This window comes from Brassica napus, chromosome A2 (assembly GCF_020379485.1).
Source record: "Brassica napus cultivar Da-Ae chromosome A2, Da-Ae, whole genome shotgun sequence".
NCBI lineage: Eukaryota > Viridiplantae > Streptophyta > Magnoliopsida > Brassicales > Brassicaceae > Brassica > Brassica napus.
In genome coordinates, this window is record NC_063435.1 from 2,540,785 (window position 1) to 2,643,216 (window position 102,432).

The 102,432-nt window shown below is 36.0% G+C and overlaps 28 protein-coding genes, 3 non-coding genes and 3 pseudogenes across 33 annotated transcripts; 12 read left to right on the forward strand and 22 right to left on the reverse strand.

Annotated features, from left to right (window-relative positions):
* The first annotated feature begins 5,825 nt into the window (after positions 1-5,825).
* Positions 5,826-8,119, forward strand: LOC125582735 (cation/calcium exchanger 2-like). The gene is made up of 2 exons (XM_048749297.1): positions 5,826-6,167; positions 6,394-8,119. Exon 2 carries the CDS (start codon positions 6,408-6,410, stop codon positions 8,061-8,063), a length of 1,656 nt encoding a protein of 551 aa, XP_048605254.1. The 5' UTR covers positions 5,826-6,167; positions 6,394-6,407; the 3' UTR covers positions 8,064-8,119.
* A 569-nt stretch (positions 8,120-8,688) lies between these two features.
* LOC106432514 (probable F-box protein At4g22165) lies at positions 8,689-10,474 on the forward strand. Its single transcript, XM_013873355.3, has one exon. It carries the CDS (start codon positions 9,145-9,147, stop codon positions 10,324-10,326), a length of 1,182 nt encoding a protein of 393 aa, XP_013728809.2. The 5' UTR covers positions 8,689-9,144; the 3' UTR covers positions 10,327-10,474.
* A 1,517-nt stretch (positions 10,475-11,991) lies between these two features.
* LOC106379216 (cation/calcium exchanger 1) lies at positions 11,992-14,065 on the reverse strand. The gene has a single exon (XM_013819221.3). The coding sequence runs from the start codon at positions 13,956-13,958 to the stop codon at positions 12,222-12,224; it is 1,737 nt and encodes a 578-aa protein (XP_013674675.2). The 5' UTR covers positions 13,959-14,065; the 3' UTR covers positions 11,992-12,221.
* A 4,018-nt stretch (positions 14,066-18,083) lies between these two features.
* Positions 18,084-18,883, forward strand: LOC106432485 (50S ribosomal protein 6, chloroplastic). Its single transcript, XM_013873324.3, has one exon. The coding sequence runs from the start codon at positions 18,426-18,428 to the stop codon at positions 18,744-18,746; it is 321 nt and encodes a 106-aa protein (XP_013728778.2). The 5' UTR covers positions 18,084-18,425; the 3' UTR covers positions 18,747-18,883.
* Positions 18,884-21,838: 2,955 nt separating this feature from the next.
* On the forward strand, positions 21,839-26,219 carry LOC106432502 (5-methyltetrahydropteroyltriglutamate--homocysteine methyltransferase 1). 2 transcript variants are annotated; one of them, XM_013873343.3, is made up of 11 exons: positions 21,839-21,999; positions 22,553-22,919; positions 22,999-23,086; positions 23,343-23,470; positions 23,598-23,989; positions 24,106-24,269; positions 24,380-24,460; positions 24,554-24,720; positions 24,792-24,897; positions 25,027-25,277; positions 25,370-26,219. In XM_013873343.3, the coding sequence occupies exons 2-11, from the start codon at positions 22,570-22,572 to the stop codon at positions 25,938-25,940; spliced, it is 2,298 nt and encodes a 765-aa protein (XP_013728797.1). In that variant the 5' UTR covers positions 21,839-21,999; positions 22,553-22,569; the 3' UTR covers positions 25,941-26,219. The 2 variants fall into 2 exon arrangements, with proteins under 2 accessions (XP_013728797.1, XP_013728798.1); XM_013873344.3 differs by having other exon boundaries at positions 21,936-22,129.
* On the reverse strand, positions 25,986-30,518 carry LOC106432500 (nucleolar MIF4G domain-containing protein 1). Of its 2 annotated transcripts, none has more exons than XM_048749305.1 (13): positions 30,380-30,518; positions 30,105-30,131; positions 29,920-30,002; positions 29,058-29,844; positions 28,907-28,974; positions 28,746-28,819; positions 28,569-28,665; positions 28,390-28,475; positions 28,217-28,299; positions 28,003-28,127; positions 27,816-27,917; positions 27,322-27,738; positions 25,986-27,047 (listed from the first exon to the last, which is right to left on the reverse strand). In XM_048749305.1, the coding sequence occupies exons 2-13, from the start codon at positions 30,124-30,126 to the stop codon at positions 26,661-26,663; spliced, it is 2,331 nt and encodes a 776-aa protein (XP_048605262.1). In that variant the 5' UTR covers positions 30,127-30,131; positions 30,380-30,518; the 3' UTR covers positions 25,986-26,660. The 2 variants fall into 2 exon arrangements, with proteins under 2 accessions (XP_048605262.1, XP_048605263.1); XM_048749306.1 differs by having other exon boundaries at positions 29,920-29,999; positions 30,380-30,509.
* A 997-nt stretch (positions 30,519-31,515) lies between these two features.
* Positions 31,516-33,480, reverse strand: LOC106377794 (probable disease resistance protein RPP1). Its single transcript, XM_048761168.1, has 2 exons — positions 32,921-33,480; positions 31,516-32,542 (listed from the first exon to the last, which is right to left on the reverse strand). The coding sequence occupies exons 1-2, from the start codon at positions 33,478-33,480 to the stop codon at positions 31,516-31,518; spliced, it is 1,587 nt and encodes a 528-aa protein (XP_048617125.1).
* A 479-nt stretch (positions 33,481-33,959) lies between these two features.
* Positions 33,960-37,208, reverse strand: LOC106380773 (annotated as a pseudogene).
* Positions 37,209-38,485: 1,277 nt separating this feature from the next.
* On the reverse strand, positions 38,486-41,313 carry LOC125582889. The gene has a single exon (XM_048749308.1). It carries the CDS (start codon positions 40,689-40,691, stop codon positions 38,862-38,864), a length of 1,830 nt encoding a protein of 609 aa, XP_048605265.1. The 5' UTR covers positions 40,692-41,313; the 3' UTR covers positions 38,486-38,861.
* Positions 41,314-41,757: 444 nt separating this feature from the next.
* Positions 41,758-45,187, reverse strand: LOC106377796 (annotated as a pseudogene).
* A 178-nt stretch (positions 45,188-45,365) lies between these two features.
* Positions 45,366-48,565, reverse strand: LOC106432509 (probable disease resistance protein RPP1). The gene is made up of 2 exons (XM_048749312.1): positions 47,927-48,565; positions 45,366-47,141 (listed from the first exon to the last, which is right to left on the reverse strand). Exons 1-2 carry the CDS (start codon positions 48,403-48,405, stop codon positions 46,133-46,135), a joined length of 1,488 nt encoding a protein of 495 aa, XP_048605269.1. The 5' UTR covers positions 48,406-48,565; the 3' UTR covers positions 45,366-46,132.
* Positions 48,566-51,175: 2,610 nt separating this feature from the next.
* On the forward strand, positions 51,176-53,854 carry LOC106432520 (anthranilate phosphoribosyltransferase, chloroplastic). Its single transcript, XM_013873365.3, has 9 exons — positions 51,176-51,513; positions 51,593-51,704; positions 52,209-52,352; positions 52,441-52,602; positions 52,684-52,956; positions 53,047-53,137; positions 53,208-53,267; positions 53,384-53,502; positions 53,589-53,854. The coding sequence occupies exons 1-9, from the start codon at positions 51,320-51,322 to the stop codon at positions 53,742-53,744; spliced, it is 1,311 nt and encodes a 436-aa protein (XP_013728819.1). The 5' UTR covers positions 51,176-51,319; the 3' UTR covers positions 53,745-53,854.
* On the reverse strand, positions 53,845-55,655 carry LOC106432521 (B3 domain-containing protein At5g18000-like). Its single transcript, XM_013873366.3, has 4 exons — positions 55,366-55,655; positions 54,800-55,094; positions 54,439-54,707; positions 53,845-54,359 (listed from the first exon to the last, which is right to left on the reverse strand). Exons 1-4 carry the CDS (start codon positions 55,462-55,464, stop codon positions 54,000-54,002), a joined length of 1,023 nt encoding a protein of 340 aa, XP_013728820.2. The 5' UTR covers positions 55,465-55,655; the 3' UTR covers positions 53,845-53,999.
* A 4,986-nt stretch (positions 55,656-60,641) lies between these two features.
* On the reverse strand, positions 60,642-60,713 carry TRNAW-CCA. Its single transcript has one exon. It is a non-coding gene; the product is annotated as a tRNA-Trp (tRNA).
* A 124-nt stretch (positions 60,714-60,837) lies between these two features.
* On the reverse strand, positions 60,838-61,264 carry LOC125582892 (auxin-responsive protein SAUR23-like). The gene has a single exon (XM_048749335.1). It carries the CDS (start codon positions 61,262-61,264, stop codon positions 60,965-60,967), a length of 300 nt encoding a protein of 99 aa, XP_048605292.1. The 3' UTR covers positions 60,838-60,964.
* On the reverse strand, positions 60,838-62,873 carry LOC106432506 (auxin-responsive protein SAUR21). The gene has a single exon (XM_048749369.1). It carries the CDS (start codon positions 62,758-62,760, stop codon positions 62,482-62,484), a length of 279 nt encoding a protein of 92 aa, XP_048605326.1. The 5' UTR covers positions 62,761-62,873; the 3' UTR covers positions 60,838-62,481.
* Positions 62,874-65,692: 2,819 nt separating this feature from the next.
* LOC106432504 (auxin-responsive protein SAUR21-like) lies at positions 65,693-66,311 on the forward strand. The gene has a single exon (XM_013873347.3). The coding sequence runs from the start codon at positions 65,831-65,833 to the stop codon at positions 66,119-66,121; it is 291 nt and encodes a 96-aa protein (XP_013728801.1). The 5' UTR covers positions 65,693-65,830; the 3' UTR covers positions 66,122-66,311.
* A 361-nt stretch (positions 66,312-66,672) lies between these two features.
* TRNAW-CCA lies at positions 66,673-66,744 on the reverse strand. Its single transcript has one exon. It is a non-coding gene; the product is annotated as a tRNA-Trp (tRNA).
* Positions 66,745-66,855: 111 nt separating this feature from the next.
* LOC106432498 (auxin-responsive protein SAUR21-like) lies at positions 66,856-67,409 on the reverse strand. The gene has a single exon (XM_013873336.3). The coding sequence runs from the start codon at positions 67,289-67,291 to the stop codon at positions 66,995-66,997; it is 297 nt and encodes a 98-aa protein (XP_013728790.2). The 5' UTR covers positions 67,292-67,409; the 3' UTR covers positions 66,856-66,994.
* A 598-nt stretch (positions 67,410-68,007) lies between these two features.
* On the forward strand, positions 68,008-70,894 carry LOC111204526 (auxin-responsive protein SAUR21-like). Its single transcript, XM_048749363.1, has one exon. It carries the CDS (start codon positions 68,149-68,151, stop codon positions 68,425-68,427), a length of 279 nt encoding a protein of 92 aa, XP_048605320.1. The 5' UTR covers positions 68,008-68,148; the 3' UTR covers positions 68,428-70,894.
* On the reverse strand, positions 69,108-69,607 carry LOC111204525 (auxin-responsive protein SAUR20-like). Its single transcript, XM_022699519.2, has one exon. It carries the CDS (start codon positions 69,605-69,607, stop codon positions 69,317-69,319), a length of 291 nt encoding a protein of 96 aa, XP_022555240.1. The 3' UTR covers positions 69,108-69,316.
* On the forward strand, positions 70,358-70,894 carry LOC111204530 (auxin-responsive protein SAUR21-like). The gene has a single exon (XM_022699533.2). It carries the CDS (start codon positions 70,458-70,460, stop codon positions 70,755-70,757), a length of 300 nt encoding a protein of 99 aa, XP_022555254.1. The 5' UTR covers positions 70,358-70,457; the 3' UTR covers positions 70,758-70,894.
* A 671-nt stretch (positions 70,895-71,565) lies between these two features.
* LOC111211758 (auxin-responsive protein SAUR21-like) lies at positions 71,566-72,078 on the reverse strand. The gene has a single exon (XM_022713028.2). It carries the CDS (start codon positions 71,960-71,962, stop codon positions 71,672-71,674), a length of 291 nt encoding a protein of 96 aa, XP_022568749.1. The 5' UTR covers positions 71,963-72,078; the 3' UTR covers positions 71,566-71,671.
* A 550-nt stretch (positions 72,079-72,628) lies between these two features.
* LOC111204531 (auxin-responsive protein SAUR21-like) lies at positions 72,629-73,198 on the forward strand. The gene has a single exon (XM_022699535.2). It carries the CDS (start codon positions 72,797-72,799, stop codon positions 73,091-73,093), a length of 297 nt encoding a protein of 98 aa, XP_022555256.1. The 5' UTR covers positions 72,629-72,796; the 3' UTR covers positions 73,094-73,198.
* A 698-nt stretch (positions 73,199-73,896) lies between these two features.
* LOC111211762 (auxin-responsive protein SAUR21-like) lies at positions 73,897-74,635 on the reverse strand. Its single transcript, XM_022713032.2, has one exon. The coding sequence runs from the start codon at positions 74,581-74,583 to the stop codon at positions 74,068-74,070; it is 516 nt and encodes a 171-aa protein (XP_022568753.2). The 5' UTR covers positions 74,584-74,635; the 3' UTR covers positions 73,897-74,067.
* Positions 74,636-75,118: 483 nt separating this feature from the next.
* On the forward strand, positions 75,119-75,716 carry LOC106432493 (auxin-responsive protein SAUR21-like). Its single transcript, XM_013873331.3, has one exon. The coding sequence runs from the start codon at positions 75,290-75,292 to the stop codon at positions 75,578-75,580; it is 291 nt and encodes a 96-aa protein (XP_013728785.2). The 5' UTR covers positions 75,119-75,289; the 3' UTR covers positions 75,581-75,716.
* A 115-nt stretch (positions 75,717-75,831) lies between these two features.
* TRNAW-CCA lies at positions 75,832-75,903 on the forward strand. Its single transcript has one exon. It is a non-coding gene; the product is annotated as a tRNA-Trp (tRNA).
* A 300-nt stretch (positions 75,904-76,203) lies between these two features.
* LOC111204528 (eukaryotic translation initiation factor NCBP-like) lies at positions 76,204-78,042 on the reverse strand. The gene is made up of 6 exons (XM_022699528.2): positions 77,793-78,042; positions 77,229-77,324; positions 77,043-77,147; positions 76,892-76,969; positions 76,669-76,788; positions 76,204-76,589 (listed from the first exon to the last, which is right to left on the reverse strand). Exons 1-6 carry the CDS (start codon positions 77,937-77,939, stop codon positions 76,461-76,463), a joined length of 675 nt encoding a protein of 224 aa, XP_022555249.1. The 5' UTR covers positions 77,940-78,042; the 3' UTR covers positions 76,204-76,460.
* Positions 78,043-79,873: 1,831 nt separating this feature from the next.
* LOC106432461 lies at positions 79,874-81,663 on the forward strand. Its single transcript, XM_013873301.3, has 2 exons — positions 79,874-80,736; positions 81,375-81,663. Exons 1-2 carry the CDS (start codon positions 80,032-80,034, stop codon positions 81,489-81,491), a joined length of 822 nt encoding a protein of 273 aa, XP_013728755.1. The 5' UTR covers positions 79,874-80,031; the 3' UTR covers positions 81,492-81,663.
* Positions 81,664-81,699: 36 nt separating this feature from the next.
* On the reverse strand, positions 81,700-82,551 carry LOC106432462. Its single transcript, XM_013873302.3, has 2 exons — positions 82,064-82,551; positions 81,700-81,974 (listed from the first exon to the last, which is right to left on the reverse strand). The coding sequence occupies exons 1-2, from the start codon at positions 82,208-82,210 to the stop codon at positions 81,882-81,884; spliced, it is 240 nt and encodes a 79-aa protein (XP_013728756.1). The 5' UTR covers positions 82,211-82,551; the 3' UTR covers positions 81,700-81,881.
* Positions 82,552-82,783: 232 nt separating this feature from the next.
* On the reverse strand, positions 82,784-83,992 carry LOC106379219 (putative H/ACA ribonucleoprotein complex subunit 1-like protein 1). The gene is made up of 4 exons (XM_013819225.3): positions 83,753-83,992; positions 83,415-83,563; positions 83,204-83,319; positions 82,784-83,109 (listed from the first exon to the last, which is right to left on the reverse strand). The coding sequence occupies exons 1-4, from the start codon at positions 83,892-83,894 to the stop codon at positions 82,944-82,946; spliced, it is 573 nt and encodes a 190-aa protein (XP_013674679.2). The 5' UTR covers positions 83,895-83,992; the 3' UTR covers positions 82,784-82,943.
* Positions 83,993-85,132: 1,140 nt separating this feature from the next.
* On the reverse strand, positions 85,133-89,332 carry LOC106432518 (casein kinase 1-like protein HD16). The gene is made up of 15 exons (XM_013873361.3): positions 89,059-89,332; positions 88,197-88,596; positions 87,904-88,103; positions 87,749-87,818; positions 87,613-87,668; positions 87,457-87,528; positions 87,271-87,365; positions 87,102-87,168; positions 86,889-87,018; positions 86,594-86,812; positions 86,383-86,513; positions 86,137-86,311; positions 85,814-86,062; positions 85,548-85,736; positions 85,133-85,440 (listed from the first exon to the last, which is right to left on the reverse strand). The coding sequence occupies exons 2-15, from the start codon at positions 88,536-88,538 to the stop codon at positions 85,381-85,383; spliced, it is 2,055 nt and encodes a 684-aa protein (XP_013728815.1). The 5' UTR covers positions 88,539-88,596; positions 89,059-89,332; the 3' UTR covers positions 85,133-85,380.
* A 1,528-nt stretch (positions 89,333-90,860) lies between these two features.
* On the reverse strand, positions 90,861-95,306 carry LOC111202250 (annotated as a pseudogene).
* Positions 95,307-98,190: 2,884 nt separating this feature from the next.
* Positions 98,191-99,951, reverse strand: LOC106431437 (NAC domain-containing protein 87). Its single transcript, XM_013872240.3, has 3 exons — positions 99,510-99,951; positions 98,989-99,269; positions 98,191-98,848 (listed from the first exon to the last, which is right to left on the reverse strand). Exons 1-3 carry the CDS (start codon positions 99,709-99,711, stop codon positions 98,321-98,323), a joined length of 1,011 nt encoding a protein of 336 aa, XP_013727694.2. The 5' UTR covers positions 99,712-99,951; the 3' UTR covers positions 98,191-98,320.
* Positions 99,952-102,432: the final 2,481 nt, after the last annotated feature.

Consider the following 102,432-nt stretch of genomic DNA (forward strand, 5'->3'; position numbering starts at 1 on the left):
GAAGGTGGCAGTATCATCGTAATATATATCACTTTCAGTTTTTCTTTGCCGGTTTCGATTTTTTTTTTAAGTGTTTAGGTTGATAAAATTAAAAAGAGTTATTTAATTAAATCATATGAAAGTACCTTAAACAGGGTTTTCTTTAAAACAACTTGGCTCTAACATATATATTTCAATATTATATACATTAATAAGACTTTTATATGATTGAGAAAATTGACCCAAAAAATATGATTGAGAATAATACGATTTAATTTTTAGACATTAACTTTAATTCTATCGGTTTCATTTAATTTTAGTCAATTGCACATGTACAACAACCGAATATAATTGCACCACAACAACTTACGTATAGAGACAATATTTAAATTTTTAAAACTCTTCTTAATGGATTTTGCTTTATTAAATAGACGATTAACCGAATAATACATCAAAGCATATATACCACACAACAAGTGTTCCATGTCATGTACCCACAGGTTGGGTAATTAATTTGTTTAGTCGTCAAATTATATTACCATTAGTCGTTAGAATTGAAAGGATCAACTTGTTGTTAAACCGTATACGTCATGCCTAAAGAAGATAGACTAATTTTAGTTTCGATTTATTGATAAATTTTAAAGTGTCCGTAAATATTGTGTGTATTGAAATTTTCAAAAAAAAAAAATATTTATGATCATAATTTTTAATTAATATCAGTTCATGGATTTAGTTGTAATCCAGCGTTAAAATAAAGCGAGAAAATATGACTCATTATATCTTGTAAATTAATTTCCAACAAATCGAAAAATAAGCATGCATGGACTTTAAAGTGCAGTTCTTTTACAAATATAAACCCTTTTGAAATTTACAAATGAAAACTTGGAAATTTATATACACTTAAATATACGTAACCCCAAAATCCGGTACATGATGAGGAAAAGAAGGGAAATGGTATACTTGATCAAAGCGACAATGATGTTGGGAAATAGTATCATTGATGCTTACATTATATGGTTTATAAAATTAATTCAAAGCCGGTTTCGTGGCGAGTTGTGCGAAGAAGCTGTCACGGGCGACACTGATGATATGCTTGCAATAATGTGCATACCATATGTCTATATGACTCGTTTCCTTCTTCAAAATTTAAAAGAAAATTCTTTGTGAAGATAGCTGTGAGTAGTGATAATTAAGTTGTAAGGGCGTTTGGGGCACGGGCGTAATTGATATGTCATGGATTTGATTTATGTTGAGAACAAAATTGATGTTATTTTTGTTAGTTTACATTTGAGAATTGGTCCACATAGATTTTGGTCGAATGCATTTGGCTACTCTTATCATTAGTCAGAAGATATTTTAAATTTAGGTCAAGCAATGTGGTCTCAATGCATTTTGTATTTTTCGGGGCCAGCTAAATCAGATGATGGAATCTATATAAGTAGTAGTGTCTTTTGTTTATATTTTTCAAGATGGCCAAAATAATTTACAATAATAAGAATAATGTGATGTTAAGAATTTACATCGGAAAATAAGATCTTAAATAAAAAAAAACAAGTTCACTAACAAACTAGTTTGAAGTTTGAACTGGAAGCACATAAAATCTTCTGAAGGAACTTGTTTCAAACTTAAAAACTATATCAAAGTTTATGGATCAAAGAGAAGAAAGACTGGTTACAGTGTTGTTATTGGGTTCAAATGCCCAAAAAGTGTAGTTTATTATCTCTTTTGGACCGGAACTGATGTTGGGCTTTTGTTGTTATTAAAGATTTCTGGAATAACTTCTTTCCGTAAAATGTAAAATTTTCGGTCATTCTTCTATTAATCCATCAAAAAGTTCCATCAATTTAAGTAAAAAAAGTTCCTTTTACTTCCTTGCACTGAAAAAGAATGACATCCATCTAAAGTCACTAAAGAATTTCGGTTTAGTGACTTAAGTCACAGCCATTTACGAAACCATTACAAGAGAAGATGAAGCTAGTCAGTCTGTTACAAGGTTGTGCATTTCTGTGGCTCGAGATTACATCAGTACAGGGACACAAATCTATATGTGGAAACTAAAAACATAGGACTCTGCAATAAGATCAGAGATATATTGATGACAAAAGCTATGATATGATTGAGAACATAGTTTAACCTCAGAGTCATCATCAGTGTCCTAAGTGACCACGCCCGCCACAAATTTTACACATAATGTTACCACTTCCACCACAACCTATAGCAGAATCAGCAAAAGTGGTTCAGATACATATTAAAAAGAAAGAAAATTGCATAGACCAATGATTATACATATTAACTTGGCTCTCAGAACATTGATGACTCAAGACTGCTTCTTTGTCTGTGCGCGTCTCTTTTTAAACATGACTCTGCCTACGTAATCAAACAAACATCTCCTCAGTTTCAACGTGGAACCAACATGTCCGAACAAGTACTTTGGTACGATTGAAATTTTCTGGGGAAAAGAGATGTTAACCTTGAGGGATGAAGAAGAATAAGGAGGAAGAAGAGAGCAGACTCTTAAGCGGGAACAGAGTAATCCAGGAGAAGGAGTCACGCGTCGGATTCCGCCGACAAAAGTTGGATTCGCCGCCGGAAAAGCAAAATGTAAAGCGGAGTTCATTGCTGAGAAGGCGGGGATGAGACGAAATCGAATTCGGAAGATCGAAGTTTTTGATTTTTTGAATAGAGAGATGCATAAGGAAGGTTGGTGATGATTACTTTGGAGGGATTGCTGTTGATAGGTATTATTGGTTTTGTGATAACCGGGCAATCAAGATATATAACCGACCGGTATGATATCCGGTTATCGATATATGGGCCATCTTAAACATCACAACTAGTAAATTTTATATATGGGCCATCTTTATTTATTTAACACGACTAAGTTACTAACATTTATTTCAGTTTTTTTTTTTCTTCTCATTTTCCTAACTAGAACTAGTATTTTTTTAATTTATAAACCAGGAAGTGTATGACTCTTCCTAGGACCAGGTCCAGCACCAGCCGGTACTAATACCGATAATATAGCGTAAGACATTCCTCCCAAGTGAATCGAACTAGGAGTGCAATTGAACATACTCCGAGCACTAAACCACTAAACCAACGCACTATTCGTTAGAACTGGTATTTTAACAAGCACTAACGTAATCTTAAGAGATAAAACCATTTTCCGTTACTCATAGTGTGTAAATTGATTTATCCAAGGAATACAAAAACAAAACTGTTCTCAATGCTCTACTTCAGATTAGGTCAGTTAAGTGTGACAATGTGTGTACAATTGTGTAAGTTCAAAAAAGCAGTTAAGTGTGACAATGTGTTCTAAGACTCGTGTTTATACAATTGATCTTCTCTACATGAGTAGTAATTAACTAAAGATTATCTGCGTCGAAGGGGACGTACGTGTTGATTCTTCCGTGTTAAAGGGAACACTTTTACTCACTTAGCTCTCAAGTAATGAACTAAATCACAAAATTAAAGAAGAAACAATGTAAAAAGAGTGATGCAAAAGAGAAACGCGTTTGATGACCGCGTTGCTTTCAAGACTTGGTACTTTTAGTGTTCACGGTTCACACTGCTTAAGGACACTTTATATATTTATCTTCGATTTTGAATGAAGATAAACAATTTCCCAAATTTTTAAAGAAAACAAAATTAATTCTAAATCCTATTCTCTCGAGCGACTCTCTCGTTTCACTTCGTAAAAGTCCACTTCATTAAACAATTATCTTTAACAGAGTGAGTAATACAACTACAAATTCCTTTGTTTCCTTTATCTTTATAATAATCTTGAGTGTAAAACCCATTTTTTACTTTTATATTTCTGTCCTTTTCTGGTAGTTTTGTTTAATGATTCTTGTTGCTGTACTTGTATTAGCAATTTGCAAATTGAATGTCAAAATATATAAATCATTTCAATTTGAATGACCCATTTTACCTTTCTAATAGCAGGCCACTAGACTATTAATTATTGTTAATACAATTCCAAGTTATCCTATCTTTTATGACTGGAAGTAAGAAGATATTATCTTTAACTCTATTACTAAACTCCACCAAACAGGCAATAAGATTTTTTAAATGAATAGAGTTTCTCATAACAAAAAGAACTTAAAAACTAAAATACATTCTTGTAATCTATACTATTAAAGCATAATTCTGCTTTTGATTTTCCATGCTATTTACGTTCTAGTGCCATTCATATTTGTATGCATAACAACATTTATTATTTTCAACTAAATTAATCTAAATTCGTTAAGCTTTCATTATTTATTTTCATTTATGATTTTCCAAATTAATTCTAGCATTTATAACTTTCTTCACAAGTTCAAAATCTTAATAGAGATGATGTATTTAATAATTGTAAACATTAAATTATACATGAACTCTACCAAAGATTTATTCCAAATAATGCTCAAGTAAATTATTGGCCAAATAATACATAGGTTTATTCCAAAAAAATGCTCAGCATAAATAAGATAAAATAAAATAAATTTAGACTAATAACAAAAATGTAAAAATAAATTTATATTATACTTTTAAAACTTTATAATATAAGTAAAATAAATACGAGGCAGGTTATTTAAATGAATTATCTTATATTCATAAAATGATATTTATATAAATTTTAATTTAATTATACATACTTTAAAACAAAAAAAATTATAAACCATGTGTATAAATTTCCATCTTTCACTAAATAATTTTTCGAAAAAATTAATCCTGCGCTGTAAAAATCTAGTTAGTTTCTTATAGTACTAAACACCAAGCTTTAGAAAGCGGGAAGAATAGCATCGTGTTAGTTATATAAGTTGGTCCAGTTCGGTGTTGAAACAAACAAAATTGGCCGGGTTTACTTCAAAGTTTAAACAAACCACTCCGTTAGACCCGGTTTTCATCATGCATTTTTATAATTGACTATCCGGTTCGATTTTGATTGGTTATTCACTACAAAACCGGAATGTTTATTGTTTCCATAGTTAGTGCGTAGAGGAATCAGCACAAAATGGTCGGCTCCTTAAAATATTACTTTAATTGTGGAAACTGGAAAAGCTAATTTGCTGTTGAGTCGCTAAGAGCAACATTATAGGTGGTCCTTGATTTTGGGCCCTTAGGAGTTAAGGACAAAAATAAGGGATTTTTCTTAAAAATTAGATTAATGGTGGGACTCTAAAAAGTCCCTTAGTCTCACTTTAATTTATTTTATATATCTATACCAAACCACCAGTGAATCTACACAGTCCTACACAGTCCTACTCGGTTTATATATAATCTATACGATTTTTCAAATCAACCAGTGAATCTACACGTTTTTTTACCAGTGAACTATAGAATCATATAATCTATGCGTTTTTTCAAATCAACCAGTGAATCAACCAGTGAACCATAGAATCATATAATCTACACGTTTTTTAACCAGTGAACCATAGAATCATATAATCTATACGTTTACACAGTCCTACTCGGTTTTAAAGACATACCGTATTGGGTCGCTTCTGCAAGGATGTCGAAACGACTGAAGTCGCCAATGAATCTCTCACGTCGGAAGCGAACCGAGGCAGGTGGAGTTAGCCAACGGTATTGATGTGAGCGATTCTCGGTTTGATTTTAATTCGCGTTCCGAGATCGCGGTGTCGCCATCGGAGATTGAAGAAGAAGACTGATTTGCGAGAAGAAAGAAGAAAGAACTCGACTAGGGCTTCCTTCAATCTCGAATACATCCCCCACTCCTACGCTGCCACGTAGCTCACGGGACGCGTCCAAAAATCCCTTAGCTTAGGGCCGAACCCATCGAAATCATTTTTTTTTTATTTATTTTTCAGCCCAAATTCGGTAAGGGACGGGCTTAGGGCCGCCCGATAATGTTGCTCTAAAGCCTCGTCTTTCTTTCCTTTCCCTTTCCACGAAAACGTAATGGAATAGGAAAATGACGCACGTAAGATCTCGAAGCCGACACAATGCCATGTCTGAAAACACCGAAGCCCAAAACGGTAATGACAAAGTGACAAACTTTTCGTATTCTTTAGATATAAAAATAAAAATAAAATTCGATTCCTCTGTTTTTGTGACGTTTGTCTTTGGCAGGTAAGTCCCTCGTTCAAGTGTACGTGTGTGTGTATTCTTCGCTTCTCTCGCCTCTCTTCCTCATACTGGTGGTGGATTCGTTACCTTTTTGCTTTATCTAGATATTAATAAAGGTTCTTCCTTTATCTCTCTCTCTCTCCGCGTCGAGTTCGTGTTTTATCTATCTGTTTCTCTCTCACGTTTCATGATCTGTTAATCAAAACCCATTAATAGATTCTCCACGCTTAACAAACCCAATCTCTTAAAAAATTGATAAAACCCACCTGATCGTTTTACTCTGTTTTTGATCCAGTTCCTCTGTTTTGATCCGGTTCCTCTGTTTTTTTCTCTGAGTTCCAGGTTTCACCTGATTGATGGGATTCTCCTTCTCCTCAATCCGTTATGGCTACTTGAGAATCACATTCCTCCTCCTCCTCTCTTATATCCTCTTCAGCGTCATCGCAACCCCTGTTGATTCCAGCGTCTTGAAACCCAAAACAGAGCATGATGGCTGCAGTGCTCTGAAGCACTTTCACGACTACCAATCAAAGTGCGCGTACCTGAAAACTATCGACCCTTGCGCGAGCCAAGGCTTCGTCGATTACCTCTCCTTACTCTATTGCAACTTCGAAAAGTTTCCACTTTTGGGCCAATCCCTCCTCTTCCTCTGGCTCCTCGCTCTGTTCTACGTCTTGGGCCACACTGCCTCCGAGTATTTCTGCTCATCTCTTGAGTCTCTCTCGAAGCTTCTCAACCTATCCCCAACCGTCGCCGGCGTGACGCTTCTCTCGCTCGGCAACGGGGCTCCTGATCTGTTCGCGAGTTTGGTCTCTTTCATGGGGGAAGACTCGAAGGGCACTTACGACGTTGGTCTCAACACTGTTGTTGGAGGCTCTTCTTTCGTCACGTGCGTTGTGGTTGGGATTATAAGCATCTCGTTGCGTAGTAGAGGGGTTAGAATCGAGAGGTCTGCCTTTATTAGAGACGTTTGCTTCTTCTGTGCGGCGATTGGCTCCTTGGGTTTGATTTTGGTTTATGGGAAAATCAACTTCTGGGGCGCTCTTGGGTTCTGTTCGTTGTACGCTGTTTATGTCGCGTTTGTGTATCTTTCTTGGAGGTTTGGTGGTGAAGGTGGTGAATTTGATCTTGAGTCGGTTCATAAGCGTGTGAGTCTTAGTGAACCAATCTTGCAAAGAGAGGATGTTGATGAAGAGCATCGTAGTAATGTCGCTGATGATGATCATCAGCGACATTACTACTGGAAGTTGGTGGTTTGGGTTATGACTTTACCTATCTACCTACCAAGGAGATTGACTATTCCTGTTGTTAGTGAAGCCAAATGGTCTAAACCATTAGCTGTTACCTCGGTCACACTTGCTCCGGTTCTGTTATCGTTTCTCTGGAACTGGAAGTGTAGTCCGACCAGTTTTGAGGCGGTTATTGTTTACCTAACCGGGTGTTTAGTCGGTATAGTTCTCGGTCTCACTGCATTAGCCACGACGAAGATGTCAAACCCGCCAAAGAAATGGTTATTACCTTGGTTAGCAGGAGGATTTGTTATGAGCATGACATGGAGTTACATCTCAGCGCAAGAGCTAGTCGCGCTTCTAACTTCACTAGGTTATATTTTCGGGGTAAGCCCGTCGATCTTAGGCCTCACGGTCCTCGCGTGGGGGAACTCTATAGGAGATCTTATAACAAACGTGACGATGGCGCTGCACGATGGTGACGAAGGAGCTCAAGTGGCTGTATCGGGTTGTTACGCGGGCCCAATCTTTAATACGTTGTTTGCTCTTGGGATATCGCTTGTGGGATGCGCGTGGGAGGTTTATCCGTTGAGTATTGTGATAAAGACGGATCCTCGTTTGCTGGAGAGTCTTGGGTTTCTGGTGGTAGGACTGGTTTGGTCGTTCTTGGTTCTGTTTAGTAACCGGATGAGGCTTGGTGGTGTGATGGGGGTAGGGCTTTTGGTTATCTACTTGGCTTCATTGTCTATAAGGATTGTACAAACAGTTGGAGATTCTTACTAACATTTGATTTTCAACTCACAGTTTCATACGTATAATATAACCATGGATTTGTACAATGCAGTATGGATAGCTTATTATGTATACCTCGGGTATGGGATATACATTGTATGTATATAAATAGAGTTATGGAATTCAAATTGAGTAGCTAGAATTTTAATGCAAATTGACTGAAAGAGACAAGTGTTGTTGTCGATTCCACTTAACTCCTTTTTTTTTTGTTCACACCACTAGCTCCTTCAATACTGGGATTTAAATGGACTACAGTGATTCTTCCCTTCATGAAAAAATATATACATTATGTGTGGGCATGTATTAACTTCATCCTCATGCATGAGTAGAGATTTTTGAGTATCTGACACGAATTAAAATTGAGTTAATTATTAGAGCATCTCAAAAAAGAAATTCTATTTTGAAGTTTCCAAAACATTATATTTAAAGTTTAAAGGTGTTATTTTCAAAAAAAAAACTTCAAACTCAACTTCAAAACTATTTGTATTTTGTAATATGGTTTTTATATTTGTCATAACAAATTTGAATTCATAAAACTTTTATAAATAACTAGCACATATATAAACATATCACAACAATAGTAATTAATGAAATATTCTACTAAAATATAAAATAAATAAATAAAAATAACTTAATTAATATTAAACTTGAAGCAAAATACCATATTATTCCATAAATGTGGATTATAGGGACTAAAATGCAAATAAAAATATGAAACTTCAAACTTAAAGTTTTGAGTAGTAAAACTTCAATTATAGAGTTTCACTCATCAAAATTTCAAATTTGAAGTTTTGAAGTTTCTTTTTGGAGAGCAAAAAAACTTCATATTTGCGTGTTTTATCCAGTGTCGTAATGTTTCTTTTAATATACGGGAGATATGCAAAATCATAACCGAATACACTGTCTGACTGGGCCTATAAAGCCCATATACACAAGACGCGACATTACCAACTCACTCCCTAGTTTAGGTTCAAGTGAGACGGTCTTGTTGTTGTGTAATAAATACGGAACTTCTGAGGGTAAGTAAGAATAGTAAACAATTCGATTTTATTATAAAAATCTCTCTCTGAAGATGGAGGAGAGTCATAACCCTAATTCCCATGAGCGTCTCAAATCCTGGTCGGAGCTCCCTTCAGATCTCTTGTACTCGCTGCTTGAACGCCTGAGCTTTACCGACTTCCGACGAGCTAAATCCGTGTGTAGGTCCTGGTACTCCGCTTCGAGACAATGCGTGCCCAAAAACAATCACATCCCTTGGCTGCTCCTTTTCCCCGAAGATAACAACAGTTGCTGCACCTTGTTTAATCCCGCGGAGAAAGACAAACTCTACAGGACGCATGATCTGGATTTGGTGCTCCCGAGGATATTTTGTTTAAAGACGTGTGGAAGCTGGCTCTTGATGCGAAACCGTTCGAGTAATCTCTACCTTGTGAATCTCTTCACCAAGGAGAGGATCAATCTACCTCCTGTGGAGTCACAGGTCGGAACGACAAAGTTGGAGCGGACGGTAGTTGGGTTTCGCATTACATGTCCCGACGGAAGCAAGCCGGGTAAACCAATGCACATAAGATCCCCTGTGTTTTGGATCGACGAGAGAACCAAAGAGTATCTAGTTTCGTGGGGACTTGGAACCTGTTGTGTGGTCTATTCCAAGAAAGGAGATAACTCGTGGACTCAAGTCCCGGAAGCTTTAGATTGTTGTGACATGGTTTACAAGGATCACAAGCTTTACTTCTTTAGTTATTCCCGTGATCTGAGGATCTATGATTTTTCGGGAGAGGCTCCGCGAGAAATCTTTTGGTGTAGATGTGTTTATGTCGAAAGATTTGCCTACGATGGTGGTGGTCCCAGACGTCCTCATGTAACTAACAGAAAGAGACTTGTAGTCACAAAACTTGTAGTCACGGTGACTGGAGATGTCCTCAAGGTTGAAACATACTTAAGACCTAAGTCTAGAATCTGGTCATTCCGTCTCTTCAAAGTTTGTTCATCAGGTGACTTTAAACGAGTTCATTCCTTGGGGGACGAGTCAATGCTTCTGGCTCTTGGCATCACTGTGCTCGCCAACAACTATGAGGGCATCCGTAGAAACTCCATCTATTTCAATGCTAGTCATAATATCACAAGTGATATCTTTCTCTTCAATCTCGAGACGCGGAAGATGGAGCAACTACACAAATTTGATTGCTCCTCTGATCAACTCTCTGGAAATCGATGGTTCTTACCAAGTTTCACACAGGCAGTTGTGGCATGATTGACCTAAACTATGTTTCCCTCTTCAATATATTTTTACTCAAATCAATGATGACTACATCCTAGTTAGGCATGGGCATTCACTTGTTGCTCGGGTAATACTTGCTATTTGACTCGGCTTCTAAGTAATAAATCCGCAAATCTTAATAGTTGCAAATATAAATCAAATATCAAGTACCACAATTTCTTTTTAATATTTGACTCATTACTTAATTTATTACTTTTGGTTTAAAATATGTATTACCCATTAAAAATATTTATTTTACTGCTGATATTGTAATAAAAATCAAAAATAATATTAGTTTTTAAGTATTTGATGTAATATGTAACTATTTCAAGTGAGTCATATATATGTACTAAATCAAATTACTTGAACGAACTAAACAAAATTATAAGTATATGAAAATAAAAAAAAGTTTATTTTATGTTTAATTGTACTTATAAGGTTTGGTACATTTAATTTAAAAGTTATAAACATAAATAAACAAGTATCAAATATTACCAAGTAACTTGAAAGTATTTAAAATATAGGCAAGTACTTGACTAACTAAGTACTTGATCGAATCAAGTACAAGTACAAGCAAAAAATTCTAATACTTTCACTAGGTAAATCAATTAGCGGGTAAAGCGAATTAGGTATAGTATTGCTGTTTTTATGCAAAAGTAGATAAATTAAATTAAAATCAGTAATTTATTAATAGATGTACAAAACCTTTAAACATCAATTAGGTCTTGACCCACAAATTATTGTTCACATATATACAAATATTAATGTTTATACTCCAAATTTTTTGATTAAATTGTAAAGAATTGTGTTATTCTCTAATTCTATAATAGATATTATTTCACGTCATTTAACAAAAAAAATCTAAATCATTAAATATTAGGATAAATATGTTGAGAGGTGTATGTGTGAGAATATGGTATTTCGTAGCTTTAGTTGAAGCCTTGGAGGTGTGTGTATATACTATATAGTTTCACTTTAGATTTTAGGAATATATAGTACTATCTAGATAAATTTTAATCTATTATATTTTCTTTAATGATTTCAGTTAATATGATAAAGATTTTTGTGAGATATGCTTAGAATATCTAGATATCAAACAATTTGTTAGAGATTAAACTGACCGGTTATAAATATTTTCCTTGAAAACTGTAAAAACGATTTGATATTAGTATTCCAAAACAGCCAAACACACATATGTACAATATAAAAATCTAGTTTAGCTAAAAAGTGTTAAATAGTTAATAAGAAGATCATATAATTAAAGGAGAAATTTTCTAGGATATCATTTTTAAAGTTTTTGTCACTAAAATAGTTTTTTATAAATATTTTATTAATGAATATTTTTATCTTATAATTAACTAATTTAGAATTAGGGTTTTGAATTAAGAGAGAGTTTGAGGATAGGGATTCAAATTAAAAAAAAACAAAAAATAAATACTAAAAATTTTAAAATAAAAAAGAGATATTTTAGTCATTTCTTTTTTGATGGCTATTTTTGCGATAAAAACTTAAAAATTACTTTGCTCGACCTCCATAGTTTTAATAGTCTTGGTAAATAAAAATCATAAATGCTGTAAAAGTTGATAAGTTTTGACTGGCGGTAGAAATGAAATACGAATGACGTATACTATACTATATATACTTACAATCCATGAACAATGAACCTAGAAGAGCATGCCAATACTCTTTCATAATCCTTGTAAGTGAGTTTGACAGAAACTGAATGTTCAGCAACAAAGAAATATAACCATCACTCTCAATATTCACAAGACTTAAAACTTTAAGTAATTATATACGACTATCATCTATTTGCAAATTTCTTCTTTAACAATAACTATATATTGCAAAAAAAAAAAAAAAAACTTAAAAACATTCACAATACTTAAAATTCACCGGTCGATATTAAGGACTCCGAAGACCCTAGCCATTCTCAAGAACAAGAAGCACAAGTAAATAGCAAGTAAGCCGCCACCGACAAGCCTATCAAGCCTCATCTTCTTCTTTGGCATTATCACAAGTGCCCAAAGCAAGCCTACCATTAAGAAACCAAGTGTCTCAAGCAACATACTGTCACTTGGAATGATGTAAACCCCAGGATATTCAGCCAAAGATGAGATAACAAGTGGCACGCCTAGTCCAATCACCGTGTTAAATAACGGACCGGCGTAACACCCTGAAAGTGCTATTTGCGCACCGTCGTTACCTCCGTGAACTGCCACGGTCACATTAGCGATTAAATCGCCTAGAGAATTGCCCCATGCTAAGACCGTTAGTCCCAGCACAGAAGGACTAATACCAAAGATGTTCCCTAATGATATTAACAACGAGACTAGCTCTTGTGCTATGATGTATGTCCATGTCACACTCATTGTGAAGCCGCCTAGAAGCCAAACCAGTGAGAATTTCGTTGGTGGGCGAGAACTTTCCGTTGTCAAGAACGCTACGATACCAAAGAATAACCCGATAAGTCCAGATATTATGTACATGATTAGGTTTCTTTTGGACCCGTTGTAATGAGAACAATAAAGTTCGGTAAGTAGAACAGGTGCGATGGCTGTGGAAACAACCGCGCAAGGCCTTGACCACTTCTCTTCGCAGACGACGGGGATTGTGAGCCTCCGGGGGAGATATAGAGGTAGTCCTACGATGCTCACTAGCACCGAGAAGCAAGACCGTTGTTTCTTTGGCGAATCAAGAACCAAAATGTCATATTCTTGTTCTTGAGTTCTTGATTCTTGAGTAACTCTTTGCGGCGGAATCGGCTTCTCCTCACCGATATAGCTGAGCAATGGGACGCCCATCTCGGCTAAGTCCTCCCTAGTACGAAGAACCTGATCGGATATAGGTTTCTTGCGGTCCAAGAAATGAGAAACTGATAAAAACCCTACATAGATGATATAAATAGAAAGGTAACAAAGTGCAACCCATATGGTTATTCTTCCGATAAAGACGATCAAACCGAGACAACAAAGAGCAACCAGAAGAAAAGCCACATCGCGTATAAAGCTGTACTTGTCGATAGAGACATCTCGAGAGCCAACCAACAAACAAATCGTCCCGACAACGAAGCTAGACACGAAGAACACACCACCTAGAACAGAGTTGAGCCCAAAATCTCCATTATTCGACTTAGTGAAAGAGACAACGCTTGAGAACAAATCTGGCGCACCGTTTCCTAAAGAGAGAAGCGTAACACCAGCCATCGTAGGAGAGAGCTTCAAGACCTTAGACAACTTGTCTAAAGAAGGACAGAAGTAACTCGAGGCCGTGTCTCCGAGCAAGTAGAACAGAACAAATAGCCAGAGGGATAAAAGTAGATGGCCTAACACAGGGGACTGTCCGAAGATGCAGAAGAAAATCTTGAGATAGTCTATGTAACCTTGTGGGGTACATTTTGATTGAGATATAACGTAAGTACACTTGGAACGGTGGTCGTCTAGGGCTGCGAGTCCTTCGCTGCAGCTGTCACTGCCACCGCCGGCAAGAGAATCTAAAGATTTGATTGATCCTGAGTGAGGAGGAGGATTTGGTGAAGCGAAATGGAGATAGATGAGGAAGATGAAGAAGAGGTTGATTAGAAGAGAGAGAGAACGTGAGCTGAGAGGTGAGGAGAAGAGACTTGCCATTCAAGGAAGCAAATTGATTTGAAGTGGGAGCAATAATGAGGGATGTTTAAGTTTTTGATAATATAATGAAAATTTCATATCTTTTTTATTTATTTATAACTATTGATGTGACATTTTATGGATGGTTAATATTTTAAAAGATACAAGTTTCCTTTTCATGCGGATGTGAGTAGGTGGGCTATTGTTTTTTATGAGAAAAAATTGAGTGGGGGAGGCTAAATTCAATTATTCATACAAGGAAGAAAAATCGAAGTTGATAAAGTGTTTTTTTTGTTTGTAAAATGAAATCTGATCCATTATTGATTTTTACGAGATAGTCTCGTAATGAAATAATTTAATTTTGTATATGGTCCAACTTGGAGTCCAATTTTCTAGCGTAATAGTCACCGAGTCATGTAAACCACACGTGTTGGGATATTTGTGCCAATACTGACATACTGTAAATTAAGGAGGATGAACGAGCTAGAAAATGTTTTCTTTTTGGTATGAAGGTAGAAAATGTAGCACTTATCTATTAATCAACTTTAATATTCGAAGAATAGTAGCAATATTCATAAAAACATACCATCTTAGGTCATACTTGGTTTCTACAAAAAATAAAATAAAAATGAAAATATCAAACTCTGGATTTTTGGCATATTTTTTTGTATTTTTACAGCCATCAAAATCTGTACATTGCCTAACGTTATCCGCCTAAATATTTAGTATTAAACTTAAACTAAATAGTATATTATATATGGCTATATATCCCTGATAAAATACACATGTGATTGTTGATCTATAGTTAATAAAACTAGAATTTGAAAGAAATAATAAAAGTGGAGAAAACTCCAAAGTCCAAACCTAAAGGTCGATCGTTATGATAAATCTTGGCCAAGTATAGAGGGAGACATCTTTGCGACGTAATCCTAACCGATCACGGCTTTCAAACGTAATCATATCCATGTTCTTTTTTTTCTTTTTTTTTTGAAACACAATCATATCCATGTTCTTATGATTTGATTTTCTTGTATAAAGATAATACACGTCTAATTAAAGCGTAAATATACGTAAAATTTGTAGATGATGCAAACAAAAAGAAGATCATAGGGATAAACTTCGGACCGCCGGCGTCTTTTATTTTTTGTCGGAAACCGACGGCTTTTTGTATAATTTTATCCATGATTTGAGAGGATTGAAAATGAGTTATTAGCCTATTTTCATATTCATACCTCTTTCATCTTTAGCAGTTATGTTATTTCGCATATTTATTCTATATTGATATTAGTAGAATGTATATTTGTAGTCATAGCTGATATTTTTCCGTCTATTATAATATCCTACTCTCAAGAGAATATTCATATTAGATGAATAATGGTTTATTAAATATACAAAGACGAAATTCCAATCTACAATACATTTATATATTCGAACCTAGTAATATTTTGAATAAAACATGTCAATATTTTGAATCGGTAATAACTTGATTAATCCAATCAATCCTCAAAAAAAAACTACGAACTTATTTGTGATGCCATAATTTGGTACGATGTATATTAATAAAACACTAAATTTTGGTTCGCACTTAGAAAGCGCGAATTTATTTTTAAAATTAAATAAATTCCTTTTATATAATTTCTATATAAAATAATGTATAGGTTTAGGTATATTTATCTGAGTACACTGAATCGTACCAACTTGAAAAAAAAAATTAAATTAAACAAAATTTCATAAATAATCGAGTATGTCCTACATCTTTAGAACCGGAAAATAAAAACCGAACTAAAGACCAAATGAGTAGTTAAATTTTTAAAATACAAATTATATACTTATTAAACATAATTAAGCTACTAAAAATTTATACTATTAATGGAATTATACGTGGTAATAATTATGTGTAAACATGTTTGAATAATCAGTTAAATATTCATGGAGATTTATTGTTAGAGTAATTATATAACTGATTATGTGACAACAATAAATAAGTTCATTTAAATTATGTAAAATATTTATATAGTTAGAGAAATATAAGATAATATCAAATAAATAGTTAAGTCTAATGAAATGATTTAATAATCTTGTTTAAATAAATTTTTAGAATTCTTTTTTTAATAATATATATGTCAGTTTTGTTTTGCGCTATCTTTTCTGGAGATATTATCATTTTTTGTCTATTTTTATAATTTATATGTTTTATTACGAATAATTTAATAAAATTTTGAGTTAAGAAAAATCTATAGCACATGGCACGTGGATCATATCATCATAACAACCGGCTAACATTTTTAAAAAAATAACATGCACGTACAATCTTGTAAAAAGTCACACATCTCATGATACTTGTGATATTCTATTCCAACAAGGATCGGTGCTCTTTTATTTAGGTGGGAAGCTAAAATATCAAGAATTAGAAAAGAACCTCTAGAAGGAAGAAAAAGAATTTTAGAGATTTTATGGCTATGTGGTTTCGATAAGTCCTTAGTCTTTAGATTAAAATGTTGAACCATCTTTTTTTCACTTTTTTGACAAAATGCTTCAAAACTAAGATAATACTTTTGTAGAATAAATTCGATAAGTCCTTAGTCTCTAGATTAAAATGTTGAACCATCTTTTTTTTACTTTTTTGACAAGATGGTTCAAAACTAAGATAATACTTTTGTAGAATCTCTTTTTATTTATGATATTTACAGTTTAGCAAAAAAAAAAATTAGAAAATAATCCAAAGATTCATGGTATATTCATCTAGCTGGCATCGCAGTGTAGTACAAAATAAAACTCTTTTTTTCTGTCAAACAAATAAAAACTCTTATTATATATTCAAATATAGTTTATAAAAAAAACGCAATAATGCTAAGAACACGATTACACGAGAGCAGTCGATTCATATGGTTCTCTTCCCGATGTACCAAATGTCCCCAAAAATCAACCACATGGCTGAAATTTGCTCAAATTAGGCCTTCACCTTTACCTGTAAAACATACAACTATATCCATATTACAAATGACATATATTCATATTTTATTGAGGAATATTCATTTTAACCACCGTTTTTACTTTTAGATATACAGTATATCTAGGTCAATCTGATATTTAGGGAGCAATAAACATTTTTACGTTAATTTTACTAAAAATAAATTAAAAATTTTGGAACCCTAACAGTTCTTTAATATTTGGAAGCCAAAACAAATATTTCATCCAGCTATACTCAATATCCCATGCATAATTAATAACAATAAGTTAATACAATTTTTGAATTGATGTAGTACAATTGATAAAGTGGTTATAAGAAAAACAAAAGTTTAGGTTAATATCAGTATATTATCATTTCAACGATATTAAAGATAAGGATAAGGTTTGCAAAACATATACTATATACTAACGCAATGGCCAATGGGTATCATAGGTTTGTGATGCGCTAATTTGCTCTAACCGACAGAATCTCCTCGTACAATAAATTATATGGCTGAGCTGTTGATGATGTGTAGATGTGTAGTAATAAGTGTATATAAAGAAACCAATATAGTTATTTGTAGACAGACAAAAACAAGAGGTGATAATCGGATGCACATGGAAATGAATGAGAGTAAGTGATGAAGAGATAAGAATTGGAAATGAAAGAAGGAAAGTGAGAGTGGAGAACTCAAATGTAATTATGTTGGTGATAGACAGTAGTTAGTTTAAAGCCTAATTTAGGCGTGTTACTTAACTACGATTAGAAATGGTTTGGACAAGATATATTTATTGATCGCTTTGGCAGGATTGGCAAAGCTTAATAGCCAACAAAACATAAATGAATGTACTAGAATGTCAATGCATCCTGTGTAATGTTTATTTTTGTACGCTTTGCCAAACGATCACGATATATAATCTCTAACCCGACTTCAGTATAACGAATACTATTAACCGGTTTAACGATTAGTATATGATACTTTTCATTTGCGAAAAACTGACAAACTAACAACACCAACACAGAAAAAATACAAAACAAAGAAAAAAAAATCTTAAATTGCTACAAAACAAATTTGTTAGAAAAACTTCAGTAAACTGTAAACGAACAACCTTAATTAAAAAATCCGAAAACTCGAACTAATTAGTAAGTACTAGAAAAAATTAGGACACTAAAACTGAAAATATACCTAAGAAATCTGTAAATATCGTGTATAATAAATGTATAATAATACAGTTTTAGTTTAGGATGGTTCGGATTAGGGTCTCGTAGTATATTCGTCGTAGGGTTAACAGTTACAATCCCTTATATATTTTGCAACTCTACACATTTTTAATGTACTTGGAAGATACAATACATTAGGCTTGAAGAAGAGCAAATTAGATATGGGCCGTTGTAACTATGGGCTATACATTATTGGAACGGCCCATCTAGAAACTTTAAAAGGCCAGCAATAAAAGAAGATATGGTGTCTCTCTACTCTGAAGCTAGAGGCTCTCATACTCACTTCCACTACAGCAGATAGATAAGACGAAACACTAATGTCTGTGTCCGCGATCTTTGGCACCGGACTCGTCACCGTCGCTGCTTCTCCGGCTCTCCGCCAATTCCAAACTCCTAAACTGGGAAACGGAGGAGGATTAGGAATGGTGATAGAGTGTTCGTCGAGGCCGCAGAAGAAATCGACGGCACATCACAGGAAGACGAGGCCGAAGAAGACGCAGCCTTGGGACATTAAGAGAAAGCCTACCGTTTATGCCCCTCTCCCTCCTCTCCCTCCGGATTGGTCTCCTCTCGCTCTTTCATCCGACGGTAGTAGTGCCACCTCCGCCGGAGATTTGGTTTCGGACGCCGTCGCGTAGTTACGAGTTATCTATCTGCTGGTCTGGTTGTAATCTTGTCTGAAAGCTTTTGTTATTTGTCTGTTTTCTGTTGATTCAGTTTTCTTCTGATGTGCGATGTATTGAATGGAACAAACTGCAGTTTTTTTTTTCCCAAAGCTTTCCTCTGTTTTTGGTTTTAAATGTCGGAGCTCTATGCTCATCAACATGGACTGATAAAAACACCAAACGAAAAGATAGCACTTGGAGAAAATAAGTCGAATCAAAACTGAAAAAGGGCAGTAATAGTAGTATAAAGTTTCGATATATGAGAATGTAGTTCTTTTCATTGTCATCTATGCTGCTATTCTCTATATTTGGGAGACATAAACCGCATCAAGATCTGATCGAGTTCAAGTCAAAACTGAAACAAAGAGGTTTTATCTAGTATTAATGTTTGTTTCCGGTTTAATCGAGTTTCGTGTTAACTCAATTCAACTCTAGCTGTGTAAGCATGTGATTTTTTGAATGGACTCTATCTAACAAATGTTTAGTTTTCGTTTTCATTACATGCTCTCACTTGTTTATATGAAGCCTTGCGATTGAGATTTATGTTAAATCATTTTTGAATCTTTATACTTTATAAATTGTTTAAATGATTAAGTTTCAACTTTCAAGTGAAATCATAATGTATATGTATGTTTGGCTTTTATAAACTCACATGGCTAAAAGCTAGTCTTTATCATAGTTTAATTACAAAGTTTTATTAGCCAGCAATAAGGATGTTTTTGGATCTTGTGATTCGTTGTTTATTATACGATTTACCAAACTCAAAATGGCAAAAAAATGTGAGATATACAACTTATAATATGGTCGTATTAACTTTTTACAATACGCATACGAATTAGCTTAATCATTTTATCAAATACTGAAATACATTCTACAACCCCCTTTTTTTTTGCGTTTGAGCTGTTTAGACTTTAGAGTACGTTAATGTTCAAAATAATGAAATGAAAATAAATTGTCTTTCTTCATTAAATGCTCGTGTGAACTCTTCGAGATCTAAATCCACCGACAAACCAAATTTAAGGATGCATATGCAATTTGCTTGCTACTTAAAGTCAGTATGTGACTGTTGCTCAATTTATTTGCTGTGAATCTTGTGATCGACAATTTGTCGTAATAAACTAGCACATAATACAAATGATTTAAATATTTAGTTAACCTATGGTTTTCATCTATATTGTAATCAAATTACTACCTCTCAATAAGGCATTTTGTTGACGTTGATAAGGAAAAAAGCAGCACATTGTTGACTGTTTTCTCTGTTTGCAACAGCACCATCTTCTTCGTTTATTATTTTAAAACTCATAATACACATACACAATTTCCAGTACCACAATGTCCAAACTGGTTATTGAACTTGTAATATTTTCACAAGTCCCGCAAAATAGCTTATAATAATCAAGTAGTGTATGTGCGCTATGGTTAGACTGATAAACTTTTGAGTGAAATAATAAGACCGAGGATTAATGATTGGTGACATACTGATCCCACTATGCATATGTATTATATTCATAGACTAATAGTATGTATTATGTAACATGGACTTTCAGTCTTATGAATGGTTTTGAACTTTAACGCAGGATTAAGAACACTGAGGGTTAAAAAATAGCTTACAGAAATCTATTATTGTACCCGTCAAATTCTGGTGTATCATCACTAGTATGCAAAATTTAATGTTATGAAATGAACATAAAGAAATTTCAAAAATTAGATCAGGAAAAATTAACAATCAAAGGAAGCGATGAAGTTTATAAAAGTTAAGAAATAATGTTTGGTGGCCAAACAACAAGATTAAGACCACTCACCAGTTTGTTTATGAATCTTAACATTAACATTTATATATTATGGTCCATAACCATATCTAACCGCTACCTACTACTATACTCACTGAACAGTGACACCTTCATAAATATCATATGATACTGTACAGGGTATAGCTCACTTGATTATTAAAATATTTTGGTAGAGGTTTGTGTCTTTTTTCTCGTTCGAAATTTTCTAAGTAGAGAAAAACTTACAACTTAACATGCACTGTTACAAGCTTGTTCCAAATCAAGGTAAATTTAGATCGTGATCTATAACAAAAAAAAATTGTGTTAATTATAATCACGTATGTAAATATGTATAATTAATATGATGGATGATTGATAAGTACAACAACAAAAGTTAAATCCTTGACTCTAACCAGTTTAACTCAACTACCGAAACTTTGACGGATGAGTTGGTGACTAAGAGCATCTCCAATGTATTACTCCATTTTTTACTCCAAAATGGTGCAACACCAAAATGGAGTAAAATTTTACTCCAATGTATTACTCCATTTTCTACTCCAAAAATAATATTTCTTAAAGATTTCATTTTTATTTTATTCCAAAAATAATATTTCTTAAGTTTAAAGAGGAAAATAAGACATCATTGGTAGGAAAAAAAATTAATGTGCAGTAGTCCAAAAGTATTATTATTATTTTTTTGAAACTAGTCCAAAAGTAATATTGTTATGACTAAGATGTGTATATGTATTTTAATAAAATTTTGAATATTGATAAAAATAGTAGAAACTGAAAATTTTTACTAGTTAAATAAGTTAAATTTTATGAATTTCATCAAAAAAAAAACTCAGGTTCAGTCACAGTCTCCGACCTGGTTTCCAAAAACGCTGTGGAACAGGCCTCGATGTCGCTACTCTTCGCGGTCACACTAAAAACGCCGTCGTATATACTGTGGAAATGTGAATCTCCACCAACCTCCGTGGGTCCCACGCCACCACCCACTCCTACTAAGAAGCCCTCCCACGTACACCAACTCCCCTTCACGTTTTAATTCCCTTTATTTACTTTTTATAAATACGTTTAATAAAATGATTGGACTTCACTTTACTGCTGTCTTAAACTTTTTTTTTTGAGTGAACTTAACAAATAAAAATATCGACATAACCAACTGTACAAGAAATTTGTAATCAAAATATTGACATGTATCGCATAATCGTATTTTCTAGCTGCAGTTGATTTATTTGACTTAAAATTGGTATATTCCAGGGGAATAAATACAGCCGTAAAAAAAAAGTTTAAATAAAGAAAATGAATATTGCCGAAAATATCCAGCACCACCAGATCTCTCTCAATAGTAGTTTCCGCTATAAATAAAGTCACAGAGGCCACTCTTCTTCCTCGTCCTCTCCCTCTCTTCTCCTCGTAGCCAACCCTTTCTTCTCCGATTCTCCCTCCGCGAGGTACGTCTCCGTGACTCTCTCGCTTCCCCACGTCTCCCTTATTTAGGCTCCCCTCCCCTTCTCATTTCATTTCGTTGATTTGAATTTGATTTCTCCTCGATCGGTTAGTTTCATCACTTAGATCTAAACGGTGAGAGAGTTCGTCGATTACAGATCTGAGCTTTGATTAGTGTCGGTCGATTTGTAGATCTTGTGGATCCGGATCAGTAGATCAGATCCGCTTAAAAATATCTCGTAGTGACAAACGTTTGATTTCTACTTAGGAGTAGACTCATCTCACTTATCATCTCAATTCAATTCATATAATACGACAAAAAAGCTACCTACCTACTTTTCGATTTTTATTTTTTTTAACACGTGAATATTTAAATCTGCCACTTTGGAGTTTGAAACTTTGGCTCCTAATGTTTCCATATACCATATATCTATATATTTTTATAACTGTTAAAATCGCACCATAGTTATACCGCTCAATCTGCTGTTACCCTTCAGAACCTTTGTTTTATTATTTTTTTTATATTGATCTTGAATTGTTTTTTACTGTTTGATGCAGTAAAAGTAAAAATCGAAATGGCGTCTCACATTGTTGGATACCCTCGCATGGGCCCCAAGAGAGAGCTCAAGTTCGCGTTGGAGTCCTTCTGGGATGGCAAGAGCACTGCCGAGGATCTCCAGAAGGTGTCTGCTGATCTCAGGTCTGCCATCTGGAAACAGATGTCTGAGGCTGGGACTAAGTACATCCCCAGCAACACCTTTGCTCACTACGACCAGGTTCTCGACACCACCGCTATGCTCGGTGCTGTTCCACCTAGGTACGGGTACACTGGTGGTGAGATTGGGCTTGATGTTTACTTCTCCATGGCTAGAGGAAACGCCTCTGTTCCCGCTATGGAGATGACCAAGTGGTTTGACACCAACTAGTGAGTCTCCAACTCTCTATTGCAGTTAGGCTCTTTTTGAGTTTGGACTAATATTAATGATGTTTTTTTTTTGATGCAGCCATTACATCGTCCCTGAGTTGGGCCCTGAGGTTAACTTTTCTTACGCGTCTCACAAGGCTGTGAATGAGTACAAGGAGGCCAAGGCTGTACGTTATCACTCACTCTTCACTGTTTTCCATTTTTTAGGAAATTAATAATTATTGGAGATCATAGGCTTTGGTTCGAAGATTAGTGTTTTAGCTTAGATTCATTGAATGGTGTTTCACATTGGATGCTGATAAGCTAAAAATATATATTCACAAACTTCAGTTGGTTGATTGAATAGATGTCAGAAATTAATTTGACTCTAGTTGTATTTTGTACACCTAGAATAGGTTCTGATTTGGTTTGTTGTTTATGCAGCTTGGAGTTGAGACCGTTCCTGTACTTGTTGGCCCAGTCTCCTACTTGTTGCTTTCTAAGGCTGCCAAGGGTGTTGAGAAGTCATTTGATCTTCTTTCTCTTCTCCCCAAAGTCCTCGCTGTCTACAAGTAAAAAATTACTTCGTTTTTTTCTTTATTTTGCCGTCGATGTCTTTGATGCTATGAGTCGATGTCTTTGATGCTATGACTGATACTGTAACACGCCACTGACATGATGACTTTGATATGTCTACAGGGAAGTTATTACCGAGCTTAAGGCAGCTGGTGCCACCTGGATTCAGCTTGACGAGCCTGTCCTTGTTATGGATCTTGAGGGCCACAAACTCGAGGCATTTACCGCAGCTTATGCTGAACTTGAATCAACTCTTTCTGGTTTGAACGTTCTCGTGGAGACCTACTTCGCTGATATCCCTGCTGAAGCATACAAGACCTTAACTTCGTTGAAGGGTGTGACCGCCTATGGATTTGATTTGGTTCGTGGCACCAAGACCCTTGATTTGGTCAAGTCAAGTTTCCCCGCCGGAAAGTACCTTTTCGCTGGTGTTGTTGACGGAAGGAACATCTGGGCCAATGACTTTGCTGCGTCTCTCAGCACCTTGCAGGAACTTGAGGGTGTTGTTGGAAAAGGTATTATGTCCTTCTAGATTCATCTGTCTTTTACCCGAGTCCCCTGACAGGATTACGGTAGTACTCAAAAACAAATGCTCTAAATGTTGATCTGTTATCTTTCTGCTTTGATACAGACAAGCTTGTTGTCTCAACCTCCTGCTCTCTTCTCCACACCGCCGTCGATCTTGTGAACGAGACCAAGCTTGACGACGAAATCAAGTCGTGGTTGGCGTTTGCTGCCCAGAAGGTCGTTGAAGTGAACGCATTGGCCAAGGCTTTGGCTGGTCACAAGGATGAGGTATTCTTCACAGAAATGTTATCCACCCGCGTCTTTACTGTATTCTTGAATAATCTGCAATGTAAATGATTTGGTAAGCAGTAGAATTCTAATATTGTTTTCTCTTGCAGGCCCTTTTCTCTGCCAACGCTGCTGCTTTGGCTTCAAGGAGATCTTCCCCAAGAGTCACCAACGAGAGTGTTCAGAAGGCTGTAAGTTTGAGGCCAAACTGAAGCCATGTTCACGTTCAAGGATTTATGTTGTTTATATTTTATTGATCGGATGTTTTCTGATTCTTATCTCAGGCTGCCGCTTTGAAGGGCTCAGACCACCGTCGTGCAACTAATGTCAGCGCTAGGCTCGATGCTCAGCAGAAGAAGCTCAACCTCCCAATCTTGCCAACCACCACCATTGGATCCTTCCCACAGACCGTAGAGCTCAGGAGAGTTCGCAGAGAGTACAAGGCGAAGAAGTTAGTCTCCTGTCCTAAATTTAATCCCTGCTATCTCCTTAAACGGTATGATACTAACTGTTCTTTAATAGGGTTTCTGAGGAGGACTATGTCAAGGCCATGAAGGAAGAGATCAAGAAAGTTGTTGACCTCCAAGAGGAACTTGACATTGATGTTCTCGTCCACGGAGAGCCAGAGGTGAGCTTTTTCCTTCTAATTTTATATCTTAATCTCCTTAACTCTCGAAGTAGAGTGATGTCAATTCTAAGTTGTCACTGTTAGTCCTTGTTACTGTTTCTGACGAGACATGTTTCAACGTTTTTGTAGAGAAACGACATGGTTGAGTACTTTGGGGAGCAGTTGTCTGGTTTTGCCTTCACCGCAAACGGATGGGTTCAATCTTACGGATCTCGCTGTGTGAAACCACCAGTCATCTACGGTGATGTGAGCCGTCCCAAGGCAATGACCGTCTTCTGGTCCGCAATGGCTCAGAGCATGACCTCTCGCCCAATGAAGGGTATGCTTACCGGCCCTGTCACCATTCTTAACTGGTCCTTCGTCAGAAACGACCAGCCCAGGTACATACATAACAAACCTTAGTCTGAAACATACTCAGCTAACAATAGAAAGAACAAAATCATTAAACTATATATTTTGTAAAACTTTGTAGGCACGAAACCTGTTACCAGATTGCTTTGGCCATCAAGGACGAAGTCGAGGATCTTGAGAAAGGTGGAATCGGTGTCATTCAGATTGATGAGGCTGCCCTCAGAGAAGGATTACCACTCAGGAAGTCCGAGCACGCTTTCTACTTGGACTGGGCTGTTCACTCCTTCAGAATCACCAACTGTGGCGTCCAAGACAGCACCCAGATCCACACCCACATGTGCTACTCCCACTTCAATGACATCATACACTCCATCATCGACATGGATGCTGATGTCATCACCATCGAGAACTCCCGATCTGATGAGAAGCTTCTCTCTGTGTTCCGTGAGGGAGTGAAGTACGGTGCTGGAATTGGTCCAGGTGTCTACGACATCCACTCTCCAAGAATACCATCAACTGAGGAAATCGCAGAGAGGGTGAACAAGATGCTTGCTGTTCTTGAGCAGAACATCCTTTGGGTTAACCCTGACTGTGGTCTCAAGACCCGTAAGTACACCGAAGTTAAGCCTGCCCTGAAGAACATGGTTGATGCGGCCAAGCTCATCCGCTCCCAGCTCGCCAGTGCCAAGTGAAGGAAAGCTTGAAAAGAGATGAATGATTTGAGGAAGGATACTGAGTTCTTTTTCTCTATGATGGATTGTGTTTTGTTTGGTTTAAATTACCTTTTTAAAAAATATTTAGTCGAAGTTAGGTTTTGATGCATATGGTTTCACCTCTTGCTGAGAGAGTTGAGAATATGCATCTTTTGGATTTGTTTTGTGTTTCTCGTTTTGTATCCTTCATTTCTCTGATGAAACATATCTTTTTTTCTAAGGGGTATTGAAAGGAAATAAAGATTGGTTCTTCTCCAAGTATGGAAACTGTTTCGAATAGATATTCCAGGGCATCTAGAGATTGATCTTTGCCTTGTGTTTTCGGAGTTGTCTCTTGCTGTTTTTGTAGGTTGGTTAGTTTGCACTTGTAGCTTTGTCGGAACTCTATTCATTTTAGGACAGAAGTTAAACAAGAGAATCATCTTTGCCAGGGTTATGATTTATGAGTTGGAGCTTTTGATTTACCCTTACTTCAAGTTGACAAAAAAAAAAAAAACAAATATAAACTTTGATCCGTTTCTACAAGTTTTTATTGAAGCTGATAAAACTTGGGATCCTTAAACTTGGAAACATTAAATAAAAGCTAGACAAAACTAGTCTCAGTCAAACAAAAATGTGTACAACGTAAGAGACAATGACATAATCAAAGTAAAACTCATAAGAGCGCAAAACTGATGTCCCAAGGCATGGCAAACAAAATCACATGAGCAGCGATCCATCTGAATTGTTAAGAGCTTCTTTGGCTTTCCTGAATTTCCCATAGATCGTCTTATTAGCTTTCACAACATATTCCTTCATGAAAAACTTGATGCCATCCCTTAGAGCTTCATAGTCCGGATTCACAGCTATACGAGTAAACAAGTTCCACACTAGTTTCTCAGTGTGCTCAAAGATGGCCTCGAACAGCATTCGAAAGTGCATGATTCTCTTCGGAGTCAACTGCACTGGATTTGCCAAGTCTACACATTTGAGAACCGCTAGAGAAAGATTGAATGAAACAATCATCTCCGCCACAAATTTCGCCAGATGCATTGATCTCTGAAGTGACATTGTCTCTAGTTCTTTGAAATGGTCCCAGATGCAGTACTGCATAAAACCAACAAAGAATGATAAGAGAAAAGAATCATTACATAATCGAACTTTCCACAAAGACTAAGAAAACACATTTAATCATTATACTAAATATATTGTTGTGTAATTATCAGTTTTCGATAAGTTTTAACCAATAGTAATTAAAAAACAATTTTTTTGAAGTTTTACAACTTTTTCATAAAAACACATAAAAATCTTATCTTTCCGAAACAATTTCTTTTTAAAAACCTTTATCTTAATGGAACGGAGGGAGTAGTAGACAAAGTACCTGTAATGTGAACTTATGATTCTTGTCGTGCTCACACAGCTTTAAAGCGAGAACAGTGTAGTACTTGTTAAACACTTTCTCCTGTAAACAGCATTCAACTAGAACCCTCATGATCTCTCTGTCCTGCTTTCCTGGAAGATCCAGTCTAAGAAGTTTCTCAAATGCATCAATGTAGTCTTCACTACTCATGATCACGCAAAAAATTGCTTTTCTTGAATCTGTGTTCATCCTCTGTGCATCAGCTAGCTTTAACATTTTCTGGGCCTCAACAACCTCAGCGTCCATTGTTTGCGCTACGTCTTCTGCGTGGTTTGTTTTAACCACCAAGTCGCCAGATAACCACCATTGGCCCTTCTTCTCGGTGTCAAGCAGCTTGCTCCATGTGAGCCCTCTTAATAGCACTTCTTCCACTCTCAACTGTGCAAATAGCAAGGAAAAAGGGAATCAATATTATTAATTTAGAAGCAGAAGCTGAGGTCCATGGATCACATTACCTTTTGAAGCCACTTCTTTACCCTTGTGTTCTGGACAGAATCCTCTTTGGCTCTCAACTTGTTGTTCTTGATTGCAGCAATGGTTTCAAGCATTTTTTCCATCTGAAGAATCCAAAGTAAGAAAAGACTTTAACTATCATAACAAAGACATTTTCTTTGAGAAGAGAATCTTTGGAAGATCGCTTACCGTGAACTTATTTATATCAGTCTTGCAATCAGGGGAGGTTTTAATTTCATTCGTCTTGTTCTGGATGCTTACGATGAAGGTTTTCATAGCCACAGGATCATCACTTCTTATCTTCATTCCACAGCCTATTCAACACATAAACAAGAACTTAGTAATGTGACATAAGAAGTTAAAACAACTACGATGACTAAGCAAGGATAGTAATAAAACTTACTATCTAAAACAATTAGAATAGTGCAGGCATCAACTTCAGTCAGCCGGTTCGCCAATGTCATTAAGAAATCATAAATAAGATCACTGCAAAACAAATATACAACTTCACATTCAGTCCCACAAAAAAATCATAAATAAAGTAAACAGCATATATGTAGCTGCAGAAAACTTTACCTGGAGCAGACTCCCAATAAGCAGAGATAAGAAAGTAAAAGAGTGATTCCATTCAAAGAGAGACTATCTTCCTTTTGGTATTCATCCTGAAAACAGATAAGATGATACGTAACTACTGCAGTATTTCAAACAAGATGGTGAGGAGGAAACATACTATGCAGAGAGACTTAGGGACATACCTCGAAAGATTTAGCAAGTGAAGCAATAAGCTGAGCACTGAAATCCATTCCAACTTGACAAGCCATGCCAGCTATAAAAGCAGCAAATACACCGTACCTTCAACAAGGAAGACGAATTATTCAGCCATCAATCGTTTTATTAATCATTAAACTATAGAGAGGTGTAGAGATATTAACTGTTCATTGCCTCTAGCATAAGTTGCCAAAACCTCTTCACAGAAAATCTGAGAGGACACACTTCTCGCAACACTCTGCATTAGCAAATATTTACCATGTAAGAACAGTAACAGAATAGAAACTGAAGCAATTTTGAACTGTGTAACGGTATTTAAGCTTACGCGATAGAGTGTGGAAAGTTCTGCGGTTATTGACTCCACATTGGATTCAGCCATCTTATTTAAAAGACCTGTAACACATACCAAGCATGTCAAACTAAGGTTACAGAACTATAAACACCACAAGGTTAAACAGCCTTTTTGCTAGCCATACCTTTCACTCGTGTACGTAATTTAGCTTGTTCTTCAGATTCGCTTCTGGCCTGAGATCTCAAATGAGGAGCAACATACTTGACGCTGCTCTCAGGATTAGGTTTCTGCAGAGGAGATTCTACTTTCTCGTCGTACTCAACAGTCTCTGACTCACCATCATCTGTGATCTCCATCGGATGAGTTTCTACCTCTTCATCCAAAGACTTCTTCTTCTTACGGTGTTTACGGTCTCTTTTTCTTTTAGGCTCTTCATCACTATCCTCATCAGAAAAATCAGATTCTCCAAGCTCAAAATCTTCCTCATAGTCCTGTTTCTCCTCGGATCTCTTTCTCTTACCCTTCTTCTTACGAGAATCACCAAGCTCAGATTCCATAGAATCCAATACAGATGGAAGCCCTTCGAACAAATCATTCATACCATCATCCACGCCTCTTAGTTTCCCGTTCTTTACCTTGAGCTTCTTTGCTAGCTTCCTCTCTAGCTCAGCATCTTGCTCACGAGATAGTGAAGCGCTTTGTGTCTCCATCTCAAGATACTCCTCGAACTTCGTCTTCTTCCTTGGTTTGTTTAGATCTTTCGTTTTGTGTCCTCTTTGCATCTTCTTCTCCTTTGGTTTGACTCTATGCTCGCTTTTCTTTTGTGTAAAAGACTTTTTATCAACCTTGTTTCCACCAGGACTAACTGATTTCACATGTTGAGCTTCTTTATAAGTTTCAGACTTGATCACGTCATCAGTCTTTGTCTGAACTGATGATGATGCTGATACTCGCTTCTCCTTTTGCAACTTCTGAAAACCAGAAAAATCAACAAATCATGAATTGGTAACTAAACTGTAGATAGCAAAACAAAGATTCACACATACCTGACGCTGAAGCCAAGATTCATGCTTCTTCTGGTTCTTCTGCAAGCGAGCTTCTTTACGCTTTTCATGACGTGAGCTCCCTGCTGATCATCAAAAAAAAAAACAAGCACACGAGATTCTTTAAAAACATAGCTCGAGCAGAAAAAAATACTAAGATCATTACTAAAGAGAATATATCAGCTTACCCGTTGTATCTGTTCCAGCCATAGATTCTACAAACAACAACAGAAGAAAAATTAGAACTTTCGCTTTCTGAATACGAACACGACAGAAGCACAGAAGTAACAGAACACGACATTACTGAATAAGCTTCAAGCATCTATAACAATGAAGATTCTAGCAAGACCCTAGTTTTACTAAGCCCTTTGGAACCTTAAAGACTCGCGATTCCGACAGAAGGATCAAACTACGTCTAAGACATTAAAAGCAGAACGTATGATTGCACAAGATGGATCATTACTTGAGCAGTGTAAGGTGGACTCTCAAATTCAATCTTCTCCGCACTCGCTTGCTCTAACAAAATTAAAAACTTGAAGGATCGATTTTTTTCCGACCCAGTCGATGAACGCAGGAATTGAAAATTGTATAGATTAGGGTTTTTGTCGAATTTTTAAAATCTTAACGAAACAAAGCCTGCGAAGTTGTTGGGCCTAAAATCCTCTGATTAGGCCTGGGCAAGGGCACAAGGCACGTAACAAAATAAATATTGGCTTACAATTGTACTTGTTTGGCAAGTAATTGGTTAACCAAGCACTTGCCTAGAATTTAAAGACTTGTAAAGCTGGACTCAAAATAAATAGAGATTAGCGAAGGTGAAGAAGGAGAGTGAATATCAACTTGACTGTTTATGATTAAACAAAACACAGAGTTTTACGGCTCCATTAATATAAACATCAAATTTTCACTGAACTAAATTTAAGAGTGTTAGTTCACACCCTGGTCAGATAGAGATATTGGACTGGTCTGGTGTTGTAGTTAGACAGATTCTTATAAAGCAGATAGTATTATCAGTTGTCCAATTGTGTATGTAATATTTAACTGTAGTTTCTTAATAAATTAGCGTTAAAAATTAATTAGTATTGGCCTAATAGTTCAGTTTTGTTGAAATTAAAATACACAATTCTTTGAGTTTTGATGGAAATGCAATTCATCAAATTTTAACTTGCTAATTAATGTAATAGATACCAAGTAACATAGTCAGTAGTTGAAAGATAAAATTATCTAAATACTTGTATTTGTGAGTAATAAAAGCCGATTACTTGTTACTCGACTTAGTCGATCATAGCAAATACTTGCTTCGAATCCGAGGTAAATAGCAAGTACAAGCCGGATGATAAGTATAGTGTCCATGCCTACCTCTGATAGCTTCAGCAAGTTGTGATGAATCTTTTATATTAAAATCCATTTAACGCATTCTCATCCATAAAAAAGTGTTTGGTCATTCTTGGGATGCGAAGTGAATCATACATTAACATTAAGAAGATAAACATAATGTAAGAAGGAAAACACTTGACACAGTGCATAGACTTTCATTTCTGTAATGTGTTCAGATACTGTTTTGATAGAATCTTAAGTATAACCTTTAATTTTTTCTAACTACAAACTTAACTTGATAGACATTAAGCGTACCAAATAGTGCATCAGAATTCTTCCTTCTCCGGATATAGAGATGAAAGCTATATCAGCTAGAGTTTGAATCCCTTTCTCAGCATCCCAATCACTCTGTGAAAGTGAGAATATGGCATTGTTCACGTTCTCACCCGAACTTATTGAATCTGTCAATAGATAAAGTAGAGTTTTTTGTTTATCAGATAACCCTTCATAGGCAAATCTAATGGCTGTTTCTACATCCTTGTCCCCATGACAAGTTTTGAGCTTAGCCAGTGCAGTTATCCACTCATCTTTGCTTTTTCCGCGCAAAGAAGAACCAATGACTCTGAGACCAAGTGGAAATGGAGAGACAAGCTTAGCTACTTCATCTGCATGCTCCAGATAACTTCTTGGTGGAAAGCGTTGTCCAAATGCAGAGTATGAAATTATCTGAAGAGCCTCTTCGCTTGATGGAAAAGCAACTCTGTATGTCTGGTTCTGGTGGATCCCACATTCTCTTAACGTATCTATATCTTCACTGGTCACAATAACCTTACTTCCATACCTAAGACCGTGGATTACATCTCTCAAACCCTTTAGATCATGAAGAAAGACATCATCAAGAATGAGTAGGACTCTCTGATGCTTTAACCTCTCTTCTGCCTCACCTAGGTCAGGTATATTCATGTCCCTATGATCTAAAATTCCAGATAGTAACTCTTTCTTCAAACGATTTTGCAAATCATATCTTTCGAGGTTGTGCACCTCATACTTTCCCTTAAAGATCTCCTTATAAAACTTGAGTTGGAAGTTACTGGAAACTTGGTTGTATAAGGCTTTAGCTATTGTGGTTTTGCCAATACCTGCAGGGCCCCAAATGCCCGCCATCTTCACCTCGTCGGAATCTAAGCGTATCATCGATTTCAGCTTTGCTACATGAGCTTCCACTCCAACCAACCGATCAAAATCGGTTGATGGCAACTCGTTAGAAACATCTTTGACGATTTTTGAGATCATCTGCGCTTCACTAGCCCTAAGAAAAGATACACAAAAAGTTAGAACACTATTGATTTGACATGAAAACAAGGACAATAGTGGGTTACGTAACCATGCATAAATACAATATCATGACGAGGTGATGGCGAGATGGTTTGCTTCAAGCTGATAGAGGATTTATAAGTTTGTAGTACCTTCAAAATACATTTAGATACAAGATGCATTATTTGTAAAAAAGTTTTTTATGGGTTGAATAAATTTAACATTCATTCAAAATAAATACCCCAATATTGCAGGTATGGTGGGTATGAGATTTATAAGGGTTAAAACATTACTAAATGATCAATACATGTATTATTCTTCCTAACAAGGACTACATAGTGAATTTGTACTTTATGAAAGTTTAGAACAGTACCATGAAGTTACATGTTCCCCAGCGATAAGGGCAACTTGAGTCAACGCTTGTCTCCATGTCTTCTTCTCTTCCTCTGTACTGCCATTACAAGTTTCCTCAAAGGCCTTTCCGAAATCTCCGGTCTGTTTTCTCACATCAGATGGTTCCACGTCGTAGAATATTGTCATCACAGTTTGTCCTAAAGAAGCCCTACAATCCATGATCAGCTGCAACTCATGTAGGCACCAACTCGAGGAGGCATAGTTCTTCGAGAGGATCACCACGGCGATCCTTGATTCTCTGATAGCTCTCACGAGCTCGGAGTTTATTGATCCGCTCATCATGATCCCGTCGTCTACGAACGTGTTTACTCCATTGGTTTTCAACCCTTCAAGAAAGTGGCTGAGAAAGCTTCTCCGGACATCTTGTCCACAGAAACTTGGGAAGACGTCGTAGCTGTATTGACGTGTTGATGATGATGATGATGAAGAGGAAGGAGAAGAAGCAGCGATGAGAGGGTGAAGAGAGTTGCAATCTGTTCTTGATTCTCCCAAGACAGACTTGAAAATTCCTCTCAACATCTTTTTTTTGGTAATTTTGACTATTGAGAACACAATAATATCGTTAAAGAAGACTTTTGCCCTTGGGTCCTGCCTATGCAAATGGCCTCTACATAACAATATAAGAGCGCGTAAAATTAGTTGATAATCATCGTGTTTACACGTTCACAAACTTAAGCTTATGTTTACTCAATAAAATATGACATTGCACGTTCAGAAACTTTCAAGAAAAGAGAGAGTTTGTGTTTATTTATTCCCTTATTTTTCTGTTTGGCCAAAGTGTTACATCATAAAGAATGATTCGCTTGTATATATATATATATATATAACAAAGAAAAACATTCCAAAGGACTTAGTCAACTTTAGTTGTGTACATTGTTTGTTACCATGAATCACTTACTTATCCATGAATGTTTTTAATGTAAGGAAAATGGAACCTATGGTTTATGGGACTATCTCATTCCTTTAGCTCATTCTAAAGTTTAGCAACTACTTAAAACTAGGTCAAGAAGGTCAGTGATAAATTCATCATCCAATCTGTCTTCCATATATCAACACGCCTCAGAGGAACATGGAACACTGAGTAAGCTGAGAAAGAATCTGAAGTATGAAAGCATACAAGATAGTCCAACTCAAAGTAGGACTTCTAACAACGATCTCCAAATAAACAAATAAAAGGCATATGCATATGATCAACATATATGAACTCAACTCTTGTCTTGGACAAGTCCAAGATCTCTATACTTGCAGGGACAGGAGGTAATGTTTTCAGGTTCTTACATCCCGCCATTTCCAATGAAACTAGACGAGAACATAACCTGATTAATGAAGGCACTTTCTCTATCGCAGTTTCCCCAAGAGACATGAACTGAACCTGCGTTGAAATACACGGAAACCTCTTCAACTTCGAGCATCCCCTCAGGTTAAGGATACTGAGGGATTCCAAGTTGATATTGGTCGGAAGAGCCTTCAGTTTTGTGCAACAAGACATGTCCAAGACTTTTAGCTTATTAAGGTTTTGTAGAGAAGAAGAAGAAACTGTGACCAAATTTTCGCAGAACCTGAGATACAGTTTCTCCATATTCATTGCTCCTGAGAGATTCGGAATGTCTTTGATGTTTTTGGATGCGCTCAAATCCATATACGTGAGACTTGTCAGTGGCTGAAAACATGCACATACACAATGATATAACTATATTGAAAATTTTAAAGTAACACAGGATTTTTGAATGACACTTTGATATAAGAAGCATACCTGAACACCTTCCCAAAGCTTTACAAGCTTGCTATCTCGCAGAGTAAGTTCAACAAGAAACTCAGGACGAAACTTAGAGGGCATACATTTTATCGGATATGAATCCCAATGTAGTAACCTTAGTTTACGTGGTAGATAATCCAAGCCGTGAGGTAACTGCAACTTGACTGCTTCATCTGGAAAATGATTGTATAGCCTCAAGAATTGGAGATTAGTCATTTTCTTGAAGGCTTTTACACTTATATACACTTCATCATCGAGTTCGGACATATCTAAGGATATGCCTAAAACATTTTTTGTACCCTGCAAATGTACCAAAAGAAAAAATATAGCTAATTAATATGTTAATGAATAAATGAAGTACTGCACCCGTATCTGAAGAAATAATTAACACGAGTTTAACATAATATTTGAACTAAAGTTGATTTTGTGATCAGTAGGGAATGTATGGATGTGTCAACACTTACAGTTTGTCAGTTTCATCTACAAGTACATCCGAGATCTCCTGAGCATCGACTAGGAACTGACGTCTTCCAGGATCGTTGATACATTGTCCTCGAATGATTTCTTTACCCATTTGTTGTAGCAAAAAATGCATCACTATATATCCATCAGCATATATATGTATAAGAGATCTGTCCACAAGGACTTTAAGTCCAAAGTCTGCATCCAATGCACTCTTAGCAAGCAACTGCTTCACACGATCCACCTTCTCGCCATTGAACAAGCACGCGACATGAAGAAATAGAGTCTTATCTTTCTCATCTAGCCCATCATAGCATACTCCTAACAGTTTCTCTATTTTCCCATTTAGACTAGTTCTAAGTCGTGGTATCGCGTTTATCCACTCCTCTTTGCTCAACCCTCGCAAAGATGCACCTAGAACGCTGAGACCTAAAGGTAGATCACCAGCAAGTTTGGTAACTTCAGTAGCTAGATCATAAAACCCTTTTGGTGCCGAGTTATCTCCAAAAGCATATCTACACAAGATCTTGAAGGCTTCACCTTGAGATGGATAACCAACTTCATAGACTTGGTTAATCCCATGAGCCTTCAAAAGCTGTCTATCTTCTGTAGTGACAATGATCCTGGTTCCATAACCAAACCATTCAGTTGTATCTATTAATGCATTTAGCTGCTCTAATCCATCAACATCGTCAAGAACAACCAAAGCTTTCTGATTTTTTAGCCTTTCTTGTGCAACACCTAAATGGCTTATCTTAGTTCTTTGGTTGAAAATTTCAGAGAGAAACCTTTCTTGTAAATGCAACTTCAAACTATAACCATGGAGTTCTTTTCTCATTTGAACCCCCTTAACATTCTCCATGAAAAGATTCAACTGAAATTCATCACCACTAGAAGAAAGTTGATTGTATAAAGCTCTCGCAATGGTGGTCTTACCGATTCCAGCAGGACCCCAAATACCTATTATCTTCACTTCATTAGTGTCCAGGCATAACATTGAGTTCAAGTTTGAGACATGAGCTTCCAATCCAACTAGATCTTTGAAATCCTTTGAGGGTGTACACCAATTCAGCTCTTGCAAAACATTGGTGACAATCCTTTCAATCATCACCGCATCATTGTCCCTGAAACAAATGAAAAAAAAAACACATCTCTTTAGTATAGACTATTCTTTAGGCTTAGGCATTCGAGTATTCAGATTGGGTTCTGGTAGAAACCGAACCGATACCCACGGGAATTAGATATGGGAAAAAGACCATAATAAAAACTGATCTCAACCCGTCTATTTCGGATCGGTTCGGATGCCCAGGGGTACTTTTCATAATAAGTTTGCAATTCTTGAAATATTGATGAAACGAACCATTTTGAAGAACAGTCGCCGGCGATACTAGCAACACTGGTTAAAGCTTGCTTCCATCTCTGCCTCTCTTCCTCTGTTCTCACATGACAAATCGTGTCAAAAGACTTTCCGAAATCTCCAGACTGTTTTCTTACATCAGTTGGATCCACACCATAGAAAATCGGCATCACTGTTTGTCCAGAAACTTCCTTGCACTCCATGATCTCTACCAACTCGTCCAAGCACCAGCTCGAACCACCGTAGTTCTTGGAGAGAACAACAATGGAAACTCTTGATTCCCATATAGCTTGTTTAAGCTCAGGCCATATGGACCGACTTCTCTTGATTCCACCATCTTTAAATGCATCTATTCCGTTGAGTTGCAGCTCCTTGTGAAAGTGACTTAGAAAGTTCCTACGTACATCTTCCCCGCAGAAGCTAGGGAACACATGGTATCTCCTAGGATGAGAAGAAGAAGAAGCCATAAAAGAGTTATCCTTTAAATTTGTCTCTCAACCACTAACTTATGTAATAAGGAAATGTGTTAATTCAATTGACGACAAAATATGAAGCCATTTTACGATGTTTTTCTAGAAATATTTTTGAGAAACAAGTTCGGCGTCTACAAAGCTTATTTGATTCATACTAAAAAAAAAAGAACATACAAATTAAAAAGGCTACTTGCTAGATACATTGAACTAAAACTTCATCGATTGCATGTATATAGAAAACAAAGTCTTGTATGACATTTTCAACACACATTCACAGTTGATATTTTCAACACGTTCACAGTTGGCATTTTCAACGAATTCACAACTGACGTTTTTAACAGACAATTACCGCTAAGAATTTCACTGGTTTCATAAAAAGTAAATTCCATACTCTTTACTTAATGGTATTTAAAATCCATATTTTTACTTAATAATAGTATAAATTATTCACAACAGTTTAAGACAATTTATATTCTTTCTGTTTCACGAAAATATAAATCTTGAAATTTCTATTCGCAGGTTTTGTATTTTCAATGTAAATTTTGAATTTGTTTATCATTTCTATCCAATATTAATTGAAACAGTTACTATTGAATTAAATTGAATTCTTCTGAAGTTATAATACTAGAACATGACTATTTTAGTAGTGTAAATTTATTTTTATATGTAAAACTTCTATATTCATAAAACAGATGGAGTATTTTTGGGTGCAACCGGCAAAAATGAAAAAGATCTGATCGGTTCACCATCTCTACTAAAGTCCGATATCTTCTTGGTGGGTAATGGGTATTTTTTGTGGCGCAGATTGTATATATGTTTTCGGTCGTTTACGCTTTTTTTTTGGTCAACGTTTTCATTTATTGATCAAGATAACCATTTTACAATATAGTTTTGCATTGTACTTCTAACATTCCTAGCTAATACATCAACTTCATTGGTATATGATCTAGAAACATAAGAAAAGGAAAAACCATTTGTGCTTTTAAGATCTATGATGTCATGTACCATAGAGGTGATCTCTGTGTTACGGACTGTCTTGATGGTTGTTGCAGTTTTCCACTGACTCAACTCATCTACCCATTGGCTTGCAATCACTGAGAAAAGTAACTTGTTTGTATCCAATCTCTAAAGGCACTTTAAGATACGGTTCTAAAATTCATTTGACAAATGGACATATGTAAGTGGTTTAAATTTTTTAAAAGCATTAAATTTTAATTGTACAATTTTAGTTAATTAGAGTATTATTATTTATTTTTTAGGTTAGATATTTATTTGTAGACACCAACCAATAAGTGTGCTCTTATATCATCAACAATGGTAAGAAATTTTTCTAAATCTCTTAAAACATATTTTTATGCTTAAATAACATTTTACACTATAAAAATGAAAACTGTATTTGATTCTTTTATATGAAAAAAAACTCTAGTCTCTCAGGGAATAGACTATTCTTCTCTTTTTTTTTTTTCTTTAATTTACTCCGGATACGAATGCATGATGTTCTATCATTTTATTTTGTATACAAATATATGATGTTTTGAGATATAATTAATACATTTATTTTTAAAATTTAGATATAAATTAAAAAGTAAAATTATGAGTGATAAAACTTTATTGATATAACCAAAAGGTAATAATTAAAATAGTATATTTATTGTTTTTTAATATGTGTGTAAAACCTTTAACATCATACATTTAAATCCAAATGGAGTATTTTTTTAATTATTTTATTCTTCTTGGTCGCAAGAAGAATAGGAGAACCGTCCTAAACAGTGTCCATACCGGACTATGAGATGATACAAAACAGAGGAAATTAGAAAAACGAAAGAAAACACAATCATGTTTGCCGGTCCCTTTATCTTTTAGGGGGTGCAAAAACACACCAAGAACAAAGAGTCTTCAAGTCGACTTTGAAGTAAGTGAAACCACGACAACGTTCCTCACACCGACTGCAAATAGGTCGAGTACTAATACTATTGCCAAGAACTTCCACCGTGGTAGCACGATTATATTTTAATGTGTGACCAGGCTTCAGATAAACGTAGAATCCGAATAGGCAAGTCCTATGGATAGTGATGCAACATTTGTTGCACGTGTAGAACCATTCCGACGGATTCACTTGCTTCTCACATTCTTCGCACCAATACTTTCCATCCGTGTCTTCTCCATAGCAAAGAGTGAGAGGATGTTCATCGTGTTTATAGTGCAACTCTTCGGGGATCGTAGCGCATTCATAGCAAATAGAAAATTCGCAGAGAGTACACTGTAGACGAGTCTTCGTAAGACGTCTCTTACAACCATTGCAAGGATATATTTCGTGGTCGTAATTGTATGGGGCGATGAATATGGGATCTTCATGGAATTTTTGGGTGCTGTACTCAGGAACTAGACAGCAGGTCACATCTATCTTAAACCAATGAATCTTGCAATCCTTTTCGTAGCACTTGTACTTGAAACCACTGGATGTCCGAGAACAAGCTGAACATTGTAGGTGGTTAAAGTCACTATCGTTGGGTGGAGGAAACGGGTCGAGGAAAATAGAATGATTATGCAATGCATGATCCAGTTTCCTTGGTAGACCAGCACACACTATGTGGAGAAAATAATCACACTGTATACAATTGTAGAAATCATGCAAGACAATAGGAAGGACGCACGCTTGACATTGCTTCTTTGCATCTCGTATACTATCATACTTCTCGAGCTTTAAATGATGTTCATGACCAAAATGTTCTATCAATCCGTCACCTACATTTTTGAATGGTGCAATATCTTCAGTTACAACTTCTTCAGGTTCCCATTCGAGTTCCTTCCCGTCCCATACCATCACATGTGTTGCACACTTAGAATGGAGTATGTAAGAGCAATCCTCGTCTTTACAAGAATACTGACCATATTTAATGTCGACTGTCTTGTAGCAGATCCGACATAATGAATTTGGGGGTGGAAGAAGGTAAGGAGAATAAGATAGACGATGAGAATGACGTGTGATCTTTATGACACGTGGTAAATCAACACAAAGTTGATGGACCATATAATTACATTGGAAACAAGCATAACTTGGTGCTGATCTATCGACCAACCCACAAGCATCACAAGGAAGTAAAAGTGGTCGAGGGAAGAAGACGAGTGAATGATGATGGCCTTTTGGGTTTTCAATAGTAAGAGGTGGGTTGTTTCGCGCACAAGAGGTATCCAAGCAGAAGTTACAAATAGAACATCGATAGAAAACTGTGCTGCTCGGATTCGGTAATGATGATGGTATATAATTCCCACACCAAGTGCAATTATCGTATATACTACCCCATGCAGACTTACCAGGATCCAATGTGCTGAAGATAGGGTTGAGAATGGCATCTCCGGAGCCTATTTCATCCGTTATAATATTGCTGCCGTCGAAGATGTTTTCATGCTTTCCAAAGGTGATAAAGAGAGGGTGTTGGAGGTGAAAAGGATGTGTTATTTTTCTAGGCAATTTGAAACAGTAACTGTGGAAATCCACATGGCAGATGGTGCAATGGTAATGGAAACCTGGATCGGTGTAGTGTTTTTGTTTCCCGCATACGAAGCAGATGGATTTAGGGTTTTGGTTGGCTAGAGGGGAAAGAAGGTGAGGATGAGTCGGATGAGACAATGGACATCTTTTTTTGTATCCATCAATTGGCAGATACTTGAAATCTCCCATCTCTTTTCTGCTTTGGGTTTGATAGACGTTTCTGAAAATTGGCGACCACCCAATATAAATATACTTTTTTTTTTTTTTTTTTTTTGAAAGAATGTTAAATTTATTCAAATCAAAAAAGGCTTTTGTACAACTAGTGCAACTTTAGTCTAATACGAGAGATAGTTTTTTGAAACATTCATAAATCACAGCAGCCTAGTCTCTAGTAGAAAACCAGACCACCATTGTTTTGTTGAAAGTTGTTCCTCCTCGTCCACGTAAAGAACTGATTCGGTTCCGTACTTGCTTGTCGATGAACTTGATAAGAAGACTTGGGGGACGATTGACCGTGCCATGCCTTCTTCCGTTTCGCTCAAGCCAAATAGTATGCACAGAGAGTTGGAAAACATATCGCAGAAGAAACTTGGTATCTCCTGAGATAGTATTTGTAGATAGCAAAGCAAGAACCTGACCCCAAATGTTTGAGTAGCTCTGCCTCAAAAGTTTCTTAGTGAGGTCTCTCCAAATGACCTCTAAAAAAGGACAGGTGAAATATAGATGATTCTGGGACTCAGCAGCAGCATTGCAGAGCAAGCACTGAGCATTTGCCTGAGGGTTCCACTGCAGCAATCTATCTCCTGTTGCCAGTCGGTTATGTACTGCAATCCAAGCCATGACCGAGTACTGCAAATATAAATATACTTCAAGTCTTCAAGATACAGTTTCATACACTGATCTTCGTTGGTATTATCACTATTTTGTTTTTCTAGAAGACTTGTCTCGACGTTTCAATTACTATTACTATATACATATATCAGATCTTGATTCGCTAGATAGTAAAATACAGTGAAATCATATCAAGTAGATATTTTAAAGTACTACATTTGTGGTAATACTTGGGGACAGGTATTTATTTAATTGTATATATGAGATGATTATTGCAACTAGATACCATAAGCAAACAATGAATGAAATTAGTTGAGAGAAGCCGCCAGCTATATAGTTCTAAATACATATTTTTTAATGCTTAAATCAAGATCTGCCGCTTGCAAAGGAAGAGCACATGTTCACTTTGACTTTTCAAGACTTGACTGAAACTTCTGATAAGATGTACATTTCATTTTGTAATGGTAGTTGTGTCAGTAAGTGCATGACATAAGCTTGCTTGCTTGGCTAGGCCATTTGCTGCTTAAAAATTGTCATGAAAAGACAATAGTGAACGTGCATTTCTTAGAAGACCACAAAGAATTGTGAGATTCAATGCCAACGCACGAAGCAGTGGCTGTTTCGCCGAAGTTCCATCCAACATTCAATATGTATTCACTATTCTTTGTTTTAATTTTACTAAAGCTTTACAAGTGGTGTTTTGTTTTCTGGCTAATTTACAAGGTTCCATTTAACAAATCGAATGTTAAGATAAGGTCTAGCTAATGTTCTTACGGTGGACGACAAGGACATAGTATTGGTTCTTGATTGGGCCGAGATCGAGGCTCCATCTTGAAAATGGTTGGATCCATATAGTTGTGTTTTTTCTGCCAATTCCGGCGTAGTAATCAGGAACCAATTAGGTGATGATATAAAACTTATTACTTATGTACATTTAAATTGTACTTTGATATAGAATAAATATGTTAAGAACCAACACCCAAAACACATGAAAAGCATTCAGCATTTGTTTACGGGAAAGTATTCACAAGAAAACTCTTTGATTTTTGTCCCGTTATTTAGGTGAACCAAAGTAACCTTGTAGACATTAAATCTACCAAATGGTGCATCGTGATTTCCCCTTCACTAGATATAGAGATGAGAGCCATGTCAGCTAGGGTTTGTATTCCTTTCTCCACGTCCCAGTCGTCTCTCCCGGCTAGCAAGTATATGGCGTCTTTCAGGCTCTTCTTACCACGGAGTGGAGATGAACTTAATGAATAAAACAAACTTTTCTGTTTCTCGGACAAGCCATCGACCGCGAATCTAATTGCTTTCTCAACATCCCTGTCGTCAACATAGGTTATGAGTTTATCCGGTGCCACTGTCCACTCCTCTTTGCTCTTCCCACGTAAAGCCGAACCCAAGACCTTGAGACCAAGTGGAAAAGGTGCGATAAGCTTAGATACTTCAGCAGCATGCTTCACGTATCCTCTGGGAGGAGAGCTTTGGCCAAACGCAGAGTATGAGAAGATCTGTAGAGCCTCTTCGCTCGATGGATAAGCAACTTTGTATATCTGCTCGATCCGGTTGTACGTAAATGTTCCTATATTTTCATTCGCCACAATCACCTTACTTCCGAATTTAAGATCCTGAAATAGATTCCGCAAAGAATGTAACTCTACGGTACTGACATTATCAAGAACCAGAAGGACCCTCTGGTGCATCAACCTATATTGCGCCTCTTGCACGTTAGGTATCTTCATGTCTCTATGATCTAATATTCCAGATAGCAATTCGTTTTGCAATCCCGTCATGTCAGCCTTCTGAACTGTCTCCCTATAAAACTTAAGTTGGAAGTTGCTGGAAATGTGATTGTATAAAGCTCTAGCTATAGTGGTTTTGCCAATGCCCTCAGGACCCCAGATCCCCACAATCTTCACCTCGTCGGATTCTAAGCATATCATCGATATCAAATTTGCTACATGAGCTTCAATTCCAACTAGCTGATTGAAATCCGTTGATGGCAACTCGTTAGAAATATCCGTGACTATTCTTGAGATCATCTCAGCCTCGCTAGCCCTAAAAGACATGAAACAGAAAATTAGAACATTACTAATCCACACGTAAACACCCACGAAAATTTCAACTATCCGGTTTGGCAGAATAACAAATTCCATTACAGAAAAAGAAAGCAACTCCCTGAGATAGCGAAAAAAAAGACAAAATAACACACAAGATTTTTTCCCTTCAAAATAGCATTAATTAAATGATAAAATTACTAATTTATTCAAACCATAAATTATTAACTCCATCTACTAAACCCTAATCACTTAACCTAAACCTTTATCACTAAACCCAAACTTAAATATAAAATGAAAAATCTTTTTAATTTTTAATTAATAATATTCTGGTTTTTTTTCTTTTATGTACTATATTGCAATAAAATATGTTTAAGTGATATTTTAAGGTACTTTTCAAAAACAATCATAATGTCTAACAAATGCATTACCATGAAACAGAATGTTCTCCGGCAATAACTGCAACTTGAGATAAAGCTTCTCTCCATTTCTTCTTCTCTTCCTCTGTCTTCCCATAACAAGTTTCTTTAAAGGCCTTTCCAAAATCTCCAGTCTGCTTTCTCACATCAGATGGCTCCACATCGTAAAAGATTGTCATCACAGTTTGTCCTAAAGAAACCTTGCACTCCATGATCAGCTGCAACTCGTTCAGACACCAGCTCGAAGAAGCATAGTTCTTAGATAGGATCACGACAGCAATCCTTGATTCCCTAATAGCTCTTATGAGCTCAGAGTTGATAGACTCACTTCTTATGATCCCATTATCTATGAACGTTTTGATTCCCTTGCTTTTCAAAGCTTCAAGAAAGTGGCTGAGAAAAGTTCTGCGGACATCTTGACCGGAGAAGCTTGGGAAGACATCGTAGTTGTAGTGACGAGTTGATGACGATGATGAAGAAGAAGAATCCATGGTAGGGCAAATAGCACTAGTATATATAGAGTCACTATCTCTTCTGGATCCTCCCAAAATCAAGTTGAAATTTCCTTTAAGGAAATGTTTTTTTCTATGTAAATCTGAATGTGAGGAGAAATAAGAATATAGACTCTGCCTATGCAAATGGGTGTTATATACCAACACAAGAAGCACACCTGCAAGTAGTTGATTTCCTACCTATTTACGCGCTTTCATGCATCATCTGATGTTTATAGAAAGGAATATAATATTGAACGTTCAAAATTTTGCACGAAGAGAAAATTTTGATTTTTTTCTTCGTCAGATATCACAACATAGAAAAACATTTAACTAGAGAAGAAGAGAAAAGATTTCAAACGGACTTGGTCAAGTTTTCACTTGTCTAAACCTCTCAACGTAGGACTAAGTCAAGAGTAGAACGGGTCCTAGGGCCCTAGCAAGTCATCCTGACGAAATTGCTAGCAAAAATATAACAAAAAATGTTCTAATTAATATACATTTTCTGCTAAAAATAAATTATATATATTGTATTTACATTGTTTCCTATGAGATAGACAAAAGTTAATCCTGTCACTAGGAAACAATGTAAATACCTTCAGAAGCCTGATAAACTCGTAGGAACCAATAGTTAGTCGTTATTAAATCATGAATATATCGAAGATGAAACCTAAGCACAAAGCAATTGACCCACCTGACCTAATCTAATTATCTAGATATCTCAAACATTTTCTGTTTTGATCTCTAGCAAAATAATTGTGGAAAAGTTCTGAAGCTCTTCAGTTACAAAAGAACAAATCTGACGCTCTTCAACCATATTATCAATGAGTGAAGAACGTCCTAAAAAGCCAAACCATTAACTCCGTAAATTACTCGAAATTCCAACAGATTTGTTTATTTGAGCTTAGATCAAGTCTCACTTTCGAAAGCATCACGAAATTTAGACACAGTCAAACCGACAAGAGTTTAAAAACATGGGAGTAAGTTTCTTCTAACTTTAATTTTAGACTCATCTGACTTTTTTTATTTTTAACCGGTGAGATGCCAAATATCAACCAAAACGTTCTATAGCAAAATTGCATAAACCATCAATCAAACTGATAGAAATAATGGGTTGGTCGATTTCTGCCAGCTCAACAACAATAAAAGCTACGTGGGATTAGAAGTTTGTCATATTGATTAATTTTAATCAGAAATTTGGTATAGGATGTTTTAGCTTCTTTTCTATCTTCTTTCTAGGAAAAATACTCGGTTTTGTTTTTAAATCGCTACTTCATTCTTGGATTCTTTACAAGATTAGATATGAAATCTTGGTTCATGAACATCAATTCATCTGTTTCGGTTTATTAATTTGTATTTGAGCGAGTAACGGTTTTCCAATAACACAAACTTCGCCTAAACCCTAATGGAAATTTACATCCCTGGGTAGGATTAAAGAAAATCAAAGCATTATTAGACAATATTAAATCACGTCACCAGCTTAATAAGTGGAGAGAACCTTTTCGAACTATGTAAGGATCTCACTTCAAACTGGAGGAGGGAATTTCAACCCGGTGTGGGCTTATGTAAGGATCTCACTTCAAAATTAGCGCTCGAATAATGGTGATGACTAAATGCGTACTTGGCAAGTATATAACGATGTTGTACATTATAAAATTTAAAGATGATGTTTTTACAAAAACATAGGAAGTGATTTTAATCAAGTAGAAAGATAAATACAATGTAGGAAAAAAAAACTTAAACTCATGTACAAATAGACTTTAAGCATCTAATATTTGTTTATTGTGTGCGCAGCAAGTTTTAGCAGATTGTTTTTCCCTTCCCACAACTTACCTGGTCCAACGTAAACTTGTAGACATTGACTGTACCAAATCGTGCATCATAATTTCTCCTCCCTCAGATATCGAGATGAGAGCCATATCAGCTAGAGTTTGTATCCCTTTCTCCACGTCCCAGTCACTCCGTGAAAGTGTGTATATGGTGTTGCTCAGGTTCTTACTAATATGCATAGATTCTCTTAACGAATAGTATAACCTTTTGTGTTTCTTAGATAAACCATCGTGCGCAAACCTAATTGCTTTCTGAATATCCGTGTCGACAAGACAGGTGTTGACTTTAGCCGGTGCCATTGTCCACTCCTCTTTGCTCTTCCCACGTAAAGCCGAGCCTAAGATCTTGAGAGCAAGTGGAAAAGGATCGATAAGCTTAGTTACTTCAACAGCATGCTTCAAGTAACCTCTTGGGGGAGTGCTTTGCCCGAAAGCTGCGTATGAGAAGATCTGTAAAGCCTCTTCGCTCGATGGATAAGTAACTTTGTATATCTGTTCAATCCCATTATTCGTAAATGTATATAGATCTGCATTCGTCACAATCACTTTACTTCCGAATCTAAGATACCACTGTTGAACTAGTTTTTGTAAAGCTTGTAGCTCTACAAAACTGACACAGTCAATCACGACAAGGACTCTCTGGTGCATTAACCTAAATATTGCCTCTTGTTTGTTAGGTATCTTCATGTCTCTATGGTCTAACACTCCAGATAGAAGCTCCTCTTGAAATTCCATAGTGTTAGAAGCACGCTTCCAAGATGGCTCCCTATAAAACTTAAGTTGGAAGTTTCTGGAAACTTGATTGTATAAAGCTCTAGCTATGGTGGCTTTACCAATACCCGCAGGACCCCATATCCCCACAACCTTCACCTCGTCCGATTCTAGGCACACCATCGCCTTCAACTTTGCTACATGAGCTTCAATTCCAACTAACTGATCAAAATCAGTTGATGGCAACTCGTTAGAAACATCCATGACGATTTTGGAGATCATCTCAGCCTCACTAGCCCTAAAAATACATGACATATAATTATAAAGTTAGAACACTAGACACGAAAACAAGGACGGCTATAGTGCTAGGCCAGCTTCCGGATTAGATTATACTCTTTTGGTTTCATAATATAAGAAGTAATGACTAAAATTATAAAGATTAAAAAATGAAAAGGGTAAAAATAGCTCTCAATGAGAGTGGAGTTTTAAGGATAGAGTTTCAAATTTTTAAAACTAAAAAATAAATATTAAATTTTTTAAAATAAATATAGTTATTTAGGTCATTTTTATTATTGAGAGCTATTTTTGTGACAAAAAACTTAAAAGTACTTATGTGAGAGAATTGTCCTTAAAATTAGATTAGAAATGTTCCAACCAATCATAAAAAGACTTTAAAACATAATTGGTTAAATACCTTCTAAATTCTAAAACAGATATATTAGTCCCTCTGTTTCATAATAAGTGTCATTCTAGCTTTTTTTTTGTTAACCAAAAATGTCACTTTACAATTCCAATGCAAATTTTACTTACTTTCAACTGAAAATTTAGTGCAAAGTGCATTGGTTTTATAAATAATTTTATTTATCTCAAATATTATTGGTCAAAAAGATGTAATTAATAACAACTTACATATATATCCGCTATTTTCTTAATATGTGTGAAAAATATCAAAGTGACACTTATTCGGAGGGAGTACGAAACAAATGAAGTACATAATATATATACCATAATATCCGTATTTGTGGTCAATCCTAACGAAAACTGTGAATTAGATTTGCATTATGTGAGAGTTTGGAACAGTACCATGAAATAGAATGTTCTCCAGCAATAACCGCTACATGACTCAAAGCCTTCCTCCATTTCTTCTTTTGTTCGTCTGTCTTCCCATAACAAGTTTCCTCGAAGACCTTTCCAAAATCTCCCGTCTGCTCTCTCACATCAGATGGATCCACATCGTAGAAGATTGCCATCACAATTTGTCCTAAAGAAACCTTGCACTTCATGATCCGCTGCAACTCGTTCAGACACCAGCTAGAAGAAGGGTAGTTCTTAGATAGGATCACGACAGAGATCCTTGATTCTTCAATAGCTCTTGCGAGCTCAGTGGTGATGTACTCGCTCCTCATGATCCCATTATTTTGGAAAGTTTTAATTCCTTTGCTTTTCAACCCTTCAAGAAAGTGGCTGAGAAAAGTTCTGCCGACATCTTTACTGGAGAAGCTTGGGAAGACATCGTAGCTGTAATGATGAGTTGATGGCGATGAAGAAGAAGAAGAAGCCATGTGAGAGTAAATTTAACCACTATCTCTTCTTGGTTTTCCCAAATATCGACTTGAAAATTCCTCTCAAGAATACGTTATTTTCTATGATTTTCTTACTGTGATGACCAAACATATAGTATAGGCCTATTAGACTTTGCATATGCATATAAGTTATATAGCAATACAAGGTCACGCGTACAAACAGTTGATCTTCTTCTACGTGTTTACACGCTTTCATACTTCAGCTGATGGTTATGTACGTAAAATATAAAACATAAAATATTGTTACGTTCAAAATATTGCAAGAAAACTACTTTTACAGTTCTGATTTCCTAGTTTTTATTATTTCTTATTATTTGGTTAATAGTCCACAACATAAAAAACATTTATTTGGAGAAGAAAGGAACAAAGCGTTTAATAGGACTAGGTCAAGCTTTCACTAGTCTAGCCTCTTAGTGTAAGACTAAGGGATTGATTGGCAATTGTTTTAGAAGTGCCGTAAAATCTTTCTACAGCTTAAATTATTTTTACAGTTTAAATTTTTGCCAATCAGCTTTGTAAAGATTTTTAAAGTTACAGATTTTTCTTTTATTTTTATTTATTTTTAGCTGTGAAAAGCCATAAATCTAGAGTACTTATTTTTTGTTTTAGAAAATTTATATGTAAGTCATTGAATCTTTTTAAACCTACAGCTAATATTCTACAGTATGATTATCTACAGCCACAACAAAAAAAAATCTACAGTTTTATATCTAAAGCAAAAGTATAAAGCTACCGCTCATTCCAATCATCCTCTAAGTCAAGAATCTTTCGATGCTAATAGAGCCTCACTGATTAGGACTCCTAATAGTTTTTTTTGAAAAATATATTAAAAAAACTTGAGATGATTTCCCTTAAAAAATACTAAATCCAATAAAAAGATTTGAAAGAAAAATGAAACCCTTGCAAACTCTTCTAAAGTCTCAAGAATTTTCTAAAAATATTTCAGTGAGAACGTTAACTCTTTTTCTCTCTTTGGGTCCCTCTCTCTTTTATTACTTCTTATGAGATACTTGATACATATGTTTTTATCTTATGGCCGACCGCTTAATATCATGATATATTTCGAACTTCTTGATCCAAAATAAACTAGTTAATTAATTAGCAAACTTCATACACATGTACTAGACGGTCAATTATTGTTGCCGTTGATGCAATGATGCACCACCCGTGACTTTGATTTATGAAGAGATTTTTAGGAACACTGCCGTGAGATATTGGGCCGTACATTATTGGTGAGCTGGCTGGGCAAGGGGAGAAGACGCAGGCTTTGGTGACATGGCGCGATCCACGAGCGACAGGTATATTCGTGGGGCTGTGTTTTATGGTGACGTTGGTGTTGTATCTTGTACCGACGAAGATGGTAGCGATGGCGTCGGGGTTTTACTACTTTCGGCATCAGATATTCCGTGATTGAAAACCTTCGATGCTGTTTGTTATCTGATCAGCTCAATTCAAATTATGGCGAGTTCTACTAAAATCCGACAAGATTATGTGTATATTGGGTCGTTTACGCTTATTGGGCTATCTTGGGTCATCTTTTGACATCATCTTGGGTCATTAATAGGCCACTAATTGGACTATATACTAATTCCTTTAGTTGCCTACATGCGTTTCCAAAAGTTTATGGACACCGTTAAATTATCGGACCTACTTTTTGTGTGATAAATGTGAGGAAACAAGACCAACCTGTCTGCACTTATGAAAAACGTTGTTGGTGAGTCACCAATAAAAGACGGATTAAAAAGTTGTTATAATCCACCAACCACGTCCTAAGTACAAATTTCAAATCTTTCTTACTCAGCATTTGATTTTAATTAAAAAAACAAACTTATTTATACCTAGATAACAACAAAATATATGCACCATTTTGTAACAAATTGGTTAACCACAAGTACACTGATTACTAATTAGTAATTACATTATTACATCCAACAATTTTGTAAGAAAAATCTGACAACAAGAAAACTACATGAATTCTTTTTTGTGACAACAAAAATCATAATCCACGTCGTTTATATCTAGGGTGACGTGGGAGCGGTTACGCATTCCATCCCCGTTAGTCCCGTGGCACCCTGTTGTTTGGATCAGAGAGGGGATACCTCGATGTTCCTTCATTGCTTGGACCTCATATTTGGGGAGACTTCCAACTAGAGATCGTCTGATTTCTTGGGGCCTGGCTGTTCAGCCGGTTTGTGTTCTTTGTTCTAATGCTGATGAATCCCACAGCCATCTCTTTTTTGAGTGCTCTTTTGCAGTTGCTGTTTAGTCTCATTTTTGTGGCAGGCACTTAGCAGCTCCTCCAGCTGCTTTATCATCTGTTGTTGATTTATGCGCGCATCTTCAGGGTCTTCATGCTTCCCTGGCGGTCATTGTCTTGAAGCTCATCAACCAAGTAATCATCTACCATCTATGGCGCGAAAGAAATGCTCGTATCTTCCAAGGCGCTTCAATGTCTCAACTGGCTTTCTTCAAGGTGGTCGATCGTGCTCTGAGAGACAGGCTCTTGTCTCTTCCCTCGGTGTCTGCGTCCTCGCCGTCCCTGCTTGAGTTGTATTTTTGGTTCATTTCTCCCTTTAGTTAATGTTGCATTTAATTTCTCTTTATGCTCTCTATGTAATAAGTGGTTTCCACAACTTTGTAAAATTCAGAAAATGGTATAAATCTTAACATTTAGACCCAAAAAAAAAAAAACAAAAATAGTTACAGAAAATAATTATATAACTCGTAAGGAAGAAAAATAAGGAATGGTTTGGGTATAAAAAGGCCAAACAGAGTTGAATTTTATAAGAGATGAGTTTTAAAGGAGCTAGCTTCACTACATGAGAGATCCATCATACCTCTCTCTCTCTCTCTCCCTCCTTCATCTCTCTCTAGTTTGTGGTAAGCGATAGTTATGGCAGTGCCCACCTCCACTGTTTCCGGCATCAAGCTTTCTGGGATCGTCACTTCCTTCAACACCCCAGCTAATAGCTCGAGTCCCGGAAGAATCAGCGTTAAAGTTTATCCGGCATTGCCTCGCCGGCGATTCTCCACGATCGGAGCTGTGTCCTCAAGTCGCGGATCTTCCTTTCCATCTTCCAGCCGCGTGTAAGTCTCGATTTGGGTTTAAGTGTCTGCTTAGAGTTTTGAATCAGATTGTGATCTTGATGTCGTGAAATTGCTGCAGCTCTTTCGCTTACCGTCAGAATCTGGTTTTGAGCGGTGGTCTCGGTGCTCTTGAAGCTCTGCCAAGTGTTTGTGAAAATGCCAGCGCTTCTTCCACCAAATCATTCAACCAGGTGATTTCTCATTTCGATTTTTGGCGTTGAAGTTTTTGACTTTTTTAAAATCCCATCTTTGTGGGTCAACAGTTCAGGGTCTTAGTCACGTGATTGGCCATGTATGTTGCTCATATTTCATTTGTATAGCTTGTGCAAAGTTGATGGCTTTTATGGATTTTGAGTGAAAGTGTAAGTACTCAGATAGGTTTAAAAGGCCTTTAGTTTTAGTTTTAGTTTTAGATGTTTAGGGTCTTGATAAATCTGGTAGTTAAGTATCTGTTTCTGATTCATTTGCTTTGTCTTCCTACCACGTGATTGGGCCATGTATGCTGTTAAAGTTTCATTTGTATGGCTTGGGCAAAGTTGATGGCTTTTATGGAATTTGAGTGGAAGTGTATGTACTTCGATGTGTTTTAGAAACCCTTTAGTTTTAATTTGAGATTGCAATGGCTTTGAAGACAGATATTTAGTTAATCTTCTCATAACATGTTTGCTCTGTTGTAATGTTTTTTGTTTTCTCAGTTGATTGAATCTTTGATTGATCGGGTTGATCTATCTGAATCCGAGGCTGAATCATCTCTCGATTTTTTGCTCAACGATGCAAACGAGGCGCTGATTAGTGCCTTTCTGGTTCTACTGAGAGCTAAAGGAGAGACATATGAAGAGGTGAGCATATGAAAATGTAAACATTATCCTATTTTACAAGACTCTTTACTGTGTAGACATTCACTCTAAATAATCTGGTGTTGGTTAGATCGTAGGGTTGGCTAGGGCAATGATGAAGCATGCCAGGAAAGTCGAAGGATTAGCTGATGCCGTGGACATAGTAGGAACAGGTGGTGATGGAGCAAATACTGTCAACATATCAACTGGATCTTCAATACTCGCTGCTGCTTGTGGTGCAAAAGTAGCAAAGGTATAATAACTGAGAAAACCCTTAAAAAAGTTTGATAATTTTAAAAATGTTGCTGTAAGTGAATGCATCTGTGTTTTGCAGCAAGGGAGTCGTTCAAGCTCCTCTGCTTGTGGAAGTGCTGATGTATTAGAGGCGCTAGGTGTGGTGATTGACTTGGGACCAGAAGGGATCAAGAGATGTGTTGAAGAATCAGGGATTGGTTTCATGATGGCACCAATGTACCATCCAGCTACGAAGATCGTTAGTCCCGTCCGTAAAAAGCTTAAAATAAAAACTGTTTTCAACGTACTGGGACCTATGCTTAATCCTGCTAGAGTGTCTTATGCCGTCGTGGGTGTATACCACAAAAATTTGGTAAACATACTTACCACTGAATCAGATCTTTCATCAACAACAAGAAAAAAAAAAGACTTATACTTATCTTATTCTGTTGTGGTTTTATAGGTTCTGAAGATGGCAAAGGCATTGCAACTGTTTGGTATGAAAAGAGCATTGGTTGTTCATTCATATGGCCTAGACGAAATGAGTCCCTTAGGTAACCTTCTCTCTTCCTAAAACCATTGACGTTTCATTGATTACTAACCATTGTGGCTTAATGATAACAGGAGGAGGGCTAGTTTATGATGTAACCCCGGAGAAGATAGAAGAGTTCTCATTTGACCCATGTAAAGATTCCTATCTCAACTCTCTAGCTCTTTTATCTTCTCTCCAATATAGAGATTGTATGGTGACATATGTTGGGGAGTTAGTTAAATGTAAAGGTTGTTTCTTTTTTTGATAGTGGACTTTGGTATACCTCGTTGTACACTTGAGGATTTGCGAGGTGGAGGTCCAGACTACAACGCTGATGTGTTAAGACGTGTGCTCTCAGGGGAGAAAGGATCAATAGCAGATTCACTGGTACGTTTTGTTTCATCATTCGCTTTCTCTCTGAAAACTTTCACATTCAATTAGTTCATCTCTTTTTTTACTTTTTCTTGTTTCAGATCCTAAACGCAGCTGCGGCTCTTCTGGTTAGCAACAGAGTCCAAACGCTAGGGGAAGGAGTAACCTTGGCCCGTGAAGTACACTCCTCAGGGAAAGCTATCAAGACTCTTGATTCATGGATTCACTCATCTAACTTAGCTCAGAACTCTCAGTGATTAATGGTGTATACATTTCTCTATATTGTATGAAGGGGACAACACAAGAACAGGTTTGTAACTAGTTTTCTTTGTCAATCAAGAACCAGAAGAGACCATAGAGAGAGATTGTTGTGATGTGTACTCAACCTGAGATAAGATTCATCCATGGATACCAAATCACACTAAACAGAGTAGATAGAAAGAAGACAATTACAAAACAGGTCCTAACATTAAACCACAACACCATAACACAAGTTCTTACTTGTTCTCCAACTAATCCTCACTTTTATCAGCATCATCCTCATCTTCAGCATCTTCATCATCAGAATCATCCTCATCAGCATCTTCTGCTTCTTCTTCATCACTATCATCATCTTCCTCAATATCATCATCTTCATCATCATGTCTTGAGACTTTGACAAGCATCTCGGTAGGTTTAATGAGCTTGAACGTGCAGACGTCTCCAACCACTAAACCTAACTCTCTGGACAAACGAGACCATCCAGCAGAGAATCTTGACTGTGCATCAGTGACCAAAAACAAAACATCCCATGAATCTTTCCCTTCCGGACGAATCTTGAACCACTTTGTCTTCTTTGCCATATGCATCTCCACAAACACCTTTGGAACTCCCTGTTTCACAAATTTCTTTCATTAGATTAGTTCAATCAATCCGACAGTGTTTTGCTGATCTTGTCTTTGCTTATCTTACCAAGAACACAAGGTGTGATTTCCTTATGGTGATACTGAACTCTGGAACAAGTGATGAAGTGCCTTCTTCTAAATCATTATCCACCTTCTTCTTTTTCTTCATACTCTTCTTGTTTTTTTTGGATTCTTCAGCTTTCTTCTTTCCCAAGTTAGGCTCCTGTTTCTTCCCTTGAGCTCTTTTGATAGAATAATAGCTAGACTCAGAGGAAGACACTATCTCCTCCTTCACATGTTTGTATACTCTTTCCCTTTGTTCTCTCTTGTTCATACCTGTGTTCATCCAAAACCAACAACAAAAATCTAAAACTTGTCTTCTTCTTACATAAGCATCACAACTGAGTCTCATAGAGAGGGGCATTTACCGGAACTTGAAGCAATGGTTGCAGATTCTCTTGGTTCAAGCATCTCCGTACCATCTGGTCCGTAGATGTTGACGTTAAAGCGCATATTACCCTCGTGAGTGCAGGTAAGATACTCGTTTTCACCCAAAGCGTTGTTGTTCACAAACTGGTTCCATCCATCATCTTCCATGTAGTGAAAACTTGGGTTCTTGGAGATTTTGACTGTCCATGAGCTTCCCCATGGCACTTTCAAGACCATCTTAAACGAGGACGAGTCGTCGGAGATGCTTCTTATGATGTCATGAGGAATCATTCTCTATAGAGGCACAACAAAATCATGAGAAGGGACATCAAGAAAATAACATTACTTCAGTTTCAGTGATCATTTCACACACAAACCTCACAAGAAATCTGAAAGAAAATATCAGAGAAAGACCTACCAAGAAACAGATCTAAGTTCATGAGAGCACAAGTAGTAGATTTACTTTTGAAACCCTATTTGAACATGAAAAAAACATAATAGATTTGATGGTTCAAACAAAGACCTAGCAAGAAACTAAACTCGGAGAAGAAGTTGAGAAACTTACTATGAGTTGAGAAGATAGATCTTCCCTTCTAAGAATCTTGAAGAATCCAGGACTGTCACCTTCTTCCATGATCTGACCAAACCCACCGTTTCTCACCATCTCTTCCTTTTTTTTTCTAGAAACCCTTCTTCAACCTCTCACTCTTAAATCTAAAGCCCCTTTCTCTACTTCTCTCTCTCTCTTTCTCTCTCTGTTTGATTATGGGGAAAGTACGGGAGAAAGAGAGGAGAGAGCTATGTAAGACTTTTTTTCCCCTTAAGACAGCCAAATGTAGCTTCCAAAATTCTTAGTGTTTTCATTTACAACATTAATTTCGAAATAATTTTCTTACTTGTGGTTAGTTGAGACAGATTCACATGTGTCATCAAACTAATTAGTTTGGTAATAATACAAGGAAACAGGAGTAAGAGTGAGACTTCACAGACACGCAAAAAGCAGAGCAAATTTCTTGTTTTAGTAACTCAATACTGAAAATGACTTTCCACTTATTTTTTGTTTTATTGCTTAATATATATTTACTTTACAGCCATATATTACGTAATTTGAAACTCGTATGTATAATTTTGGTCCACCACCTATCCTTAATACATAACTTAATTATGTTTTATTGAGAAAAAAATATATAGCTTTTTTACGTTGCATGCTCAGTTTGAATTACCAATAAACCAATCCATTAGAGAGGCATGGGTTTTTTTTTTCTTCTGGAAACAAGGGATAGAGATAGGAGTTTTGTATTCTAGTAGTTTGTAGTTTTCTATTAATATAGCCTGTGTCATAATTTGAATTGACATCCCCTATTGTGCAATATGCATTATCAATTCCTGACGACAAAAGTTCAATCTTTTGAATTCAACTTATAAGGAATAAAATCATATAAAACTTAGCATGAATAAGTTTAAAAACCAATATCAACTTAAGATTGTTTATTTCTTTTGGACAACATCAACTTGAGACTAACAAGCCAAAACTAACAAATGTCAAAATGCATGTAATAATGAAACTTATTTTGAATACCCCACATTTTTAGCTTATGAAGGGATTCTGAAAGTTTAGTTAATAGCTATAGATACTACATCTTTATATATTAAAAACTATATTAAATATAATTTGTTGTACTGTTAGGATCAAGTTGACGTTAGTGCTAGGTTTAAAGTAGGCCTGGACAATCGGAGGACCAAGCGGGTGTCGGTTCGGGTTCAATCGGGTTACGGGTTTTCGGTTTTAGAAAAAACAGCACCATTCGGATATTTAAAGAATTCGGGTCGATCTCGGTTCGGTTTATAGTCGGGTTCGGTTCGGGTATTGTAACACCACAAAGTTGCAACAAACTCGTAATGCATTCGGATATTGGTTCTTGATCGGGTTTCGGTTATGTTTTAATTGTTTCGTAGTGATAAACACTTAGTAGTTGGTACTCTTGCTCTGCATGGTCAACAATTACAATCATCCCATTCGTTTTCATCTTGACTCAGACACATACTCAGCCTCGAATTTTAAACAAAACTTGCATGCAAACGTCAGACACATAAAGAAACACAATCAAACTCATAAGTCATAACACATTTGACACAAAAGTGAACGCAACTTTAAAACTTTATTAGAGTAGAAAGATCACCATTATTGAAATGAAAAACAAAACAAAGATCACCATTATCCAACTGAAAACCAAACAAAAAGCAACAAGAATCAGTGAAATAAAAATAAACTCTTTCAAACTTCAAACTCCATCCTTCAACCTTCAGAAACCAGACTTCAATCATCAAGATTGTGAGCTTCAAACTCTGATAAAAAGGCAAAAAAAAATCAATTAAATGACCAGCATACAAAGTCAAACGAACACATAAGAAAGGCAAACGAATTCATACCTTTCTCAAGCTTATCAAGCTCTTCCACATCAGCTAGGATTTGCTCATTTGTGATGATGGTTTCCTTCAGCTTGATGTCAGCATGAAGCCATTGCTCAGTACACATAATAACCTCGATCATGTAGTGAGTTAAGCAGCTTCTATGAGGTTCTAATATCCTTCCACTTGTGCTGAAAGCACTTTCTGATGCCACTGATGAAATCTGCATAGCCATGAGATCTCTCGCCATTTCTGCAAGGACCGGATACTTCGTTTTGTGAACTCTCCACCACGACAGTATGTCAAACTCGGTTCCCAGTAAGAGCTTTGGAATCTCAACTGCTTCCTTCAAGTAAACTTCAAGCTCATCCCTAGTATCTTCACCTCTTTCAGCAACAAGTTCCTTGTACACAGCATCCATCCTTTCATAGCCGAAATCCTCAACCACTAGTTCCATTCTTTCCACTGCTTGTTCTTGAGAGTCTGGACCAGAGACGGCTGAAGCTTCAGTTGGTTGCGTTGCTTGTCCAGAAGCTCCTTTGAAACGCAGGTTGTACTCCTTAAACATGGATGTGAGCAGATCAGTCACCGTTTTTGTCATCTCCTTAGCCTCCAAGCTATCTTTCCCATACAAATTCTCAAAACAGAGCTTTGCGAAATGCATCTTCAGTGTAGGGTCAAAGATGGTTGCTAAGATCAACATTTTGTTGACACCCTTGACACCACCCCAATACTTTAAAAACTTCTTCAACATTTCTGAAGCTTTCAACTTCAACTCAGGGTCTAAGCTGTTAACTAAACCAGTAAGGTTTCTCTCAATTGTCACGATCTCACCATAGCATTTGAATGCATTGACCTTAGATGAGGCCGACACAACCAAGGTGCTATTATAAAATATGACCAAGAACCTAATAAGCTTTTCAACAGCTTTCCAGTCCCAAGAAGCAGGTGGTCCACACCGCTTAACCCCATTATCTACCTCTAGAAAGTAGTCATTGTACAGCCTATCTTCTGCTTCCATTCTATCAAATGCTGCCTTAAACTGTAATGCTCTAGATAGCATAAGGAAAGTTGAATTCCACCTAGTCTTTACATCTAGGGGCAAGCTACCACGAGTCATCTTACCGGTTGTGACTCTCTGATCAAAGGCGTTTAACCTAGTGGTTGAGGACCTAACATACTGAACAGCATTCCTGATAGCTAACACATTCTCACTTAAATCACTTAAACCTTCCTTAGCAATCAAGTTAATGATATGAGCCGCACACCTCATGTGTAAGAAATTCCCATCTAAGACTAAAGCATCAGGGGCAATGGATCTAAAGACCTCATGGAATCTCTTAAGGGCAGAAGTATTGGCGGTTGCATTATCTACCGTTATGCAAAATAGCCTCTCAATTCCCCAGTCAGCTAAACACTCTAAAAGAACGTTCGAGATTGTCTGACCTTTGTGATCCATGACATATTTGAAGCCGATGATTAACTTCTTCAGCTGCCACTGATCGTCAATGAAATGTGCAGTGATAACCATATAACTTGCACCTGCGAGACATACAAACCGTGTAAGTCATTAGTTGAATAAAAGATTCAAGCTTGTATCGACAATTTTTAGTTTAAAAAATAATGTACCTGTCACTTGAGATACCCAAATATCAGTGGTAAGTGAAACTCTTTGTTTGCTTGAGATAAGCAAGTTCTTCAGGGCTGCTTTCTTTTTCACAAACATCTCGACAATGTTCCTTGTCAAAGTCCTTCTTGAGTGGGGTTTTGGAAGGTTAACCTTGCAAAATAAGACATCAAAAGAGTAAGTAAGTTTGAACCTTGTCAATTCAAGAACAAAATAAGACATTAAAATATTAAAAAGGCGGCAATGTACCTTGTCGCAGAAGTGTTTAAAAGCAGTACTTTCAATGAATGAAAGTGGCAATTCTGCTAAGACCACCAGCTCGTTAAGCGCTTCTTTGAAAAGTGCTTCACTCACTTTGAATCCCTTCAGGTTTCCTCCATTACCAATCTGTTGTTGATTCTTCTTCTGACTAGTTAACCAAGCTTTGTGTTCTCTGCAAATTTGCAGATGCTGCTTCAGGTTAGAAGTTCCGGACTTGGATGCACATGAAAAGGTCTTCTCGCAATGATGACAAATACACTTGTTTCGATTCTCCTTGGTTCTGGTGAAATGCTCCCACACGGTAGACCTTGGCACAACCATCTTCTTCGCCTTGTTCGCCTGAGACGTTACGTTTGTCTCTTGGAACTCTTGGTCCTCACCTTGCATTTCGACATCAGGTTGCTGGTTATTGAATGATGAGGATGCCATCTGCAAGAAAAAAAAATGAAATCAATCAAAACTAGCATCGCAATATATGAAAATAATAGAAGAACTAACATCACTCTGTTTTCAAAACATATATACTCAAGAAGAACTAAGTTTACTAAACTGCTAATTGTGATCGCAAGTGACTTATTACACACTGTAAACAAACTTAGTTTAGTATGGTTTTCAAAAGCCAAAACAGACGTAAATGAGAGAGCACGAGAGAGACCTATTACACACTGTAAGAAGAAGAAAACATAAGAACAACTGAAGAACTAACATCACACGAATGAACTCATTACACAAACAAGTTTAAGAACTAAAAGACAATTAAAGTTTCATGACAAATTCTTTTCAGATTAAGAACAAAAATCACAAGACTTAAACCCAAATCACCAATAATATTATCTACCTAAAATCTAAAATTGAAAAATAAAGATACATGAATGATGAATCGAATATTTAGAATGTAACTAGTAAGGACCTCGGATTGATTACTTTCTGTGTAAAGAGGTGGAATGGCTTGTCAAGTCTAAGGATTCGCAGAGACATATATAGGAGCTGGAATAAAGGTTCCAAGTTCGAATCGACGATAGAATCATTGAGGATATTTGATTTTCGGGTAATGGAAAGGATTTCGGATTGAATATAGGTAAGTTGAGATTTTGAAAAAGTTTGGTTGAGATTTGCGAAGAGAATCTGGGTGTATATATTCTCTCGATTCGCAATTGAAAGAAAGAGGGGTTAGGTTTGAGTTTGTATCGGGTATGAAGTGATTAACAATTGGTTGTCGGGTTTTTACCCGATCCGACCCGACACCCATTATAACTCAGAAACATGAACCGTACGGTTTATTTATAAAATCCGAAACCGAATCGAACCGCTTTTACCGGACCGGATACCGATCGGTTGTTCGGTTCTCGGATATATTGCCCAGACCTAGTTTAAAGTTTGGAAAACAAAACATATAATATTTAAAATTCTGATATATTCATGATGTATTTTACTTAGTTGGATTTCCGATTTCCCTTTTCTTGAATCATATTGAAAGCCTTACTAAAGGAAAAAACGGAAATAGAAGAAAAAAACAAAATTATCCGGATAAATGTTCGGGAGTTTGAACCCGACGTGAATCGAACACGCAACCTTCTGATCTGGAGTCAGACGCGCTACCATTGCGCCACGGATCCGGATGCTAAACAGTAGGAGTTATCATAATTGACCTATGAAAAAAGTTTAGTTTTAGGTTATTCAAGTGTTGTGTATATCGTTTTCAAAGATCGATCCAAAACGTATTACATGAGATCGTGTAGATTGCATGAAAACTGAATTCATTTTATAACCTTTCCGGAAAACTCATTCGAGAAGAAAGAGTAAAGATTCATCTATATACAATGAATAAATCTAACTCTAGTTCTAAGAACAAAATAGTGAACAATCATCAATGAAGCCGAGAAGTAACATTGATAAAAGTATCTTCAGGACAAGGGATGGTTAAGCCACCCATGGGATGATCAAACCCAAACTCTTCTTCTGATTTACTGAGGAGAGCTTGAAACGAAGGCTGGCTCAAGTATGAGACTGGCACCACATATCTCTTCTTCTGGCTCTCCCCTACGTACACAGCAAGAAACCCTTTAGGTGGTGCCGCTGAGGCTGCTCTTTTGCTTGTTGCGGTTGCTGCTGTTACGGAGCGGCCAAGAATCTTCTTTGCACTCATTATACTTCTCACTAAAGCCATTTCTAATTTTTTGGTTTGCTGAAAGTTTGAATTCTTTTGAAGAGATGTATGAAAATATAAGGTTATTGGATTGCTTGTTGTTGGTTGATGATAGAAAGAATGAGTTATGTGTATATATAGAACTATCAATGAAGATAATGAGTTGCAATCCTCTCTGAAAAATCTTTGAAACTTGTGGTGTTGAAGTGTGGGACAAGCTACCAAAATTTCACATGGTTCTGTCTTTCGCATCTGGAAAGAAATGCATTAATGCAATTTGTCTACTTTGATAATCTCCAACGGCAATTCACAAGGGCTTGTTTTCTCAATGTTTCTTTGAATCTGCAGTAATCAAGTGGTTGGTCTTTTGGCCTATTCTCTAAACTCTGAGGTCGAAATGGATTTATTAAGAACTAAAAGTAGGGACCTGTTGTTCTTCAACAGCAGAACATAACAAGCCCCTGTCAGTACTAATTATGTTTTTATTTGATTAAATATGACATTAATATTTATGTAATTTTTTTTATACAAGTGTCTCTCAGTTCATCATTTCAGGAGAACAATAAATATTTAGGCCTTTAAGCTTTTGGTAGAAAAAAAAGAAAAACAGTGTACGGAAGATAAATTTTGATCAAATCACTGATTTTGTGTCTGACATTGTTACGTGAGTTGAAAGACTGATATATAGTTAAACCAGCAGATAACCTAAAAAGAAGAGAAGCAGAAGAAATCTCAAGAAACATAACAAGATTTTCTAGAAGATTATGGGTTATACATAAGCTGTAAGAGCCTCGCTATTAGTTTCTACATGATTATTGTCCTACAACGTTATAGCAGAATGAACTTTACAATTAAACCGGATACTTAATGAATTAAACAAACTCTTAAACTGAGAGCTAATACCCTAAATGAATAATTTTGTTTGGTTGATAAAAAGAGCTGACTAATAGTAAGGCGATCCGTTTAATTTCATCTCTTTGCACTGCTCAGCCTCTTCTTTGTTAATTTAAAGCCTTCTAATTTGCTTGTTGTCATTCTTTTTTCAATGTTTGATCCAAAATGCATTAATATAACATGAATCATAAATATAACATGAATCATGATTATGTAACAGAATAATGACATTTACTTCCAGAACGTTTAGAACAACTCTTTCAGGAAGAAAGAGTAAAAATAATCTCCTCTATATACAAGGAACAAGTCTAACTCTATTCTAAGAACAAAATGATGGATAATCATCAATGAAGCCGAGAAGTCACAGTGATGAAAGTATCTTCAGGGCAAGGGATCGTTAAGCCACCCATTGGATGATCGAACCCAAACTCTTCCTCCGATTTACTGAGAAGAGCTTGAAACGAAGGTTGGCTCAAATATGAGATTGGCACCACATATCTCTTCTTCTGACTTTCTCCTACATACACCGCAAGAAAACCTTTTGGTGCAGCCGAGGTTGCTCTTTTGCTTGTTGCAGCTCCAAGAATCTTCCTTGCACCCAATAGACTTCTCACCAAAGACATTTCTAGTTTTTTTTTGTCTAAAAGTTTGAATTTCTTGAAGCTTTTGAAGGTGTATGAAAAAATTCAAGTTATTGGATGTATTGCTTGTTTGTTGGTTGGTGATAGAAATAATGGGTAATCCCTTATATATTAATTGAGGAACATTTCAAAAGATGTAACCTCAATTTTGTATTAATTAAAAGAGGCCCCAATGCATAGGTGGCACTCAATTAGGTAGTCAATTACATTCAATTGAAAAATAAGTAGGTCCACATTCGATTTTTATATGTTGTTAGATACATAAGTTGATCAAACTATATGATATAATGATATGATATGATATTTTCTTTCCTTAAATAAAACCTACGGAATTACCATAAATGACTAATATATATATGACAATTAATGAGTTTAATAATAAAGATTTGATAACAATGTATATCTCCTCCATCATTTTTTGTTTAATTTTATATTATTAAAATAAATTAAACAATCAAATTAGCTATAAAAATAAAATTTAGATTTTTTCGTATATGTTATATTTTGAATTTTTAAAAACGACAATAAATGACTAAAACTATTAAAATTATTATGTTAAAAATTAATGATCAATGGTTTAACATTTTTATTATAAGAAGATACACATGATTTTAAAACCATATGAGTAAAAAATATCATTTAATAATAAAATAAATATATATATATATATATATATTAAACACTATATACCATAAGATTACATAAATATTTTAATATTAAAACTTTCAATCAATTTTCAAGAACATTTATAAATTATAAACTTATTAAAGATTTCAGATTGAAAATTTTGTTATCGATGATTTAAATATTTTGTTATAAAACGATATGAACGATCATAGAACCGTATGATTATAAATTATTATTTAATAAATAACTATACAAAATATACTATTCCTAGAAAAATAGGTTGGTCCATCTTAACTTATATTACACTTTTTATTAAACTAACTATCGAATTGATAAATAACGTACCAAAAAATGTTTTGCACTTTCCTTAAATAAAAGCTACGAAATTACCTAATATGATTAACGTATATGTGAAAATTAATTATAATGAATAATAAATATTTGATAACAATTTTTGTATCTTAGTTCTTTTTTTAATTTTATATTATTAAAATATATTTAAAAATCACATTAAATATATAATAAAAACATTTATAATTTTTCTTATATGTTATATTTTGAATTTTTCAAAACGTCTATAAATTATTAGAAATTTGAAGATCTCCACTCTGAAAATTTTGTGATCAATAGATTATTTTTTTGTCATAATAAGTTACAAATGATCATAAAATTGTATTAATATGAACTTTTATTTAATATTATAAGAAGATACACATTATTTTAAAACCATATGAGTAAAAAATATCATTTAATAATAAAACATATATATTTATATATATATATATAGATTATACTATATACCATAAGATTACATAAATATTTTAATATTAAAACTTTCAATGAATTTTCAAAAACATTTATAAATTATAAACTTATTAAAAATTTCACATTGAAAATTTTTTTATCGATGATTTAAATATTCAGTTATAAAATGATATGAATGATCATAGAACTGTATGATTATAAATTCTCATTTAATAAATGACTATATAAAATATACTATTCTTAGAAAAATAGGTTTGTCCATCTTGACTTACATTATATTTTTTATTAAACTAACTATCGAATTGATAAATAATCTACCAAAATGTTTTTTGCACTTTCCTTAATTAGAAGCTATGAAATTACCTAATATGATTAACGTATATATGAAAATTAATTATTATGAATAATAAATATTTGATAACAATTTTGGTATCTTAGTTCTTTTTTTTTAAATTTTATATTATTGAAAGATATTAAAAAATCACATTAAATATATAATAAAAACATTTATATTTTTTCTTATATGTTATATTTGAATTTTTCAAAACGTCTATATATTATTTAGAAATTTGAATATTCCCACTCTGAAAATTTTGTGATTAATAGATTATTTTTTTTGTTATAATAAGTTACAAATGATCATAAAATATAACGCATATGAATTTTTATTTAATAAATATTCAAACTAAATAATATATATATATAACACTAATGATTTAAAGCAACAAGATTGACTGATCAATTTAATCGTCCAGTTGAAATCTTTCAAAAGTATGTGAAAGACTAAAGTCAAAGTAAATATGGATTTAGAATAGTAGTTATATTTTACTAACCAAATACCGAAAAAACCGAACCGAACCAAAACTAACCCGATATCCGGATTGAACACCCGTAATCCAAATGAAGCCAAACTATTGTTTCATTCTCCAAAATATAATAAAAATAATAACTTAATTCCGCGCAAGGCGCGGGTCTTATCCTAGTGTGTATATATAGAAAGATCAACCAATGAATTGAAACCTCTCTGAAAAATCCTTGAAGCTTGTGGGACAGACTAGAGCAGGGTTTCACATGGTTCTGTCTTCACCAACTGGGAAAGTTGTAGTTTAATGCAATTTGCCTTGATGAGATTATCAATTAAGTGTGGGACAAGAAACTAAAAACAAAATGCAATTCACAAGGGTTTGTTTTCTCAATGTTTGTTTAGATAAGACATATGTTATTGTCAATAATAAAAACCAGCAAGTTTCTGTTCTTCATGTTCTGCGGTGATCATATTCCCTCATCTCTGTGGTCTAAACGGATTTATTTAATAATAACTCAAAGTGGGGATTTTAAGTTTCTCAACAACAGAACAACAAGTCTCTGTCACAGGTTAACTTGTTCTTTGATGATATCCACAACTAGGATCACAGGACAGTTATACGTAAAAAAATGAACATCTCGTTAGGTTTAGTTTCTTGTCATCTATCATATCTAGAAGACAGAACCATGTGAAACTTTGTTTGTGTATGTTCATCATCAATCTATTTATACATCCGAAGACAGAACCAAGTATTCAATTCACCAAGTAGAGTAAATAAAGCAAATCCAAACCTGAATCTGAGCATCTATAACATTTTTTCAGAAGCTTCAAATTTTAGTTTTCCAGACACGAGAAATGGTTTTGTTCAGAGGTCTCTTGGGTGCAAAGAAGATCATTGGCGTTTCTGTAGCGGTTACAAGCAAACAGACCGTTTCAGCGCCAAAGGGGTTTCTTGCAGTGTACGTTGGTGAAGACCAGATCCAGAAGAAGAGATATGTGGTGCCAATCTCATATTTAAACCAGCCTTCGTTTCAAGCTCTTCTCAGCAAATCCGAAGAAGAGTTTGGATTTGATCATCCAATGGGTGGCTTAACGATCCCTTGTCCTGAAGATACCTTCATTAGTGTGACGTCAAGGTTTCAATGATGATGTTCCAAAAGAAGAAAAAACTAACGTTAGTTAGAGATATAATCATACAATGTAAATATGTTAACGTTTAACAATGTGAAAGAGTTAAATAATGTGAATAGTTTCAGAATGTTTTTTTCTCCCAAGTTAAATGAATGTGCAACCAAAACACAAACCATGAAAAGCTAACGAGCCTTCAATTTTTTTTCTCTCTCTGGATTCGTTATATCTAAGGGTGGTCTAAATTGCTTAAGTTCTCTTTCACAATTGCTACTCCCTTCTCAAAATCGATTTCCCTGAACAGGATAACATGAACAGAGATACTGGAAACAGAGTTCTCTGTTTATTATAATCCACCATTGATTATGCTTTCTTCAAACCTAAACAGTTTTCTTACGTATGCTACTATGGTTTTATTTCCTCTTTCTTGATTCTTTTTTTCTTTCTTCTAAAATCTGTATACCATCACCATGCAGACAGCAGATTATACTCCTAGTGAAACCGGGTGAAAAACCGGAGGGGAAATCTTTGCAAGGAAGCAAAAAATATCCGGATGATGTTCGGGATTTTGAACCCGACGTGAATCGAACACGCAACCTTCTGATCTGGAGTCAGACGCGCTACCATTGCGCCACGGATCCGGATGTTTATACACTCACGTATACTTATCTAAGCGTGATTTGATATAATACAAAGTTAGGGTTCCTTCGTTTTCAACGATCAATCAAAAATGTATTTGACAAGATCGTGTCTATTGCATAAAAATGTCATTCACCTTGTAAACCTTTAGAACAACTCTTTCAAGAAGAAAGATAAAAAAAGGTCATCTATTTACAATGAATATGTCTACTTCTAACTCCAAAAATAAAATACTGGAAAATCAGTTATTCATCACTGGATCCGAGAAGTCACATTGATGAATGTATCTTCGGGACAAGGAATGGTTAGGCCACCCATTGGATGATCAAACCCGAACTCTTCCTCGGATTTACTGAGAAGAGCTTGAAACGAAGGCTGGCTCAAGTATGAGATTGGCACCACATATCTCTTCTTCTGACTTTCTTCTACGTATACCGCAAGAAACCCTTTTGGTGGTGCCACTGAGGCTGCTCTTTTGCTTGTTGAAGCTCCTGCGGTGTAGAGGCCAAGAATCTTCTTTGCACCAAGTAGACTTCTCATCAACGCCATCTCTTTTTTGTAAAGTTTGAAAATTCTTTTGAGGCTATTGATCAGATGTATGAAAAGCTTCAAGTTGATGGATATGTTGCTTCCTGTTTGTTGATGATATAAAGAAAGGGGTATGTGTATATATAGAAAGATCAATGAATGAGTTTGAACCTTCTTTGAAAAGTCCTTGAAACCTGTGGTCTACAAGTGTGGGACAGGCTAGAACATGGTTCTGTCTTTAACATCTATAAAAGATGTATTAATGCAATTTGTGTACTTGGATAATCTCCATATCCAGTTCACAAGGGGCTTGTTTTCTCAATGTTTCTAAGGAAAGAATTCGTCTATTTTACTTATAATTGTCATGTGTGATCCTAATATAATCAAAGAACAACTTCAACGGTGGCATAGACTTCTTGTTATGTTGTTGAGAAATTTCAGGTCCCATTTAGTTCTTATTAAATCCATTTAGACCACAGATATGAGATAATAGGACAAATAAACAACCACAGAACGTGGAAGAAAGAACCTTGCTGGTCTTTGTTATTGACAGTGGCATATGTATCATCTAAAGCTTTTTGAGAAACAAGCCCTTGTGACTCATCTATCATCAAGACAAATTTCATTAATGCATCTTTTCCATAGTTCTTAAGACAGAACCATGTGATCTGCTCTGGTCTGTCCCACAATCCAAGTCCACAAGTTTCAAAGTTCTTTTCTATGAGATTTCAACTCATTCATTGATCTATCTATATATACACACTGAGTCATTCTTTCTATCATTAACCAAAAACAAGCAATCCACTAACTTTAATCCTTTCATACATCTTCAAAAGCTTCAAAAGAACTCAAACGTTCAGCAACAAAAATAAAACGAAATGGCTTTGGTGAGGAGTCTATTGGGTGCAAAGAAGATGCTTGGAGCTGCAACAAGCAAAAGAGCAACCTCGGCTGCACCAAAAGGTTTTCTTGCGGTGTACGTAGGAGAGAGCCAGAAGAAGAGATATGTGGTGCCAATCTCATACTTAAGCCAGCCTTCATTTCAAGCTCTTCTCAGCAAATCAGAAGAAGAGTTTGGGTTTGATCATCCAATGGGTGGCTTAACCATCCCTTGTCCTGAAGATACTTTCATCAACGTTACTTCTAGGCTTCAGTGATGATCCAACATATTGTTCATCTAGTTAGAGATAGACTTGTTCCTTGTAAATAGAGGAATTTTTTTCTCTTCTTGAAAGAGTTGTTCTATATTTTTTAAGTGAAGATCTATGTTAATGCCATATATTTTTTTAAAAGTGAATACCATTCAATTTTTTTAAAAAAAAAAACTCACCAGAGAATCTTTACAAAGCATGAAGAACAAAAATCATGTTGCTTGTCCTCCAGTCAACCAGATAAAAACATATGAAACGCATATCTATGTGAAACTCTGTTTTTTGTACATCACAAGTTTCAGCTCAGTAAAGTCTCTCGGCTCCAAAACAATGATATCGGTCATAAAACAGAGTTAATCTTTGTAAATAGATAGACACCTTTTCCTTTGATCATACAAAAACATTAAGAAAAACTTCCCACATAATCAGCAGATTTCGTTTGTCAAGTAAAATGTGTAATGTGTTACTGAATGCTTGCTCTGTCTTACTTCTAGCAAATGTCATGTGATCCAACGTATCCAAAACACTGAGATAATCGAGCCATACCAAAGCTGTTTAAATCTGTCTCAAAACGAGGTATCCTCTGCATATAAGTGGTCTTTAGGGTCATTTGATTGTGCAGTGAGATCACTGAGATGGTAATCTTAAGATTAAAATATAATTGTCATAAGACAAGAATATTAATGAAGATAAAAAAAGCTAATTTGTCATAAGACAAGAATCTTATATTTGTTTGTGTTCTTAGAAATATGGCATAGACATTTGAGCTTTGTAACCTCTTGTAACTCTTTCTTAACAAAGAATGAGGAAAACAGCTAACATATTTACATTGAATAATTCTATATATCTAACTTGGGCTAACTAATGTCAGTTTTCTTCTTCTTCTTGAACATCTTCATTGAAACTGAGACGTCACATTGATGAAGGTATCTTCAGGACAAGGAATCGTCAAGCCACCCATTGGATGATCAAATCCAAACTCTTCCTCGGATTTGCTGAGAAGCGCTTGAAAAGAAGGCTGGTTCAAGTATGAGATTGGCACCAAATATCTCTTCTTCTGGACCTGGTCTTCACCAACGTACACCGCAAGAAACCCCTTTGGTGCCGAAAATGTCCTTTTGCTTGTAACCGGTACAGAAAAGTTAATAATCCTCTTTGCACCCAAGAGACCTCTAAACAAAGCCATTTTCTTGTGTCTGGAAAATTGAAATTTGAAGCTTCTGAAAAAAGGTTAGATGCTCAGATTCAAGGTTTGGATTGCTTTATGAAGACTTGGTTATGTCTCTGGATTTATAATAAATAGATTGATGGACTGAAAACCACCCTGGAACCATTGAAGGCATGGGACATACAGAAAGAGAGTATCACATGGTTCTGTCTTCTAGAGATGATAGATGACAAGAAACGAAACCTAACGAGCATCATCTGTTTGTTTTCTCATGTCTGTCTAATAAATGAAGAGAAGAAATGAAGGTACTCAATTTTTCTTACGTATAACTGTCCTGTGTGAACCTAGTTGTTGATATAACCAGAGAACAACTTGACCTGTGAAAGAGACTTGTTGTTCTGTTGTTAAGAAACTTAAGGTCCACACTTATAGTTCTTATTAACTAAATCCATTTAGACCACAGAGTCATGAGGGAATATGATCACCACAGAACATGAAGAACAGAAACTTGCTGGTCTTTATTATTGACAATGGCATATGTCTTATCTAAACAAACATTGGGAAAACAAGCCCTTGTGTATTGCATATGGAGTATGTCTTTAATATATTGTCCTACTTATCAATCAAGACAAATTGCAATAAACTAAAGGTCTCCAAATGCAAAAGACAGAACCATGTGCAACTGTGTTCTCGTTTGTCCAACGCTTCAAGACCACAAGTTTCAAAGATTTTTCAAAGTCTTCAACTCATTCACTACTCTATATATAATACACAAATCCCACTCTTTCCATCATCAACCAGCAAGCAGCAATCCAATAACTTGAATCTTTTCATACATCTCTTCCAAAGAGTTTAAAATTTCAGACAAATGGCTTTGGTTAGAAGTTTATTGGGTGCAAAAAAGATTCTTGGTCGTTCCGTAACAGCAACAGCTTCTACAAGCAAAAGAGCAACCATGGCGGCACCACCAAAAGGGTTTCTTGCGGTGTACGTTGGAGAGAGCCAGAAGAAGAGATATGTGGTGCCAATCTCATACTTGAGCCAGCCCTTATTTCAAGCTCTCCTCAGCAGATCTGAAGAAGAGTTTGGGTTTGATCATCCAATGGGTGGCTTAACTATCCCTTGTCCTGAAGATACTTTCATCAATGTTACTTCTCGGCTTCATTGATGATTATCCATCATATTGTTCATCTAATTAGAGATAGACTTGTACCTTGTTAATAGATGATTTTTTTCTCTTCTTCTTGAAAGAGTTGTTCTATAATTTTTTGAAAGTGAATGACATAGACACAATTCGCTCAATAATCTTTAATGTCTTCTGCTCTTATTTGATCAATACTTCATCCGGTGTGTCTCTGTATTCAACATAAATAATTTTTGAAAATATGAAAAAAAAAAACTAATAAGATTATCATTACAAAGCATGAAGAACAAAACCATGTTACATGTCCTACAGTCAAACCAGATTAACACATCTGCAACACAAAACTGAGTGAAACTCTTTCTTGAGAAAAAAAAACTATGTGAAACTCTTTTCTTTGAATATCACAAGTAACAACTCTGTAATAACGTTCTTTTAGCTCCAAAATAATGATCTAGTCATCAAACAGAGTTAATCTTATACAGAGAAGTTTGTTGCAGAGAATATGAAATTCAGTGTAAATTCAATTATTTAATCATACAAAACATTAAGGAAACTTTTCAATATAATCAACAAATTTTGTTTGTCAATCGGGTTAGATGTGTAATGCGTTCACTAAATGATTACTGAGATGGTAATCTTCAGATTAAAAGCTAACTTGTAATAAGATAAAAATATTACTGAAGATATAACATACTACCCATATGGCCATATATTGGTTTGTGTCTGAAAACAGATATGGATCATAGACAATTGTGTACGCAAGAATGATGAAATTTTTATCAAAAAACTTGCTGCAAGTTGTATGACTAATAAACCATTGTCCTCACAGAGCTTTGTAATCTCTTGAATAACTCATAGAAAAAGCTAACATATTTACATTGAATAATTCTATCTCTAACTCGGGCTAACTAATGTCAGATCTTTATTCTTCTAGGACATTATTGAAACCGGGAAGTCACACTGATGAAGGTATCTTCAGGACAAGGAATCGTTAATCCACCCATTGGATGATCAAATCCAAACTCTTCCTCTGATTTACAGAGAAGAGCTTGAAACGAAGGCTGGCTCAAGTACGAGATGGGCACCACATATCTCTTCTTTTGGACCTGGTCTTCACCAACGTACACCGCAAGAAACCCCTTTGGCGCTGAAACTGTCTTTTTGCTTGTAGACGCTACAGAAAGACCAATAATCCTCTTGGCACCCAAGAGACCTCTGAACAAAGTCATTTCTTGTGTCTTGAAATTTGAAATTTGAAGCTTCTGAAAGAAGTGTTAGATGCTCAGATTAAAAGGTTTGGATTTCTTGGTGAATTGAAGACTTGGTTCTGTCTCTGGATTGTATAAATAGATTGAAGATTGCTAAGTATGGGACATGCACAAACAGAGTTTCACATGGTTTTGTCTTCTAGATATGATAGATGACAAGAAACGGTACCTAACGAGCATTATCGGTTTGTTTTCTCATGTCTGCATAATAAATGAAGAGAAGAAGTGAAGGTAATCAGTTTTTAATGTATAACTGTCCTGTGTTAACCTATTTGTGGATATAATCAAAGAACAACTTAACATGTGACAGAGACTTGATGTTTTGTTGGTGAGAAACCTCAGGTCCCTACTTTGAGGTCTTATAAATTAAATCCATTTAGACCATAGAGATGAGGGAATATGATGGCCACAGAACATGAAGAATAGAAACTTGCTGGTCTTTATTATTGATAGTAGCATAAGACTAACGTACAGAACATTGAGAAAACAGCCCTTGTGAATTGCATATGGATATGTTTTTAGTTTATTGTCCCACACGCAATCAATCCAAATCGTATTAAACTAAAACAAAGCCATGTGAAACTTTGCTCTAGTCTGTCCTACACTCACAAGTTTCAAGGAATTTTCAGAGAGGTTTCAGATCATTCATTCATCTTTCTATATATACACATGACATTACCCATTCTTTCTATCATCAACCAACAAATTACAAGCAATATTCCAATAACTTAAAATCATTTCATACATTTTCAGAAGGTTCAAAATAATTTGATCTTTCACACAAAAGAAATAGAAATGGCTTTACTGAGAAGTATGTTGAGTGCAAAGAAGATTCTTGGCCGCTCCGTAACAGTAGCAGCCGCAACAAGCAAAAGGGCAGCCTCGGCCGCACCAAAAGGGTTTCTTGCAGTGTACGTAGGAGAGAGCCAGAAGAAGAGATATGTGGTGCCGATCTCATACTTGAACCAGCCTTCATTTCAAGCTCTTCTCAGTAAATCCGAGGAAGAGTTTGGATTTGATCATCCAATGGGTGGCTTGACGATCCCTTGCCCTGAAGATACTTTCATCAATGTTACTTCTCGGCTTCAATGATGATTATTCACCATTTTGTTCTTAGAATTAGAGTTAGACTTGTTCATTGTATTATAGATGAATTTTTCGAAAAGGTTATAAATAGAATATTCCGTTTTCATGCAATTGACACGATCATGTCAAATACAGTTTGGACAAATTTTTTTGCAGAAGTACATTAAAATTTTGGATATTAAAATTAAATAATATCTTAAACAAATTACATGATACTTATCATCTAAACCAAACTAAATATTTTCATACAAAATATAAAACAGACTTGGAAATAAAACTATTAACATATCACAAATTTTGACTTTAACAAATATATATTTTCATGCAAAATATAAAATAGAAAAACGAAAGCAAATTTAAAATATCACATATTCTTAGATTGAGTGATATTTTAGTACACTAGATAATACATCTATGTATACCAAAAAAAAACTACGGCTTAAAACATGTACTGTGAAATCGTCTTGGAACTCACGTAACCATGAGAGAAAACAACAATGATGTAATCCAATGTATGTTCACTCTGTTTTTAATATCTAACAAAGCTCAAAGACTGGAATATATCGCGTTCTCCTAAAATAGTGAAGTGAGAGACACTTGTATATTCTTTACTTAGAACTAACTTACGCAATTGAAGCTCAATCAAACAAACATCCGTTTCTTAATTAATATTTGAAAGAGAGAATCATGTGAAACTCTGTTCGCGTAGGCAACAAGTTTCAACTCATTCCATTGATTACTATATATATCCTGAAACGGTACAAACTCTTCATATCATTAACACTCAAGCAATCCAAAAATTTGCCAAACATTCAAGATGCACTTATATTAGACAACAAAAATTGACATTCACATTGAACTTTGTAACTTGGAACAACTCTTTTCTCACAAAGAACCGAGGAAAAAGGTTGACCTATTTACATTGAATAAATCTATTTCTAACTCGGACTACATAACGTTAGATCTCTCTTCTCTTCGGATCACTTTCCCTTTAGCAGAGAAGTCACCGTGATGAAGGCATCTTCAGGACAAGGGATCGTTAAGCCACCCGTCGGATGATGAAAACCAAACTCCTCTTCAGATTTACTGAGCAGAGCTTGAAACGAAGGCTGGTTCAAATACGAGACAGGAACTACGTATCTCTTCTTCTGGATCTGATTCTCGCCAACGTACACCGCAAGAAACCCTTTTGGTGTACTAGCCGTTACAGAGCGGCTCAAGATCTTCTTAGCACCCAATAGACTTCTCACCAAAGCCATTTCTATATTTTTTTCTTGTCTGAAAGTATGAATTCTTTTGAAGCTTTTGAAGAGATGTATCAAAAGATTTAAGTTATTGGATTGCTGATTGTTGGTTGATGATTGAAAGAGTGGGATATGTATATCATATATAGAGCAGTGAATGAGTTGAGGAGTCTCTGAAAAATCTTTGAAACTTGTGCTCTTGAAGCGTTGGACAGACAAGAACAGAGTTGCACATGGTTCTGTCTTTAGCATTTTGAAACTTCTTGGTTAATGCAATTTGTCTTGATTGATGATGTCTTATCTCTCAACAACTTTGTCTCCGACAATGACTTCACCAAGAACCAAACACTGACCCTTCTGATTAAAGCCTATCATAATCTTCTTTGAGTAACAACTGTCAAGTGTGATCCTAGTTGCAGATATCATCAAAGAACAAGTTAACTTGTGACAGAGACTTGATGTTCTGTTGTTGAGAAACTCCAGGTCCCTACTTTGAGGTCTTATTAATTAAATCCATTTAGACCACAGAGCTGTGAGAATATGATCACCACAGAACATGAAGAACAGCAACTTGCTGGCCTTTATTATTGACAATGGCATACCTCTTATCAAAACAAACATTGAGAAAACAAACCCTTGTGCATTGCATATGTGTATGTTTTTTTTTTTTAATTTATTGTCCTACATTCAATTAATTATATCATCAACCAAGACAAATTGCATTAAACTCAACCTTTCCAAATGCTAAAGACAGAACCATGTGCAACGCCTCAAGGCCACAAGTTTCAAAGATTTTTCAGAGAGTCTTCAACTCATTCACTGATCTATATATAATACACATATCCCACTCTTTCCATCATCAACCAGCAAGCAGCAATCCAATAACTTGAATATTTTCATACATTTGTTCTAAAGCTTCAAAGGAGTTCAAACTTTCAGACAGAAAAAAAAAACAGAAATGGCTTTAGTGAGAAGTCTATTGGGCGCAAAGAAGATTCTTGGCCGAGCAACAGCTTCTACAAGCAAAAGAGTAGCCATGGCGGCACCACCTAAAGGGTTTCTTGCGGTGTACGTAGGAGAGAGCCAGAAGATGAGATATGTGGTACCAATCTCATACTTGAGCCAGCCTTCGTTTCAAGCTCTTCTCAGCAAATCAGAAGAAGAATTTGGGTTCGATCATCCAATGGGTGGCTTAACCATTCCTTGTCCTGAAGATACTTTCATCAGCATAACGTCTCGGCTCCAATGATATGAGTATTCACCATTTTGTTCATAGTATATTCATTGTTTAGAATTAGAGTTAGACTTTATTCATTGTATATAGATGAATGTTTAAAGAGTTTCTCGAAAAGTTATAAAATGAATTCAGTTTTCATGCAATGCAATTAACATGATCATGTCAAATACGGTTTGGCTGGATCTTTGAAAACGAAATACACAACATTAGAAGAACCTGCAATTATAATTATCTAACCATTGAATTAAGCCAATTAAACATCCGGATCCGTGGCGCAATGGTAGCGCGTCTGACTCCAGATCAGAAGGTTGCGTGTTCGATTCACGTCGGGTTCAAAATCCCGAACATTAATCCGGATATTTTTTTCTTTTTGGCTCCAGATTTGTTGTTCGCATTTGCTGCGCTCATTCGTTCCACTGTCTTGGTGTTCCACTGTCTTGGTTCGGTAATCTAATGTCTCCTAACCGACGTTAAAATATTGATGTTGTTATTCAAGAATCATGATCTCTTTGGGTGTTGTATGGCCCATACAAAGCTTGTCGTCTGTAGATTTACATCAGAGACAATAGCAGGAAGTGAAATTGTATATTGACATCTTGTTTGAGACAGAAGTCATAACAATGTAAACCAGTAAGTGAGCTCAAGTTTTCTTTTGAAAATGAAACAATAGAGTTTGAAACAAGACTCGAACCATTGAAGGTAGTAACAAGAAGATTCAGAAACAAGAAAACGACTTAATAACTACTGTTGCAGAAGTAGCCAGGATTTTCAGTAAGCCATTGATACAGTATGCTACCAGAAACAAAGGTTCAGATCCATATATCATCCTAGGTTGCAGGAGAGCTTCCGAATCTTTTAACACCTCAAGTGATGCAACACTCCACTTTGAACCCTATCCTCTCCATGTGTTTCTGTAGGATGAGTTATCGCGAAGAGAAGCATCGTGTGGCTTGTACTCCATGACGTACGCATGAGGCAGCTTCAAATGCCGCTTGATTGAGTCTCTCAACCCCATCACTGCCTGTTCACAGAAAAACATGGCACTGAATAAGTATACCGAACAAAAGAAAGGAGATCTTCTTTGTGAACAGTTTTCTCACCTGATGATCAGAGGCATTGCGATTCCATACACTAATGATGTCCTCGTTGATGCGGACACTCAGCACCGCCCCACAAATGTTTTCAGCATCATCAAGCTGGTCGCCGACCAACGCAAGAAGCTGAGACAAAACAAATAAATGAAAAGGGTTATAACATGATTCCCAGAAAACATTTATGTAAATACTCAACAGAAATGACCACACATAAAGAAGATGAACTCACCAGATCCTCCCAGAAGCGAGCAGATACAACTTTGGAGAAACGAATGATCCACTTTCCTCCATTGCAGTTGGCAGCATCCTAAAGGATATGAATTTAGGCTAAGAGATACAATTTTTTATGTATAAGAGTTCTTCTTCCTATAAACACCTACCTCCCACAAGGGGCGAATCCCATCCTTGAAGAAATGAAGATCTGTTGGATTAGGCAAAAGAGAAGAACGAGCAAGGTGACAGTAACTGGCCCAAAAACCTTCAACCTAGTTACCACACCAAATCCAGATCTCAATAAATCAACAAGATAAGCAAACAGCTTCAAGAATAGTATTTCTAGCGCTTACAGTGCTGAACTCAACAATCTTCTTAATGTTATCCTCGTAAGACGTCTGGCTCCTGACTCCTGGTGTCCGACGTGTGTACCAAATCGCAAACTTGTACTACAAAATTTTACACGACACAAAAAAAAAAGATATAATCTCTTATTCAAAATCCCTAATTTCACAATCTTAAGAGCCACTGAGCTAGTAGTATACAATCTTAAGCTAAGCAAACGAAGAATGCTCAACAATGGTATAATCTCATGTTCATAATCCCTAATTTCGCAACAAAACCTCCAGAAACATAATCCGAATCGTTCCACTACCATATACCAATCTTGAACACACGAGGAGCAAAGTTTCAGCTAAGATCAGATTCAAATTGAAAAAAATGAGGAGCTATTGTATAATCTTTCCTCAACAATGGTGTAATCTCACAATCGCAAACCCTAATTTCACACCATTCAAAATCTGAATCTTTCTACTACCATACATTAATAGCTCAATCTCGCACGAGGATTAATGTTTCAGCTAAGATCGGATTCAAAAATTGAGGATCGAATGGATAATAAGGAATAGAGGACGGACCCGTAGAGGATGAAGACCATCCTTGAGCTCGCGAGAGTAGCGTTCATCGGAAAAGGAGTCGGTAACGTACTGCGACTTGATGTTGTCGATGTTTGCGGATTCTTTTGCGTCTCTGATCTCATCGTCCCTCCGCTCCGTGATCTCCATTTTAGGGATGCTGCAGGCGTTTCGGTTTCGAATCCCTAATTATCTAATCTAACCAGGAAGGAGACAGAGACAGGGTGAGACGGAGAACTCTTTTTGACTATAGTCTCTTGTTTACATAGAGGTCAACTAATGGGCCCTATTGGGTTCTTCTAATGGGCCTCAAAAGACTTTAGTTTTTATTCTTTAATTAACAAAACAAATCATTTGTTGATGAATTAATTTCCTCTGTTAATTTGTTTGGTACTTTTGATTTTTTTGTCTGCTGAAGTATAAAAGCTTACATGCATTCCAAATTATAATGTTTCTTTTTTTTTTTGTGTGTGGTAAATCAGCAGTAAATTTAGAATTGTTGGGTATGTAAACATATACACCAACAGCAACTAAAAACATAAATCTTTTCAATTAGTCTCGATCGATCTCTTGTGTCTGCAAAAGTAAGTGATAGTAAAAATTTATAATCCCTAATGAAACATTGGTTTATAATCCCCAAAAATGAGAAGAGTCACACAACAAATGAAACATTGGTTTATAATCCCCAAAATTTAAGAAATAATTTACATAAATATATATAGACTTCCGAACTTGTAATTCTTTTTTTTTTCTGTTTCCCTAAAATCTCAAAACCAGCTCTGCATGCACATAATTGTTGTTAGTAGGCTACGGATTAAGCTGAGACTCACCAAAACAAGAAGCTTCCAATTAAGAAAGAGCAAAGAACGCACTTGCATCGGTCTAGTTAGGAAAATCTACTTCCCACTCTGCATAAAGGGTGACTTGAAAATACTTTATTATCGATGAGCTTAGTAGTTAGGTTGCTTGACTTTTTATGGACATATTTTTTTCATAACTTTGGAGTTCCTGTCACTGTATGTAAATCATGTTTTGCTTCTTTGTGAATACTTTTCTTTCTTTCTTGAATATTCTTGTCATGTGTCCACTTCATTTTGTCTATATGGACTAATATCAACGGTTTAGTTTAATTGGTGCTAGAGGTGGACACTTGGGTCGTACATGTGAAACAAACTTGGCGACTTGTGGATCACTGTGGTTCACATGTTGAAGTTTCGTTGCCTGTCGTTCTTGCGTATGTGTATGACACTAGAATCTCTATAAAGATCTTTTCCACTTAGGAATTATTAGTTGAGAAGCTTGTACCAATGTGATTCTATCATCTTCTGGTCAACAAATGCAATTTAAATCTATTTAAATTCTATCACAGTTTGATGATAGTCTAAGATTAAGCTCTTTTAAAGATTAAACTTAATTTCAGTTTTAAACTGATTTAGTTAAAGCCTAAAATCAAGGAAGCAATCTCGTGATTATTTCATGTTTATAAAGTTGGCAACAAAAGGCAAAAGCAGAACTAAGAGATGGAGTCAAAAAATTCAGAAAACGAATCTCTCCACTGCTATCTCTATATTATTTTTTCCTCAAAACTAAACAGGTGACTTGTATCACACGTAATACTTTCTTCCTTTTTCTTTGGAATTGTTTGTTAACTACAAAAGTTTATTAGTGTACTTGAATATAAGAACCATATTTAAATTATGAAAAACGTTCAAATGGTGGTGGTACCAAGTTTATGGTTGAACTAATGAACTCTCGTCTTCTCTAGCCATCTGGAAAGACGTCTTAATCCATAAACAAACAAAAATACTCAACCTACGATCCAATTTTGTTTAGTAGAACTTAGTAGTTAGTACTAAAGATTATTCATAAGCATCATCTAACTAAAATATGATTTCATCACTATGAATTTGTATAAACCAATGGTTATGAGAAATCTAATATCAAATAGAGAAGGGGCCTTGTCAAAGAAGACAATTGATACTTCTACTTCTTAACGTGGGTCCAAAAACGTAACATCTTTTTTGTCACTTCATGTCTCTAAATCACCATAACCATTTTGGATTCTGAATATTTGTTTTGGTCTCTTCTTCTTCTTTGCTCTATTAAAGGATCTAGAAACACCTTCACAACAATGAGAAAGAGAGAGAGACATAGAGGCCTCTCCTCAAAACTATCAAACCTAAAAACTCCCTTTCTTTTTGTGAAACCCTAACCTGAGAAACCAATCAACAACTCGGAAGAGATGGATTTAGAAGATTGGGAATTAATCCCCAAAAGTCCCTACAAGATTCTCAATCTCGATCAAGAAGAGGATCATGAGGCAGCCATGAAGATCATTAGAAACACCCAAAAAAGCTTCGACATGGATTACTTCATCTGCCCAACACAGGATCCTGTCGGAGAAACAGAGTTCCATCGAATGTCAAGCGTGGTCCCCACACAGCTCCTCCAAGTTCCCATAACTTGGGAACCCGTGTACACCGTGGACGACACAAATCACAAGAAGAACCAGGATCCGGAACTTTTGACGGACTCTGTTCCGTCGCCAAGATTAACCTTCAAAACAGCGAAGGAAAACGAATTTGTCGACATGAAAGTAGACTTACCACTGAGGTTCACAAGTCCTCTGCCTCAGAACGATGAGAAACAGTCTCTCTCAGGAGTGTTAGCAAAAGAGTACTATGATGAGATGGGAACAAAGGTTGAAGAAGGCGGTGACGTGAGGAGCAAGAAAGGGGTTGATTGGGATGAAGAGAAGAACATATGTGGTGAAAAAATGAATCTGTGGAAGATGAGTCTTAATGGAATTGGAGCTATATGTTCCTTTGGTGTTGCTGCTGCTGTTACCACCTTCTGTGTGTTCTTCCTTGGACAAAGCAATAGCATCCGAGGTTGTCGAAACAAGAATAAGATCCTCAGGTTCCGGATTTACGCTGATGATAATAAGGTAATTCTCTTTTAATAATTAAGATTCTGAATCCAAACCAAAATTCTCAAAGGAACCAAATGAATTTTAGGTTAGTGTTGCTTGAAGGACCTTGCTAAAACTCTTAGTTAGATAATGCCGTCTTGGTTTTAATCTCATAACATTAATCTCAAATTATATTGAATTATATCCCATAAATCCAAAAAAAAAAATAGAAAACCTGTAATGGGATTTTGATCTATTTGGATGAATCAAGACCATTTAGTTTGGTATGCTTCTTCTTGGTGGCTAATGGTTTTTATTTTATATGGTTAGTGGCTAATTGTTATTAGAGTTAAATGTAGACTTCAATACATTTACGTACGTGTTTGGTTTCATTGGAAGCTAACGATCAGCAAAGTAGTATGTATCTTTGATTGACCAAAGTGATAAGGATGTGTTAAGCGTCGTGGCAAATTGTGAGAAGTTACTTACATTGTCTTTATATGTGTATTTATACGTAACTGTAGTCTGTAGAGAGGTTATTATCATCTAGATTAGTGTCATATCATGTGGCAGACTATTTCTTTTAAATGTTCAAACTCGCTGTAACTCCATGACTATCTTTTAAAGTTGATTTATACGAATACATAATTTAGTTATATTTTGGTACGTTGCAGCGAATAAACGAAGTAGTGAAGCATGCAACAAAGATTAATGAAGCAATCTCTGTGATGAAAGGTCTTCCGGTGGCAAGAGCTCAAATATCTTTTGGAGGATACTACGATGGACCTTGAAAAAATTATAGCCACATCCGTTTAGGATAATAAATTCATCAGAGCCAAATGTCTACTGTCTAATTACCAACGGGCTCTCTCCATACAGCTTGTATAATATGAATTTAGGAAATTCAATCAATGATGGTTTATAAATTCTACATTATTTATCTGATGATTTATATTTTTGATTTTCGATGCCTATAAAATTTGGATAGTAAAGTGAAACTGCTTGAAAGTTACAAACTCTTTATTTGATTTCAGATTACAAACAGAAGTATCAATGAATAAAAATTTACAAAACTCAGTGTAAGAGTTAGAAGAAACATAGAGGGTTATGATTGTCTGGTTATGATCTGTCTCTTTAACTTTCTGCACAAGGAAGAGACGAAAATTTGACCTAAATCATCTTCATTGAGTTTTCTCTCTCATCTCCTTGAGATTCCTCCAAAGGTATCTTCCACTAGCCATGTCGACGAACACCCAGAACCCATTCTCCATCTTCTGTTAGGTGATAAAAAAAGGAGACATCATAAAACTCCCATAAACTGAAAACAAAAATTCAAGAAAAGCAAGAAGATATATATGCTTACCTTATTGAAACTGAGTCCTTGTTTATCATTCAGTTCGACCGGTGAGTCATCAGAGATGAGTTCCGGCGATGAACTCACCGTCTTCCATGCAAAATATCCGGCAAGAACCGCCGAGAAGAACACCAATAGGAATCTCAACGGACACATATCTCCTGATGGAAACTGGATTTGATCTCAATGTGCTGAAAAATCTAAGGGTTGTTGAAATTGTGAGAGCTAAAGAAAAGAGAAATTTAATTAACACATGTCTCCCCTCTCAGCTCTCGCTGCCAAAAAGGAAACGCGTTTCTGAAATTTTCAGCAAAGGGAAGATGGGAATTGGAAACTTGACATATACGTCAACGACTTATAAACGCATAATATTCCAACGCTTTTATAAAACAGCCCCAAATATATTTTTTAGTGCTTACAGTTAAGTCCTAAAATTCTACAAAACCACTTTCAGAGAGATTTTTGAATTAAACTATTCGAATACGATGATTACAAAGAGTAAATGTATATGAAGGATAAATAGATTAAAAAATGGGAGTCTAGAAGGGGTTGACCTCAACTACCACTCATGTAGTTGTATTATTGTATCATACAAGTTTGTCAACGCGGCGCAATTACACAATTGGATAAAAGTCATATCGTTTTTGTCAAAGTTGAGGTACATCATGAATTTATTTATATCAAACTTATTCATACAGAAAAGAGCTTGATAGAAGTAGAACCATGGACTCTGATAATTGATCAACATTTTACTACTGGGTCACTTGATAAAACCAAAGTACCAAAAACTAGAAACTGGAAAACAATTATTACCATATAATGGTTATTAAAACATTTTTCATTACCCAAGATTAAAAAGCAAAAACTACAAGCAACTAAGGCTATAAGGTTAGTATCCTCCTCTCCCACGGCCTCTGGAGAATCCTCCACGCCCCCTGGGAGCACCTCTAAAGCTGGAGAATCCTCCACGGCCCCTAGAAGCACCTCTGGTTGAGAATCCTCCACGGCCCCTAGAAGTACCTCTGCCTCTCCCACGAACTCCAGTAGATTGTCCCCTGCAAGAAAAACAAAAACATAACAAGACTCTTGTTAAAAGACATGTACTAACACTTGAAACCTAAGGAGACTCAACAACAGAAAGATGCTTACTTTGGCTGTGGAAGGAATTTTGCTAGGGGCATTAGCTTAAGAGGGTTAATGTAGAACTTGTCCCCTTCGGTATATGAGGTAGCTACAATACCTTCCATCATCTTGATAGAAAACAGCTGAACAAAAGGAATCAATGGTTTCACTATTAGTAAGCAGAGAAGAAGGCACAGAGAGAGAGAGAGAGAGAGAGAAAACGAGAATAAACACTAACAGATTCATTAATGGGACCAAAGATCTCATCTACTTTCCCAATCTGAGTCTTGTTCTGTAGGTAGATTGGGGCATTAAAGTGAGGGATTTTCTCTTGGCAGAGCTTGGTCACAGCATCACCCTCAGAAGCATGAACAAACGTTGCAACTTCTGTTATAACCCAACGAAAGAAAGAAACTTTGTCATAACGAATAACTTCACAAAGTTTATACCTTTAACTTAAAGATGACTCTAACAAAGGGATAAGACTAATTTGTCAAAGGTGACAACTTTTGTTAATAAAGACTTCTGCTTGAGCTGTAAAGTGAGAGCGAAACCAAGAGAGGAGAGAAAACGAACCTACGACTTGGTCGGGAGGTCCTTCGTCGCGCCAGCCACCTCCACCACCACCACCAAAGCGGCCACCTCCACGATTAAAACGTCCGCCACCATCTCTTCCTCCTCTTCCTCTGAAGCTTCCGCCGCCACGTGGTGGTCTCATCTTTTGGTTTTTTTTACTTTCTACTGCGCTCTGCTTCTCGCTCAATAGGGTTTAAGGTTTTAATTGTCGAGGTGACTACTTGTTCACAATAATGATAAAAAAGGGTGCGACTAGGGTTTTGAGCAATCACAAACCGGTTACAACTAAACCGGGAATTGAACCGTGCATCGAACCAGACAGGTTAAAAGGCTTTTAACGAGTTGACATATTTTGGTAGGCTTGCTTGTAAACTAGGCCTAGGCGTGCAGATCTTCGGGTTGGGTTTTCGAGTCGGTCCTCGGGTCCTTTCGAATACGGGTATGGTTTGAGTTATTCAGATTTTAGATATTTTGACATAACTAAGTATTTGGAAAATTTTGGTTTTAGGTAGAATCTGGGATTCAGGTAGACAATTTTATGCATGTAATAAACCTGTAATATTCTGATACAAGTGGTTTCGGTTATGTTTCGAATTTTTAGATACTTTTTTGTATTTTTTAATGTTTTCGGGTCATTTTTTGTGGTTTAAGGTTTTTTTATGTATTTTTGACCGTCTGTTTATAATTTCTTGATCTTTTGGATATTTTTTATATGTTTTAATACTTTTGGATTGGTTATTTCGTAATTTTTTGGATCTATTTTATAAGTTTTGAGTACAATTCAGATATATTTCACCTAATTTATGGGTTTTAGATCTGACCAGAACTGAACCCTAGATCCGGTAGGATAAAAGTGGACTTAAATTTTATAATTTACCCTAATTTCTACTGCATATATATAGTAATATTACACCCAAAATTTACTATATACATGCAGTAGATATTCAAGTAAAGTTATTAAAATTTGGATCCATTGTTACCCGACCGGATCTAGAGTTCAGTTCGGATCAGATTCAAAACCCACCGATTCTTCTTAATGAAACTTTATGGGATAAATGACATTATCCGTAACCGAACAAAAAAAATTCGGGTCTTTCCGACAAAAAGCCCATGCCGCCTTTTGTAGACTACATAGAATTTTTTTTTGTTGTTGCTATAACCAAACTATTATTACATGTATGTATACTTGTGTTTATGCAATGCATATTGAAGAGTATAGATTCAATAATTTGAGCTAAGTAGCTCCATTATTAGTATACGTAAATCCAAATCCAAACTCTGCATAGCCTATATATATATTCAAGTATGCTTCTCTTATGTAGGTTTAAGTTTGGTTTTGCTTTCTCACCTCACTTATCAGACGTATAAGAAGAAAGAAAAAACAGGAACAAGTCTAGAGACGCTTTGAACAAGGCAAATGATAACAATAAATAAGCACACACTTGAAGGCTTAAAAAGCTCTCAAATCCATCTATTACTAATTCCATCTTCTCTTTTCTTTCTTTTGTTACATACATACCAAGACGCATTCAACAATCAGGCTGCGTCTGGTTTTACCCTTATAACTCCTCAAGCAGCTCCAGTTGTCTTTGGCTTTCCAACAGAACATATGATGCTGCGTGTGTGTATCAGCACACTGTCCTGCCATAGCATATTGATGCAATGTACAGATTCTTCGCCCACTTGTCCTGAAAAGAAAAATACAACAAACACAGCCCAAATTCTAATGTCAGTATATCGAAACAAAACAAAAGCAAAAAAGATCCAGTCTTTGTTCAAAATTTAAGAAACAAACCTTGACATGAGTACTTGGAAAGGCAGTAGTGCGAAGAGTCTCTTGAGTTTCATCATTCAGTTTACGCTTTGGTATGCTTAAAATAAAAGCTGCTTGATCCGCAGTTGCTGCCATTGATGTTATTCTATACCCACTCTCCCACCTCCTATGTATTCCATCGCTTGGGTACAAAAAGTCAAGCTCCACCACCTTTCAACGCAACATCAGGTAAGCTACCAGACCAGACAACAAGAAAATAAATGTCAGGTAAGGAGAAGGAAACCTACCTGATCAGAGAAGCCAGAGTTCCTCGACATGATCACACCCCAGCGATTACCAGCAGTTGTCATAGACGTTACATGAAAATCTTCTTTCCATTTCTTATTTATCCACTTGTATGGAAACGAGTCGCTGACTTTGTATGACTGCTGAGAATAAGAAGTTCCTTTTGACATAACAACTAACGAGCTCCCGTTATCTGAACCAGCTATCGAACTTATATAGTAGTTCTTGTCCCACTGTTCCATAATCCACTCCTGCGGAAAAACATATAGTGAGTTAACTAATTTGCTACTAATCAGATTGATTCCTATTTGCTTCAACTGATTACCTTGTGCAGGAAGACGGTTGACAATTCATAGACTTGAGAAGTGAATCCAGTTCCAGCATCCATAATGAGTGCCCAGAGATTAACTGATGATGCTACACAGCTAATCAAAAGCCCATCTTCATTACCCTTCTGTACGTGCGAGTCCAGCCTCGAGTCTCCCACATTGTAGTGATATCTACAAAGGAATTTTTTTAAGATTAAAACAGTTTGAGAGGAACTTGACTTAATGAATGAAAAAGTATTCACCTCTGTTTCATGGGACGACGAGAGTTATAGACTGAGATCCACTGAGTAGCAGGACTGCCTATTCTGATTTTCTTCTTCGGCTGTTCATCCTCTTCCAGATTAAGAAGCAATCTTCCTCGTTTTTGCCCAACCTATGCCAAAAGAAGCACTTTCAGAAAAGATTTATATACAAAGTCAAGAAAATAAGCATATGAACTGAGAAGATAGCAACCTTAAGAGCTCCATCAATTCTAATTGGTCTAGATAAAGCAGATGGTTCAATTAAAGTATCAAAAATCGAAATAAGCTTTGCATAGTTGGGCTCCTCGTCAAACTTCATATTAGTAACTGCCTCTAGGAATAGCTTAAACGGTGGTGGACAAAAACAGCACATTAATTCAGCAGATGTTGACATCTTTTTCTTGGAAACAAGAAAGCTCTTGTTATCACCCTGCAAAAAGAAACAGTGAAAAATGAATACACGTAACTAATTACAATGAAGAAGCTGTAAGGTCACGAAAACAGACCTGGTAACCTTGCCATGGCAATCTTCCCTTGAGGAGAAAAATTAAAGTATAAGCCAATGACTCCAGATCATCTCTCCGACTTCCAGTACGACCTAGATGTGCATTAACACTTGCATACCTTATTGTTCCCCTGCATGCAAAACATTATAAACATGTAAAAAATAATAATTTCTATATACATAGGAAAGAACAAAAATACAATAATGACAATACCTGAACACATCAGGTCTTTGATCATATTCAACATGATGGCCTGAGTGCGAATCTTTCCATTTTGATGCTGAAAGAAAGAAAGATTATGTGAACACTAATACAAAAGAGAAGAAACTAGTAAATAATGATTAACGTTGCTCATAAAAGTATATTAGTAAAAAAAACTCACCTAGACCAAGATCAACAAGGTAGAGTTTCTTCTCATCTGCTGTTCCAGGTTGACCGAGTAAAAAGTTTTCAGGCTTCACATCTCCATGGACAAACCTAGTTTGATTTAAGAATATAACATGGCATAAAAATCAGCTCAATTAAGTCATATTAGCCAAGAAGTTAGAAAGAAAATAATTTCACTAACCCTTTCATATGAAATTTCTCAAGAATAGAAATGGACTCAACCGCAATGCAGGCTACCATATTTGGAGACATCCTGCCACATGTCAATGAACATGAGTCATATGAAAAAATCTTGCAAAAGAAAAAGAAAGTGTGGTGCGAGGAGAAGAGTGCTTACGATTGCCCTGAAGAGTTCCAAACATCCCAGAGGCTTGGGCCAAGCATGTCCATGACCTGAAATATTTATTAAAACGTTCCTCAAAACATGATAAACACGGTCAATCTCAAAGTATGTTCAGACTAAAAATACATACAAGAATGTAAAAATCTCCTTGACGACCCTTATGATGTACCGCAGGAACTCCATAGCAACCGTTGAGTGTACTATACAACAAAAGGAGAGAGATAAGATGAAAACAATAAGAGAAACTTGGCATGAAAATTAAGAAAGATTACAGGCAAGTCTTACTTGTACACTTGCCACTCGTAAGGTGGGCCAAAATTGCATCCTTTGCTATTCCGGTGCTCAAATTTCAGAGCCACCTCAATTGCATCTGCACCAATCCTATCGCTGCCACCACTCACTCTTCTACCAACAAAAACTTGACCAAACCCTCCTTTACCGAGCTTCCTCTCAGTCTTATAAACAGGGGAGTTTCCAACTTGTACCTATACAGAAATACAAAATCAAAATCTTTCCTCAAATGAAAAAACAAACTTGGTGAACTGAATGTCATGAGAGATTAGCATGAAAAGTTTTACCCTTTCAGGGACTGGAGCTGAGCTGGGATCTTCTTCAACACCCACTGCCTTATCCGGGCTACCACCTTCCATAGCGACACCCTTATCAGCAGCTACAGGTTCACCTACCACTGGACGAACCTCACAAGGCTCTGCCTCTAAATCTATCAACCTGATGCCTCGTCCTCTACCAGTTGGTCTTGGAGGTGCAGCGGCTTTCGCGGCGTTTCCCCTTCCTCTACCACCACCACCACCTCTTCTCCTTGTTGCAGCTTGAGGAGGAAGCTCAATATTCTCCGCCTGATCAATCACCTGAGGGTTTGGTTGTCTCAATCTACGTGCTCCACTTCTTAACTCTGGCATTCTTACTCCATACAACGCGTAAGAAATCTTCTTCTTTCAGTTAACCCGTTTACAAAACCTGCATAAAGAGAAGATAAGAGTTTAGTTAATCAGAAGGTAAAGAAAACAATATCATTTGCCATGTCCTTCACAATCTACAAGAGAGCACACCAAAGCTACAATCAAACAGAGAAGCAATCAAACTCAAAAAGCAAATGTAAACCAAACTCAGACCATAAAGTTATCATCTTTAGGCTCAAAGAGTATTCAAAATCATCATTTAGTCGCTAAGAAACATCATCAACGAGAGCTGATGATGGTCAATACATCAAAGAGAATCTAACAACATATTGATCAACACAAACCTCTGGTGATTCTTCTCAGCATAACAAAGTAGTCATATTTATATTCAAAATCATCATCATCCAAAAGCTAGATCTTCCAGAAAACAACACAAAGTAACAGACTTTAACGATGAAAACAATCAAAACAACATAACCATCACCATCAAATCAAAAACGAGATGTTGCAAACAGTTTACCAGATGATCGGTTAAAAGGAACGAAAACTTTCAGATCTCTCCTTAGAAATATTTCAGAATGAGAAACGGAAAAGCTCCTCCTCCTCCTCCTCCTCCAAGTACGGCCGATTTAAAAAGGTTAAAACTTTTGTAGCTGTGAAGCACCCCCCAAAGAGAGAGAGAGAGAGATACAACTTTTTAGATAGATTTAGGTTTATTAATAATGAAGATTGAAGATGAGAGGATGTGCAGATTTGGGATACAAGGCTTTCTTTTTTTTTTTTGCTGTCTTGGATTGATCAACTTTTTACAAATTAAATTCTAGCATATATATTTGGTGAAAGATTTTTATTTTATTTTCTTCTATTTTCAAAAAAAAAACTTCATTTTGAATTTAATAAGATATTTGTAGTCATTTTTATATGTTAATGGGTGTTATTATTGCTGTTTACTTCCGTTTTGCTCATATGATTTTAAATTTATTAATATACTAATTCAACACGTTCGTATGTATGCAATGTGACTTGTATCCAATAAAAAAGCACGTGTGAGGCCGTGTCTACCCACATACTTTTTTTTTTTCCCGTCAATATGATTTTATATATTAAAGGATATGGGCCAAGCCCAGAAACATTACAATAAAAGCCCATACTAAAACTAAACCCGATAAACCAACTGGGCCCATAACCTTCCGGCCCAACTTGAGAAACCCTAATCTCCCACCAGGAGAGAGAGCAGCCGCGTCGAATGAACAGCTTTTCCAAAGCAAGGACACGTGTTGCCATCCTCGACGACGAGGGGCACGTGTCACACGGACGACTCATCTCCACCACCTCTCATCTTCGCCGGAGATCCAGCCTTCGGATCTCTCGGCCAAAACGGAGCACCGCAGCTCCGCCAAACCTCACCTCAAACATCTTTGGGCCTCTTAAACCGGAGAGCATCGATCGCCATGGCAAGAGCTCCCCCAACACAGTTCACCGCAACCACCCAAAGAAACAAACGCATGCAACTTGAACCGATTCCACCGGAGAGCCTCACTCCCTCCGGCCATAACACAAACAAACCTAAACCTAAGCGATGAGAAAAAAATAAACTAAAAGGACGAAACCCTAAAGGACTAGGGGACGAGATCCGGCGACGCGAAGCTGTGAAAGCCTTCACCCCCCGGGGACTAGAGCCGACGACGACGGAACTAAGGAATCTTCCCCGCCGCGGATGCAAAGTCCGGCGATGACGGATCTATGAGAGCCTCCGTCTCCCGGAAACCGAAAAACTCAACTTAACTATCCCCTCCTTCCCGCAAACCGCGTCGTGACTCCAGAACCACAACCACGCGGTTGTTGGGTGACCAGAGCTCCGACAGACAGAAATCGGAGGAGAAGAAGAGGAAACAACGACCGGTGATTTATTCTGAAGGAAGAAAAGACTCCGGCGGCGGCACGGACGCTCACGCGCCGACCGACCGCCGGAACCCAAAAATACTCTCTAACTTTCTCTGGAACCACTCTTTCTTTCTTCTTTCTTTTCCTTGGTTTGCCAGACGCGAATGTCTACCCACATACTCTTCAGCCTTTTTTTGCAAAATATATAAAAAATGAATTTGACGATTAGTGTAAAATGTCGTTTAGGCATATTTACAAATTTTTGTAGAATTTACTATTTAGTTCTTTCAACAAAATTATTTTCCCACCGCATGTAATAAAAAAATGTTGGAAAAAAGAGTTAATGTCCTTTCGCTTTCAAGGTTCAACCAAACATTCCATAAAGCACTTCAATGAGAAGGCATATCAATCGTGAAGAAGCAAAGACCAATACTAATATGCATTTTGAACTGCATCTCATTAGTCTTCAACAAAAAGTTCTCAAACTTTGAAACGAAAAAGTAATTAGTTTACTGAGAAGAAAAGTGTAAAAATTGACTTACAAATAGCATTTCGGAAGAGTCTATTTACATATAGTCTCTCCTTTTTTTTTTCCTATACGGACTTCAAGGTATCTGTATTCAAATGTGAACTCGTACAAAGAAAAAGACAAGAACATCAAATCATTACCATCCTCCTTCTTGACTCTCGTCTTTGGGGGTTTGGAAATCAAAGTAAACGTAGGCTCCTTGTTCATACTCATCAGTTGCAATCTTTGGCTCTTTATGTCTTTGAAACCAAGTGTTGGAACTTTCTGTGGTATCTCCATGACTGTGTTTCTTCAGCTCTTTTGCAGCTAGATACGAGTTCTAACCATACCCAAGAAAAAAACAAAGAATAAAAGAACAGCACTAAACCGACAAAATAAACGATGGAGCGTTGAGTCTTTGGTTACCTGCTGATAATAAAATGCAAAGAACAAAGTATCCGTTCCATAAGCAACGCTGCCTAAACGTTCCCAGAACAAAGGGTTGTTTACGATTGGCGCTTGTGTTTGTGGAAATGTTTGAGGTGTGATTGCTGGGTTCCTCTGTTCAAAGTCATAGAAGAGATATCAGATATAAAGCCAAAGAGAATTCAGAAGAATGGTGTACCGGTGTATAGGTTCTGGGACGTTCTGAATCTTTGGGTTGAGGAAGTCTATAGTAAGCAGCTTCAAGCATCTGGAGATTGTGCAACTGATCATGCATTGGCCCTAAAGCTGAAGGGTCACCAACGGCTCCTAATTCGGAGTGACGTCTACGTCAAATGACACCGAGGCTACTTGAAGGTTAGCTGGGTTGTATGGGTTGTCCAGGAGAGAAATCAGGACCGTCCCTAGTCACCTGTACTGTATCCAACATGTAGCTGGGCATTCCCGACTGTAGATACAACAAAAAGACCAAAGTAGGTAGGATAAGAGGCCAGCTTGGTTAAACAAATTACAGCTATTATTGCTCCGTGTCTCCATTATAGACCACATTCACTATTAAACTTCATATGTGAAGTTTAGTGAAGGAATGACAAAGAAAAACACTCAACAACACCAACAAAGACATAATAAGTTAAAACTTTTCGTTCAAAGGTATCTGAGAATGAAAGCGTATATCAAGGAGATACTAACGAGTAATAAAATGTGAGTACAGATAAGGGTTACCGAGGTATCAAATCGACCTTTAGAATCATCCTCATTTGGATGTTAAATCATCAGGTAAGTTTTGCTGCAGCTGATCATCATTTCTCGCATGATCTACATCTGTGCACACATCAAGAACAGGTCTCTTACTTCGCTATATACTTTCAGAAGTCGAAACCAAAAAGAGCGCCCAACCTATGATTTAATTAACTCCAAAATTTGCAGAACTCTATCGCTAAGTGTTTAGCTTCACAAAAAAAATGATTATAGTAAAAAAATGTAAATCCTAGATCGTTTTTATGCTTATAATCGAATAATATACATCTTAGATTGTATTTTTTACCACAGACGTTAGTTGTTAAACACAGAAACTGTCCACAATGACACTCTAAACCACTGAGGTGTCCTAAACGGTGGTTTTTTTTTACCTGTAACATAAGGCTGCTGACCCAATTGTTGAGTCATGGCATTTGATTGCTGCTGTAAGGAGGCAGACTCATGACATTAAAACCTGGTGCTTGTATCCCCAAGCTACCCTGAGGAGAGATGGCAGAGCTCTGCAAGACAGATTAGAGTTTAGAAAATATAATATCTTATTATGATGGAATGTTTTGGGTACTATTAATCATGTGATTACTCCATAATTTTTTAACAATCGTTCCCAAGACCTTGTAAGTACACAACATTCAAACAAAATAAAATATGGTACCTGCTCTAAGAGAGGATTTTGCTGTTGTGAAGAAAACTGCTTCTCGTTTCCTCCGGATAGAGAAGGCATGCCTAACAAACCACAAATAAGCACTAACCAAAGTCATTGGATGCAAAGCCCCAGGAAAATATCTCACAGAGACCTTACATTAGAGTGTAAACCCTATTCTACACAGAGTTACACATAAAAGTACTCTGATGTTTTTTTTCTGAAGTACGTTCCAGAATAGGCGAAAAGCTAACAAATAAAGCCATTATATTGCTCAGACTACCAACTTAAAGATAGTGCAAATGTCCCACGGATCCTTGGGTTATATTTAAAACACTCACCGTTTCATTCCGACTCTGAAAGTGATCCACTGCGAACCAGATACAACAGACGGTGAAAAGGCTCTACCGATACTAGCCGCAACTTCACTAGGGTTGATATCAGAGGTAGTTCCATCGTTACCCTTCGCAGTTGGTGGCAACACCATTTTGCTCAGTGGAGAAGTTGGAGGTTGGACGTTGCTCTCAACTCCCATTATATTTCTCTTTGCAACTTCAGCTGCTGAAGTAACACAAATGCGAGCTCCATTAGCTGGAATTGGAGACGGAGGCTGGCTTGGTTGGGGCTAATTGGGGATGCTAACTCTACCAATGCCCCTCAAGGGAGCATCAGCAACAGATGAAGGTGGTTTAGGGGAAGGCAAGGCTGTTGCATCTTCTTCCTTGGCAGACACTGGAGACAAACTTCCCATACTTTCTGCGGAAGTTTGAACAGGAATAGAAGTTGATATGGTAACTGGTGCATTTAAAACATTGCTGACGGGCACATTCAAACTTGGACGTCCTCCAACGGGTGTTGATGGTGCTGAGTGAAGGCTTGCACTATTCTTTTGAGGAGGAGCTTTTGGTGGTGTCTCAGAATTGCTCTCCGGTAAAGTCGTATCCTCTGTCTTCTCTTGAGAAGTACTCTGATGATGTGTTGGCAAACTTATGCTCCGAAACAAAGCCAAAATCAAGTAACATAAACAAACAAAAAAAATTCGACAAAGGGATATAGGAATATTTACCCGAACAGAGCCAACATAAACAATCTGGGCGGCCTAGTCTTTTCTTTTTTCACAGAAACTCCTTCCAATTCAGCTTCAAAGCTATCAATCTGTGACTCGAGTTCACTCACCTAACAAAATACAAGAAAATGAAAGGTGAATCGCTAGCTACAGCAATGATTTAACCAAAAGAACCTCACTACCTAGTTTCCCTTGCATATAAACAATAATTAGCCTAGGTGTTTCACAAACACCATTAACATAAATTCTCCTTGACGTTCTGTTAAAAGAAGGGGGATCGAGAATCAACAAATAAGCATGAAGGCGGCAAAGCAACTTACCACGTTGTTCAACCAAGCTCTTGTCTCTGACTTTGCTTTCTCTTTTGGGTCCTATTGAACACAAAGCAGACACAATCAGTAGCCAGACTACTAAAAAGAGGTTTACGCACTATGTAAATCGACCAAAACGTGGAGAAATGCTTAGAGTTTTAGGTTGCTGAGTCGCTGACCCAATCCTTCCTTAGAGAAAGCTTTTGTCTTAGTCTCTTTCTCACAGATCTTAAACTCTCCATTTCTCGCTTAATGAGCTTCCAACCGTCAACCAGGGACTGCTCATATGATGCACTGATCTAAATCAAAGGACAGACATTCTTCTCAGTGGAGTCTACAACAAATAGGTAATAAGATTCCTTCACAACAGAACAACATAGCAGGTATATAATGCTAATAACAGAGATGGAGCTACTCCTTTCAGCTATATGAAACCAAATAAAACTCGCTAGAGGGCAACTAAGAGTACGACAAGCAAAACCACCGCCTCAAACGAATTAAAAATCAAATCTTTTCTTCAATTTGCTAGGCAAGCTTTACTTATACGATGTAAAGATGACGACTTTGATTGAAATCATCACCATGTACTTTAGACCAGAGATTAAACTAAACCTAAACACAGCCATGGATCAAATTCTTCCTTAACACTGCTTCAGCAAACTCAATTCAACAGTAATGTGGATGAAAGGCTACACATTTGAATTCGAAGCTTATGTACTACTATAGATGATCATTGTGGGGGGCTGCTACCTTCTTGAACCTTCTTCAGCACCCGATCTATCTCGCCTTGTAGCTTCCGACTCGCTCCCATTAGTACTGTCCAACCAGAGAAGAGACTCCGATAATTTTTTGTTTAGCTCGGAAGGTTTCGCTGACAGTGTTTGGTTTTTTTTGCAATTATCTCACAATATGCATTTATCTCATACAAACCGCACTTATATCATACCACAACCACAGTATCTAATCCTAATCCTGAAAACAAAAGTGAAAATGAAATGTGTTGTTGTGGGGCTGAGATTTTTAACCGAACCGGAAATTTTGGTTTTCGGTTAGTTTGATTCGGTAACAAAAAAAAAAATTAATTTTCGGTTTGGTAGTCGATTTGTTCGGTTTTCTATAAAATTTGGTTTTCAGTTCGGTAATCATCTTTCAAACAGTACCAATATTACATGAAATGTTGAACCGAACTAATCAAAATCCGAATCGAATTAACCGAAATAACTAAACTAACCAAAATTTGAACTGAAAATTTTCAAATTTATTTAATTTAAACCAAAAATTTAACCGAACTAACCGCAAAACCAAAAATTGCGGTAAAATTTTTTGAGACCAAATTACCCGAGAACCAAACACCGAATATTTTTTCGGTATCAATTCGGCGAAATTTTACGGGACCAAACTATCCCAAAAAGCAAACTAGCCGAATCCGTGGGCCTATGTTGTTGTGTGGAGTGATTGTTCTCTTAACATCGAAATCGTACAAATATATGAAATTATATTCGAATTAGTGATATAACAAATCAGCTGTAAAATACAACCTTGTGAGAAACTGCAACAAGTGTGTAGAAAATCGGATCTACGAATATAACCGCTTTGGACCGGTTAAGAAAATAACATTTCTAAATGGTACGAGGTTTGGATCGTGCAAGGAAGGCGAAGCTGTGGAGGTAGAAAGCCATTGGCTAATGCATGACTGCATGTGACCGTCAAATCTCTTTGTCCAACAAATTACGCTTTTTAGTTATATTATTTTGATTGAGTAGGATGTATTATTAGTGTTGTCGCATCACTAGTTGATTTAATTATAATGTTATATATTCGTGATATAAAGAAATTATGTGTTTGATCAAAAAAGAAAATACAGAAATTTTTACGTTAGTCACCAATATTTTGCTTTGTAATAATATCGTATGTACATAAATCCAGTTTCATATGTGAAAGGTTGAATATTAGGTTAAAGAAAATATTTATGTTTTGTAGAAAGTCACACTTGGTTTCCATCGTTTTGAATTTAAGTGATGACAGAAAATATAACTAATACAAAAGTTTAAATCACAATCATCAAGCAAATTCGAAAGAGGGATAAACAAAAAAAATCTCATTCCATCGTTTTGAATTTAGGTGATGACAGAAAACAAAACTAATACAAATTTTTAAATCACAATCATCAAGCAAATTCGAAAAAGGGATAAACAAAAAATATCATTCTATGTATATATCTTCCGGAAGACAATGATTGTAGTTATATATGGTTTGATGCAAATATTATTTCAGAAATTGAAAGAAAAGGAAAGAAAAAAAATAAAGAGACAGTAGAAAAGAAGCGATAGAGAAATCATCATCTAGAAACCGAAAAAGGGGAAAACAAAAAAAAGAACGGTTAGCTTTGCTGCAAGTTTCGATCTAAAAGCTTCGCTTTAAATGGAAAGTCCTGATATCATGCGCATTGAGATATTGCATACATTCATGCTTTTTCCTTTCTCCCAAAATTACTATTCATTCATTTGTAAATCCATTTCTCATAATATGATACAAAAAGAATATCATAAGTGGGATATATATGAACCAGTGATCTGCCAATAATCAAATTTGCAGATATATATCCCACTTAATCCCTTTGGGAAAAAAAAAACTTATGGAAGTGGAGAAATGAAGGATCTGGTATATATAAATAAATTATTATCTGTGTGAAAGAAAAAAAAAAGAAATTATTCTCTATTGTGGCGGAAGTATCTTTTTTACATAGTCTAGTTGTAAGCAACTATAAGCTCATAGAAAAAAAAAACTATAAGCTTATACAACCAAAAAAAATTATGCTATGATTTAGGTTTGAGACCAAATTCAAAAAAAATAATTAATGAGATTCATGTCCTCAATTTGAGGTGGAAGAGACTCACACGCTTTTTCCAAACAATCATAGTAGTACATTGAACCAAAGACATCATTTATATATGTATGGTTAATCGAGTTTTTATATATTTTTAGTCATTTGGGTAATCTCTACGTACGTATGTAGGGTTGAAACTTTTTAAGAGCATTAAGGGTATAGAAAAACAATACATACTAAAGACAAGAAGAATCTATAAATCACGGAAATATGAAAGGTATGTATGCATGGCATGATCTTTATATTTACAGTCGCTACATGTTCAAGGTTTTCTAAAATTTACTAATATGTTGTTTCTTTGGTGCTTTCCAAATTGGCGTAGCTTCTTTTAAAACACCTGTCTTTGTCGTTTGTATATATAATAATATCAAAGAATTCAATTCTAAGAATATTATAGTACATTCAACCAAAGAACAGATCTGCTGCCAAATCTTAAACACAGATCTGTAGCCATATCTTATTCCATGTAAAGACAAGCTTTGTGCTTCAGGACCCAAGAAAAATTTCCTTAAGATACCATATATATATTTATATATTAAGAAAAAGAAAGAACTGTATTTATGGTACTAACGGATGCAATCACAACTCACAAGTGGTGAACAAATTAAATGATATGAAACGTACGAAAAACTCAGTTATAAAAGAAGTTAGTAAGAAAACGTAATGTGATTGATGTAATAACGAAGTTCCTTAAGACATAAGACTTAGGGATCTGGAATTATATTTTCACAAGAAACCCATCATTAATCACTGTTCATAGTTGAAATGTTTATTTATATATATACTAAATGAGATTATAAATAAGCAGTATAATCTACATTATTGGGCATATGAACGGCCAATATGTTGCCCAGATTCGGGGAACATTCACATGGTTCATGAGCTGTGTTTTTCTCATCTCTCTGAGTTTATTCAGGCTCCATCAATCTACAATTTTTTTTTCTTTTCTTTTTCTTCTCAAATATGCTAGAACGTATATCGCAAATCTCAGCAATTAAAACTCTATGAGAAACTATATATATGAAGATTTCTTATAAGTATGATACAATGTACAGGGAGATATATCCACCTATGCAGTAAAATCCCAAATGATCACAATCCCGTTTCGCCCACACTATTAAACTAATTAAACAATCAACTAAATAAAGATCACTGAAGCAAAATAACTAGGATTAATCCCCCTAGTAAATCCTATATGTATATGTATTAATTACATGACTTAAAACCAACAAATATACTCTTTCATCACACTTAAATAATAAAATAACCATAACTAAAATGAATCAGTAGTCCCATAAGACCCCCCTCAGGTCACATAAATCTTCATATGACTTGCTACCATTCACCATTCCCGTCATACTCATCTCTTGCTTCATTACCGGACCCGAAGATACCTCAATGGTCGTGGTAGCGTTCACATCTGAGCTCAGACAGGTTTCTTGAGATACACTAACAAGCGACGGCTCCATCTTTATCATCTCCTTATTGTTGTTGTATGTAGAACCGGAACCAGAAGCAGAACCATAACCCTGGTGGTTAAATATTGATTGGTAATTAGAGTTGAAGTGATGGGGTTGGATTGGTGACGAGATGTTATAGGTTGGAGGGTTGATAGGTTTGAAGTTGTGTTGGTCGTGTTGACCCATGAAACTCGGATCCATGAGAGAAGGAAGAGATGAGAAGTCTAGGAGATGATCAATGTTCTCTAGAGAATCCATTCTTGTGAGATTTTCAATGGGCATTCTTGTCATTTGTGGGGTTGTAGTGGAAGGATTGTTCTTGTGAAAAACCCTACACACGACCCACTCGTCCTGTAATCAAGATCACAAGCAAACAAAAATATTAGTTTTGATTTTGAGTACTAATAATTAAACTAGATTTTCATCATTTTGGAATCTATTTTTCAAAAACAAAATTTGAGAATATGATTGTTAGTTTTATATATACTTACCCTTGCGGATTTGGGGAGATTGTGATGAGAATATTTGCCATCAAGACGATATTCATGCATGACCCAATTAGTCTTTTCACCTCGTGGAGCTCTTCCTCTATAAAACACAAGTGTTTTCTTCATCCCAACGAGACAACCTTTGCCTTTGAAGATCTCCTTATCCTTCCCGGTCGCTTTCCAATACCCGGACTCGGTCGCACGGTTCGTCCTCATCCCGGTCGGGTATTTCCTGTCCCTTTGACAGAAGAAGTAAAACTCTTTCTCCCCCATCTTTGCTCTCTCTGTACACACCAAAAAAAATCAAGAAGTCTTTCATTTTACTTAAAACGGTTTTGAATTATTTTTGGAAAATTGGATAAAAACAAGCTAGTCCCGTGTTGAAATATGATTCAAGAATAGGTAAACTTATTCAAGAAGCTAGCCTTTTTGTGTTTATGTGTGAACACTCTTGAAATGGTCAAAGAAGAATTGAAATTTGTGTACGTTTGGTAATTGAAAATTTTCTTGAATGCTATACTTACTCGGCAAATCCCAGGGCTCACACTTGTTGAGATCTGCTTCACCCATGGCCACAGCCGTGAATCGGCTGTCTAAAACCTTTTCTTTGAGGTAGAATGTTATGATCTCCTCGTCTGTTGGATGAAACCTGAATCCAGGTGGTAAATCCACAAGCTCTTCACCTCCATGATTCAACACCACGCCTTCTTCAACAACAACCGCCATGACTATAAAACAGTACTGTATCTATATAGATATGTGTGTATCTATATCTGTCTCTTTTGTTTTTTTAGTTTAAAGATTGGAACAAAAGTAAAAGAGAAAGAACTCAGAGATTTTCTTGAAAGAGAAAAAGAGATGGGATGCTTATTTAGAGAGAAAGAGAGACACAAGAAGGTGATGAAGAAAGAAAAATGATTTGAGAAAGCTAGCTGGAGAATCTTTTGGGCAGTTAAAGGTAGAAAAAATAAAAGTATTGAAAGAGTGGAAAATGGCTTTATATAGAGGAAATAGTGGATATTTGCAATTAAATAAAAATAAAATATTATTGTTTGTTTCTTCATTTTTTTCCTTCTTTTTGGTGATTTTGAAAGATACGTAGGCTCCAAGCAACTTCCTGAATTGTTGAACAAGCTTCACATAGACAACAATTAGGTTTATTAATTGACATTTTATAAAATTTATAGTTATTAATCTTGGTCATTATTTATTGCCCAGATCAGTCGTTGATAATACATTTGACAAACTTGGAGATTTTTCTTAAAATGATATCTTGTGTTTTTAGATTTGATTTAAAACAGTCTTTATAATTAACTTATTTAGCTAAAAATAAACCAAGTAATGTTTTTGTTCAAACAGTTTATATGATTTTACATATATATAATTAATTATTTTCTTAATTATAGGTTTATTGTTGTTATGCATATGGATTAGCTGGTTTTGTAAAAAGAACAAACTGTTGGAAAGAACGCTTGTGAAGTTAATTGATGTTAAACAGAAAAACGTGTGGAAAATAAATTCACTAAAACTGGTTATAAGTTATACCTTTTTTATGTTTGGACCCTTGATTGAAGAATGTATTTATTTAATTTGATTAATAAGATCCTACAGATCATAGCCCTCAGCAAAAAGTCGAGAAATTAATACGGATTCTTATACACAACTTTAAGATAATAAATAACGGTCATATGTGTGATTAAAGTTTATTTTGTTTCTGTGTATATAAAAAGTATTTATAGTTAATTGAATATTATTGACTTGTTTAACACTGCTTCATCTACTTCAAAACTCTGTGGCCTTTTCTATGGTGTTTGTTTAAGCCTTTCTAGTGAAGCCGAAGAAAGACTATATATAATTAATCAATTAATTATTAGCAATGTGCTCTAATATGATTTCCAGTTCTATTTAATCTAAAGTCTAATCTATATGAAAGTTAAAATTTTCATTTACATAATCATAACAAGAATGCACGAAGTCGTTAACTATTTTAGAATAATATTTGTAATTATTTATATTATGTATCTTATCCATAATATTATGTTTACACTAAAATTATAATATCAGAGTTTTGTATATCAAAATATATTATGTAAATGGTAAAACAAAAAGCGAAATACAAACCGGATGATGGATTTTTTAATTGATGCTTATAGTTTGTGAAATATATTGATCGAAAAACTAAGGTACATGTTATTAGTTTTTTTTTTTAAATAGTGCTGTTCAGTTAATGTAAACATATAATTTTAATACGTTTGAAATAAACCAAAACCCTTTAAAGAATATTGTTCATAGTTTTCATAACCTTTTGTAAAATTTGGTGAAAATATTAAGTCGCCAAGTTGCTGACTAGAAATCATTTATAAGAGGAACATCCAACCACGAAGTTGAGATTTGCATTTTGCAAACTCGATAGAATATATGGCTTTAAATCCAAAGAGATCAAAATCAATGATTGAATATAATGGACTCTTTTAGAACTATAATTACGCCATCATATATACCGACTCAGGAGAAAGCATTTATTAGGTCATGTATACGTATCATCAAAATACAGTTGCGAGGTTGTGTTTATTTCGTATGATTTCTTTTGTAATATATATACCCAGAATTGTTCCCGCCAATTCAAATACAGTCAATACGAAAATAGTAAGTTGATTAATTAATTTACGAGTTGTGTATTAAACTTAATGCGCATACATTTGATTTGATTAATGTCTTAAATACGTTGGTATATATATACTCTGTTTGGATGAGTTTGGGCCATCGAAACCTGCCTCAGTAAATATGGCTTCGTCACAACTTGTGTCATCTAGAGTTTTCATTAACATTGAACATAAACGATTACAAAGCTGGACGATCGAAGAAAGGTAAATCCCCGGAAACTGAGGTGCAGAATACACGCATTATCCAGAAGCAAAGCCCTAGACTAGGGAAGAAGAGAAAATTACACAAACAATCCGATACAACACAAAGCATAAGAGATTAAAATCCAAACAGAAAAAGACAAGAAGAAGCTTACTCTTAAAAAAGACACAAATCAACCAAGAGCAGAGACCAAACTGTTTTTTTTTTTTTTATCAAAAGACCAAACTGTTTTTTAAGTTTGCTAAAACAGGAAAATAAATAATCATTTATTTTTGCTTATGATAATGAGTAGATCTGTTAGGTCGTTTTCTTGTGATCTTCGAGAAATTCGTACCTCAAACTAGATTAACTGTAAAATTGTCTTTACTGAAAGTGTGAATGTTTCGATGATTATCTCATTGATCACAAGAGTGTATTTATACAAGTGTTCATGTCTATCGATATCTACCGTATCTTAACTACGTAAAGATATGCATGAGAATATAGTTTCGAAAATCTCTCTCCATACATCGTAATTCATCTTGTCTAGATTCAGTACGATAGGAATGTACCCACGAATCTGACTGATGCGAAATGGTTTGT

Excerpts from the sequence above, each read along its gene's own strand:
- LOC106432514 (XM_013873355.3), top strand. The coding sequence starts at position 9,145 with ATGGAGGAGAGTCATAACCCTAATTCCCATGAGCGTCTCAAATCCTGG.
- LOC106432520 (XM_013873365.3), top strand. The coding sequence starts at position 51,320 with ATGGCAGTGCCCACCTCCACTGTTTCCGGCATCAAGCTTTCTGGGATC. Across the intron at positions 53,138-53,207 it reads AGACGAAATGAGTCCCTTAG|GAGGAGGGCTAGTTTATGAT; the intron begins GTAACCTTCTCT and ends TAATGATAACAG. Across the intron at positions 53,268-53,383 it reads AGAGTTCTCATTTGACCCAT|TGGACTTTGGTATACCTCGT; the intron begins GTAAAGATTCCT and ends TTTTTTTGATAG.
- LOC106432506 (XM_048749369.1), bottom strand. The coding sequence starts at position 62,760 with ATGTCTTTGGTGAGAAGTCTATTGGGTGCAAGGAAGATTCTTGGAGCT.
- LOC125582735 (XM_048749297.1), top strand. The coding sequence starts at position 6,408 with ATGGGATTCTCCTTCTCCTCAATCCGTTATGGCTACTTGAGAATCACA.
- LOC111211762 (XM_022713032.2), bottom strand. The coding sequence starts at position 74,583 with ATGCTAAAGACAGAACCATGTGCAACTCTGTTCTTGTCTGTCCAACGC.
- LOC125582892 (XM_048749335.1), bottom strand. The coding sequence starts at position 61,264 with ATGGCTTTAGTGAGAAGTATAATGAGTGCAAAGAAGATTCTTGGCCGC.
- LOC111204530 (XM_022699533.2), top strand. The coding sequence starts at position 70,458 with ATGGCTTTGGTTAGAAGTTTATTGGGTGCAAAAAAGATTCTTGGTCGT.
- LOC111211758 (XM_022713028.2), bottom strand. The coding sequence starts at position 71,962 with ATGACTTTGTTCAGAGGTCTCTTGGGTGCCAAGAGGATTATTGGTCTT.
- LOC106432461 (XM_013873301.3), top strand. The coding sequence starts at position 80,032 with ATGGATTTAGAAGATTGGGAATTAATCCCCAAAAGTCCCTACAAGATT. Across the intron at positions 80,737-81,374 it reads TTTACGCTGATGATAATAAG|CGAATAAACGAAGTAGTGAA; the intron begins GTAATTCTCTTT and ends GGTACGTTGCAG.
- LOC111204526 (XM_048749363.1), top strand. The coding sequence starts at position 68,149 with ATGGCTTTGGTGAGGAGTCTATTGGGTGCAAAGAAGATGCTTGGAGCT.
- LOC106432521 (XM_013873366.3), bottom strand. The coding sequence starts at position 55,464 with ATGGTGAGAAACGGTGGGTTTGGTCAGATCATGGAAGAAGGTGACAGT. Across the intron at positions 54,708-54,799 it reads AACCATTGCTTCAAGTTCCG|GTATGAACAAGAGAGAACAA; the intron begins GTAAATGCCCCT and ends GGATGAACACAG. Across the intron at positions 54,360-54,438 it reads AATCACACCTTGTGTTCTTG|GGAGTTCCAAAGGTGTTTGT; the intron begins GTAAGATAAGCA and ends TTTGTGAAACAG.
- LOC106432502 (XM_013873343.3), top strand. The coding sequence starts at position 22,570 with ATGGCGTCTCACATTGTTGGATACCCTCGCATGGGCCCCAAGAGAGAG. Across the intron at positions 22,920-22,998 it reads AAGTGGTTTGACACCAACTA|CCATTACATCGTCCCTGAGT; the intron begins GTGAGTCTCCAA and ends TTTTTGATGCAG. Across the intron at positions 24,270-24,379 it reads TGGCTGGTCACAAGGATGAG|GCCCTTTTCTCTGCCAACGC; the intron begins GTATTCTTCACA and ends TTTCTCTTGCAG.
- LOC125582889 (XM_048749308.1), bottom strand. The coding sequence starts at position 40,691 with ATGGGAGATTTCAAGTATCTGCCAATTGATGGATACAAAAAAAGATGT.
- LOC106379219 (XM_013819225.3), bottom strand. The coding sequence starts at position 83,894 with ATGAGACCACCACGTGGCGGCGGAAGCTTCAGAGGAAGAGGAGGAAGA. Across the intron at positions 83,564-83,752 it reads ACCTCCCGACCAAGTCGTAG|AAGTTGCAACGTTTGTTCAT; the intron begins GTTCGTTTTCTC and ends GGGTTATAACAG. Across the intron at positions 83,110-83,203 it reads AAATTCCTTCCACAGCCAAA|GGGACAATCTACTGGAGTTC; the intron begins GTAAGCATCTTT and ends TTTTTCTTGCAG.
- LOC106432509 (XM_048749312.1), bottom strand. The coding sequence starts at position 48,405 with ATGGCTTCTTCTTCTTCTTCATCGCCATCAACTCATCATTACAGCTAC. Across the intron at positions 47,142-47,926 it reads GGAGAACATTCTATTTCATG|GGCTAGTGAGGCTGAGATGA; the intron begins GTACTGTTCCAA and ends ATGTATTTTTAG.
- LOC106432485 (XM_013873324.3), top strand. The coding sequence starts at position 18,426 with ATGTCTGTGTCCGCGATCTTTGGCACCGGACTCGTCACCGTCGCTGCT.
- LOC106432504 (XM_013873347.3), top strand. The coding sequence starts at position 65,831 with ATGGTTTTGTTCAGAGGTCTCTTGGGTGCAAAGAAGATCATTGGCGTT.
- LOC106377794 (XM_048761168.1), bottom strand. The coding sequence starts at position 33,480 with ATGTTGAGAGGAATTTTCAAGTCTGTCTTGGGAGAATCAAGAACAGAT. Across the intron at positions 32,543-32,920 it reads GGGGAACATGTAACTTCATG|GGCTAGTGAAGCGCAGATGA; the intron begins GTACTGTTCTAA and ends ATCTTTTCTTAG.
- LOC106379216 (XM_013819221.3), bottom strand. The coding sequence starts at position 13,958 with ATGGCAAGTCTCTTCTCCTCACCTCTCAGCTCACGTTCTCTCTCTCTT.
- LOC106432493 (XM_013873331.3), top strand. The coding sequence starts at position 75,290 with ATGGCTTTAGTGAGAAGTCTATTGGGCGCAAAGAAGATTCTTGGCCGA.
- LOC106432462 (XM_013873302.3), bottom strand. The coding sequence starts at position 82,210 with ATGTGTCCGTTGAGATTCCTATTGGTGTTCTTCTCGGCGGTTCTTGCC. Across the intron at positions 81,975-82,063 it reads AAGGACTCAGTTTCAATAAG|AAGATGGAGAATGGGTTCTG; the intron begins GTAAGCATATAT and ends ATCACCTAACAG.
- LOC111204528 (XM_022699528.2), bottom strand. The coding sequence starts at position 77,939 with ATGGAGATCACGGAGCGGAGGGACGATGAGATCAGAGACGCAAAAGAA. Across the intron at positions 77,325-77,792 it reads ATGGTCTTCATCCTCTACGG|TACAAGTTTGCGATTTGGTA; the intron begins GTCCGTCCTCTA and ends AAAATTTTGTAG. Across the intron at positions 76,789-76,891 it reads CTCGCTTCTGGGAGGATCTG|CTTCTTGCGTTGGTCGGCGA; the intron begins GTGAGTTCATCT and ends GTTTTGTCTCAG.
- LOC111204531 (XM_022699535.2), top strand. The coding sequence starts at position 72,797 with ATGGCTTTACTGAGAAGTATGTTGAGTGCAAAGAAGATTCTTGGCCGC.
- LOC106432518 (XM_013873361.3), bottom strand. The coding sequence starts at position 88,538 with ATGCCAGAGTTAAGAAGTGGAGCACGTAGATTGAGACAACCAAACCCT. Across the intron at positions 87,529-87,612 it reads TGGAACTCTTCAGGGCAATC|GATGTCTCCAAATATGGTAG; the intron begins GTAAGCACTCTT and ends GACATGTGGCAG. Across the intron at positions 87,019-87,101 it reads CAAAGACCTGATGTGTTCAG|GGGAACAATAAGGTATGCAA; the intron begins GTATTGTCATTA and ends TTTTGCATGCAG.
- LOC106432500 (XM_048749305.1), bottom strand. The coding sequence starts at position 30,126 with ATGGCTGGAACAGATACAACGG. Across the intron at positions 29,845-29,919 it reads AATCTTGGCTTCAGCGTCAG|AAGTTGCAAAAGGAGAAGCG; the intron begins GTATGTGTGAAT and ends TCTGGTTTTCAG. Across the intron at positions 28,820-28,906 it reads AACTTTCCACACTCTATCGC|AGTGTTGCGAGAAGTGTGTC; the intron begins GTAAGCTTAAAT and ends TTGCTAATGCAG.
- LOC106431437 (XM_013872240.3), bottom strand. The coding sequence starts at position 99,711 with ATGGCGGTTGTTGTTGAAGAAGGCGTGGTGTTGAATCATGGAGGTGAA. Across the intron at positions 99,270-99,509 it reads TGAGCCCTGGGATTTGCCGA|AGAGAGCAAAGATGGGGGAG; the intron begins GTAAGTATAGCA and ends TGGTGTGTACAG. Across the intron at positions 98,849-98,988 it reads ATCTCCCCAAATCCGCAAGG|GACGAGTGGGTCGTGTGTAG; the intron begins GTAAGTATATAT and ends TCTTGATTACAG.
- LOC106432498 (XM_013873336.3), bottom strand. The coding sequence starts at position 67,291 with ATGGCGTTGATGAGAAGTCTACTTGGTGCAAAGAAGATTCTTGGCCTC.
- LOC111204525 (XM_022699519.2), bottom strand. The coding sequence starts at position 69,607 with ATGGCTTTGTTTAGAGGTCTCTTGGGTGCAAAGAGGATTATTAACTTT.